Here is a 144,179-nt window from a genome sequence, read left to right on the forward strand (position 1 = left end):
TCTAATAAGAGAATATCAAAATACATGAGGCAAAAACTGATAGAACTGCAAAGAGAAATTAATAAATCTGCTATTATAGATGGAGACTTTCACGTCCCTCTAGTAGAAATGGTCAGACCCAGCACACAGAAATCAGTAAGAGCACAGTTGAACTCAACAACACCATAAGTTAACTGGATAAAATCAACATCTATAGACTACTTTATTCAATAAAAGAAAATTACACATTCTTCTCAGGTTCACATGAAACATTTACTAAGATAGGCCACATTCTGGGTCATAAACATATAAAATTTAAAGGATAGAAATTGTACAATGTTTGATCTTAGATTACAATAGAATTAAACTAGAAGTCAATAAAAGGCCCCCAAATCTTAGAGATTAAAAACATACTTCTAAAAAATACATGATTTAAAAAAGAAATCTCATGATACATTTTAAACCATTTTGAACTAAATGACAATAAAAAATACAATATTAAAATTTGTGGGATTTGGTGAAAGCAGTGCTTAGAGGGAAATCTATAGCATTGAAAAGCATATATTAGAAAGGAAAAAGGCCTAAAATCAATAATTTAAGATTGCACCTTTGAAACTAGAAGAAAAGAGAAAATTAAATCCAAACTAAACAGAGAGAAGAAAAGTAGTAAAAAGTAGAACATAAATCAATGATATTGAATTTCATGGAAAATCAATAGAGAAAATTCAACCAAACTAAAATCTGGTTCTTTAAAAAGACCAATAAAATCTATAAGCCTCTAGCCAAGCTAACTAAGAAAAAAAGGAAGACACAAATTACTAATATTAGAAATGAAAAAGGAAACATCACTACAGACGCCCTGGACTTAAAAATATAATAAAAAAAATTATGAACTACTCTATGTCCACAAATTTGATTACTGAGATGAAATGGACCAATTCCTTGAAAGACACAATGTGCCAAAATTCACAAAGGAAGAAATAATTTGAATAGAACTGTATCTATTAAAGAAATTGAATCAATAACAAATAACCTTTCAAATCATAAAGATCCAGATCTAGCTGGGTTCACTGGTGAATTCTACTGAAAAATTAAGGGTGAATTTATAATGATTCTCTATCTTCCAGAAGATAGAAAAAGAGGGAATACTTCCCACTTATTCTATGAGTCCACCATTACCCTAATATCAAAATCACATATAAAACAAGAAAAGAAAATTATAGACAAATATACTTCATGAACATATATACCAAAATCCTCAACAAATTACTAGCAAATTGAATCCAATACTGTATAAAAAATTATACACCAAGTCGTATGTGTACCAGGTATGTAAGGCTGGCTGAATATTTGAAAATCAATTATGTAGTTTAATCCATTATGGCAACAGACTACAGAAGCAAAATCATAAGATCATATCAATAATGTTGAATTTTAAATAAATATCCATATGACTATATTTTCATGCAAAAGTATTCTGAATAATTTATGTACATACTCCACCCTCCAGAGGGTAAAGCATGACTCCTCACTTGTTTAGTGTGTGCTGCGTATAGTGACATACTTGACAATAGTATAGTATGTTAAGAGGGAGAAAAAGTAACTTCACGTCAGAGAAACCCTACAAATACTACCACTGTCAGGTGATCAAATTTAACATCAACATGGAGAAGTCATGTTAATAGTATGGATCATTGGGATAATTTGATTAAAATAGCTTTTTACCTCTTGTGGTCTTCCTCCTAATCCAAGAAAAAACATCGTAAAATCCCATTGACAGATATTCAAAAACATAACAAATTAATACTTCTCAAAATTGTCAAGGTCATCAAAAACAAGGAAGGTCTGAGAAACTTACACAGTGGAAAGAACTCTAAGAAGATACAACTAAATCAAATGTGGTATCCTAGATGAGATCTTGGTGCTTAAAAATGACATTAGATAAAACCTAAGGAAATCTGAATAAAGTATGGACTTTAGTTAATAACAATACACCAATATTGGTTTATTAAGAGTGACAAATGATCCATACTAATGTAGTTAATTATAGGATAAACTGGGTTTGGGGTATATGGGAACACTAATATCTTTATAAATTTTAGGTAAATTTACATTTATTTTGAAATGTTTTAAGTTTATTAAAAGAGCTTCTTTTCTTACTGGTCTGTTTTAGCTGCCCACCCCATAATGAACATTTCCTCATTAGTCAGCATGATACTGAAACACTTAGTGTTTCCATTAAAAATTAACATTTCACAGGGTTAGGAGGGTACTTTCTCAAGGCACTTAACTCTGCAGTGTACACGTTACATCTTTGGTAGACTTTAGTCATAACCTACATGCTATTAACTCCCAATTTTATATCTACCATATAACTCTTCTCTGAGGTTCAAAATTACTTTCATATCCTCAGATACATGTCTCAAAGACACATTCAACTTGTCCAAAAGTGATCTCATGATTCACACTTTCTCTATCTCCACCCTGGAACTACAATTCAGGGTGGATCGTCATCTCAGTTGATGAACCATTATCTTTTGAATTGCATAAGCCAGACACCTAGTGTTATTCTCTGAACCTTCCTCTCTGATTCCCTCATAACCATAAAAACTTCTTTCAATTACACCTTTAATACATTTATGTTTTTTTTTCACTTACACATCTTCACCTAAGCCCAATCATTGCCATTTGAGTTATTAACATAATCTTTAATCAATTTTCTGATATGACTAACCCATTTCTCAAAATGTAGAAAGAGTGACTTCTTGAAAGGACATAATGGTCATATCCCTTTTCTGTTTTAAAACCTTTAATGATTACTCATTCTTTTTTTTAAATTAATGTTTACTGGAGTATAGTTGTTTTACAATATTGTGTTAGTTTCTGCTGTACAGCAAAGTGAATCAGCTATACGTATACATATATCCCCTCTTTTTGGATTTCCTTCCCATTTAGGTCACAACAGAGCACTGAGTAGAATTCCCTGTGCTGTACTGTAGGTTATCATTAGTTAACTATTTTATATACAGAAGTGTATATATGTCAATCTTATTCGCCTAATTCATCCCACTCCCTCTTCCCCCCCTGGTATCCATAGGTCTGTTCTCTGTGTCTGTGTCTCTATTTCTGCTTTGCAAATAAGTTCATCTGTACCTTTTTTCTAGATATGACATATAAGCAATATTATACGATATTTATTTTTCTCTTTCTGACCTACTTCACTCTGTATAATAGTCTCTAGGTCTATCCACATCTCTGCAAATGGCACTATTTCATTCCTTTTTATGGCTGAGTAATATTCCATTGTATATATGTATTGATCTTCTTTATCCATTCCTCTGTTGATGGACATTTAGATTGCTTCCATGTCCTGGCTATTGTAAATAGTGCTGCAATGAACATTGGGGTGCATGTGTCTTTTGGAATTATGGTTTTCTCCAGGTATATGCCCAGGAGTGTGATTGCTGGGTCATATGGTAGTTCTAATTTTAGCTTTTTGAGGCACCTCCATACTGTTTTCCACAGTGGCTGTACCAATTTACATTCCAACCAACAGTGGAGGAGGGTTCCCTTTTCTCCACATCCTCTCCAGCATTTATTGTTTGTAGATTTTTTGATAATGGCCATCCTGACCGGTGTGAGGTGACACCTCATTGTAGTTTTGATTTGCATTTCTCTAATAATTAGTGATGGTGAGCAGCTTTTCATGTGTTTGTTGGCCATCTGTGTGTCTTCTACGGAGAAATGTCTATTTAGTCTTCTGCCCATATTTTTGATTGGGTTGTTTGTTTTATTGATATTGAGCTCCATGAGCTGTTTGTATATTTTGGAGATTAATCCCTTGTCAGTTGCTTCATTTGCAAATACTTTATCCCATTCTGAGGGTTGTCTTTTCATTTTGTTTATGGTTTCCTTTGCTGTGCAAAAGCTTTTAAGTTGAATTAGGTCCCATTTGTTTATTTTTGTTTCTATTTTCATTACTCTAGGAGGTGGGTCAAAAAAGATCTTGCTGTAATTTATGTCAAAGTGTGTTCTGCCTATGTTTACCTACCTAAGGAGACAAAAGACCTGTACTCAGAAAACTACAGGATACTGATGAAAGAAATCAAAGACAACACAAAGAGATGGAGAGATATACCATGTTCTTGGATTGGAAGTATCAATATTGTGAAAATGACTATACTACCCAAAGCAATCTACAGATTCAATGCAATCCCTATCAAATTACCCATGGCATTTTTCACAGGTTTAGAACAAAAAGTTTTACAATTTGTATGGAAACACAAAAGGTCCCGAATTGCCAAAACAGTCTTGAGAAATAAAAATGGAGCTGGAGGAATAAGGCTCCCTGACTTCAGACTATACTACAAAGCTACAGTAATCAAGACAGTATGGTACTGGCACAAAAAAAGAAATATAGATCAATGGAACAGGATAGAAAGCCCAGAGATAAACCCACATACCTATGGTCACTTAATCTATGACAAAGGAGGCAAGAATATACAATGGAGAAGAGACAGTCTCTTCAGTAAGTGGTGCTGGGAAAACTGGACAGCTACATGTAAAAGAATGAAATTAGAACACTCCCTAATACCATACACAAAAATAAACTCTAGATTAAAGACCTAAATTTAAGGTTGGACACTAATGGCTATTCATTCTTAACATAAGATGAAGGCTAATCTTCTTACAAGGTGTCATGATGAATCTTTACTTTTTTCTTTTAACTTATACTGTATGTATAATAGCCTAACACTATGGGATTTTCTAAAGAGTACACTTTAGTGAATAAGTTTAAATAGATTAAAACTATTTTCAGAGATATTTTTCTAGGAGAAAAAAAACAGGACTTTTATACAAAATAATGAATTTTACATCAACATATTTTTAAATACTACAATTGTGACCAGAAAGTAAATTATCAATTGGCTACCTATGCTGAGAGAAATGTGACAGAGTTGTTGTTGCTGTTGTTCATGCTGAACTATTACTGAAAGAAATATGTAATGGAAGAGGTTTGAGGCAAATGTCAATCTTATCCCTGGGGAGGGGACAGGATGTTGTTGTAACATCTTGTTGAGATTTGAAGAAGAAATTAGAATGGTTATTTCAGGGTAATCAGGATTGTTATCTTTACTAGTCATTCAGTGGGTTATATGCCTGATACATTCTGTTCTGTTTTTTTTTTTTTTTCCTGAGTAGACAAGCTTTATATTACAAGAAAGAAGCACTTCAGGGAAATAACCAAAAATAGCTGAGGTAGTGAATTTTTTAATGTCCTATACACATATGCCAGCAATGTAGTCAGCAATTATAGTATCTTGGGAGATTCTTTTTTTTTTTTTAATTTATTTATTTATTTATTTATTTATTTATTTATTTATTTATTTATTTATTTATTTATTTATTTTGGCTGTCCCGGGTCTTAGTTGTGGCATGTGGGATCTTCACTGTGGCATGTTTAGTTGTGGCATGTGGACTTCTTAGTTGCAGCATGCAAACTCATAGTTGTGGCATGCATGTGGGATCTAGTTCCCAGACCAGGGATTGAACCCAGGCCCCCTGAATTGGGAGCACAGAGTTTTATCCACTGGACCACCAGGGAAGTCCCATACCTTGGAACATTCTTAAACTTAAGTTTATGTCCTTGAAAAGTAAGAAGGACGAATATTAATACATGGATTTTTACTTTTAGTCTTAATGAGTGATTGGAGAGAAAGATAATGAAGCAGTTTTCTCTTGTCATTACCAGCACTTGGAATCAGTAGTTGGAACACCAGGAAGTAATTTTCTTTGATTTGGAGGGGTGATGGCCACCTAAAATCCCAATAGCATGATTAGTTCATGCTGACTGAAATTTATCAATACCTACAATTTTCTCTAGTGTTAATTTCATTTCTAAAATCTATCAGCAATCAGCTTCTTCAAGGTATTTAGCTGTTTAGTGTCCCCTTCATCTGCATCTCACCTTGAATTACCTTCAGTTGTAAATGACATGCTTCCACATTATTCTCCCCTGCAAAAAAAAAAAAAAGAAAAAAGAAAAACATCTTTTCCTTAAAATATGAGAGTAGGAAAGGAGAGAGGACCACGTGGGTCATACATTCACAAATTCAAGCACCAGTTTATTAATTTGTTTGGCTATGGAATTAATTTCATATTCAAAGAATGGTTGTCAAATGTCAACCGCTATAAATGTTAACCCCTCATCTGTTGATATTCTCTTATTATCCTTCTCTATAAAGAGGTTATAAATTTTCTTTTAATTAATGAGTGTCTGAGGAGACTTAAACCATTAGAGAAATAAAATGGTTTAGTAAAATATCGCACAATAATAGATAGATCTGTTATGAGGTCTACTTTTTCTAAATGTCCCCTGCTGTTCTCTCATTCTCTCTCTCTCTTCCTCCCCCCACACTCCTCTCATTAAGACATATTTCAGGAGCTGTACAATTCACTCACTTAAAATGTACAATTCATTTTTTATATTCAAACAGTCAGGCAACCATCAACACAATCTAAGTTTAGAACATTCTCAATCAACCCAAAAAGAAACCCATGACTATTAGCAGTGACTTCCCATTTCACAATATCCCTTGAGCCCTGAGCCCCAGAAAGCCACTAATCTACTTTCTCTCAGCAGGTTTGTCTATTCTGGACATTTTATATAAATGGAATAAAAAAATGTGACCTTTTATAGCTGGCTCTGTCACTTAACATGTTTTCAAGTTTCATTCGTATTGAATCATGTAACAGTACTTCATTCTTTTATTGCTGAATGTATTCCATTGCATGTATATACTGCATTTTTTGTATCTATTGATCAGTTGATGGACACTTGGGTTGTTTCTACTTCTTGGCTTTTATGATTAATGACGCTATGAAGGCTTGTGTAAAATTTGTGTGTAGACATTTATTTTTGTTCACTCCTGTTTTACTTTTTGGAAAACTTTCTAAAGAATTAATAATAATTATTCTTTAAATTTGTATTAGAATTCACAAGTGAATCTATTTAAGCCTTGTCTTTTCCTTGTGTGAAATTTTTAATGACCAATTCAATCTCTTCACTTGTTTTACACATATTCATACTTTCTATATCTTCTTTAGTCTGTTTCTGCAGTCAAATTCTGTTTTGTTGTCATATATTTTCTCACATTATTCTCTTAATATGCCTTTCATATGTATACGGTCAATACTGACACTTTCTCTTTCATTCCTGATTTAATCATTTGAGTCTCCTCTTTCTTTTCGTCTTGTTTAGTTTAGCTAAAGCTTTGTAAATTTTTGTTGATCTTATCATAGAACTAACTTTTGCTTTCATTTAATTATCTATTCTCTCTTTTACCAATTTCTGCTCTATTATTTATTCTGCTTGCTTTAGACTTCGTTTGCTCTTATATCAGTATCTTTAGCTGAAATGTTAGCTTATTGATTTCAGATTTTTATTTTTGAATAAAGTCATTAACATGCATAAATTTAATTCTAATCACTGCTTTATATACATCACAAAATTTCTGGTATATAGTGTTTTAATTTTCATTCATCTCAAAGTACATTCTAATTTTTCTTGTGATTTCCTTAACTCACTGATTAGTAGTGTGTTTTCTTTAGTTTTCATATATTGTGTATTCTCTAAATATCTTATTATATTGATTTTTAATCTCATTGCATTGTAGTCAGATAACATATTTGGTGTGACTTTATTTCTTTCAAATTTATTCAGGAATGTTTTGTGGTCTAGTGTGTGGTCTATCCTGGAGAATATTCTCTGTTCAATGTACACTTGAGAAGAATATATATTCCACTACTTGGGGGGTGGGGGTAGAATGATTTATAGATGTCAGTTAAGTCTATTTGGTTTATAGTTTTGTTTGAGGTGCCTTTATTCTTATTAATCTTCTGCCTAGTTTTATCTCCATTATTGAAAGTATGGTACTGAAGACTATAATCATTATTGTATTATCAATATTCCTTTATTTCTCTTAGAATTTACTTAATGTATTTTGTGATTCTGTTGTTAGGTGCATATATGTATATGATCTTTATAGCTTCATGATTGACTGACGTTTTATCATCATAAAATGTCCCTCTTTGCTGTAGGAAATTTTTGCTTTAAAGGAATTTTTTCTTTTTTCTGCCTGATGAGTACAGCCATACTTATGGGTGCTGTTTATATGACATATTTTTTAAAACTTTTTAAATTTTATTATATTTATGTCTTTGAATCTAAAGTGTGCCTCCTCTAGAAAGCACAAAGTTGGATCTTGCATTATTTTTTAATCCAGGGAGAGAATGAACAAGTCTATATTTATATATTTATTGTTGGCCAAAAAGTTCATTTGGATTTTTCTGTAAGATGTTACAGAAGAACCCTGAATGAACTATTTGGCCAACCCAATACATTATTTGTTTATATCAACATTCTTATTTACCCTTTCCTGTTCTCTTAATTTGTTACTGAGAGTTCAAGTTAACATCTGATTTCATTTCCTTATTTGGTGCAGATTTTCTACCACTCACTTCTTTTGGGCTATTATCAAACACTATACTAAATTTCTGCACGTATTTTGACCAATAGTATATATTTGTATGTATGTATTTTTAAAATATATATATTAAAATATATATATTTAAAAGACAGTAGGATAGATTATATGCCTATATATTGCTAAATGTATATTATATATATATATATGTTGTTTTACACAGTCACTTTAGCAAGTAAAGAAAAAATATACATTTATACTGTCTTAAAATTGCATGATTACCTTTATCGGTGCTCTTTATTTCTTTCATGTGGATTCAAACTACTCTCTGTGTCACTTGTTCTTAGCCTGAAGAAATTCATTTAGTATTTGTTGTAAAGTGGGCCTTCTAGCAACCACTTCTCCCCATTTTTGTTTGTTTGGAAATGTCTTTATCTCACATTAATTATTGAAAGATAATTTAACTGCTGATAAGATTCTTGTTTGACTTTTTTTTTTCTTTCAGCATTTTGACTATGTCATCTTACTGTCTTGTGACCTCAACTGATTTTGATGAGAAGTCTGCTGTCAATCTTATTGAGGTTTCTGTGTATATGACAAGTTATTTTTCTCTTGCTCATTTCAAGGCTTACTTTTTCAGTGTTTGATTTTCAGCATTCTTTCTATGATATGTCTGGTGGTGAATGTTTTCATGTTTATCCACTTAGAGTTCATTTAAATATGTAGATTAATAATTTCATCACATTTTGGAAGTGTTCAGCCTTACTCCTCAAATATTCTTTTTTGCTTCTTTTCCTCACTCTTCTTTTTGGCATACTTCTTTTATGCATATGTTAGTGCACTTAATGGTATCCCATAATTCTGAGGTTCTGTTTATTTTTCTTTATTCCTTCTTCTTTCTAGTCTTCTGATTGCATAAGCTTTGTTAAACTATTTTCAATTTTGCTGTTCTTTCTTCTGCCAATCTAAACATACTGTTTGGCACTAGTAATGACTTTTTAAAAAAGTTTTAGTTATTGTATTTTCAATTCCAGAATTTCCATTTGATTTTTTCTTTTTATTATTTCTATCTCTTGACTCATGTTCTCTTATTGATAAGACATTACCAACATATCTTCCTTTACTTCTTAAGCATTGTTTCCTTCAATGAAAATATTTGTAAATATTTACAATAGTTGCTTTGAAATCTTTGCTTACTAAATCTGATTCTGGGTCCCTTTCAAAGGCTATTTTTATTCTTCTTTTTTTTTTTTTTTTTTTTTTTTTACTGAGTATACATCACACTTCCCTGGTTTTTGCAAAGAAGTGGTTTTTTAAACTGGACATTTTAGATAATATATTGTACCAAAATCAATACTCCCCCCCACTCCCCATTATGGCTTGTTGTTGCTCTTTGTTTGCTCAGTCACTTACTACTTGGATATACTATTTAATGTAGCTTATTTCTTCTTATAAGACCAGTTTCTTATGTTGCTCCTTCTAATCAGTAACCCTGCTCTGTACTCTGTCCCCTGAGATAACACTTAGAGTAGCTGTGCTATCTTTGGCTGTCTCCTTCTCAAATATTTCTGTTAAACAGTCTGCCTCTATTCGTATCACAGCCAGCTGTTTGTCTTCATTAATTGCAGACTGCATGCTCTATTGTTTTGACAGTTACCTGAAGGCATAAATTGCTCCAAATTTTGATCCTTTTCAATTTAGTCCTTTACAAGGGAAATTTTAAACCAGTTTTAAAACTGCAGTCTTTGAGGTTCATTCCAACTTCAGGAGGGTTCCTCCCTTTAGTTCTCTCTGTTAAACTTCTAGATGGTCTAATGTTTAGCTCTCATAGAGTGACCAGCCTACTACTCATAATTATCTACCACCAAAATCTCTATTGTTTTTGACATCCCCATTCACTCTTTCAAATGAAGTCAATTTTATTGAGAAGAACTTCCAAAGTCTCTCTCTGTTCTTATAGCCTGCCTCTCCCTTTGGTCAAAACATCTCTGCTGCTGCTCTGGAGCTGGGTGTGCAGATATTTGTCCATTTCTTTGCTGGTCCAGAACATTAGCCTCCAGTCTTCTCAGATTTACTCTCCCTGGGTGGAACCAATGTACTATGGGTAAGGCACAACAAGGATGATTGGGACTCCATTATTCTCAGTTTCTGCCCCTATAAATGTGGTTTGGGTGGAGAAAGGAGTCCCAGATGGCTCAGATTATCTTACCTGGAATAGAATTTCCAAAAAGTAGAGCTGTGGGATTGGGAAAACTTGATAGCTTCCCCCTTCTGCGGAGATAAATTATCTCTTGTCTGGTATGTAGGAGAAGAGGGAGCACCAAGCTCTTGAACATTCTTACCAGGATTACAGATTTCTTTACAATGAACTGATAGGGGAAGTGAGTGGGCTATAGCTCAAACATCACAGACTATTGCTATTCTTAGTGAGATTTACATTTTTTTGAATAAATACTTCTTAATTTACTCTCTGCCTTTAGAACAATTCCCAAAGACTTTAAATGGTTGTGGGTTTGTTTGTTTTTAATAATTTTCGTCAGTTAAACTTGCTTTGTCAGGAAAAGATGTGCCGAGTTCCTCATATCACCATTCTGAACTTGTTCTCCTTATTATCTTATTATATTAGTGCTCCCTTCCTTTTATTTTCTCCAAGATTTATGATGCTGACTATGCTCTCATGCTTAATACCCCCTTACCTCCACCAATAAGCAATTTAGAGCCAACTGTATAAGAATCCAGACAATAGTACTAAATCACCAAGATATACTACACAGAGACAAGTACTAGACAATATGAAATGTCTACCTAGTGAAAGTATTCAATCTATTTAACTTTTAATGGCTTAGCCATATTTTTCTACTACCACAATTATTATAACATAAAATCAGTTGTTTTCTACCTATATTTTGTTTGTTGTCTTCACTTTCTTAACCTAAACTGTTGGGGTATATACCACCTTAGTAAACACAGCCTTATTAATCTGAAGGTATTCCTTTTTTTATCTTTTCCCTGATAGTATCAGGCTGATGTCCCCTGAATTTTATGAACCAGAAACACAGGCTGCTTGCCTCTCTAAGGGTCAATGTGATGCTTATCCTATTGTATAATTTAATAAATTTCATTTATATATTAAGGAAAAAAACTATTATGTACTTAAAAAATAAATTAGAACAAGATTTCAGGAGGAAAGTGAAGGTAAACTAAATGCAATTTTATGTCAGGTATTAGAGAAACATTATCTTGATGTGAGGTAAGAATTATCATTTTCATTTTACATTTAAGATTCATGAAACTCAGAAAAAATTAAATCTTGTGTAATTAGAGTCAGAGCTAGTATTTGAAACCATTTTCTGTAAGATCCATGTTTTGAAGCAAAATCTCTGTAGCATACCATGAATAATGACATCCCTAGGAATGTCTCCTAAGATAGAGTGCCCACATGTAGTAGTGAAAATAAGCTGAAATTCCAGAGACTTGTACCAATCCTCATAAATTTTTGACATTGAGAGGTTATACTGTAATACTGTAATAAATACACCACTAAGGATTAAGAAAGAGATTACATCAAACTATGATAAAAAAGTTAGTGAGAAAAAGTTTATCTAAAGTGTGTAAAGATTTGCTTTATTATAACACTCAGTTATTTTAAACAAGTTTTTATCTTTGTTTAAAAGGTATTCATTCTTGACAAAATCTTATGAAAAAATAGGGCCCTATGACTTGAATAATCTGTTCAAATTACTAACAACTATCCTCATTTCTAGAGAGGATCTACGAAGAAAACAATTTTTGAGTGCTTCATGCTACAAACACAAAATGCAAAATGACAGCCATTGCCACAAGGTGTTTTAAGAAAAATGATGCAGAAAAAAATCTCCAAATTGAATGGAGTTACATATTTGCTACAAGCCATATTTCCTTTATACAAATTGTTTTGTAAATTTGATATTTTTATTGAGATTTATGGACAATTTTTAAATATTTTTGTACCATCAAAAATAAGTTTAAGCTATTGCAAAACAGGTTAAAAGGAAATTACATGTGTGTGTGTGTTAAGGAAACAAGTTAGTTGAAGGTTATCTTTAATTAAAAGTATTTATATGCTGTTATTGAGGTGTTATTTTGCTCATCAAAAAACAAAAAAGAAAACAAAATTTTCTACATAATAACTTCCATTCACTTTTAACATAATAGCCCCCAATAATTATCAAGTCATTTTTATCATCTTATCAAGATAAGCAAAACTTTTTTTCTACAAACAAGAATTACATTTTACAATGAATGTTAGCAATGTATTTTATTTTGAGGGTAATATAGATAAAGACAACACTTTGAGATTGTTTTCATTGATAATATTTTAAAAATTTATCTTCAAAAGCAATTAAAAACTAATTTCCCTGTTAAATGTAATAGCTAAATTAAACATTATGTTAAAGATCAACAACCTCAGTTAGTTTATAAAGAGGACGCTGTTATGCTTCATATCATATTAGAAGTTTTTGGAGCTAAATCATGTGAAAAGCAAGTGCCTTCTGCCACCAAACATTTTTGTCAACATAGCTAGGAAAAGGCTGTTGAAACTTACTTACTTTTGTAACAGAGGTCAACAATTATATCCAGAATCAAATTCTTTAGAAGTTTGGACAGATAATTTTTTTTTTTATTTTTAAGTTTAAAAAAATAGTGTTATTTAACAAATAACTTGCCACTCATCATTTTTATGACTTTTATATTGTATAAATTTCCAAAAATATTTAGAAATTTTCACATTTTAGACTGTTTATTATATTTCAAAGGACTTAATGGTTATATATTGAAGCTTTATGGTAGTATACAATTCAAACTCTAGAGCAAGACTGCTTAGATTTCATCTACTAGCTACTAATTTGGGAAAAGTTACTGTGAACTATAAGCCTAAGTATTCTTAAATATAAAACAAGGATCATAAGAGTAATCATAAGCATGAACATGTTTGCAGAGACATTGAGAGTATCCTGGGGATAATGAATTTTCCATGAAGGTTGCTCATCCCTATTACTGTATAATATAGAATTTCTTATATATAAGGAGCTAAATATTTTAAGTTTAATAATCGTGTTAATCATTATAATACCTTAAATGTTTTGCTTCTACATTCCCCCACAAACAACTGTATTATATACGTGCATTCACTTTTTTGTTTCAGCAGAAGTGTTATTTATATTTATGTGGTGAATATGATAATATGAAAAATAGTAGAAACGTTCAGTATAATTTAAAGGTAATCAGAAATTCCTATTATAGCAATATCTATGCTTTGATATTTTTTAGACTGTATCAGGGTTCTCCAGAGAAATGGAACCACAAGGACCCCCCCCTCCCTCTCTCTCATTTCTTTCTCTCCCTTTCTTCCTCTTTTATGACATTTCTCATAAGGAATTGGCTCATGAGATTATGGAGGCTGAGAAGTCCCACAATCTGCAATCTGTAAATTGGAGACCCAGGAAAGCTGGTGTTGTAGTTGGAAGGCCTGAAAGCCAGAGAGCTGTTGGTGTAGATTCTAGTCCATGTCTAAAAGCCTGAGAACCATGAGTGCCTAGGTCAGGAAAAGATCGAAGTCCCAGCTCACACAGTCAGGCAGAGAGTGAAATCAACATTTCTCTACCTTTTTCTCTATTCAGGCCCTGAAGGGTAGATACACACACATAACTGAAGTGTTCATGTTTTCATAAAAAATATTTCACAATAATATGCATATCTATGTGTGTTTAATATACTGAGTTGTTCATTCAAAAAAAAAAATAGGTTCTATTAAAGTACAGTTGATTTACAATGTTGTGTTAGTTTCAGGTGTACAGCAAAGTGATTCAGTTATTTATGTATATATATATTCTTTTTCAGATTATTTTCCCTTATAGGTTATTACAAAATATTGAGTATAGTTCCCTGTACTATACAGTAGGTCCTTGTTCGTTATCTATTTTATATATAGTAGTGTTTATGTTATATAGTGTTTATGTTAATCTCAGCACTGTAAATCAACTATACTTCAATAAAGTAAAGAAAAAAAATTTTGATTAGATTCTGTTTTTTTAGCACTCACATAAACAGACTTATAAAGTAAATTGCTATTGTATTGCTGAATATCATAAAATTTTTACATATCATATATTCATAGGTATTTTTACTTCATCTGCTTTTCACTTCATTTTCATCACACAAACTTGAATTTCACTTAAAAATATTTTTTGTTTGCAGCTTTCAGTTTAACTAAAAATAATTAATAATAATTGTTTAAAATAATTAAATAAAATAATATTTTTATTAAGAATAATACTTTTTAATAATTTTAGAAATTATTTAACTTTTCTACCCAGAGTAATGATTGTTTATTGAGAGCTTACAATATAAAATAACATAATAGGTAATGAATAAGAAAAACTGAATTCCTTATGCTTTTTAGAACTGGAAAGTACAAATAGAAATTCAAAGCACAAACAAAATAAGTGGTTAAAACCTGAAGAAATGTACATATATGGTGTTAGGCCAATGGTAAAAAAAAGGAAATTAGGAAGATTTTTTTCAGGCATTGGTGTCAATACCTGTGGAGAGGAGCAAGTAGTAGAGGATCAAATATGCTATAAAAGGACTTAAGTGATATCAGTTTGGCAGCTATTTCTGCTGTTTTCAAGCTAATTTATCTAAGCACACCAAAACGAATTCAGAGATTAGCTTAGCGTCTGAACCAGCTGTCCTCATAACTGAATAGGATTAGACAACTTATTTATTACTGCTCAAATCTCTCTTCCTCTCTTTCAGAAAACATATGGATATCTTCCAGTTCTCTTAATTTTCAATACTGTTGGGACTCAATCTCCGAGGGTGACATGTGGCATGTTTCATAATTACACTCATAGGAGCAAACAGATGTTTCTAGAAAAATCATGTACATGTGTGTGCAAGTGTGTGAATAAATATACTTACACACATACATACACACAAAATTTTCTATGTGAAAGTTTCTGGATAGTAATATTAAGACCTATATAAATATGGAAATTACACATATTTTGCCAGGTATCGGTTGGTCTCAATCATATATCAAATCATATTTCCACAGGATTTGGTTAGTGGTTACTGCTTTAATTAATGAAAACTAGAGACAAATTTACTCATCTAACTGGCAAAATTTGGAAATACTGTAAAGCATTGTAAAACATGAGATGATTTTACTGTTACACTTAAACATTACATTTTATATATATCTAAAATGGAATTACACATTCAGTCAAGACTGGTGCTCCTAGGCTAAAACTGACCTCTTTTGGTGATTGGTGGGTTCTGTTCTGTGTCAAACAGAAATGTCATCTCTGACAAATATTGTTTACGTCCTATTTTAACCACATTCACATAAATCCTGCAACATAGGATAATAACACTCTTTCCCCATACTTCTTGTTGAGATTTATTTATTCCCAATGGCATCTTTTGATCAGCAAATTTTAATTAGTCATCAATTAACAGACAGTTTCATGGATATGTACTATTACATAAGCTAACCAGAAAGACAGAAAATAAAATCATTTATCATTTTAAGGAATCACTCAACTTTCTGTATAAAGCACTATCCTCATTCTATATTTCCTAATTATCTCAGAATTTTACCAATGATTCTCCCTTTTTAAAAGATGATTTTAGTATTGTTTTAGTGACTATAAGTTATTTGGACTGATATAGCCACATGAAAACTTGAGGAAGCACATATAACCTTCTAAACTCTTTTGGGACAGGAAATCCGACAGTCATATAATGTGTTCAATAAGATGAAAACCTGCCCAAGGGTTTGCAGAAAATATTTAGAATCGAAATTGAGACCCTTATTTCTGAAAAAAATTAACAATGGGTAGACCTCAAACTTTCATATAAAATAGATATTTATAAATTGCTTTATTGATATTTGAATTCAAGTGTCTATCCACAATTTTGTGTAGAGATAGGTAAATACATAAGTACTGAAGAAATAAATCACTAATTTCTTAATTCATTTACATTTATTAATTTGTTCAAGAAATTAATTTTTAAAATACTTAGTAATAGGGTAACTAGTAATGATATTAGTATTTAATGTTGCAGTCAAGATAGGAATCCAAACCCAATGTTTGTAGAAGACATTCATCTAGGTTACATTGGATAATATCTGAAACAATTTATGTTCCAAAAATGTCACACTTTATTACTCAATCAAGGACTATCTTTACCAATACCAATGACATGCATACTGAAAAACAGACAAAAAAACCTATACTTAAAACATCTTACACATGTTAGCATTTGACAATTAAAAACATTTTACCATATCTCTGTGAGATAAACATGACAGATATTATTGTCCTCTTTTTATAAACTAAGAAATTGTAGGTCAAAGAGATTTTCCAAGGTCATGTGGGTAATATTTCACAAAGCCAAAATAAGTAATTATTTACTTTGATTTCTACACAGTGACCCATTACTTATGCTATGATAAAATTCATTTGTCTAAAATCACACAGCAGTAAAGCAAGAGAGAGCTTAAATTCACATGAAATTTGAAAGTTAAGGGAAACTATCACTGTGAAAAGAATACTGCATCCCAGGTATCCATTTTTGTGTATATTCTAAATGATTTCTACTGCTGTATAATCATGTCTTTTAAAGGAAATATGCTGCAGAAAATCATTAAGACCCAAAAACCAAACAGTGAGAATCACTGAGTCTGTGGTTAACATAAAATAGCTCATGTAAAGTATGAATTTTTTGGAACCCAGAGGCAAGGTCAAATCTACTATAGTACATTTAACTGAAGAAGGTCTCAGCTTGCAGCTTGCATGCATTGACTGCTTCTCTGTCGGATTTTCATTGGACCCCAACGATCCTGCTGATAGACTGGTCTGGAAGATGACCTCTGGTTATTATGGTACATTGTTTTCAGAGCAGATAACAGTGTGTGTTCATTTTAGGTTTTCTGCTATAGGGATGCATTAGATGGAAGCGGCCATATACTGGCTCCTAATCAAAGCTCACAAACATTCTCATGAGGCCTGCTGTTTGATACAATGTACAGATTTTAGAATACCTAAGAACAGTTCAGTATAGAACTCTGGCAACATGAAAGGGCATTCTGAATCAACTTTTTCCCATCTTTTTATTATATGATATTTTTAACATCTTTAGGAAAATACACGGTATTCACATATCATGTAAATAACTCATTGGACATTTTCCTTTTTGACAGGTACAAACTTATTAGTAAATATTGTGTATTTATGTTGAATAGGACTAGTGCCTCTATTTTCTCTAGTCCTGTTAACTTTTATCAATGATTGGTACAAAAGAAAAAATGAAAATAACAAAGTTTAAATGTAAGAAATCTTTAATTAAAATAATTTTAACTCCTCTTAACAATTTAGCTGTGCATAAATATTTTTTGTGATATAATACTATACAAATCAATTCACAACTTAAGAATGAATGGTCTCCTGCATACATAGCAATGAAACAAACTGAATACATTTCTACTGCATGTTTTCACACCATACAGATGGATTTAGCAGTTATATGGGTTAAAAATTCATTGTTTGCCTTATGCCTAATCAAATGAGTTCAAAATCAAAATGTGTTCAGAATTCTCTCTTGTTTCAACAGCTCTACTCTGGTCTTTTACAAAATTAAGTTAGATCAAGGCACCCCTCCGCTCAACCCCTTCAATGTCATTCAGAGTAAATGACAAGGACTTACAATGTCCTAAGGGTCTCCATGTGATCTGATTTCTACTACTCACCTCTTTACTCCTTTTTGAGTATAGCAGACAAACCCCAGTCTTACAGTTTAGCACGTCCTGTTTCCATTGTGTAAAACGTTCTTTTCTTTGGCTTGCTCCATCAGCTTCTTCAGGTCTCTGCTCAAATAACATTTTCTCCTTGGCTTTTGTGATCATTCTACATAAAATTCCAAACCATGCTCCAACCACAAGCACACAAACAGCTGGGATATCCTAGGCCCTTCACTTAATTTTCTCTAAAGCACTCACCATCATTTGAAAGTATATGTTTTGTTTATTGTCTGCCTTCTCCTACTAGATACAAACTCTAAAATAGCAAAGCTTTTCATCAGTTTTTCATTCCTAGAACCAAACTTTTAAAATATTATCTGACACATAGTAGGTGTTTAATAATTATTTCTTGGTTGATTGGTTATGCTAATGGCAATGTAGTCCACTGGTCAACTAAACAAAATGTGAATTTGAAGTCAAACAATAAATAAGGGTTTTTTTGTATTAATTTTCCAAGCATTATCTATTTACCCAGTTGCTCTATGTTCTAGCTTGTTTGCTTTGGGTAAGTTTTCATTGTTAAGAAAACAATAAAAAGTAACATTTGTATCTTGGCTTTATGAGTAGTTTTGTCACAATATTTTATGAACTTATAAAAATATACAGTGTACAGTTAGCCTTAAGAGACTAATAAGTTCAATGATGGTAGAAGTATACTATTTAAAAATTAATTTGAACAAAAAATCATAAGAATTAAAAAATAATGAGATGCCACATTATTAAAATTATAGCTATTAATTCTAACAAAATTTAATAATATAAAGTCTAGTGACATTAAATGCTCAAATTTCTAGATGATCTGCCAAACTTTTACTTTTAATAATTTTATGCAATAATTTATTTTTATCATAGAGTTTAGTTAAATATTATAAGTGTATTTCTTTTCGAAATGTGTATATGAGTATATATTTTAAATGAAAATGCCTATTTATATACATATTAATGTGGATATTTTTTCATTAAATATCTAATTTTAACAAACTATGGTACAATAAACTATGAGATTCTATTTAATCCAGGTCAAGGGGAATATTTTTCCACTGAGTATTAAATTTGGGTTAATTTACTGACATTTGCCCATCTTTATTTTGAGAAATTTATACATAAACTCTCATACACCTAAACAGAGAGAGAAATTATGTGTATAAACAGAGAGAGAAATTATCTTATATCCATCCGAGACTCTTAATCTTACTGAACTTTAATAAGTGTGTTTTGTGCAAAGTTATATTCCCTACCTTGCACACTGAAAGGTTTAAAAGTTATATGTAGGGTCTCAAAAATACTATAGAGAACCACTACAGAGACCACTGCTGCCTGGCTGCATGATGGCACTTGGATGACTAATTAGCCATAACTCAGCTTAGGGCTTCACATCTTCTAGAGCTGGACATTTTCTGTGTAGAATTTTCTGTGTAAATTATGGATATGTGGGTTCTGAATTCTTCTTTGTCACATAATTCTTCAGCATGCATCATTTCAATACTTTTGACAAACTCATTCTCTGCCCCAAGTTTTGATAACTTCAAGAAATGTTTATTATATCTATATTATAACTGAAAAATACTATAACCAAAGTATAATCATAAAATAATATATTTAAGTCAAATTGAAGGTACTGAAGTATACTATATTAAATTTACTATTTAATATACTATATTAAATTTATACATTTTATAATTTTATTCAATCTGTAATATAAATGTTCAATATAAATCATTTTCAAACATATCAATAAATGATATCAAATATGGGGCATTTTCATTCCTAGAACCAAACTTTTAAAATATTATCTGACACATAGTAGGTGTTTAATAATTATTTCTTGGTTGATTGGTTATGCTAATGGCAATGTAGTCCACTGGTCAACTAAACAAAATGTGAACTACATTCAATGTAGTTCAATTTGGAAGATGGGAGTTAGGTTTATTAGCCTATTGAAAAACAGTTACACAAGGTCAGTTTACCAATATTCATGAAGCTTCTTACACGGGGTGTGAGACTGAATAAGACACAACTCTTCTCATTTTTCCTACTTCTAAGATTTCTTTAAAGAAAGGCAGCATTATTGTGGATTAATATTTAATTTTATTTAATATTAAAAATATGCACATCACTGTTCTGAATTTTAATTATTTCAGGCTTAACCTATTGTACACACCTATGGAAAAATTTTAAGTTGTATTTTAAGTTTTAAGTTGTTTTTTAAGTTGTATTATCAAGTATTGGAAAAAAATATTTTTTTGCAAGGCAGCCAATATCTTCTGTTCTTGTCTTTCCAAACTATGGAAACTTTCACTTTTCTTTTACAACAGGTTTTCATGGAAAAATCTGAATGAATACGTGGGAAATGGACTTTGGGGCTGGAATATGTTTACAAAGTGTCTATAATAAATGAACTGTTAGAGGAAGTCATGCGATATGGTGGGCTTAAATTCATGGAAACTGGGTTCACTTCCTTGCTTCGTAAACTTGAGCAAGAAATTCCCAATCTATCAGTTTCACCCTTCTGTTCTATAAAATCTGATATTAATGCCTGTCTTGCCTTCCTCTCACAGTGCTTGTATAGATAAAAACAAAAATTAAATGATGCATATTAAGGTATTTTATAAACTATAAATTGCTATGGAAATAAATACAAGAGAACTAAAATTCCAAAACCATAGTTCACATAACTAGTATTTCTAAAAGAGCTTCAAATAAAAAAGGAGATTAGATTTCCTAATGTGTTAACCTCAAAGGACTATTGATTCCTTTGAGGTTACCGCATTAATAACATAACAAGGTGAGTTCAAGATTTGCCTGAAGGGATTTTTTTTTCTGCTTCATTCCTTTGTCCTTCATTTCTTCTTGTTTTTACCTGAAATTGAAAGTGTAAACAACCTCAAAAATTGACTCTGTTTTCTCATAATACAGAAAACCAAAATATAAGAGACAAAAGAGTAGTACTTCATGAGAAAGGTAACTATTAACTAAGAGCTATTAATGTAACTTTCTCCTTTGAATGTTTGTATTCTTTCTCTGTCTTTGTCAATTCAAAAATCTTAAACTTTCTCACAATTTTTATGTCACTGTTTTACATATAGATTATAGCTTATAGTGTTACTACATATGCAGTCCTGATTTTTGTGTTCAGTTTATATTTTAAAATCATTGAATGGCTTATCATCTCAGGCTCATCTGTACAGAAACAGAATTATTTTTATTCATGTCCAAGGGTATCCCTAATTTTTTCTTTTATCATATTAAGATTACAGAGACACCTTTTGGAACATAGTGTGTGCCTAGTAATATCTTTAGTAACTCATAAGTAATTATCCTGCTTGGACTCTTTAACATAATATGAATATCTAAATATTTTTTTCCACAGTTCTTTGCTAAATACCTTTGTTTTTTAAGTCCATATATTTGTTCATGGATAAGTCTGAGAAGGGAGTATAGGAAGATGAATTAGGAAAAGAAAGTGAGAAAAAAAGTAGCCCTATTCCAATGACCTTAAAGATGAGAAGAGAATGCATTTTCTGAATTTGATTTAAAGTGCAAAAGCCTAAATTTGAGTAATTGCTGGATTTATTTGATTAGACTCACACCCTCCTTTGAGGTTTTAGGGTGCTGACCATTTATAATATCTTCAATTAAAATCCTCAAAAATATCCATGAACAGGTCCTAAAAGTGGGCATAAATGAATACCTGAATTGTAGGTTTCTAACTCCTGATAGTCTTCCCTAATTAGAGTAATGCTAGCTGGCAGAAAAAGAAAATGTAATACGTGTTAACTTAATTCAGATTCTGGGGGGAAATACAAATATCCCAAAGTTTCATTCTATCTCAATATTTATTTTCTTCAATTCACCAGCCATCCTGATATTTATTTAAACTCATATTCATTTAACTCCATAGAAACATCATGTATAAGAAATGGAGGAAATTAATAACAATTAAGTTAAAATACCCATTTTACAAATGAAGAAACTCAAAGACCAAAATCAAAGAGGGAATGTGAGTAGAGTTTGTATATGGTGCACTATTCTGGTTTGTAAAATTAGAATACTAATTGATGAAATAAAGTACAGGGTTGAGACATCATTGGGTACTTTGTAGAAAACAAATTTAAACTGCCTTCAACATCAATGTCATTTCCCCTCTATAATCAAGATGTTAGTCCAGAGGCCCTTCTAAAACATTGGTGCAAATATATTTTTAATTCTCAAAATAATTTGTGAAGGAAATACTTTCCCATAGGAACTTCCAATCTTAAAGATAATACAAACAATTCTTTTGCTATTCAGTGTTTGTTGGCTATTGAAGAGGAGAAAAGTGCCTTTTTAAGCCAGTAAAACATTAATCTCTCAGACACTTCTCCCTATGAAACCAAAAAAAAAAAAAAAAAATCTTAGATTAAAATATGTGTTGGCTTCAAGTCTTTGGGAATTTTACCTGATTTTAATTCTTTCAAATGCTAGAAATTTAAGGCATCATCCGCAGGTCCAGAGATATTTTGTAGATACATAGAATCTCGTTTGACATTTTAGGAATTAGAAGAGAAAAGGGAAGTGAAAAGACAGTTGTAGAATGAAATGATAAAATAATAGAATAACTGTCATTTAATGTTTTAAGAAATCAAATATGGTTGTTTTATGATACACAAAGGAACTTTTATTCAAATTCTCACTTAGTGTATAGAGGAAATTTTAGCTATGATTAGTTTGGCAAAAGGAACATTGTAGGTTGTTAATTTTAGAAAAATTGAACTTTTTTTGGTGCTTTCCGCAAGTATTAAATATCACATCTGGAAGTAAAAAACTACTTTAAAACAAATAAGATATATTTTTGTACTTTTCTGTATGTTTTGTGGAAATTCTTTGCTGTTATTTCAGACTTATTATAAAGATTAATAAAGTAAAATCTAAAATACTCAGAACTTTTTCATCTTATAAATTTCCAATACATTAAAATACTTCTATTTAGTGGCTATGTTTTATCTTTCTCCCAACTCTCAGCTTCACGTATTTGTAATTGAAAATATTGCATGTTAATGGCTTGAAGAAACAGTACTTAGAAGTTTTTAGTCACTTAGTACAGGAAAATTTGATAATATGTTGATATAATGAAGGATATCAAATGTTAAACCATTTTCTATGATGTAAATAAAGAGCAATGCTAATTGGCAATGTGAGAAAGCAATATTTTATACATTTGTATTATTTACATGAGGAGCTTATCTCTGGAAAGACATAGGTATAGACTGAATACTTGTCTCTCCCCAAAATTCGTATGTTGAAACCTAAGCGCCAATGTAATGGTATTTGGAGGTAGGGCCTTTGAGGGTGATTAGGTCACAAGGGTGGAGCCCTCATGAATGGAACCTGTGCCCTTATAAAAGAGACCTCAGAAGGCTCTCTTGCCCCTCCTGCTATGTGAGGACAGGGTGACAATTTGTCAGTCTGCAGTCCAGAAAACGGTTCCCAACAGAACCTCACCACACTGGCACCCTGATCTTTAACTTCCAGTGTCCATAAGTGTGAGAAATAAATTTCTGCTATTTATAAGCCCCTCAGGCTATGGTAGTTTGTTATAGCAGCCTGAACAGACTAAAACAGACATGTAATAGAATTTTCATAAAATGATCTGCAAAGTTCTCAATAATGTGGGAGAATTAATCAATCTGGTTAATTTCCTAGTTAGTACAATTTCCCCCACTCCCCAAGCTAATACAAAACTCCACCACTTTTCTTTCTGAATTCCTTTCATCTTTCAAAAATCAGTTCTTTACTGAAAGCCTCTAACATTCATTACTTAGGTTTTTCTGAATATAGTGAGAGAAAATGCAAGTAATGAGTAAAAAGAAGAGTGTTTCCTAATGTAATACAAAGGACTCTATTCCATTTCATCTATCAGCATGACTTACATCTTTTTCCTTTAGCTCACTGAGCTAAATTTACTCATAACATATTTTGTTAGGTGCCAGCAAATACTCCCTTGGTTTCCAGAAAAAAGAAACACTACTTTTAGTCCACCAAAAGGGAAAATAATTTTTGAATGTGTCATGAAATTACAGATTCACTTATCTTTCATGACAATGGGAACCTCATTATAGCCCTCTCTTAAATTTTTTTTTTATATTTTATTTTTTTAACATCTTTATTGGAGTATAATTGTTTCACAATGTTGTGTTAGTTTCTGCTGTATCACAAAATGAATCAGTTTTACATATACCTATATCCCCATATCCCCTCCCTCCTGTGTCTCCCTCCAAACCTCCATACCCCACCCCTCTAGGTGGTCATAAAGCACCGAGCTGATCTCCCTGTGCTATGCAGCTGCTTCCCGCTACTTATCTATTTTACATTTTGTAGTGTATATATGTCAATGCCACTCTCTCACTTCGTCCCAGCTTACCCTTCCCCCTCCCCATGTCTTCAAGTCCATTCTCTACGTCTGTGCCTTTATTCCTGTCCTATCTCTAGGTTCTTCAGAACCTTTTACTTTTTAAAATTTCCATATACATGTGTTAGCATACAGTATTTGTTTTTCTATTTCTGACTTACTTCACTCTGTATGACACACTCTAGGTCCGTCCACCTCACTAAAAATAACTCAATTTAGGTTCTTTTTATGGCTGAGTAATATTCCATTGTATATATGTGCCACATCTTCTTTATCCATTCATCTCTTGATGGACACTTAGGTAACTTCCATGTCATGGCTATTGTAAACAGTGCTGCAATGAACATTGGGTTACATAACATTTTTTGAATTATGGTTTTCTCAGGGTATATGGCCAGTAGTGGGATTGCTGGGTCATATGGTAGTTCTCTTATTAGTTTTTTAAGGAAACTCCATACTGTTCTCCATAGTGGCTGTATAAATTTACATTCCCACCAACAATGCAGAGGGTTCCCTTTTTTCCACACCCTCTCCAGCATTTATTCTTTGTAGATTTTTTGATGATGGCCATTCTGACTGGGGTGAGGTGATACCTCATTGTAGTTTTGATTTGCATTTCTCTAATGATTAGTGAAGTTGAGCATCCTTTCATGTCCTTGTTGCCAATCTGTATATCTTCTTTGGAGAAATGTCTATTTAGGTCTTCTGCCCATTTTTGGATCGGGTTGTTTCTTTTTTTTGATATCAAGCTGCATGAGCTTCTTGTATATTTTGGAGATTAATCCTTTGTCAGTTGCTTCATTTGCAAATATTTTCTCCCATTCTGAGGGTTACCTTTCATCTTTATGAATTCCTTTGCTGTGCAAAAGCTTTTAATTTTCATTAGGTCTCATTTGTTTATTTTTCTTTTTATTTCCATTCCTCTAGGAGGTGGGTCAAAAAGGATCTTGATGTGATTTATGTCACAGAGTGCTCTGCCTATGTTTTCCTCTAAGAGATTTATAGTGTCTGGTCTTACATTCACGTCTTTGATCCATTTTGAGTTTGTTTTTGCATATGGTATTACTGAGTGTTCTAATTTCATTCTTTTACATGTAGCTGTCCAGTTTTCCCAGCACCATTTACTGAAGAGGTTGTCTTTTCTCCATTGTATATGTAAAACTGATGAAGACATTGAAGAGATCCTTTCTCTAAGCAGACAATGAAATATAACAGTGAAAACTTGAGATATAAAAGCTAGAAAGGAGTTTACATAGAAAAAAATTGAGACAAACACTAGGGTTTTAAAGGTTAGTTTTAGGTATTGTGAATGAACCATATGTTCTCATCACTGCCATCTGTTAGTTATGGTAATCAGGTTAAGTATTTTTTCAATAAATTAAAATATTTTGTTCTAGTTCTGTGAAAAATGCCATTGGTAGTTTGATAGGGATTGCGATGAATCTGTAGATTGCTTTGGGTAGTGTAGTCATTTTCACAATGTTGATTCTTCCAATCCAAGAACATGGTATATCTCTCCATCTGTTTGTATCATCATTAATTTCTTTCATCAGTGTCTTACAGTTTTCTGCATACAGATTTTTTGTCTCCTTAGGTAGGTTTGTTCCTAGGTATTTTATTCTCTTTCTTGCAGTGCTAAATGGGAGTGTTTCCTTAATTTCTCTTTCAGATTTTCATCATTAGTGTATAGGAATACAAGAAATTTCTGTTCATTAATTTTGTATCCTGCTACTTTACCAAATTCATTGATTAGCTCTAGTAGTTTTCTGGTAGCATCTTTAGGATTCTCCATGTATAGTATCATGTCATCTGCAAACAGTGACAGCTTTACTTCTTCTTTTCCAATTTGGATTCCTTTCACTTCTTCTTCTTCTCTGATTGCTGTGGCTAAAACTTCCAAGACTATGTTGAATAATAGTGGTGAGAGTGGACAACCTTGCCTTGCTCCTGATCTTAGAGGAAATGGTTTCAGTTTTTCACCCTTGAAAATGATGTTGGCTATGGGTTTGTCATATATGGCCTTTATTATGTTGAGGTAACTTCCCTTTATGCTTACTTTCAGGAGGATTTTTATCATAAATCGGTGTTGAATTTTGTCAAAAGATTTTTCTGCATCTATTGAGATGATCATATGGTATTTCTCCTTCAATTTGTTAATATGGTGTATCACATTGATTGATTTGCGTATATTGAAGAATCCTTGCATTCCTGGGATAAATTCCAGATGATCATGGTGTATGATCTTTTAATGTGCTGTTGGATTCTGTTTGCTAGTATTTTGTTGAGAATTTTTGCATCTATGTTCATCAGTGATATTGGTCTGCAGTTTTCTTTTTTTTTTTTTTTGACATCTTTGTCTGGTTTTGGTGTCAGGGTGATGGTGTCCTCGTAGAATGAATTTGAGAGTGTTCCTCCCTCTACTATATTTTGGAAGAGTTTGAGAAGGATAGGTGTTAGCTATTCTCTAACATTTGAAAGGATTTGCCTGTGAAACCATCAGGTCCTGGGCTTTTGTTTGTTGGAAGATTTTTAATCACAGTTTCAATTTCCGTGCTTGGGATTGGTCTATTGATATTTTCTATTTCTTCCTGGTTCAGTCTCAGAAGGTTGTGATTTTCTAAGAATTTGTCCATTTCTTCCAGGTTGTCCATTTTATTGGCATATAGTTGCTTGTAGTAATCTCTCATGATCCTTGTATTTCTGCAGTGTCAGTGGTTATTTCTCCTTTTTCATTTCTAATTCTGTTGATTTGAGTCATTTCCCTTTTTTTCTTGATAAGTCTGGCTAATGGTTTATCAATTTTGTTTATCTTCTCAAAGAACCAGCTTTTGGTTTTATTCACCTTTGCTATCATTTCCTTAACTTCTTTTTCATTTATTTCTGATCTGATTTTTATGGTTTCCTTCCCTCTGCTAATTTTGGGGTTTTTTTTGTTCTTCTCTCTCTAATGGCTTTAGGTGTAAGACTAGGTTTTTTTTTTGAGATTTTTCTTGTTTCCTAAGGTAGGATTGTTTTGTTATAAACTTCCCTCTTAGAACTTCTTTTGCTGCATCCCATAGGTTTTCGTTCATCATGTTTTCATTGTCATTTGTTTCTAGGTATTTTTTGATTTCCTCTTGATTTCTTCAGTGATCTCTTGATTATTTAGTAGTGTATTGTTTAGCCTCCCTGTGTTTGTATTTTTTTATAGTTTTTTTCCTCTAATTGATATCTAGTCTCATAGCATTGTTGCTGGAAAAGACACTTGATATGATTTCAATTTTCTTAAATTTACTGAGGCTTGATTTTTGCCACAAGGTATGATCTAAACTGGAGAATGTTCTATGAGCACTTGAGAAGGAAGTGTATTATGTTGTTTTTGGATGGAATGTCCTATAGATATCAAGTCCATCTTGTTTAATGTGTCATTTAAAGCTTGTGTTTCCTTATTTGTTTTCATTTTGGATGATCTGTCCATTGGTGAAAGTGGGGTGTTAAAGTCCCCTACTATGATTGTGTTACTGTCGATTTCCCCTTTTATGGTTGTTAGCATTTGCCTTATGTATTTAAGTGCTCCTATGTTGGGTGCATAAATATTTACACTTGTTATATCTTTTTCTTGGATTGTTCCCTTGATCATTATATAGTGTCCTTCTTTGTCTCTTGTAATAGTCTTTATTTTAAAGTTTGTATTGTGTGATATGAGAATTGCTACTCCAGCTTTCTTTTGATTTCCATTTGCATGGAATATCTTTTTCCATCCCTTCACTTTTGGTCTGTATGTGTCCTTAGGTCTGAAGTGGGTCTCTTGTAGACAGCATATATACTGGTCTTGTTTTTGTATCCATTCAGCCAGTCTGTGTCTTTTGGTGGAAGCATTTAATCCATTTACATTTAAGGTAATTATCGATATGTATGTTCCTATTCCCATTTTCTTAAATGTTTTGGGTTTGTTATTGTAGGTGTTTTCCTTCTCTTGTGTTTCTTGCCTAGAGAAGTTCCTTTAGCATTTGTTGTAAAGCTGGTTTGGTGGTGCTGAATTCTCTTAGCTTTTGTCTGTCTGTAAAGGTTTTAATTTCTCCATCAATTCTGAATGAGATTCTTCCTGGGTAGGGTCATCTTGGTTGTAGGTTTTTCCCTTTCATCACTGTAAATTTGTACTGCCACCCCCTTCTGACTTGCAGAGTTTCTCCTGAAAGATCAGTTGTTAACCTTATGGGGATTCACTTGTGTGTTATTTGTTGCTTTTCCCTTGCTGCTTTATTTTTTTATTTTATATAATAAATAAATGTTATATTTGTTATATTTCATTAATTACCATTGGCATACATGATAAAGAGGAAGAGTTTTGTTTTTGAATTTTTGAATTTTATTTTATTTATTTTTTTATACAGCAGGTTCTTATTAGTCATCAATTTTATATGCTCGGTGTATACATGTCAATACCAATCGCCCAATTCATCACACCACCACCCCCATCCCCTGCCGCTTTCCCCCCTTGATGTCCATATGTTTGTTCTCTATATCTCTTTCTCAATTTCTGCCCTGCAAACTGGTTCATCTGTACCACTTTTCAAGATTCCATATTTATACGTTAATATACGATATTTGCTTTTCTCTTTCTGACTTACTTCACGATGTATGACAGTCTCTAGATCAATCCATGTTCAACAAATGACCCAAATTCGGTCCTTTTATGGCCGAGTAATATTCCATTGTATATATGTACCACACCTTCTTTATCCATTCATCTGTCAATGGGCATTTATGCTGCTTCCCTGACCTGGCTATTGTAAACAGTGTTGCAATGAACACTGGGTTGCATGTGTCTTTTTGAATTATGGTTTTCTCTGGGTATATGCCCAGTAGTGGGATTGTTGGATCATATGGTAATACCATTTTTAGATTTTTAACGAACCTCCATACTATTCTCCATAGTGGCTGTATCATCTTACATTCCCACCAACAGTGCAAGAGGATTCCCTTCTCTCCACACCCCCTTCAGTATTTGTTGTTTGTACATTGTTTGATGATGCCTATTCTAACTGGGGTGAGGTGGTACCTCATTGTAGTTTTGATTTGAATTTCTCTAATAATTAGTGATGTTGAGCAGCTTTTCATGTGCTTCTTGGCAATCTGTATATCTTCTTTGGAGAAATGTCTATTTAGGTCTTCTGCCCATTTTTGGATTGGGTTGTTTGTTTTTTTGTTATTGAGCTGCATGAGCTGCTTGTAAATTTTGGAGATTAATCCTTTGTCAGTCGCTTCATTCGCAAATATTTTCTCCCATTCTGAGGGTTGTCTTTTGGTCTTGTTTATGGTTTCCTTTGCTTCACAAAAGCTTTTAAGTTTCATTACGTGCCATTTGTTTAATTTTGTTTTTATTTCCATTTCTCTAGGAGCTGGGTCAAAAAGAATCTTGCTGTGATTTATGTCATAGAGTGTTCTGCCTATGTTTTCCTCTAAGAGTTTGATAGTGTCCGGCCTTACATTTAGGTCTCTAATCCATTTTGGGTATGTTTTTGTGTATGGCGTTAGAGAGTGTTCTAATTTCAATCTTTTACATGTAGTTGTCCAGTTTTCCCAGCACCACTTATTGAAGAGACTGTCTTTTCTCCATTGTACATCCTTGCCTCCTTTGTCATAGTTTAGCTGACCATAGGTGCATGGGTTTATCTCTGGGCTTTCTATCTTGTTCCATTGATCTATATTTCTGTTTTTGTGCCAATACCATATTGTCTTGATTGCTGTAGCTTTGTAGTACATACTGAAGTCAGGGAGTCTGATTCCTCCAGCTCCGTTTTTTTCCCTCAAGACTGCTTTGGCTATTCGGGGTCTTTTGTGTCTCCATACAAATTTTAAGAGTTTTTGTTCCAGTTCGGTAAAAAGTGACGTTGGAAATTTGATGGGGATTGCATTGAATCTGGAGATTACTTTGGATAATATAGTCATTTCACAATGTTGATTCTTCCAATCCAAGAACATGGTATATCTCTCTTTCTGATGGTATCATCTTTAATTTCTTTCTTCAGTGTCTTATAGTTTTCTACATACAGTTCTTTGCTCTCCCTAGGTAGGTTTATTCCTAGGTATTTTATTCTTTTGTTGCAATGGTAAATGAGAGTGTTTCCTTAATTCTCTTTAAGATATTTCATCATTAGTATATAGGAATGCAAGAGATTTCTGTGCATTAATTTTGTATCCTGCAAATTTACCATATTCATTGATTAGCTCTAGTAGTTTTCTGGTGGCATCTTTAGGATTCTCCATGTTTAGTATCATGTCATCTGCAAAGAGTGACAGTTTTACTTCTTCTTTTCCAATTTGTATTCTTTTTATTTCTTTTTCTTCTCTGATTGCCATTGCTAGGACTTCCAAAATTATGTTGAATAAGAGTGGTGAGAGTGGACATCCTTGTATTGTTCCTGATCGTGGAGGAAATGGTTTCAGTTTTTCACCATTGAGAATGATGTTTGCTGTGAGTTTGTCATATATTGCCTTTATTATGTTGAGGTAGGTTCCCTCTATGTCCACTTTCTGGAGAGTTTTGATCACAAATTTGTGTTGAATTTTGTCAAAAGCTTATTCTGCATCTATTGAGATGATCATATGGTATTTCTCCTTCAATTTGTTAATATGGTGTATCACATTGATTGATTTGCGTATATTGAAGAATCCTTGCATCCCTGGGTTAAATTCCACTTGATCATGGTGTATCATCCTTTTAATGTGTTGTTGGATTCTGTTTGCTAGTATTTTGTTGAAGATTTTTACATCTATATTCATCAGTGTTATTGGTCTGTAATTTTCTTTCTTTGTTCTATCTTTGTCTGGTTTTGGTATCAGGGTGACGGTGTCCTCATAGAATGAGTTTGGGAGTGTTTCTTCCTCTGCAATTTTTTGGAAGAGTTTGAGAAGGATGGGTGTTAGCTCTTCTCTAAATGTTTGATAGAATTCACCTGTGAAGCCATCTGGTCCTGGGCTTTTGTTTGTTAGAAGATTTTTAATCACAGTTTCAATTTCATTACTTGTGATTGGTCTGTTCATATTTTCTGTTTCTTGCTGGTTCAGTCTTGGAAGGTTATACCTTTCTAAGAATTTGTCCATTTCTTTCAGGTTGTCCATTTTATTGGCCTAGAGTTGCTTGTGGTAGTCTCTTAGGATGCTTTGTATTTCTGTGGTTTCTGTTGTAAGTTCTCCTTTTTCATTTTTCATTTTATTGTTTTGAGTCCTCTCTCTCTTTTTCTAGACAAGTCTGATTAATGGTTTATCAATTTTCTTTATCTTCTCAAAGAACCAGCTTTTAGTTTTATTGATCCTTGCTATTGTTGTCTTTGTTTCTATTTCATTTATTTCTGCTCTGATCTTTATGATTTCTTTCCTTCTGCTAACTTTGGGTTTTGTTTGTTCTTCTTTCTCTAGTTCCTTTAGGTGTAAGGTTAGATTGTTTATTTGAGATTTTTCTTGTTTCTTTAGGTAGGCTTGTATAGCTATAAACTTCCCTCTTAGAACTGCTTCTGCTGCATGGCATAGGTTTTGGATCATCATATTTTCATTGTCATTTGTCTCTAGGTATTTTTTTATTTGCTCTTCGATTTCTTCAGTGATCTCTTGGTGATTCGGTAACATATTTTTTAGCCTCCATGTGTTTGTTTTTTTTCCTTTTTTTCCCCTGTAATTCATTTCTAATCTCATAGCATTGTGGTCAGAAAAGAGGCTTTTAATGATTTCAATTTTCTTAAATTTACTGAGGCTTGATTTGTGACCCAAGATGTGATCTATCCTGGAGAATGTTCCATGCACACTTGAGAAAAAAGTGTAATCTGCTGCTTTTGGATGGAATGTCGTATAAATATCAATTAAATCTATCCGGTTTATTGGGTTATTTAAAGCTTCTGTTTCCTTATTTATTTTCATTTTGAAGGATCTGTCTATTGGTTAAAGTGGGGTGTTAAAGTCTCCCACTATTACTGTGTTACTGTCGATTTCCTCTTTTATAGCTTTTAGCAGTTGCCTTATATATTGATGTGCTCCTATGTTGGGTGTATATATATTTATAATTGTTATATCTTCTTCTTGGATTGATCCCTTGATCATTATGTAGTGTCCTTCCTTGTTTCATGTAACATCCTTTATTTTAAAGTCTATTTTGTCTGATATGAGTATTGCTACTCCAGCTTTCTTTTGATTTCCATTTGCATGGAATATCTTTTTCCATCCCCTCACTTTCAGCCTGTATGTGTCCCTAGGTCTGAAGTGGGTCTCTTGTAGACAGCGTATATATGGGTCTTGTTTTTGTATCCATTCAGTAAACCTGTGTCTTTTTGTTGGAGCATTTAATCCATTCACGTTTAAGGTAATTATCTATATGTATGCTCCTATGACCATTTTCTTAATTGTTTTGGGTTTGTTTTTGTAGGTTCTTTTCTACTCTTGTGTTTTCTACTTAAAGAAGTTCCTTTAGCATTTGTTGTAGAGCTGGTTTGGTGGTGCTGAATTCTCTTAACTTCTGCTTGTCTGTAAAGATTTGGGTTTCTCCATTAAATTTGAATGAGATCCTTGCTGGTTAGAGTAATCTTGGTTGTAGGTTCTTCCCTTTCATCACTTTAAGTATATCATGCCACTCTCTTCTGGCTTGTAGAGTTTCTGCTGAGAAGTCAGCTGTTAGCCTTATGGGAGTTTCCTTTTATGTTATTTGTAATTTTTCCCTTGCTCTTTTCAATAATATTTCTTTGTCTTTAATTTTTGCCAATTTGATTATTATGTGTCTCAATGTGTTTCTCCTTGGGTTTATCCTGTATGATACTCTCTGAGCTCCCTGGACTTGGGTGGCTATTTCCATTCCCATGTTAGGGAAATTTTCGGCTATAATCTCTTCAAATATTTTCTCTGGTCCTTCTTCTCTCTCTTCTCCTTTTGGTACCCCTATAATGGGAATGTTGTTGCATTTAATATTTTTCCACAGGTCTCTTTGTCTTCATTTCTTTTCATTCTTTTTTCTTTATTCTGTTCAGCAGCAGTGAATTCCACCATTCTGTCTTCCAGGTCACTTATCCGTACTTCTGCATCAGTTATTATGCCATTGATTCCTACTAGTGTTGTTTTCATTTCAGTTATTGTATTGTTCATCTCTCTTTGTTTGTTCTTTAATTCTTCTAGGTCTTTGTTAAACATTTATTGCCTATTCTCCATCTTTGCCTCCATTTTTTTTCTGAGGTCCTGGATCATCTTCACTATTGTTTTTTTTTTTTAACATCTTTATTGGAGTATAATTGCTGTACAGTGGTGTGTTAGTTTCTGCTTTATAAAAAAGTGAATCAGTTATACATATACATATGTTCCCATATCTCTTCCCTCTTGCATCTCCCTCCCTCCCACCCTCCCTATCCCACCCCTCTAGGTGGTCACAAAGCACAGAACTGATCTCCCTGTGCTATGCTGTTGCTTCCCACTAGCTATCTATTTTACATTTGGTAGTGTATATATGTCCATGCCACTCTCTCACTTTGTCACAGCTTACCCTTACCTCACCCCATATTCTCAAGTCCATTCTCTAGTAGGTCTGTGTCTTTATTCCCGTCTTGCCACTAAGTTCTTCATGACCTTTTTTTTTCCCCCTTAGATTCCATATATATCTGTTAGCATACTGTATTTGTTTTTCTCTTTCTGACTTACTTCACTCTGTATGACAGACTCTAACTACATCCACCTCACTACAAATAACTCCATTTCATTTCTTTTTATGGCTGAGTAATATTCTATTTTATATATGTGCCACATCTTCTTTATCCATTCATCCGATGATGGACATTTACGTTGCATCCATGTCCTGGCTATTGTAAATAGAGCTGCAATGAACATTTTGGTACATGACTCTTTTTGAATTATGGTTTTCTCAGGGTGAATGCCCAGTAGTGGAATTGCTGGGTCGTAGGGTAGTTTTATTTTTAGTTTTTTAAGGAACCTCCATACTGTTCTCCATAGTGTTTGTATCAATTTACATTCCCACCAACAGTGCAAGAGTGTCCCCTTTTCTCCACACCCTCTCCAGCATTTATTGTTTGTAGATTTTTTGATGATGGCCGTTCTGACTGATGTGAGATGATATCTCATTGTAGTTTTGATTTGCATTTCTCTAATGATTAATGATGTTGAACAATCTTTCATGTGTTTGTTGGCAATCTGTATATCTTCTTTTTTTTTTTAAACATCTTTATTGAAGTATAATTGCTTTACAATAGTGTGTTAGTTTCTGCTTTATAACAAAGTGAATCAGTTATACATATACATATGTTCCCATATCTCTTCCCTCTTGCATCTCCCTCCCTCCCACCCTCCCTATCCCACCCCTCTAGGTGGTCACAAAGCACCAAGCTGATCTCCCTGTGCTATGTGGTTGCTTCCCACTAGCTATCAATTTTACATTTGGTAGTGTATATATGTCCATGCCACTCTCTCACTTTGTCACAACTTACCCTTCCCCCTCCCCATATCCTCAAGTCCATTCTCTAGTAGGTTTGTGTCTTTATTCCTGTCTTGCCACTAGGTTCTTCATGACCCTTTTTTTTTTTTTCCCTTAGATTCCATATATATGTGTTAGCATACTGAATTTGTTTTTCTCTTTCTGACTTACTTCACTCTGTATGACAGACTCTAACTCCATCCACCTCACTACAAATACCTCCATTTCATTTCTTTTTATGGCTGAGTAATATTCCATTGTATATATGTGCCACATCTTCTTTATCCATTCATCTGATGATGGACACTTAGGTTGCTCCCATGTCCTAGCTATTGTAAATAGAGCTGCAATGAACATTTTGATACATGACTGTTTTTGAATTATGGTTTTCTCAGGGTGTATGCCCAGTAGTGGGATTGCTGGGTCATATGGTAGTTCTATTTTTAGTTTTTTAAGGAACCTCCATACTGTTCTCCATAGTGTTTATATCAATTTACATTCCCACCAACAGTGCAAGAGTGTTCCCTTTTCTCCACACCCTCTCCAGCATTTATCATTTCTAGATTTTTTGATGATGGCCATTCTGACTGGTATGAGATGATATCTCATTGTAGTTTTGATTTGCATTTCTCTAATGATTAATGATGTTGAGCATTCTTTCATGTGTCTGTTGGCAATCTGTATATCTTCTTTGGAGAAATGTCTATTTAGGTCTTCTGCCCATTTTTGGATTGGGTTGTTTGTTTTTTTGTTATTGAGCTGCATGAGCTGCTTGTAAATCTTGGAGATTAATCCTTTGTCATTTACTTCATTTGTAAATATTTTCTCCCATTCTGAGGGTTGTCTTTTGGTCTTGTTTATGGTTTCCTTTGTTGTGCAAAAGCTTTTAAGTTTCATTAGGTCCCATTTGTTTATTTGTGTTTTTATTTCCATTTCTCTAGGAGCTGGGTCAAAAAGAACATTGCTGTGATTTATGTCATACAGTGTTCTGCCTATGTTTTCCTCTAAGAGTTTGATAGTGTCTGGCCTTACACTTAGGTCTTTAATCCATTTTGAGTTTATTTTTGTGTATGGTGTCAGGGAGTGTTCTAATTTCATACTTTTACATGTATCTGTCCAATTTTCCCAGCACCACTTATTGAAGAGGCTGTCTTTTCTCCACTGTATATGCTTGCCTCCTTTATCAAAGATAAGGTGACCATATGTGCGTGGGTTTATCTCTGGGCTTTCTATCCTGTTCCATTGATCTATATTTCTGTTTTTGTGCCAGTACCAAACTGTCTTGATTACAGTAGCTTTGTAATATAGTCTGAAGTCAGGGAGCCTGATTCCTCCAGCTCCATTGTTCGTTCTCAAGATTGCTTTGGCTATTTGGGGTCTTTTGTGTTTCCATACAAATTGTGAAATTTTTGTTCTAGTTCTGTGAAAAATGCCAGTGGTAGTTTGATAGGGATTGCATTGAATCTGTAGATTGCTTTGGGTAGTAGAGTCATTTTCCCAATGTTGATTCTTCCAATCCAAGAACATGGTATATCTCTCCATCTATTTGTATCATCTTTAATTTCTTTCATCAGTGTCCTATAATTTTCTGCATACAGGTCTTTTGTCTCCTTAGGTAGGTTTATTCCTAGATATTTTATTCTTTTTCTTGCAATGGTAAATGGGAGTGTTTTCATAATTTCACTTTCAGATTTTTCATCATTAGTGTATAGGAATGCAAGAGATTTCTGTGCATTAATTTTGTATCCTGCTACTTTACCAAATTCATTGATTAGCTCTAGTAGTTTTCTGATAGCATCTTTAGGATTCTCTATGTATAGTATCATGTCATCTGCAAACAGTGACAGCTTTACTTCTTCTTTTCCAATTTGGATTCCTTTTATTTCTTTTTCTTCTCTGATTGCTGTGGCTAACACTTCCAAAACTATGTTGAATAACAGTGGTGAGAGTGGGCAACCTTGTCTTGTTCCTGATCTTAGTGAAAATGGTTTCAGTTTTTCACCATTGAGGACAATGTTGGCTGTTGTTTTGTCATATATGGCCTTTATTATGTTGAGGAAAGTTCCCTCTATGCCTACTTTCTGCAGGGCTTTTATCATAAATGGGTGTTGAATATTGTCAAAAGCTTTCTCTGCATCTATTGACATGATCATAGGGTTTTTCTCCTTCAATTTGTTAATATGATGTATCACGTTGATTGATTTGCGTATATTGAAGAATCCTTGCATTCCTGGAGTAAACCCCACTTGATCATGGTGTATGATTCTTTTAATGTGCTGTTGGATTCTGTTTGCTAGTATTTTGTTGAGGATTTTTGCATCTATGTTCATCAGTGATATTGGCCTGTAGTTTTCTTTCTTTGTGACATCTTTGTCTGGTTTTGGTAACAGGGTGATTGTGGTCTCGTAGAATGAGTTGGGGAGTGCTCCTCCCTCTGCAATATTTTGGAAGAGTTTGAGAAGGATAGGTGTTAGCTCTTCTCTAAATGTCTGATAGAATTCGCCTGTGAAACCATCTGGTCCTGGGCTTTTGTTTGTTGGAAGATTTTTAATCACAGTTTCAATTTCAGTGCTTGTGATTGGTCTGTTCATATTTTCTATTTCTTCCTGGTTCAGTCTCGGCAGGTTGTGCATTTCTAAGATTCTGTCCATTTCTTCCAGGTCGTCCATTTTCTTGGCATAGAGTTGCTTGTAGTAATCTCTCAGGATCGTTTGTATTTCTGCAGTGTCAGTTGTTACTTCTCCTTTTTCATTTCTAATTCTATTGATTTGATTCTTCTCCATTTTTTTCTTGATGAGTCTGGCTAATGGTTTATCAATTTTGTTTATCTTCTCAAAGAACCAGCTTTTAGTTTCATTGATTTTTGCTATTGTTTCCTTCATTTCTTTTTCATTTATTTCTGATCTGATCTTTATGATTTCTATCCTTCTGCTAGCCTTGGGGTTTTTTTGTTCTTCTTTCTCTAATTGCTTTAGGTGCAAGGTTAGGTTCTTTATTCGAGATGTTTCCTGTTTCTTGAAGTAGGCTTGTATTGCTGTAAACTTCCCTCTTAGAACTGCTTTTGCTGCATCCCATAGGTTTTGGGTCATCGTGTCTCCATTGACCTTTGTTTATAGGTATTATTTGATTTCCCCTTTGATTTCTTCAGTGATCACTTCGTTATTAAGAAGTGTATTGTGTAGCCTCCATGTGTTTGTATTTTTTCCAGATCTTTTCCTGTAATTGATATCTAGTCTCATAGCATTGTGGTCGGAAAAGATACTTGATACGATTTCAAATTTCTTAAATTTACCAAGGCTTGATTTGTGACCCAAGATATGATCTATCCTGGAGAATGTTCCATGAGCATTTGAGAAAAATGTGTATTCTGTTGTTTTTGGGTGGAATGTCCTATAAATATCAATTAAGTCCATCTTGTTTAATGTATCATTTAAAGCTTGTGTTTCCTTATTTATCTTCGTTTTGGATGATCTGTCCATCAGTGAAAGTGGGGTGTTAAAGTCCCCTACTATGATTGTGTTACTGTCGATTTCCCCTTTTATGGCTGTTAGTATTTGCCTTATGTATTGACGTGCTCCTATGTTGGGTGCATAAATATTTACAATTGTTATAACTTCCTCTTGGATCGATCCCTTGATAATTATATAGTGTCCTTCTTTGTCTCTTGTAATAGCCTTTATTTTAAAGTCTATTTTGTCTGATACGAGAATGGCTACTCCAGCTTTCTTTTGATTTCCATTTGCATGGAATATCTTTTTCCATCCCCTCACTTTCAGTCTGTATGTGTCTCTAGGTCTGAAGTGGGTCTCTTGTAGACAGCATATATATGGGTCTTGTTTTGTATCCATTCAGCCAGTCTGTGTCTTTTGGTGGGAGCATTTAATCCATTTACATTTAAGGTAATTATCGACGTGTATGTTCCTATTCCCATTTTCTTAAATGTTTTGGGTTTGTTATTGTAGGTGTTTTCCTTCTCTTGTGTTTCTTGCCTAGAGAAGTTCCTTTAGCATTTGTTGTAAAGCTGGTTTGGTGGTGCTGAACTCTCTCAGCTTTTGTTTGTCTGTAAAGGTTTTAATTTCTCCATCAAATCTGAATGAGATCCTTGCTGGGTAGAGTAACCTTGGTTGTAGGTTTTTCTCCTTCATCACTTTAAGTATATCCTGCCACTCCCTTCTGGCTTGCAGAGTTTCTGCTGAAAGATCAGCTGTTAACCATATGGGGATTCCCTTGTGTGTTATTTGTTGTTTTTCCCTTGCTGCTTTTAATATGTTTTCTTTATATTTAATTTTTGATAGTTTGATTAATATGTGTCTTGGCGTGTTTCTCCTTGGATTTATCCTGTATGGGACTCTCTGTGCTTCCAGGACTTGATTAACTATTTCCTTTCCCATATTAGGGAAGTTTTCAACTACAATCCTTTCAAATATTTTCTCAGTCCCTTTCTCTTTCTCTTCTTCTTCTGGGACCCTATAATTCGAATGTTGGTGCGTTTAATGTTGTCCCAGGGGTCTCTGAGACTGTCCTCGGCTCTTTTCATTCTTTTTTCTTTATTCTGCTCTGCAGTAGTTATTTCCATCATTTTATCTTCCAGGTCACTTACCCGTTCTTCTGCCTCAGTTATTCTGCTATTGATCCCGTCTAGAGTATTTTTAATTTCATTTATTGTGTTTTTCATTGTTGTTTGGTTCCTCTTTAGTTCTTCTACGTCCTTGTTAAATGTTTCTTGCATTTTGTCTATTCTATTTCCAAGATTTTGGACCATCTTTACTATCATCATTCTGAATTCTTTTTCAGGTAGACTGCCTATTTCCTCTTCATTTGTTAGGTCTGGTGTGTTTTGACCCTGCTCCTTCACCTGCTGTGTGTTTTTCTGTCTTCTCATTTTGCTTATCTTACTGTGTTTGGGGTCTCCTTTTCACAGGCTGCAGGTTCGTAGTTCCCGTTGTTTTTGTTATCTGTCCCCAGTGGCTAAGGTTGGTTCAGTGGGTTGTGTAGGCTTCCTGGTGGATGGGACTGGTGCCTGTGTTCTGGTGGATGAGGCTGGATCTTGTCTTTCTGGTGGGCACGTCCACATCTGGTGGTGTATTTTGGGTTGTCTGTGGCCTTATTATGATTTTAGGCAGCCTCTCTGCTAATGGATGGGGCTGTGTTCCTGTCTTGCTAGTTGTTTGTCATAGGGTGTCCAGCACTGTAGCTTGCTGGTCGTTGAGTGAAGCTGGGTCTTGATGTTGAGATGGAGATCTCTGAGAGATTTGTGCCGTTTGGTATTACGTGGAGCTGGGCGGTCTCTTGTGGACCATTGTCCTGAAGTTGGCTCTCCCACCTCAGAGGCACAGCCCTGATGCCTGGCTGAAGCACAAAGAGCCTTTCATTCACACGGCTCAGAGTCAAAGGGAGAAAAAATAGAAAGAAAGAAAGAAAGAGGATAAAATAAAATAAAATAAAATAAAAAGCTATTATAATAACCAATACGAAAATAATTATTAAGAATATATTTATTAAGAAAAAAAATTTTTTTTTCATTTTAAAATAGATTTATTGATTTTGTATAATAAAAAATAAGAAAAAATTATTAAGGAAACAATTTATTAAGAAAAAAATTTCTAATTTTTTAAAATAAAAAATATGAAAAAACTTATTAAAAAATTGTTTTTAATTTTTAAAAATAGAAAATAAGGAAAAAATTATTAAGAAAACATTAGGAAAAAAAATTTTTTAAGTAAAAAAAAAAAAAAAACAAAAAACACGGACGGAACTAACCCTAGGACTAATGGTGAAAGCAAAGCTATACAGACAAAATCTCACCCCGAAGCATACACATATACACTCACAAAAAAAGGAAGAGGGGAAAAAGTAATATATCCTGCTCCCAAAGTCCACCTCCTGAATTTGGGATGATTCGTTGTCTATTCAGATATTCAACAGATGCAGGCACATCAAGTTGTTTGTGGAGCTTTAATCCGCTGCTTCTGAGGCTGCTGGGAGAGATTTCACTTTCTCTTCTTTGTTCGTACAGCTCCCGGGTTTCAGCTTTGGATTTGGACCAGCCTCTGCATGTAAGTCGCCTGAGGGCATCTGTTTCCCCCCAGACAGAACAGGGTTAAAGGAGCAGCTGCTTCGGGGGCTCTGGCTCACTCAGGCCGGGAAGAGGGAGGGGTATGGATGCGGGGCGAGCCTGTGGCAGCAGAGGCCGGCGTGATGTTGCAGCAGCCTGAGGCGCGTCGTGCATGCTCCCGGAGAAGTTGTCCCTGGATCAAGGGAGCCTGGCAGTGGCAGGCTGTACAGGCTCCTGGGAGGGGTGGTGTGGATAGTGACCTGTGCTCACACACAGGCTTCTTGGTGGAGGCATCAGTAGCCTTAGCATCTCATGGCCGTCTCTGGGGTCCGCGCTGATAACTGTGGCTCACGCCCGTCTCTGGAGTTCGTTTAGGCAGGGCTCTGAATCCCCTCTCCTTGCGTGCCACGAAACAAACAGGCAAGAAAAAGTCTCTTGCTTCTTCGGCAGCTGCAGACATTTTCCCGGACTCCCTTCCAGCTAGCTGTGGTACGCTAGCCCCTTCAGGCTGTGTTCACGCCGCCAACCCCAGTCCTCTCCCTGGGATCCGACCGAAACCCGAGCCTCAGCTCCCAGCCTTAACCCGACCCAGCGGGTGAGCAGACAAGCCTCTCGGGCTGGTGAGTGCTGATCGGCACCGATCCTCCGTGCGGGAATCTCTCTGCTTTGCCCTCCGCACCCCTGTGGCTGCGCTCTCCTTTTGGCTCTGGAGCTTCCCCCTTCTGCCACCCGCAGCCTCTGCCCGCGAAGGGGCTTCCTAGTGTGTGGAAACCTTTCCTCCTCCACAGCTCTCTCCCACTGGTGCAGGTCCCGTCCCTATTCTTTTGTCTCTGTTATTTATTTTTTCTTTTGCCCTACCCAAGTACGTGGGGATTTTCTTGCCTTTTGGGAGGTCTGACGTCTTCTGCCAGCGTTCAGTGGGTGTTCCGTAGGAGCATTTCCACGTGTAGATGTATTTCTACTGTATCTGTGGGAAGGAAGGTGATCTCCGCATCTTACTTTTCCACCATCTTGCCCAAACCCCCTCCAGCATTTATTGTTTATAGATTTTTTGATGATGGCCAATCTGACTGGTATGAGATGATATCTCATTGTAGTTTTGCTTTGCATTTCTCTAATGATTAATGATGTTGAGCATTCTTTCATGTGTGTGTTGGCAATCTGTATATCTTCTTTGGAGAAATGTCTGTTTAGGTCTTCTGCCCATTTTTGGATTGGGTTGTTTGTGTTTTTGTTATTGAGCTGCATGAGCTGCTTGTAAATTTTGGAGATTAATCCTTTGTCAGTCGCTTCATTTGCAAATATTTTCTCCCATTCTGAGGGTTGTCTTTTGGTCTTGTTTATGGTTTCCTTTGCTTCACAAAAGCTTTTAAGTTTCATTACGTGCCATTTGTTTATTTTTGTTTTTATTTCCATTTCTCTAGGAGCTGGGTCAAAAAGGATCTTGCTGTGATTTATGTCATAGAGTGTTCTGCCTATGTTTTCCTCTAAGAGTTTGATAGTGTCCGGCCTTACATTTAGGTCTTTAATCCATTTTGAGTTTATTTTTGTGTATGGTGTTAGGGAGTGTTCTAATTTCATAATTTTACATGTACCTGTCCAGTTTTCCCAGCACCACTTATTGAAGAGGCTGTCTTTTCTCCACTGTATATGCTTGCCTCCTTTATCAGAGATAAGGTGACCATATGTGTGTGGGTTTATCTCTGGGCTTTCTATCCTGTTCCATTGATCTATGTTTCTGTTTTTGCGCCAGTACCATACTGTCTTGATTACTGTAGCTTTGTAATATACTCTGAAGTCAGGGAGCCTGATTCCTCCAGCTCCATTTTTCGTTCTCAAGGTTGCTTTGGCTATCCAGGATCTTTTGTGTTTCCATACAAATTGTGAAATTTTTGTTCTATTTCTGTGAAAAATGCCAGTGGTAGTTTGATAAGGATTGCATTGAATCTGTAGATTGCTTTGGGTAGTAGAGTCATTTTCACAATGTTGATTCTTCCAGTCGAAGAACATGGTATATCTCTCCATCTATTTGTATCATCTTTAATTTCTTTCATCAGTGTCTTATAATTTTCTGCATACAGGTATTTTGTCTCTTTAGGTAGGTTTATTCCTAGATATTGTATTCTTTTTGTTGCAGTGGTAAATGGGAGTGTTTTCTTAATTTCACTTTCAGATTTTTCATCATTAGTGTATAGGAATGCAAGAGATTTCTGTGCATTAATTTTGTATCCTGCTACTTTACCAAATTCATTGATTAGCTCTAGTAGTTTTCTGGTAGCATCTTTAGGATTCTGTACGTATAGTATCGTGTCATCTGCAAACAGTGACAGACTTACTTCTTTTCCGATTTGGATTCCTTTTATTTCTTTTTTTTCTCTGATTGCTGTGGCTAACACTTCCAAAACTATGTTGAATAATAGTGGTGAGAGCGGGCAACCTTGTGTTATTCCTGATCTTTGTGGAAATGGTTTCAGTTTTTCACCATTGAGGCTGATGTTGGCTGTGGGTTTGTCATATATAGCCTTTATTATGTTGAGGAAAGTTCCCTCTATGCCTACTTTCTGCAGGGCTTTTATCATAAATGGGTGTTGAATTTTGTTGAAAGCTTTCTCTGCATCTATTGAGATGATCATATGGTTTTTCTCCTTCAGTTTGTTAATATGGTGTATCACGTTGATTAATTTGCGTATATTGAAGAATCCTTGCATTCCTGGAATAAACCCCACTTGATCATGGTGTATGATCCTTTTAATGTGCTGTTGGATTCTGTTTGATAGTATTTTGTTGAGGATTTTTGCATCCATGTTCATCAGAGATATTAGCCTGTAGTTTTCTTTCTTTGTGACATCTTTGTCTGGTTTTGCTATCAGGGTGATGGTGGCCTCGTAGAATGAGTTGGAGAGTGTCCCTCCCTCTGCAATATTTTGGAAGAGTTTGAGAAGGATAGGTGTTAGCTCTTCTCTAAATGTTTGATAGAATTCACCGGTGAAGCCATCTGGTCCTGGGCTTTTGTTTGTTGGAAGATTTTTAATCACAGTTTCAATTTCAGTGCTTGTGATTGGTCTGTTCATATTTTCTATTTCTTCCTGGTTCAGTCTTGGAAGGTTATACCTTTCTAAGAATTTGTTCGTTTCTTCCAGGTTGTCCATTTTATTGGCACAGAGTTGCTTGTAGTAATCTCTCATGATCGTTTGTATTTCTGCAGTGTCAGTTGTTATTTCTCCTTTTTCATTTCTAATTCTATTGATTTGAGTCTTCTCCCTTTTTTTCTTGATGAGTCTGGCTAATGGTTTATCAATTTTATTTATCTTCTCAAAGAACCAGCTTTTAGTTTTGTTGATCTTTGCTATTGTTTTCTTCATTTCTGTTTCATTTATTTGTGATCTGATCTTTATGATTTCGTTCCTTCTGCTAACTTTGGGGTTTTTTTGTTCTTCTCTAATTGCTGTAGGTTAAAGGTTAGGTTGTTTATTCGAAGTGTTTCGTCTTTCTTGAGGTAGGCTTGTATTGCTGTAAACTTCCCTCTTAGAACTGCTTTTGCTGCATCCCATAGGTTTTGGGTCGTCGTGATCTCCATTGTCATTTGTTTCTAGGTATTTTTTGATTTCCCCTTTGATTTCTTCAGTGATCACTTCGTTATTTAGTAGTGTATTGTGTAGCCTCCATGTGTTTGTATTTTTTACAGATCTTTTCCTGTAATTGATGTGTAGTCTCATAGCCTTGTGGTCTGAAAAGATACTTGATACGATTTCAAATTTCTTAAATTTACCAAGGCTTGATTTGTGACCCAAGATATGATCTATCCTGGAGAATGTTCCATCAGCACTTGAGAAAAATGTGTATTCTGTTGTTTTTGGGTGGAATGTCCTATAAATATCAATTAAGTCCATCTTGTTTAATGTATCATTTAAAGCTTGTGTTTCCTTATTTATTTTCATTTTGGAAAATCTGTGCATTGGTGAAAGTAGGGTGTTAAAGTCTCCTACTATGATTGTGTTACTGTCGATTTTCCCTTTTATGGCTGTTAGTATTTGCCTTATGTATTGAGGTGCTCCTATGTTGGGTGCATAAATATTTACAATTGTTATATCTTCTTCTTGAATCGATCCCTTGATCATTATATAGTGTCCTTCTTTGTCTCTTGTAATAGTCTTTATTTTAAAGTCTATTTTGTCTGATACGAGAATGGCTACTCCAGCTTTCTTTTGATTTCCATTTGCATGGAATATCTTTTTCCATCCCCTCACTTTCAGTCTGTATGTGTCCTTAGGTCTGAAGTGGGTCTCTTGTAGACAGCATATATATGGGTCTTGTTTTGGTATCCATTCAGCCAGTCTGTGTCTTTTGGTGGGAGCATTTAATCCATTTACATTTAAGGTAATTATCGACATGTATGTTCCTATTCCCATTTTCTTAAATGTTTTGGGTTTGTTATTGTAGGTGTTTTCCTTCTCTTGTGTTTCTTGCCTAGAGAAGTTCCTTTAGCATTTGTTGTAAAGCTGGTTTGGTGGTGCTGAACTCTCTCAGCTTTTGTTTGTCTGTAAAGGTTTTAATTTCTCCATCAAATCTGAATGAGATCCTTGCTGGGTAGAGTAACCTTGGTTGTAGGTTTTTCTCCTTCATCACTTTAAGTATATCCTGCCACTCCCTTCTGGCTTGCAGAGTTTCTGCTGAAAGATCAGCTGTTAACCTCATGGGGATTCCCTTGTGTGTTATTTGTTGTTTTTCCCTTGCTGCTTTTAATATGTTTTCTTTATATTTAATTTTTGATAGTTTGATTTATATGTGTCTTGGTGTGTTTCTCCTTGGATTTATCCTGTATGGGACTCTCTGTGTTTCCAAGACTTGATTAACTATTTCCTTTCCCATATTAGGGAAGTTTTCATCTATAAGCTCTTCAAATATTTTCTCAGTCTCTTTCTTTTTCTGTTCTTCTGGGACCCCTATAATTTGAATGTTGGTGCGTTTAATGTTGTCCCAGAGGTCTCTGAGACTGTCCTCAGTTCTTTTCATTCTTTTTTCTTTATTCTGCTCTGAACTAGGTATTTCCACTATTTTATCTTCCAGGTCACTTATCCATTCTTCTGCCTCAGTTATTCTGCTATTGTTCCCTTCTAGAGTATTTTTAATTTTATTTATTGTGTTTTTCATCATTGCTTGGTTCCTCTTTAGTTCTTCTATGTCCTTGTTAAATGTTTCTTGCATTTTGTCTATTCTATTTCCAAGATTTTGGATCATCTTTACTATCATCATTCTGAATTCTTTTTCAGGTAGACTGCCTATTTCCTCTTCATTTGTTAGGTCTGGTGTGTTTTTACCTTGCTCCTTCATCTGCTGTGTGTTTTTCTGTCTTCTCATTTTGCTTATCTTACTGTGTTTGGGGTCTCCTTTTCACAGGCTGCAGGTTCGTAGTTCCCGTTGTTTTTGGTATCTGCCCCCAGTGGCTAAAGTTGTTTCAGTGGGTTGTGTAGGATTCCTGGTGGAGGGGATTAGGGCCTGTGTTCTGGTGGATGAGGCTGGATATTGTCTTTCTGGTGAGCAGGTGCACTTCTGGTGGTGTGTTTTGGGTTGTCTGTGTCCTTACTATGATTTTAGGCAGTCTCTCTGCTAATGCATGGGGCTGTGTTCCTGTCTTTCTAGTTGTTTGGCATAGTGTGTCCAGCACTATAGCTTTCTGGTTGTTGAGTGAAACTGTGTCTTAGTGTTGAGATGGAGATCTCTGGAAGATTTTCGTCATTTGGTATTACGTGGAGTTGGGAGGTCTCTTTTGGACCAGTGTCCTGAAATTGGCTCTCCCCCCTCAGAGGCACAGCCCTGATGCCTGGTTGGAGCACCAAGAGCCTGTCGTCCACACAGCTCAGAATAAAAGAGAGAAAAATAGAAAGAAAAAAAAGAAAGAGGATAAAATAAAATAAAGTAAGATCAAATAAAATAAAGTTATTAAAATAAAAAAATAAAAAATAATTATTAAGAAAAAAAGAAAAAAAATTTTAAGTTAAAAAAAAAAAAAACGGATGGACAGAACACTAGGACAAATGTTGAAAGCGAAGCTATACAGAGAAAATCTCACACAGAAGCATACACATACACACTCACAAAAAGAGGAAAAGGGGAAAAAATAATATATCTTGCTCCCAAAGTCCACCTCCTCAATTTGGGATGATTCGTTGTCTATTCAGGTATTCCACAGTTGCAGGGTACATCAAGTTGTTTTTGGAGTTTTAATCCGCTGCTTCTGAGGCTGCTGGGAGAAATTTCCCTTTCTCTTGTTTGTTCGCACAGCTTCCGGGTTTCAGCTTTGGATTTGGACCTGCCTCTGTGTGTAGGTCTCCAGGGGGCGTCTGTTCTTTGCTCAGACAGGATGGGGTTAAAGGAGCAGCTGCTTCGGGGGCTCTGGCTCACTCAGGCCAGGAGGAGGGAGGGGTATGGATGCAGGTCGATCCTGCATCAGAGGCCAGCGTGACGTTGCACCAGGCTGAGGCGCACCATGCGTTCTCCCGGGGAAGTTGTCCCTGGATCACGGGACCCTGGCAGTGGTGGGCTGCACAGGCTCCTGGGAGGGGAGGTGTGGATAGTGACCTGTGCTCGCACACAGGCTTCTTTGTGGTGGCAGCAGCAGCCTTAGCGTCTCATGCCTGTCTCTGGTGTCTGCGCTGATAGCCGCAGCTCGTGCCCGTCTCTGGAGCTCGTTTAGGCGGTGCTCTGAATCCCCTCTCCACACGCCCCAGGAAACATAGAGGCAAGGAAAAGTCTCTTGCCTGTTTGGCAGCTCCAGAACTTTTCCCGGACTCCCTCCCAGCTAGCTGTGGTGTGCTAACCCCTTCAGGCTGTGTACACGCCACCAACCCCAGTCCTCTCCCTACAATCCAACCGAAGCCCGAGCCTCAGCTCCCAGCCCCCGCCCCCTCCCCCTCCCGGCGTGTGAGCAGACAAGCCTCTTGGGCTTGTGAGTGCTGGTCGGCACCGCTCCTCTGTGCGGGAATCTCTCCGCTTTGCCCTCTGCAGCCCTGTTGCTGTGCTCTCCTCCGTGGCCCCAAAGCTTCCCCCCTCTGTCACTCACAGTCTCCGCCCACCAAGGGGCTTCCTAGTGTGTGGAAACCTTTCCTCCTTCACAGCTCCCTCCCACTGGTGCAGGTCCTGTCCCTATTCTTGTGTCTCTGTTGTTTCTTTTTTCTTTTGCCCTACTCAGGTACGTGGGGAGTTTCTTGCCTTTTGGGAGGTCTGACGTCTTTTGCCAGTGTTCAGTGGGTGTTCTACAGGAGCAGTTCCACATGTAGATATATTTTGATGTATCTGTGGGGAGGAAGGTGATCTCTGCATCTTACTCTTCCGCCATCTTCTCCTAGCTCCTCTTCACTATTGTTATTCTGAATATTTTTTCTGGAAAGTTGCCTATCTCTACTTCATTTAGTTGTTTTTCTGGGGTTTTATCTTGTTCATTCATCTGGTACATAGCCCTCTGCCTTTTCATCTTGTCTATCTTTCTGTGAATGTGGTTTTTGTTCCACAGGCTGCAGGATTGTAGTTCTTCTTGCTTCTGCTCTCTGCCCTCTCCCTTGCTGCTTTTAATATTTTTTCTTTATTTAATTTTTGATTGTTTGATTAATATGTGTCTTGGCGTGTTTCTCCTTGGATTTAGCCTGTATGGGACTCTCTGCACTTCCTGGACTTGATTAACTATTTTCTTTCCCATGTTAGGGAAGTTTTCAACTATAATCTCTTCAAATATTTTCTCAGTCCCTTTCTTTTTCTCTTGTTCTCCTGGGTCCCCTATAATTCAATGTTGGTGTGTTTAATGTTGTCCCACAGGTCTCTGAGACTTTCCTGAAGTCTTTTCATTCTTTTTTGTTTATTCTGCTCTGTGGTAGTTATTTCCACTATTTTATCTTCCATGTCACTTGTCCATTCTTTTGCCTCAGTTATTCTGCATTTGATTCCTTCTAGAGAATTTTTAATTTCATTTATTGTGTTGTTCATTATTGTTTGTTTGCTCTTTAGTTGTTCTAGGCCCTTGTTAATTGTTTCTTATATTTTCTCCATTCTATTTCCAAGATTTTGTATCATCTTTACTATCATTACTCTGAATTCTTTTTTCAGGTAGACTACCTATTTCCTCTTCATTTGTTTGGTTTGCTGGGTTTTTACTTTGCTCCTTCATCTGCTGCATATTTCTGTTTCTTCTCATTTTGCTTAACTTACTGTGTGGGGTCTCTTTTTTGCAGGCTACAGGTTTGTAGTTCTCATTGTTTTTGTTGTCTGCCCCCAGTTGTTAAGGTTGGTTCAGTGGGTTGTGTAGGCTTCCTGGTGGAGAGGACTGGTGCCTGTGTTCTTGTAGATGAGACTGGATCTTGTCTTCCTCGTGGGCAGGGCCACTTCTGGTGGTGTGTTTTGGGGTGTCTGTGAACTTAGTATGTTTTTAGGCAGCCTCTCTGTTAATGGGTGGGGTTGTGTTCCTGTCTTGCTAGTTATCTGGCATGGGGTGTACAGCACTGGAGCTTGCTGGTCGATGAGTGGAGCTGGGTCTTAACCTTGAGATGGAGATCTCTGGGAGAGCTCTTCCTGATTGATATTACGTGGGGCCAGGAGCTTTCTGGTGGTCCAATGTCCTGAACTCAGCTCTCCCACCTCAGAGGCTCAGGCCTGACACCAGCTGGAGTACCAAGACCCTTTCAGCCATACGGCTTTTGGGAAGTCTGAGGTCTTCTGCCAGCGTTCAGTGGGGTTTCTGTAGGAGTTGTTCCACATGTAGACGTAGTTTTGATGTTTTTGTGGGGAGGAAGTTGATGTCCACGTCTTACTCCTCTGCCATCTTGAAGGTCCTCCTCAAGATATTTTAGACATGCCCATCTTTTGGGGCCACCAATGTAGGTGAAAGGTAAAGGTGGAGTCTGGGTATCTGAAATCAGGCAGGGCACAGTCATTGCTGGGCCAGGGGTGCTCAAGGAGCAGGGGAGCCCTATGAATCAGCCTTTGCCCTTGCTGCACATTCAGTTTCCATGCCTCCTCCTCTTAAATTTTAAAGCAAGGATGTTTGAGACAATGAAGAATAATTTTTTCAGGCATTGTTTCCATTTCATTTCAGTGTAGACTAGAGGCAAATGATTGCACAAGAGCAGGAAATTGGAAAACCATATATTTTATCCTATGAGAAAGAGAGAGTGTGATGGAGAAATAGAAACACAACAATCTACAAAAATTTAGGAAGAAATGTGCTGCTATTAGGCCTCTTCAGAAAAGAGTAATGAGAAATAAACTTGGTTAACTTGCTCTTGAAGGAATAAAGAATGATATTAATCCTACTAAACTCGGGGAGTGATTGAGCATAAAGACAGTGAGTTAGTTAGGATAGTTTTTTTTTTTTTAGTGGGCACTATCATTTTAGACCTGATAAATGATTAAATCTTACCTTTTGAAATGGGGATAATGAGTTCACTTTCTTTGTCATTATTTCACAAGACTCTTCAGTGTCATCGTGTGTTTGATCCTTACTTACTACCTGATAAAATGTTAAAGTAACAGATGGACATATAGAAGTTTCTGAGCACCATCAGATCAACAATCTTGGGTATGATAATGAAAGTAAAGTAACACAAAAAGGTTCAGTTTCTTTTATACAAAGATGACAGATCTTTTGATCTCTATTTGAGGTACGAGTTACTTAAATTTTTTGGGTAGTTGTGATAGATTGCTAATTAGCCAACTACATGCTTTCCCTTATTAACTCTAGTAATTAAAAGCTCACCACTACAAGACAACATCCTTGGTATCGAAGGAGGGTGTAAGGTTGTATAACTGAGCACAGTTAAACACACCACAGCAAATAGTGATAAAGTTTTGTTTGTTGGTTGGTTGGTTTGCTTGTTTTTAACTCTCCCAAAATTTATCAAGACATTTTAAACTGGAAGGCTCAGGAAAATATTCATTGTCCAATGAATTTATAGGTTTCTTATTTTTAGACTTATGTAGTGAATATAGCTGGTTTTCTTTGTTCTGTTCTCATTCTTCATAATGAGAGTTCACAATCTTAACTATTCCTGTAGATTAATGTTTATCTAAATGTTTTCTGTGTATTACAAGTGTCAGGGAATATTAATGTGTACTTGACATAAAACAATGGGTTTTATAGTGGATTTGAAAAGAATTCAAGCAGTCTTTTTCAGTGCAATATTCCCACAGCTTTATGAATACTAACATAAATTGTGTATGAAGAGGGGATTATGTGTATTTCCAGAAATTATTTGGGCATTAACACATTTTTCCCCCCATGGAATATGTCTAGGAACCAGGGTCTAGGTTTCTTGTGACTAGACTTGGAAAATTCTACTGTACTCTTCAGTCTATAGGATTTCTTAAGTGAAATATGTACAACTTCTCCTTGTATCCATTAACTATGTATTCCTGGGTAAATGATTTAAATTTTCTGAGACTCTTTTTTATATATATAGTTAGGACAATAGAGTCGCAAAATTAAAATAATTTATTTGTGAAATCCTTAGCACAGAACCTGACACATAGAGAGCAACACATAAGTTAATAAGGATAATTATTTTTTATTTTCCAAATATAAAAATGAAGAATGGTTGCGTGAATGCATGAATAAATGAGTATATGTAGGTTGAATGTTCATTTCCTATGATGGAGGACAGTGGATCCAGACTACAAATTACTGTAAGACAGAGTCATGACTGGGTTTTGTTTGCCCAGACGCAAACCTACACTTTGGCTTGTACAAAGGACTTCTAAGTGTTTGCTAAAATAAATAAATAAATAAAAAATAAACTAATTTTTAAATGAAAAAATAAAATAAATAAATTGAGAGCTCTGGATGAGTTTGAGTTTATTTCATTGTAGCATTCTGAAAAGTTGCATTTCCCTATGCTCTATCTGAAACTACAATGGACTGTGTGAAACTTATAAATGAAATGAAATATACAAGCATAAATAAATTATCTAAGTTTCCAGGTCCAAAAATCAATATAAGAATTTGCCCCCTCTGAAATTCTAGTAATGAGGATTTTATAATTTAAATTCTGTCTTCTATTCAGAAAAATGTATCAGAAAATGTCCTGGGTTCTGTTATTGAATTTTTAGCTTTATGTGAGTAACTATTCCTTATAAAGTATCAGACATTTTACCTACATTGAAAGAAAAAAATAGAAAATTAGGAGAAAGCTTTACCTTACCTGCAGTGATATAGTGGAATTATTTATATTGAAGAATAAGCAGGATTTCATTTTATTACGCATATTTATTAGAAATTCCAAAGATGACTTTTTATGGGGAAACATCCATAGCAAAGACTGGGAAGTTAAATGAAAAATATTACCCATTGATAGTCTGAAAAGGAGTGAAAATACAGTATACAGTTATTTCTCTATTCTGGTACACTTTTTTATGTACTAGTGCACTTCAACTGTGAGCATGGGTAATATTTCACATTAATCAGTTAAAGACCCTCAAAATCTCAGAATATTAAATGACTTAACTGGCAACTTATAATTAGTGTTTTTTAAAATAGAATGTGCTATTTTTCATAGAACATCTTTAGATTCTTAAATTTGTAATATTTTTTCAGATTATGCTGTTAATTTCTTATATTGTTATGGAAAACCAAGTTGGAATTTACATTTTTATTAATTCAGTATATTCCACTTAGAAGATGATATACTTGCAGGTAGGAATAATGACTATTTTTACATATGCTTACAAATTTAATGTTTTCATCTGTGAGTTTAGTGTTTAACCTCCTCTATAGCATACACAGCCTTTCATTGGCCCCCTGTTGCTTAATTTGTGTTGGAGCATAATCATTTCATGCATACTATTACTTTGCAGTTACTTTACAATCAAATTTACTTTTTACCAAAAAGAAAATGACTTTTCCTTTTCAATAATTCCTATGGAGATAGAATATGAACCACAATTTGTTCTTGTGCCATACCATATTTGACTTGTCTGATTTACACAGCAGAATAAATAGTTCTCCTAACTGAAAAGCTGAAATGCATGCCATCAGTTGCACACGAGGCATCTGGCTGAGTACACAAATAGCTGATTATGGTGGGTGTCACTGCCATTTCTCAAACCCCACTGAGTCCAGTGATATGTATTGACCAAGTAAAAATGGGTTTCCTCTCTGTGGCTAAACTTTCAGCAGATTTTTTTATTTCTCCAATGTCAAAGTGACAAAATAGATTTTGATCAGATATAGGTAGCTGCCAGAGGTCTCTAATCTGTGAGTGGCATTAATGCTAATTATACTCTAAGTGACCTGTAATAATCATTTAACTGTTTTTCTTCAGCATTTTGACATAGTCACCTTTCCTATTAAGTCTGAGGATCACCTACACAAAGGAACATATTAGTAGAAAGAACCAGAACACATTAACTATGTTTCACTTCATTATGAAATGAATTAGGGAACATTAACGGTTCTTTGTGAAAATGTATATGTTTTGCCAAGCTTATTTTAATTTTAGAATATGTGCTAATAGGAAGTAAAGAAAAAGGGAAAACTAAAAATAAAACTAGATTTTTCATAAATATTTCTTTAAAATAAATAACTTATATTTATGAGTAATGTACTTGCATGTTCCCAGCTACCCTGCATTCTCGACAGAAAAAATTTTAAAGATACTATTTTGTAAAAAATATAAGATAATTCTGCTTGTATGTATTGGTTTCCCTATGAAAACTATAACACTCATGTAATGCTTCTTGTTTCCTTGTACTTTCCTGTTTGCTTAAGTGTCACCAAATGTTTTCACATTTATCTTTTTTCCAAAAAATATAAAGTCATCCTTACATTACACATATTTTTACTATAGTTTGAAAGAATTCCAGAGGACTCTAATATGCAGAAAGAGTTTTTAAAAAATTCCTATTATGGAAGTTGTAATGACTTCTGGTCATTAATCCCTCTTGCCCTCTTCTTTCTTCTACTCTTCCTTTCTCCCACCCACCTCTCACCCTCCTCCTCCTGCTCCTCCTCCTCCGTCTCTTCCTCTTTCTATCTCTCTCCCTCTAATTGTAATTTCATATCTGTATCTATATTTTATTTACTTTTAACTCTCCATTTCCAGTCTTATCTAATTCTGTATTTTTACTTATTTCCACATATAAGTGAAATTACTTAATTTTTATTTTAAACACAAAGGAAGTCAACTTATAGATAGCTTTCAGCATTTTTTTAACTTTGTATATTGTGAACATTTTCCATACTAACGCTATTAGTAAATGAGAATGGGCATATATCATTTACTATATTATAGGTACTGTGCTAAAAGTTTTATATATATTAACATATAAATATCACAACAACCTTATGAGGTAGGTCTGTTATTCCCACTTTACAGATGAGAAAACGGAAGCACAGAGACCTTAAGTAACTAGCACATGATCACTAGCTGAGATTCTATCCCAGGTAATCTAGCTCCAGAGAACTTTGTTCTTCAATATTGCACAATACTTCCTTTCTACAGAAAGCTCACCCTCATCCTTTTAACAGCTGTCTACCATTACATAATATAGGTGCATCATAATGAATTTAAGACTTTCCTAGTTAATGGACTTTTAGCTTTTCTCTAGTTTTTCATGGTTTTAAATAGCACTGTAGTAAGCATCTATGTACATATATTCTTACATGACTGTGTTATTTTTGTAAGATAGTTTTCTAGCAAATACCTTATTTAAAGAGTTTTAAAATTTTTATCAGTACTGAAAACTTTCCTTTATTTAAGAAAAAAAATTCCAAACACGTGACTTTAATTTTTCATTGCTAGGCTGCTTCAAGATCTTTCTGAAAACTTAATTATTCTGCAGTATTAACTGGTGTGACTAGCTTTATGTGATTGGCAAATTTGATAAGCATGCCATCTAAATCTCTACTAAGACATTGACAAATACATGGAATAAAAAAGATAAGATTAGTGAGTTTTCTCTGGGGCTTGAATATAGATATCTTCTCTATCCCAGCTCATGTATTCCTTCAATAATAATTACTGTTAATTGAACAATACTGAATAACATTTATTACTAGCTTATTGTATGCTTGCTATCAAGACTAATATAATCACTGATGATAAGAAATTTATGAAAATGCATATTATTATCCCCTTTTTGTTATTTTTGCATGCAGGCTTTCTCTAGTTGTGGCGAGCGGGGGTTACTCTTCGTTGCGGTGCACGGGCTCCTCATTATGGTGGCTTCTCTTGTTGTGGAGCACGGACTGTAGGGCACACAGTCTTCAGTAGTTGTGGCACACGGGCTCAGTATTTATGGCTCACAGGCTCTAGAGCACACACAGGCTCAGTAGTTGGGGCATACAGGCTTAGTTGCTCTGTGGCATGTGGGATCTTCCTAGACCAGGGATCGAATCTGTGTCCCCTGCATAGGCAGGCAGATTATTAACCATTGCCCTACCAGGAAAGTCCCTTTCCCCATTTTACAAAGTATAAAACTAAGGCTCTGAAAGACTACATAGCCAAAGCCAAAAATCAATATTTGTAAGAATTCACATACAATTTTATGTTTGTCTGGTTTGAAAACTTTCACTCATCCTCTGCACCATACCTCCTATCTTATTTACGTTTTATGGCAGTAAGAAACAGATTTATTGAGGTTATCTCGAAAACAGGAGTTAGTGTTAAAAATACACATAAACACAAAGAAGAGGACTTTCTTTGTGGGCAAAGAAAACACGAAGAGGACTGCCCATGTAGGGCTCAAGGGAAATGAGACCATGGTTTAGGAACCTGTGCTTTTTCATGGTCAAATGAAGCTCTGTCTGTGTTTGTTTCTCATGCTATCAATAGATGGGGCTTATTGATTTTCTTTCTTTTCTTTGAGGGGGAGTGCTTACTGAATTTCCATTACTTTTGTAGTATTAATCTAGAGCAAGGCAGAATTTTAGCCTTTACTTCCTCATAGTCTCTACTTTTTCAATACATCTGCACACTGTAGTTTTCCTAGGTATGCTTTAACTTATTTTCCTATTACCAAGGACATATTTTGGCAACACTACTAAGTGCTGCAGGTAGAAAATAAGCCATCCTTCATGGACATGAGTACTTTGTTTGTATCTGTAATGGACTTCATGTAGTTCCTCAAATTTCCCATGGCATTTCTCACTTACTTTTGTTTATATATGTTCTTTTTTATCTTAAATATGTTTTGTTCTTTGGTCTTATGACAAAACTCTATTTAGTTTCAATAGCATGAATCAAATATTACCTTGTCTAGAAATCCTTCCCTAACATCATCTACAACCCAGAGTCAAGTGCCATTTGATATGTGTATTTCCCATGTTTATGCCTCTGTAATCACTCTTTGCACAATGTGTAATTGTTCCTTTTATTACAAGCATTAATTAATACAATCATTATTATGTATGACTTCCTTATCAGTAACTCTTCTGCATTCGTCTGTGAGACCATTGTTGGCAGGATTTTTATCTCTTCCTCTTTGTAGTTCCTGATCTCATACAGTCATTGAAGCTAATAAATACTCAGCATATATAAGTAGAAAAAAATGAATGATCAAAATAACTTATACTTTCTCTACTTTTTTTCCCAGTGAAACTTTTTAAGGGCCTACCCAAGATCATATATTCATTTACTAGGGTAGTAACATTAAGATGTTTACCTAATTCCTTGAATTCTTTAAGCAAAAAATACATTTCTGTGTTTATTAGAATTTTTCATATTTTATTTATAAAATACCCATAAATCATATACAGTCTTCTTTTGCTGGTTGTATGCCTCTCATTAAACTTTTCTATTATTAAAAAGTCAATACAGGGAAAAACACGTAAAAAACACAAACACATGGAGGCTAAACAGTACGTTACTAAATAACCAAGAGATCACTGAAGAAATCAAAGAGGAAATCAAAAAATACTTAGAGACAAATGACAATGAAAACACGACGATCCAAAACCTATGGGATGCAGCAAAATCAGTTCTAAGAGGGAAGTTTATAGCTATATAAGCCTACCTCAAGAAACAAGAAAAACCTTAAGTAAACAATCTAATCTTACACCTAAAGGAACTAGAGAAAGAAGAACAAACAAAACCCAAAGTTAGCAGAAGGAAAGAAATCACAAAGATCAGTGCAGAAATAAATGAAATAGAAACAAAGAAAACAATAGCAAAGATCAATAAAACTAAAAGCTGGTTCTTTGAGAAGATAAACAAAATTGATAAACCATTAGCCAGACTCATCAAGAAAAAGAGGGAGAGGACTCAAATCAATAAAATTAGAAATGAAAAAGGAGAAGTTACAACAGACACTGCAGAAATACAAAGCATCCTAAGAGACTACTACAAGCAACTCTATGCCAATAAAATGGACAACCTGGAAAAAATGGACAAATTCTTAGAAAGGTATAACCTTCCAAGACTGAACCAGGAAGAAACAGAAAATATGAACAGACCAAATACAAGTAATGAAATTGAAACTGTGATTAAAAATCTTCCAACAAACAAAAGTCCAGGACCAGATGGCTTCACAGGTGAATTCTATCAAACATTTAGAGAGGGGCTAACACCCATCCTTCTCAAATTCTTCCAAAAAATTGCAGAGGAAGGAACACTCCCAAACTCATTCTATGAGGCCACCATCACCCTGATATCAAAACCAGACAAACATACTACAAAAAAAGAAAATTACAGACCAATAACACTGATGAATATAGATGCAAAATCCTCAACAAAATATTAGCAAACAGAATCCAACAACACATTAAAAGGATCATACACCACGATCAAGTGGGATTTATCCCAGGGATGCAAGGATTCTTCGATATACGCAAATCAATCAATGTGATACACCATATTAACAAATTGAAGAATAAAAACCATATGATCGTCTCAATGGATGCAGAAAAAGCTTTTGACAAAATTCAACACCCATTTATGATAAAAACTCTCCAGAAAGTGGGCATAGAGGGAACCTACCTCAACATAATAAAGGCCATATACGACAAACCCACAGCAAACATCATTCTCAATGGTGAAAAAATGAAAGCATTTCCTCTAAGATCAGGAACGAGACAAGGATGTCCACTCTCACCACTCTTATTCAACATAGTTTTGGAAGTCCTAGCCATGGCAATCAGAGAAGAAAAAGAAATAAAAGGAATACAAATTGGAAAAGAAGACGTAAAACTCACTGTTTGCAGATGACATGATACTATACATAGAGAATCCTAAAAATGCCACCAGACAACTTCTAGAGCTAATCAATGAATTTGATAAAGTTGCAGGATGCAAAATTCATGCACAGAAATCTCTTGCATTCCTATACACTAATGATGAAAAATCAGAAAGAGAAATTATGGAAACACTCCCATTTACCATTGCAACAAAAAGAATAAAATACCTAGGAATAAACCTACCTAGGGAGACAAAAGACCTGTATGCAGAAAGCTATAAGACACTGATGAAAGAAATTAAAGATGATACCAACAGATGGAGAGGTATACATGTTCTTGGATTGGAAGAATCAATATTTTGAAAATGGCCATACTACCCAAAGTAATCTACAGATTCAATGCAATCCCTATCAAATTACCAATGGCATTTTTTACGGAACTAGAACAAATCATCTTAAAATTTGTATGGAGACACAAAAGACCCCGAATAGCCAAAGCAGTCTTGAGGGAAAAAAACGGAGCTGGAGGAATCAGACTCCCTGACTTCAGACTATACTACAAAGCTACAGTAATGAAGACAATATGGTACTGGCACAAAAACAGAAACATAGATCAATGGAACAAGATAGAAAGCCCAGAGATAAACCCACGCACCTATGGTCAACTAATCTATGACAAAGGAGGCAAAGATACACAATGGAGAAAAGACAGTCTCTTCAATAAGTGGTGCTGGGAAAACTGGACAGCTACATGTAAAAGAATGAAATTAGAATACTCCCTAACACCATACACAAAAATAAACTCAAAATGGATTAGAGACCTAAATGTAAGACAGGACACTATAAAACTCTTAGAGGAAAACATAGGAAGAACACTCTTTGACATAAATCACAGCAAGATCTTTTTGGATCCACCTACTAGAGTAATGGAAATAAAAACAAAAATAAACAAATGGGACCTAATGAAACTTCAAAGCTTTTGCACAGCAAAGGAAACCATAAACAAGATGAAAAGACAACCCTCAGAATGGGAGAAAATATTTGCAAGTGAATCAACGGACAAAGGATTAATCTCCAAAATATATAAACAGCTCATTCAGCTCAATATTAAAGAAACAAACAACCCAATCCAAAAATGGGCAGAAGACCTAAATAGACATTTCTCCAAAGAAGACATACAGATGGCCAAGAAGCACATGAAAAGATGCTAAACATCACTAATTATTAGAGAAATGCAAATCAAAACTACAATGAGGTATCACCTCACCCCAGTTAGAATGGGCATCATCAGAAAATCTACAAACAACAAATGCTGGAGAGGGTGTGGAGAAAAGGGAACCCTCTTGCACTGTTGGTGGGAATGTAAATTGATACAGCCACTATGGAGAACAATATGGAGGTCCTTAAATAACTAAAAAGGGAATTACCATATGACCCTGCAATCCCACTACTGGGCATATACCCGGAGAAAACCGTAATTGAAAAAGATACATGCACCCCAATGTTCATTGCACTAGTATTTACAATAGCCAGGTCATGGAAGCAACCTAAATGCCCATCAACAGACGAATGAATAAAGAAGTTGTGGTACATATATACAATGGAATATTACTCAGGCATAAAAAGGAACAAAATTGAGTCATTTGTTGAGACATGGATGGATCTACAGACTGTCATACAGATTGAAGTAAGTCAGAAAGAGAAAAACAAATATCGTATATTAATGCATGTATGTGGAACCTAGAAAAATGGTACAGATGAACCGGTTTGCAGGGCAGAAGTTGAGACACAGATGTAGAGAACAAACCTATGGACACCAAGCGGGGGGAAAACAGCAGTGCGGTGGGGATGGTGGTGTGCTGAATTGGGCGATTGGGATTGACATGTATACACTGATGTGTATAAAATTGATGACTGATTTTTAAAAAAAAGTCAAAATTATTGCAAAATGACATATCTTTAACAATGTACACCTATTCAAGCAAACTCTCAAATTTTGACTAATAATTTATTCTTTTTGTTATATAAGTTTTTCATCTATGGCCAACATTTTTTCCTATTAATAACCCATATTAGATCAGGTTTAAAAACACATGTGTACATTTTTTAGAGGCAAAATTACCATTTGACCTTGAACTTCCCTCTCCTCTGAAACAGAAAATGTGTATGTGTGTTGCATGTGTGTGTATGTGTTTTAAACATGAAGCTGGTTGAAGACTAGAAGAAAAATAATTGGCAATTATTCATTCTTGAAAATTTGACACAAAAATCTAAAGTACCTAACTTCAGGAGAAATCTTTTTTTCCCTGAGGCTATCTCAACTTCACTTAATAAAACTGCCAATGTATCTTTCCCTTAAACATAACCCTCCACAAAGAAAAATGTTTTATTCTTAGATAATAAAAAAGCTATATAATTCAAATTAAAATGAAATAGATTTACTAGATATGGGTGACATTAAATACATGTTTAAATATTACTAACTTTTCTACTATTTTTATTCAAGATATACTTAATTTCAATACAAATTAACAGTTATAATAAAAACAAATGGCACAATATTTTCATAATGGAAATATTATTTCTATCTTTTTTGTCACAGTTTGGAACTTTTAATGGAAACACTTGTAAACACCTGTTGTCCAAACTTGGCTGCTTACCAGTCACCTGGGATGTTTTAAAACTAGATAGGTTCCTGGGCCCCAATTTAGACATTGTGATTCACTATGTCTGAGACTGGGACCTGGAATAATTTTAATAAATATTTCAGTTTTTCTGACTCAAGTGGAAAGCATATTCATGTGTGAAAACATTTTTCACATATGAGAGTTTATGAATAAATACTGAATTAGTTACTAAATTTGAAAGACAGAGGGGATGCTTAACTTGGGGAAGTGTTTGTTCAATCATAAGTTGGATTGATATATATCACTGTCAGAGACTAATCAATTCTATTTTCACTTTACAGAAAGTAAATGCATAATTGTATTCTAATCAAGCTTATATACCTATATATATTATCATGTATATGTATACATATACACATATCTATATTAATATATCCATCAGAGATCAAGATCTGCATGTATGTATCAATTAAAGTGTGCATAGATATCTCATGGTATATCCTTAAAAACAAGTTTGTTTTGCTGTATATGTGTTTTTTAATTTGCATAAATTATATTGTGTTATAAACTGGGCTTTCAATGTTTTATTGTTGATATCAGTGAATGGTACTCTGTGTTGCTCTAACTCAGTCCTTCTATCTGCTGCATTATACCTATCATACACAGATAGGCATTGTGCCTATCACTTATTGATGAAAACCTATGTTATGTCCAACTTTTTGTCCTCACAGATAATGTCGCGATGAGTCATCTTAAAAATTTAAGCCAGTTTCTGAAAACTGAAAATAGAATTGCTGGTATATAGGGTATTCAGATTCATAATTTTACTAAATGGGGTTGCAATACTCTTCTAAATTGTATCAATTGCTTACATTTCTGAAGTAGTTACTATACACCATCTCCAATTCTTAATCTTATACCACATTCTACTTTTTCGTAATCTAATTGTTGTACAGCATTGCCTTGATGCTACTTTAATTCAAAATTCTCTGAACACTCATGATTTTGTAATGCCATATTGATTACATATGAAGCTCCCAAGCATATATGTATTTATAACTTTGAACTATATATTTACTTATTCAACTGATATTGAGCCATACTAAATGACTGTTAATATGTTTCCATATATGACAAGCTAAGTCTTTTTTCATTTGCTATTATTTTTCAATATTAGTATTAGCTTTTTATTAACCTTTATTACTTGATATAAATTTTAGAATAAACTTGTCTGGCTTATCTAAAAATCTGGCATTGGGCTTCCCTTGTGGCACAGTGGTTAAGAATCCGCCTGCCAATGCAGGGGACATGGGTTCGAGCCCTGGTCCAGGAAGATCCCACATGCCGCGGAGCTACTAAGCCCGTGCACCACAACTACTGAGCCTGCACTCTAGAGCCCGCAAGCCACAACTACTGGAGCCTGCGTGCCACAACTACTGAAGCCCACGTGCCTGGATCCCATGCTCCACAAGAGAAGCCACCACAATGAGAAGCCCCTGCACTGCAACGAAGAGTAGCCCCTGCTCACCGCAACTAGAGAAAGCCCGTGCACAGCAACGAAGACCCAATGCCTCCAAAAGTAAATAAATAAAATAAATTAATTAAAAAAACAAAAAACAAACAAACAAAAATAAATAAAAAATAAAAATCTGGCATTGAATTAATTACCTTTATTTATTGGTTTAGGAAACTGACATATTTACAATATTTAGTCATCCTATAACAATGTAGATCTCTCTTGTAATAAAATATTCTTATACACAATAATGGAGTTTTAAAAAAATTTCTGTTTAAAGATCCAATTTTAGTATTTATACACATTTTAAAGTTGTCACTGTGGCAAATATTCTGGGTATTTTTTTACATTTCCCATGTTGTTATTTTTGATATAAACACTCTTGTCTTTTTGCTATGAATCTTTTATCAGTCAAAATTGCTAAACCCTCTTATTGGTCTACTATTTGGTCCATTGATTCTCTTGAGTTTTCTATTTAAAGCATTATAATGTCTCCAAATAAAAACTTTTAACATTTCACTTCCAAGTATTATACTACTTGCATGTTTTGTTATTTTAGACACATAATTACTATATTTATTTTTCCCTCTTTTATTTTTTCATGTTTGTCTTTTTTAAAAATGTATACAATTTTTAAAGGTTTCATTCCATTTACAGTTATTACAAAGTATTGACTATATTCCCCATGTTGTACAATACATCCTTGAGCCTATCTTATCCCCAATAGTTTGTGCCTCCCATTCCCCCACACCTAAATTGCCCTTCCCCCCTCCTCACTGGTAACCACTAGTTTGTTCTCTGTATATCTGAGCCTGCTTCTTTTTTGTTATATTCACTAATTTGTTGTATTTTTTAGGTTCCACATATAAGTGATATCATGCTGTATTTGTCTTTCTCTGTCTGACTTATTTCATTAGCATAATGGCCTCCAAGTCCATGTTGCTGTAAATGGCAAAATTTCATTATTTTTATGGCAGAGTAGTATTCCATTGTGTGTGTGTGTGTGTGTGTGTGTGTATATATATGTATATGTGTGTATATATATATATGTATATATATATATATACCACATCTTCTTTATCCATTAATTTGTTGATTGACACTTATGTTGCTTCCAGATCTTAGCTATTGTACGTAATGCTTCTATGAACATTGGGGTGCATGTATCTTTTTGAATTAACATTTTAGATTTTTTGGATACATACTGAGGAGTAGAATTGCTGGGACATATGGTAGTTCTATTTTTAGTTTTTTGAGAAATCTCCATACTGTTTTCCACAGAGACTGCATCAATTTATATTCCCACCAACAGTGTATGAGTTTTCCCTTTCTCCACATCCTTGCCAACATTTATTATTTGTCATCTTTTTGCTGATAGCCATTCTAATGGATATGAGGTGATATCTCATTAAGGTTTTGATTTGCATTTCCCTGATGATTAGTGATGTTGAGCATCTTTTCATGTGCCTGTTGGCCATCTGCATTTCCTTTTTGGAAAAATGTCTATTCAGTTCTTCTGCCCATTTTTTAATTAGGTTGTTTGTTTTCTTGATATTGAGTGGTATAAGCTGTTTATATGTTACATATTAATCCCTTATCAGTCATATCCTTTGCAAATATTCTCTCCCATTCTGTAAGTTGTCTTTTTGTTTTGTCGATGGTTCCCTTTACTGTACAAAAACTTTTAAGTTTAATTAGGTCCCATTTGTTTATTTTTGCTTTTATTTCCTTTACTTCAGGAGACAGATCCAAAAAAATATTACTGTGATTTATGTGGAAGAGTGTTTTGCCTATGTTTTCCTCTAGGAGTCTTATAGTATCTGGTCTTACATTTAGGTCTTTAATCCATTTTGAGTTTATTTTTGTATATGGTGTTAGAGAATGTTCTAATTTCATTCTTTTACATGTAGCTGTCCAGTTTTCCCAGCAACACTTATTGAAAAGACTGTTGTTTCTCCATTGTATATTCTTGGTCTCCTTTGTCATAATTTAATTGACCATAAGTTTGTGAGTTTATTTCTGGGCTCTCTATTCTGTCCCATTGATCTATGTGTCAGTTTTTGTGCTGGTACCATACTCTTTTGCTGACTGTAGCTTTGTAGTATAGTCTGGAGTCAGGGAGTGTTATTTCTCCAGCTCTGGTCTTCTTTCTCAAGATTGTTTTGGCTATTCATGGTCTTTCGAGTTTACCTACAAATTTAAAAATTATTTGTTCCTGTTCTGTGAAAAATGCCATTGGCATTTTGATAGGGACTGCACTGAATCTGTAGATTGCCTTGGGTAGTAAAGTCATTTTTTTTTTTATTGGAGTATAGTTGCTTTACACTGCTGTGTCAGTTTCTGCTGTATAACAAAGCAGCAATGCATATACATATATCCTCTCTTTTTGGATTTCCTTCCCATTTAGGCCACCACAGAGCACTGAGAAGAGTTCCTTGTGCTATACAGTAGGTTCTCATTACTTATGTATTTTATACATAGTAGTGTATATGTCAATCCCAATCTCCCAATTCATCCCACCTTCCCTTTTCCCCCTTGGTATCCGTATGTTTGTTCTCTACATCTGTGTCTCTATTTCTGCTTTGCAAATAAGATCATCTATACCATTTTTCTAGATTCCACATATATGCATTAATATACAATATCTGTTTTTCTCTTTCTGACTTACTTCACTCTCTATGACAGTCTCTAGGCCCACCCACGTGTCTGCAAATGACACAATTCCATTCCTTTTTGTGGCTGAGTAATATTCCATTGTACAGTATGGTCATTTTAACAATATTGATTCTTCAAATTGAAGAACATAGTATATCTTTCCATCTGTTTGTGTTGTCTTCAATTTCTTTCATCAGTGTTTTTCAGTTTTTGGAGTACAGGTCTTTTGCCTCCTTAGGTTTATTCCTAGGTATTTTATTATTTTCAATGAGATGGTAAATGGGGTTGTTTCCTTAATTTCTCTTTCTGATATCTTGTTGCCAATGTATAGAAATGCATCAGATTTCTGTATATTAATTTTGTATCCTGCACCTTTATGAAATTTATTGATGAGATCTGGTAGTTTTCTGGTGGCATCTTTAGGATATTCTGTGTATAGTATCATGTCATGTGCAAATAGTGACAGTTTAACTTCTTCCTTTCCAGTTTGGATTCTTTTATTTCTTTTTCTTCTCTGATTGCTAAGGTTAGGACTTCCAAAACTATGCTGAATAAAAGTGGTGAGAGTGTGCATCCTTGTCTTGTTCCTGATCTTAGAGGAAATGCTTTAAGCTTTTCACCATTGAGTATGATGTTAGCTGTGGGTTTGTCATATATGGCCTTTATTTTGTTGAGTTAAGTTCCCTCTATGCCCACTTTCTGGAGAGTTCTTATCATAAATGGATGTTGAATTTTATCAAAAGCTTTTTTTGCATCTATTGAGATGATCATATAGTTTTCATGCTTCAATTTTTTAATGTGGTGTATCACACTGATTGATTTGTAAATTTTGAAAGTTCCTTGCATCCCTGGAATAAGGCATGGTGCATCATCCCTTTAATGTATTGTTGGATTCAGTTTACTAGTATTTTGTTGGGGATTTTTGCATCTGTGTTTATCAATGATATTGGCCTGTAATTGTCTTTTTTTGTGTGTGATATCTTTGTCTGGTTTTGGTATCAGGGTAATGCTCTTCCACATAGAATGTGTTTGGAGGTGTTCCTTCCTCTGCAATTTTTTCGAATAGTTTGAGAAAGATAGGTGTTAATTCTTCTGTAAATGTTTAGTAGAATTCACATGTGAAGTCATCTGGTCCTGGACTTTTGTTTGTTGGGAGTTTTTTAATTACTGATTCAAGTTCATTACTGGTAATTAGTTTGTTCATATTTTCTATTTCTTCTTGTTCACTCTTGGGAGATTGTACCTTTCTAAGAATTTGTCCATTTCTTCTAGGTTGTCTATTTTATTGGCATATAGTTGTTCATAGTAGTTTCTTATGATCCTTTGTATTTCTGTTGGTTGTAACTTCTTCTTTTTAATTTTTGATTTTATTAATTGGGCCCTCTCCCTTTTTTTCTTGATAAGTCTGGTTAAAGGTCTACCAATTTGGTTTACCTGTTCAAAGAACTGGCTTTAAGTTTCATTGATCTTTGCTATTGTTTTCTTCATCTCTATTTTATTTATTTCTGCTCTGATCTTTATGATTTCTTTCCTTGTACTAACTTTGGGTTTTGTTTGTTCTTTCTGTAGTTCCTTTAGGTGTAAGTTTAGGTTGTTTATTTGAGATTTTTCTTGTTTCCTGGGGTAAACTTTTATTGCTATAATCTTTCCTCTTAGAAATGCTCTTGTTCTATCCCATAGGTTTTGGACTGTCGTGTTTTTGCTTCATTTGTTTCTAGGTATTTTTTTATTTCCTCTTTGATTTTCAGTGATCCATTGCTTGTTTAGTATTTATTAATTTCTAAATATATAGTATGCATTTCTGAATGTAGTAGTCATAATGAACATTCTTATTTTATTCCAAACATTAAGCAATGTTTATATTATTATTTTTTGTATTGCACTGTGGTTTTTTTTTTTTTTGATAAATAAATCTTATCAGGGTAATAAAATTATCCTCTATTCCTTCTTTCATTAGAATGTTTAACTCCAGGGACTTAAACATTGTTTCTCCTTATTTTGAACCTTCTAACAATTTATCTTTGAATTATCTTTCTTCTTCATAAATGTCCCCCATCCTGAGTTTTCCTGGCCACTCCTATTCTTTGTTGAAATACCCCACTCCCCAACTTTCCCAATCAAGAATTACTTACTTTATATCTCCCACATGTTTATCATCAATTTATTTTTTATTGTTGTTGTTTCTGCTGCTTTTATTGAAGGTCATTATCAATTAATTTTTGTTGTTGTTATTGTTGCTGTTATTGTTGCTTCATAAAAAAATGTTCTCAACCTCTTCCTCCTCTTCTATCTCTATGGTTTGGTTCTAGAATGAATCCAGAATCTTGGTTAATGTGACATCTTGTCCAAAACTGCCATTGTGTTTATAAATTAAACTTCAGAAGACTTAGCTATTTCTTGATGCAAAACAAACATAATAAATGTGATGGTAAATGCTAGGTTCTGAACAGATCCTTGGCCATTACCAAGAAACAATCAATGTAGGGTACCTGCTATTTCTCAGATATTTGAGAGATATTCACTTTAGTGCATTTAACATATGCTACCCAGAGAATTTTTGCTCCTGAGCTTGGTTTTTGTTATCAAAGCTGTAGAGACTTTTGCCTTGTTCAAAATACTTAGGTTAGGAGTAATGTCTACTGGTCCATTTCTTTATTGATATTTATTAGAAAACGTAAAATAATTTATTTGTGAAGTATCTTTCTTATTCAAAAGTGTCCCAGATCTCCAAGTTCTTTATTTTTGCCCACAGGAGGATCCATTCATATTTACCTACGATTGAGTAAGCCCTAGTTAAAAAAGCACAGGTCCTTTGAGATGCCTTACTCTTCCTAGAAAGGTACCTGATACAAATGCCTATGTCTTTATTTTCTAATTGAGAATGAAACCATTTTACACATCGACTATTATTCAAAAGACATTCTAGGAACTTGTGTTCATAGTGATCAAATAAAATGTAATAACTCTGCCCAGTATGTATTACATCAGAGATGCCCAATTAATCTTTGTTATTAAAAAATGAAATCAATGCAAGATTTGAATGATAAATATAAGGCATAGGTTATTTTTTGTGTATCTCCATATGTTTTATTGTACAATTACAGATAGATTCTTAATGAGTATCAATTAAGTTCAGTTGTATTAAATTGAACCAAAACCAATATATGTTGCAAGGCAGTAATGTTAATTTGATCATTTGATTTGATTAAATTTGGTAGACAGACCTGTTGTAATAAAAAGGACAAGACACCAGATATAGTAATTCTAATTCATTGTTTAATATGCTCAAAATGAATCATCTATGTACTTACAATTTGGCGTTGACAACGTATTAGCTACTTTACCAAAAAGGTAAGATTAACTTAAATATTGGTACCAAACCCATACTAATGAAAATCACAATACTAACTCAGCTGTCGTGGTTGCTCTTATTTACAGTTGGTAAACATTAATATAATTAATTGCAGTGTCTGGCATTTTTTTCTTTGTCCAATAGTATTCTCACTAGCCACATAAAATGAGAATCAGACATGCCTATGATTAGGTGCATTCAATTCTTCCAAAGAAAAACAACCTATATTCATTAAAATAAATAAACTTGGAATTAATTGATATGGGAGAGATAATTCCCCAAACATGTTCACACAGTACTTAAAGGTAATAACCAGAGAAAAGTATATGGGTTATTCAAGTATTAAACTGATACTCTTTATAAAGTTGTATTTCATTATTCACAACAGTGTGATAAGACTAAGTATACAGAATAATTTCACAAAAGGAACATTGCTTCAGCAGTGCCCATCAATTTGTGAAATGTTTAGCAGTTTTGAAGTAACATTTTATGTTTCAATGGCTTAAGCTATCAGCATCCATCTGCAGTCATTTAATTAAGAATGTTGCTGTTCTCTCTGATGCTTAATATGTCATTTATTAATGAAACACACATACATGCACATGTATGTGTGCATGTATAGTAATATATGAAAAAATTTATTTATTTTTTTAAAGTTTACCATAATTTTATTGTAACTTAATATCAAAATTATATTATATTAATTAATTAATATTATATATTATATTATATTAATTATATTAATATCAAAATATCAAAATGCTTAATGTGTCATTTATTAATGAAACACACATACATGCACATGTCAATTTGAAGCTTAAGAAGATATTTTTAAATCTGATATTTCCAGTGTTTTAATATTAATTAAACATTCTATAAAATTACAAAATTAAATTTTTCTTAAAAATTTTCACCAAGTATCAGAATAAAGTAAAGTCCTTCTCTCTTCTTATTTTGGTTGCAAGTGAGCCTTTAATGGAAAATGACAGCAATAGCTTGTAGATAAAATAATACTAGCACTTGTAAACAAAATACTGAGAAATATTAGATTACCTAAAAACAGGAAGACCTTGAGCATACTTTAATTTGGAATTACAACACTAAGTCAGTAAAGGAAAATTTCTGAGTAAATTAGTCAATACTATGTTTAGAAAAGTGAGGATTTTTAAAAATGTAGGTTAGTTAATATACAATTAATTAGGTCTTAGCTAATATTTTGAATAGAATATTTAAAGGGATATGCAAAACAAATTATTGAATGAATATTTATGTAGATATGTGTATAAAAATCTTAATAATTTCCTTTATATATATGTAATTTTAGCTACCAGTAAGTTTGACCTTTTCTTTAAAATCACTTTGTTCTAGAGAGTTATCTAATCTATTTCTGTAATGATAAGCTCCAATGAATGATGATACTTTTAATTCAGAGAAGCACTCTAACCAATGGTATAATAGAATGTAATTATAATTATCTTTCACATTAACCAGTGTATCTTTGGTCCCTGGATATCACTTCATAAGTGCTCTCTTCTTTTACCAAGTATCTCTGACAGAAATATATTGGTAATCTATTACTAAAGTAAAGACTATAGAAACTAAATACATTAATCTCAAATAGGATCCCAAGAAAGACATACAAACCAGAAACTCATGCATTTAGTGTGAATTCTTGGAAGTAGGTAAACAATTTCATATATTACTATCCATTAAGATAAAGTCATTTGACTTTTATTCACTGAACATATTCACTGAAATTTAAATAGCTAATGCAGACTTAATACACGTGAGACACTTGAAGATAGCAAGTGTCGGTACAATAAAGCATTAGGAAAATCTCTAATACCTAATATCTTATAGTATATTTGTAGAGTTAGTGGGAGAGACTGAATATAAGAGTGAGTGAGAGAGAGGGTTAGAGAAATACAAGGAAATGTTAAAAGAAATAATAACAAAGCATTCATCATTTTAAAAATGTATGTTGTTTTGCATGTTATTTATTATTCTATGCTTTAGTTTTCCTATATGTAAACTGGTAATGACAATAATAACTAGACAGTAGGTGTGCATGTGTGTGTGTGATGGCCAATTGATATAATATATATAAAGTGCTTAGAACAAGATCTCACAATTTTTTGCTAGAGGATGTATAGGAGGAGTATATTACCCTATAAATTTTGCCAAATGAACTAACTTTAAATCAACGTTTTTAGGACTAAAATAATGTAACCAAGCAAGGAGTAGTGGGATAGTAATAAGACTGGGAAATTTCTTCTAGACAGAGCTCAAATTGGCACATCTGAAATACAGGATGTGATGTGTTCAGAAAATGTTCATAGACAAAAAGGTGCTATTACTGAAGAAGCTGCATTATTTCAGAGAAGGATGTCAGCATAGTGATTGAGTCACTAGTTCTGAAAGCTGTACTGCTTGTCTGTTCTTGAATTTCATATAAATCGAATCATACACTATGTACCCTTTGGCACCTGACACTTTTCACTCAACATAGTGATAGTAAGATTCATATATGTTATTATGTAAAACATTTATTCTTGCTGTGCAATATTCCATTATATGAATATACCAAAATGTATTTATCACTAATGAACATCTAGATTTACCATGTTTAGCATTTATGCTACTATAAATATTGTGTACAAATCATTTTTTGGCAAATGTTCTCAGTTCATTGGGAATTGATACCTAGGTACATATATACCCAGGGATAAAAGATAGGCATATGATTGACTTTAATAGATCCTGTCAAATAGCTTTACAAAATCATTATGCCAATTTATACTGCCACCAGCAATGTGTGAGAATCCAATCTTTTTGCCAATAATTGTTTTTGTAAATTGTTTTAGTTGTAGCCATTGTGATGGGTTTATGGGTATAATAGACTTGGTACTAAAGAACCTGACACAGGGAATGTAGGCTAACAGCAGTTGTCCATATTATCTGCCTTAGACTTTGAACTGAGACCATGCACTTTTTCTGGCCAGTGTTCAGTCAGTGATGGAGCCGAACATTGCCACAATGTCTTGCCACGTCTCAGAAGTGCAGGATTTCTTTATGAGCAACATTTGCGCTGGAGCTCTTCACTGAGCTGGCTAAAACATTCTCAGGTCTCCTTGCAGTCTGAGTTTCTTCCTCTCTGATCTTCAATTTCTGCCCTGCTCCTTTCACAGATTTGCACTGCAACCTTAAGGCTTTTACTTGCTTCTTCTACCCTCGATCTTTCACAGGCATTCTCCCCAACAAATTTCATACATCAACCATCCTCTTGATGTCTGCTTCCCAGAGAAACCAATCAACACAGTAGTGATAGTTCACGTGGGTCATAATATTCATTTCCCTAATAATAAAAAAAAAACTTGATCTTCTTGTCATAGATCTGTTGGCTATGTTAATATCTTCTTCTGTAATACACCATTTCAAACCTTTTGCAGACATTGCTGTTGGGATATTTACCTTCTTTGATGGAGAAGTTCTTTATATATTCTGGATAAGAGTTTAATTCAAAAAGATACATGCACCCCAATGTTAATAGCAGTATTATTTACAATTGCCAAGATATGGAAGCAAGCTAAGTATCCATCAACAGATGAATGGAAAAAGTAGATGTGGTATATATATATATATATATATATATATACAATGCAATGGGAGAGTGGGAGGTACAAACTATTAGGTGAAAGATAGGTTCAAGGATGTATTGTTCAACACAAGAAATATAGCCAATATTTTGTAACAACTGTACATGGAAAGTAATCTTTAAAATTTGTATAAAAATTTAAAAAATTGAAAAATAAGAGTATTAATTAGCTAAATTCTGAAACATCAAAAAAGATTCATTTTTCCAATATAGTATTACAGATATATTTTACGTAGTTTGTGAATTACTGATTCACAATTTTAGTGTTTTTTGATGAACAGTTTCTTCATTTTAATAATGACATTCTTTTCATGTTTTTTATGGATAGTGGGTGTTTTGTACTTTTGGTCCTTTTCCTTTTAACATAGTATCTTACTCTTTTAGTTTCTTTACATTCCATACAAATTAACCACATTAACAAAATGAAGAAGAATGAAAATACATGACCATTGTGTTAGATGCAAAAAAGTATTTGGAAACATTTAACACTCGTTTATTTTATTTATTTATTTATTTATTTATTTATTTATTTATTTATTTATTAAACATCTTTATTGGAGTATAATTGCACTACAATGGTGTGTTAAGTTTCTGCTGTATTTAAGTGACATCTCTTTCACAGTTTGTGAAAGTTTTATCATGAGTTAAATGAGTTAAAACACTCATTTATGATGAAAACTTTCACAAACTGAAGAGATGTCACTTAAACACAGACACAATGTTTATATAAAATCTTCAGTAAACATATGACTTAAATGTTAAAATTAAGTGTTTCTGTCCTAAGTTTAGAATCAAAACAAAGATGTGTATTATCAGTGGCTCTACTAAACATTGAACTGACAGTACTAATGTGGAGCTTTATAAGATTTAAAGACTCTTTTGATACCATGACACAACACACTGACACTTACATAGATGAAAAGCAGAACTCTTTACATGTAGATAAGGCCACCTGGTAGAGCAACACAAGGAGATGCACCTGGGGACAAGGTAGCAGCAAGCTAAGACGACAGGAAGCAGCTTATGTATGATGGGCAAGTTGAGATTATCTAGATTTTGCAGTATCCCTGTCAGTTGACTCATTTGAGTAATTTCCCCCTCCTCCAAGGCATGAGAGCTATTCCTAGTTGTCAGGTCTCTGGTGAGAGAGATGGTTTGGGAGGATGCATAAAGACAATTGATTGTCAGATGCTGATAAGAGAAGTGGGGTGTAGACTTAATCAGCTGCTTAAGAATGGAGGTGACTAGCCTATACTTGGGCCTCAAAACTGAGTCAAGACAACATTTCAAAACAAAACAAAACAAAAGCTGTATAACATAGGTAAATTACTTTGGTTAATTTTTCAAAACTTAATTCAACCTTCCATTTCTGAAATAAACTTGTTTTGGACATGAAGTACTATTCTTTTTAAGTTTTGTTTTTGTTTTTGTTTTCAGCCGCGTGGCTTGCAGGATCTTAGTTCCCCTACCAGGGATTGAACCTCGGCCCTTGGCAGTGAAAGCGTGGAGTCCTAACCACTGGTCCAGCAGGGAATTCCCATGAAGTACTATTCTTTATGTGTTACTAAATTCAATTTGCTAGATTGTGCTTAAGATGTTTATATTTATAGTCATAAAAGATATTGACTCATTATTTTCTTTTCTTGTAATATCCTTTTCATATTTTGATATCAGGACTGTACTGTCCTCATAAAATTGGTTGGGAAATGCACCCTCTTCTATCCTTTGAAGTATTTTATGTAATATTAGTATAATTTTTTTTCTTAAATTCTTGAATGAGTTTACCCATGAAACCATTTGGATTTGGAGTTTCATTTGTGAGATAGTATTCTCTGAGATTTGTGAGTCAAGTTACTATATATGTCCACTATTTTTATTCATTTCAGTTCATCTCATGATTTTAATTACTTGTGTGGATTGCTTTACATAAGCAATTTTCTATATTTTTTTTCTGTTTTCTCCTCAATCTACTGAAAGATGAAATTTTCCCCTTAGGATGCCCTTCCTAAGTAGTTTTTTTGATAATCCATCTTGCTTTTTTATAATTATCCAACTTTTTTATAAAAGGTTTTAATATATTCAAATGTTTCTTTTTCTCTCATCCCTGACTAATCCTTGACAGTAGATTGTATTATGCATCTTGATGTTTTTTTAAGAAACAAAACAAAAGTCTAATTTTTGATTATCTAACTTATTTCATATATACTTCACATTTAAGGTTGAGCACCACTATTCACACAGTCAATTTTATAATGCTATTGACAATAATAACTAATATTTAAAGAATATTTAAGATGTAAAGCATTGGTATCTCATAATAATTGGTTCACGACACATATCTAGTAAGTGAACAGTAGCAAGTGACACAGCAGGCATTTAAACAATGTTTGTCTGAATCAAAAACCCTGTGTTTATCTATTAAATTATATTGACTCACATGAATATTAATGTGATCTTTAATTGATTTTGCTTTTTGAATTGCCTAAAATAATGGATCTGCTTTTAATCAAGTTCTACAGCACTGGGCATTGTGCTTGATGCTTTGTCAATCATAAACTTTCACCTAAAATAAACTAGTGTTTTGTAAAGTGTAATGGAAAATTGTGCATGTGTATATGTGTTTAATTTATTTGGTAAATAAGTAAAAGAGACTGAGAGATATGTCAACATTGGCAAGAAATAAAATCTAATATTTACTCAAAGTTCTTTGAAATGCACCTCTTTCTGTTAAGAAGTATACCTGGAGATGATTACATGAGACCCTTATACATACTGTGCTACAATAATTACGTTTTAACCTAATCACAGAAATATTCAGTTCTCACACTTTGTCAGTTTTTTTTGTTTGTGTGTTTTTTGTGTTTTTTTGGTGCGGTGGAGGCAGTGTTAGAACTTTATTTCACTGTTTTGGAAATTTTCGCCATGAAATTCACTGAAGGTCTCATTCCATTTTTCTAGCTACTTACAATACACTTCTATGTGGCTGTCCTAGTTCACTCTAAATGCATAGTGGCCAAATCTAGGGGAAGTTTTGATTTTACTGAAACTATTCTTCTTAGGTATCCCTGGCTCTTGATATTTACTCACCAAATCTTTCCTCAAATGCCACTTCTAATCTTATATTCTTAAAGGTTTTTTTTTTTTCTTCATTCCCCCACTATAATCAGGAATCTATATTGATCTCTGCTTATCTATAATTTCATGTCTGAATCCATCAGCTGCTTTTAAAGTTCACTGATAATCCACCCCTCATCATCAAAATGTCTTTGCCCTTAAAACAACACCTCATCTATTCTTACTACTCCCTATCTATACTAGGGTACTGGTGCCCACTGTTGCATAATCCCTGGATCATTTTTTAAAAGGAAAATATATTCTGAAATGTTGTCTGAAAAAACTTTGATTTGAAACTTAAGTATTATACTCAACAATCATTTCACTTGTAAGGTATCACTTCAAAACAAATGGTTGTAATATATGTATTCATATGTATATTAATTTAAATATATATGAAACAGACTGAATATAAAGTATGGTTGTGTATATATGTGTGGATGATACCTAGTGATCTACAAATTTCATTTTAATAAAACAGAGCATCCATTTCTTTGATTATGCCAAACCTAAATCTGAAATATTATCCTCATATAATCATATTTCACCCTTCCTTTGAGTTTCAGATCATGAAGAAACCATTCCCAGCTAATCCAATTCTAATGATTTTTCTTTTTTGTCTAGATTCCTATTCTTTATAGTAAAGAAACCCACTTAACACTTGATTCCAAATTTAACTGTACCACTTCTACTCGCCTGGCTAGTACAATTGAAATGGATCTTGCATTAACTTCTTATAGGATCTAAAGTTGTGTACATATGTGCATTACAGTTTCTTGATGGATATGTCTTCATTATTTAATATACTGATAAACTAAAGTGGAATTTGAAAAGACCTAATTGATCTTGTTTATGAATTAAATAACTTTCTCTAATTTGATTGTCCATTTTGTTTCAAATTTTTTGTCTTATGAATAATAGGTTTATTGGCTGAAGTAGAGAGAGAGATTGAAAGATAATGTTAAATAAAAACACATTGTGGAGAAAATTTCTTTTAATGTTAATTAGAAGATGTCACAATAAAGTATATCAAAATAATTAAGAGAAATCTAAAAATTTGTAAATATACCTGCCACATAATCCAGTTCTGGATCTTTGCCCCTAGGTGTTTACTGTGTATGAATGTGAAAACTGCACAAGATATTTTTAATCCATTGTCTATATGTCTATCCAAATTCTTTCCATGCTTTCTTTACAGTTTCTAGTAAAACATCATGCACTTTTAGTTCTCAATAACTTTTAATTGGTTGAACACAGGATCAGACAAAACACTTTAGAACATGTATAAAATGTGCTGAATTTATTTTACTTTAACAATGAAGACTAACATAAAGCATAGTATCAGTACACACGTTGTAATTAAGCAGAATGTGAAAAAGGCTATTTTAACCTATCCATACATTCGAAACAGATATAAGTAATCATTTTAAAATTAAAAATTGCAGTGAGTTGGATTAATGGTGCACTTTCTCTAAAATGGACTGGTGAAATTTAATAACACAAAGAGATCCAAAAGCACCTCCCTCTAAAATCTCACATAAGTCACAGTATATATTTCACATTGCAATAATCTTTTATTGTTCTTAGAAAAAAAAAATTTTAATACATACATTTTCTGTGCTTCATTCATAGCATCTGTTTACTTACAGATTCTAATTTAATATTCTGTACAATTTTATTTAATGTAAGTACACTCCTCTTTTCAGCAAGTTACCCTCTATATATTTTATTCAAATTTTATTCAGAGATGTTAGAAAACATATTAGCTTTCATTAACAGTTCAGAAGTCTGTGTTATTTCATGGTTTAAAAAAACACACAAGTGAATATGAGAAAATTGCACGGTACTGTAGTTTGTTTTCAAATGAAAATTGTCTCAAAGGTGTATTTTCTCTAAGGCTTTAAGACATTGTAACTTGTTTTGACTGTGTCTCATTTTCTTTCCAATTGTTGTTACTTTTCAGTTGCTCCAACTGAAAGCCATGTCTCCACACATTTTAGCCTTTTTCTGCTCTACAAACCCAGCAGAATAGCTGACCAAACCATGCTGTAAATACTCATTTCAAGCAAAGCCTAAGTAAAAAGCCTGAGCAGTTTCAAACTAAAAAATGGTTAGAAGATATTTGCAGCTTCTAAATCTTTCTTATTATGTGGAGGGAGATTCTAATTTAAAAGACAGTACTTCTACTCCAGTTAATATATGGTGTTGCCCTTAAAAATGCAATTAAGCTGTGTTAGTGGAGAAGTCATGTCAGAAATCATGGAAATTAAACATTTATAACATTGGATCAAAAATGATTTGTGCATCACACTGATGATCTTCCATTTATACAATTACCGCATCCTTGGATTGCTTGGGTCTCAAAACAGAAAAACCATTAAGAGAGCAAAAATAAGTATGAAATGAGCATTAGATGCAGTTTCTAATGAAAAATGTATTAGTCCATGCTAATGCAAGCAAATAGAAGTTAAAAAGATGGGGTAAGCATGCTCAGCTGCAAGAGCGTAATCATTCATGATGCTCCTGGCAGTAGAAAAATCAATGTTTCCAAAAGCCTGGAAATTTTAGTAAAGTGTGTGAAGTACAAAAACTAAGGTCCATACTTTGCACTGGAGCAATCTTTTCTGTTCTGGACATGACATTTTAATAGGAATATTAATAAAATTTTACTTATATCAGATAAAGAATTCAAATATCTTTCATGTACACACCAGAAGTTGGCTAGTAAACCAAGAATAAAATAGAATTCCTCTTTTATAAACTTGCAGTCTAGTTAAAGGAGAGAGACAAAAATAAATAAACCATAATTCAAGATTAAAAATGATAAGTTGTGTGTGTACAGGATCTTATAGCAAAATAGGTGAGAGGAAGTCATATATTAATAAAGGAAAGAAGGAAGGAAGCATTGAAGTGAAGGATTGTATAAGGGTAAAATGAAAATGCTTTCTTTGAGGAGTGAGGCAGCAGCTGCATCCCTATTCATCCCTCTGTAGGTTATCTCCTTGAAAGCAGAATAGACCAGATAAGAGGACCAAAGATTTGATTTTACAATGCAGAGTTGTAGCCTTTGTGACTCTTGGTACCATGTATGTATAACGTTGAAATTAACCTTCTCATAATCAACAGAGGAGACAATCACTAGGTACATCTATTTGTTTCTTAAGGAGATAAGAGGAGTTTTAATTTTTCTTTCTTCCACTTTACTATTTAATTTGTGTGAAATTCCATCCAGACTTGTAGTCATTTTTGTGCTAACTTACATGCATGCACATTGATAATGCTTATTTAACGTTAAATTGTTTTCCATCTCTCTTCAATATTCACATGAAGGGAACTTTGTTGGCAGGATTATTTTATTTTGCCAGCACTGGACAATCACATGTCAAGAATTTGGCAGAACATTTTCCTGAATTGGAAGGAAGATTGCTAAATTCCCTTTTAATTGTAAGTTCTATTTTATAATTCTATTATTTTCATTAAAGGCTCCATTACACAGGATATACTAAGGTAATAACATTAATTTAGTTACTAAAAATGTGAGAATTAAGCATCATATGGCTTTCTTTAAATCAACATATTATGATCATCAAAACCATCTACAGCCACAGAACCCTCAGTTTCTACCAACACAAATTTCTTATTGTACTATCTTCATTAATACGACATTATACTACTACTTAAAGGACCATTTGTCAAGGGAGATACAAGTTGCAAATAATGTCATTGTTCTGAAAAACCCATTGAATAAACATTAAACTTTTCTGTTTTCAAAAGAGAGCATCAAGTGACTCCCCAAGACTTTTTGAAATACTCAGGTCAAAATCTTTACTTTGCTATATCCACTAATGCTCAACTATCATATCATGGTTTTCACCCAAACTTAACCAAGTCCATGTGTTGAGAGACGTAATTTAAACAAGACTCAAAACTTCAAAATTATTGTGACTTTGCCTTTCCTGCTTTGAGGTGTTGCTAGGACTCTGTCAAGGTGGCAATAAGAACAAACTCAGTTTTGCTTTATAGACATATTGTTTGGGTGTTCTTCAGGTACTTGTAAACTGTATTGATGTACAGAATTAAAAGCATAATTCACATAAGAAAGAAATTAAGAGATTTGAGTCTAGTTAAATAAAAGTTCTGTAAGTCCAAATTCACCACTAAATTATGGCTTGTGTGGCAGAGTAATGCCAGACAAAATAAAGGCTACTCAACATTGCTAAAAATTGAAAAAAAAGTGAAAAGAAAAATGAAATTTAACTGATTACAACCTGTATCTCTGTATCTCTTTATCTATCTACATCTATAGCTATATTTCTGTCTACATCTATTATGTGTATATATATATCGCAATAATCCAAGCAGAAAACAGATGTAAATGCAGATGATTGCCTACTTTCCCAAGTGGATTTGAGAAGCAAGGAAAGGCAAAGAGAAATCTCTTAGCTCTTAATCTTACCCATTCTCCCCTCACATAGACCAAACAAAAAGTTTTGTGAAAATGAGATACAAGAGAGAAAAAATTAAGCAGACGGTAATCTTGACATTTCTTTTACTCTTAATTTGGAAAGAAGCAGATGGTTAGGTTAAGCAGAAATTCTGGGAATAGATACACAAATCTAAAACATCCTAATAACAGAAGCTACTCATAAAGCTTGTGCAAAAGAACAGTTTGCTAAGTATTTTTTTGTGTGTGTGCCTATTGGAGAGTGAAGACAAAATTATCATAATCACCTAGAGCTAATTATCTCCTTCAGTAAACAGGAATTTAGCAGAAAGGAAGTTAAATGAGAAAATAGATAAAGCAAAATCCTCTAGAGGAGTATGAAGGCCAAGGAAATAAAGTATTCCAGGAACTCAGTTGAAGTTTTCTCTCCAGCTGGACACTAACAATGACCCGGACCCCAAACCTGTTGTGCCAGCAGTTCCTTCAAGGATACTTACATGGAATGGTAGTGGGTGAGAATGAGGCTGTGAGGAGTGATGGGGAGACAGGGAAGTGAAATATTGTAAGACAAATTGCCATTGTTGAAGTGTATCTTTAGGAGACCCTCAAAATGGTGAAAAGATAAAAACCTAAGTAATGTGTTCCTCATAAATGCAAGTCTTCTTCTTTTTTTTTTTAAAGTTTTCTTTTATTTATTTATTTATTTATTTATGTATCTATTCATGGCTGTGCTGGGTCCTTATCTCTGTGCGAGGGCCTTCTCTAGCTGCGGCGAGCGGGGGCCACTCTTCATCGCGGTGCGCAGGCCTCTCATTATCGCGGCCTCTCCCGTTGCGGAGCACAGGCTCCAGACGCGCAGGCTCAGCAATTGTGGCTCACGGGCCTAATCGCTCCGCGGCATGCGGGATCCTCCCAGACCAGGGCTAGAACCCATGTCCCCTGCATTGGCAGGCAGACTCTCAACCACTGTGCCACCAGGCAAGCCCAAAAGTCTTCTTCTTGTGTGCCCAGGAAGGAGTGGAGAACTCGTTAAGGGCACTCACCACTTAAAAAGAGAATCAATTATTCACTAAATAACCAGGACAATAAGCTAAAAGTTTCAGAATAATTAATAAATCAATGTTGATTCAGAAATAAATTCCAGAAGAATCCAAAATTGTTTATTAATAACCCCCGCCTTGGAACCATCAATGAACTCATATTTTGAAGGTATCTGTCATGGCTGGGGGAGGGAGGCTGCAGAGGTGAGAGACAGTAAATGAGGAAACTTCCATAATGTCTACCTGGAATAATGTTTTGATGAATTTAATAATTGTTTCTGAGTATTTCAGAATCATAAAATTTTAAAGAAATATCATTCAAAGTAATATCTTTCATTGAATGATATTGTTGATGCTGAACTTATGAAAATTCTGAAGTTCATTAATCACAGGATATAGTTTGAATATATTCTTTCTAAAAACAGCTGATTTTTAAAAGTAAATTTTCTTTATTTTAACAAAATGATTAAAAAAAACACTTCCTATTACTCAAGATTCAAATGAAGTATAAGTTTATTGTAACATTATCTTCTTTAGGATGATTTCATGGCAAACAACTACTGAAAAACATTAAAATTTCTTATCAAACTGAAATCATAACTCCACACAAATACTACTAATACTTTCCAGACAACAGTGGGCCATACATATACTTAATACACTCTTATCATCTCCAAGACATATAAACATTTAAAATTTTTTTCTGAGATCTTCCCTAATATACAGCACTCATTTAAAATATCACACAATTTCTCTAAAGCCTCAATTCATTTGAAATAGTTAAGCTTTTTCTTAAAAGCATTTTATCAATTAATTTAAATTACATATTAACACACATGAACAAGCACCCAAAAGAAAAAAATAGCACAAACAGATGTTTGAGTTGAGGTACACATTTGTTGGCAAGTAAAGAAATTTTATGTATGTTAAATTTCATCTGCCCCTTATTTTTCTCTTGATGGTAAATATTATAACTAAAAATGGTATTTTACCAATTAAAATAATGATCACCAGGAAGTGAAGTTTCTACTTTTGTACTCCACATGTTACATTTATTCCAAATTTTTCTTTTATAAAGGAAATCTCTGAGAAAGAGTATTTTGTGTATCAAAAGTGGGATCTACCTGTAAAGTCATATTTGTAATGATTAATTGCAGCTGTATTCTATTAACAATTATTAGAAGAATTGTATTGGGATACATTATGTCATCAACTGACTGCTTATTGTTATTAGCAAGCAAGACACTAATTAAAATCACTTTCTAATTACATATCTACATATTTTGTATTGATATAAATAGCTGCACTATTTTGTTGACACCACGAAGAATAAAAAAGAATTATGATTTATTGCCAATCTGTGAAAAATCATTTAAGTAAAACTGAATGAGAAAACCCTAAAAATTGGTGCATACATTTAAAAGGACTGCAGTAATCTAAAGGACAAAATGGGTGGTAATTATGCCACCCATCTATTACATTTACATATTGTTGGCTTCTGGAAATATCTGAGAACATGTTTAAGTTGATCGAACAATTTACTAAAATAGCCCAAAGGAAAAGTTAAGTAAATAGGCAAAAATAATTTAGAGACTTTGTGGGAATACAATAGATACTGAAATTATCTACGAGGAAAAAAAGAGAAATACTTTTTTAAAAATGTCAATCTTCATGGCAATTTCATCTTAAAGCATATATACCTCAATATTTGATGGAGAATTCCAGTTTTCTCAGCTTTTCACCATACTTATCCCCAGCCACTTACTATTTTTTCACACATGGGATAAAGTCCAGAGCACTGCACTGAAGTAAGAAAATCCAATTTCAAATATTAGAATAGGTACTTTTTTGCATGTCATAATTTTTGCATAAATCATCTGGCCTCTGAAATTTTGTGTAAAACTAGTTTAATTTTTTGGACATAGGAATTTAGGTAGTATAGAAGATTATAGTGCATATTACACTACTCTAACTCAGTGTATTCATTTTGAAAATTGCTTTCCTTTCCCGACTGCTTACTTTCTCTTGAAGTATTTATTCCTAAAAGCCAAATTTAGAAGGTATCAGCTAGTTTAATTTTTAATCAAGTGCCTTTACAAACATATATTTCTTTTTGTAAGAGTCAATATTATACATTTCAAAATAATTATATTTTAAATTAAAATGTAAATTTCATATGTTAAATGTATATCAGTAAAATATATGGTATGTTCAACATAAATTTACTTTTTGATCAGGAAATGTATTGGAAATCATGGCATGGAATAAAAGTTTGCGATGACTGAATATTTAATCTCAAAAGTGTAATTAAAAAAAAAAATAAGGATCTATTCCTAGAGTTCTTTTCTGTCTAATACTAGCTGGAGTTTTTTTTGTATATAGCAAAAGGGATGATGTTTGAAAATATCCTTACTACTTAATATTTTACTGCTTCTATGAGAAAATCAGTTCTTTTTTCCAGATGAAATCTTATAAATCAAGTATCTTGAAATTGAGGAGTCTCTTTCCCATGCTACCATCATTTCTCTAATACAATTTCTAACAAGAGTATCCTTTCATCAAAGCCCTTATTCATAACAGAGAGTATTTTAGATTTGATGTCTGTCTCAAATACATACATTTCTTGGATGGCTCTTTTAAATTCTGAAGGTAGGGAAAGTTCAAAGAATCTATTCCTAATTTTACTGCAGTTTTTATATAGGGATATATTTAAGTATATCTTATGCTCACTTATTCAAACATAATGTTGATGTTTGGATTTTGAGGAAGCATATTCTATGACAAAAGTTTAATGTACAAATACTCATTAAGCCTATGGAAAGGACGAGAGGAAGCAGGATTGGGCAGAGGGAGAAACTGAGCAGCAATGCAGCTGCAACAGTTTCTACTGACCTTACATAAACTTGTGAAAGTAAAATGGTCCCTCAGACTTTTGACAGGGGAAGACCTTAAAAGGATGTGATGTGGCCTTGAGCACAGTGGCTTCTGCAGTGGAGGCAATTCCTCAAGGGGCTGATGGCTACAAAATATCTGCTAACAGTGCTCTAAGCAATTAGGTTAACAAGTCCTTCCTTGAAGAAGGATGGGAGTGACACATATTCTTCTACCCTACACAGAGTATTGAAAAGCACATACAGAAATACATCATTGGCATCAGGCTGCTTCCACCAGATCGTTGATGGCATATATATGTGTGGATATATGTAGTGAGTGTGTGTCAAATATTTCACTATAAAATACTCTACATTAAGTCCATTTCGGATATAATTATCTTAGGGAGATGAGAGGTAAGTTTTAATAATTGACATTTATGATTTTCTGTTAAACATTAATATTTAATGTATAGTTTTATTTAAATCTTTCTTGTCTCTACTTTCCAATTTTTTTCTGAGTTTGTGTAAAATTTGAATTGATTCTTCACTATATATTTAAAAGAACTCATCATTAAGCAGTGTGATTGGCAATTATATTTGAAAATGAATTTAACTTATTGATTCAATTTTTTAAGTTTATAGGAATATTTTAATTTTCTATTTTTTACCTCAGATTTGATCATTTACATTTTCTTAGAAATTTGATTCTACCCACATTTATTTATTTATTGATTTTTGCAAATTTTATTTTATTTATTTATTTTTTAATTGAAGTATATTAGATTTACAATGTGTTAGTTTCAGTGAAAAGTGATTCAGTTTTATATATATATATGTACATATATATGTATATATAAATGTATATACATTTTTTTTCAGATTCTTTTTCCTTATAGATTATTCCAACATGTTGAGTATAGTTCCGTGTGCTATACAGTTGGTCCTTTTTGGTTATCAATTTTATATTTATTACTGTGTAATAAGTTAGGTTAATCCCAAACTCCTAATTTACCTGCCCACCCCTTTCCCCTTTGGTAACCATAAGTTTGTTTTCTATGTCTGTGAGTTTATTTCTATTTTGGAAATAAGTTCATTTGTGTCATTTTTTTAGATTCCACATATTAACAATAACGTATATTTGTCTTTCTCTGTCTGACTTACTTCGCTTAGTATGATAATCTCTAGGTCCATCCATGTTTCTGCAAAAGACATTATTTCATTCATTTTTATGGCTGAGAAATATTCCATTGAATATATGTATACCACATATATTTTTTTTACTTGTTTTTTAATTAAAATTCACTTTTCTTTTTTAACATCTTTATCCATTCATCTGTTGATGGACATTTAGATTGCCTCCATGTCTTGGCTAATGTAAATAATGTGGCAATGAACGTTGTGGTGCATGTTTCTTTTCAAATTACAGTTTTCTCTGGATATATGACCAGGAGTGGGATTGCTGGATACAATACCTTATGGTATTCTATTTTTTAGTATTTTAAGGAGCATCTAGAGTGCCTTCACCAATTTACATTCCACCAACAGTACAGGAGGGTTCCTTTTTTCCCACACCCTCTCCAACATTTATTATTTGTAGGAGTTTTAACGATGGCCATTCTGACCAGTGTGAGGTGGTACCTCATTGCACTTTTGATTTGCATTTCTCTAATAATTAGCGATGTTGGGCATTTTTTCATGTGCTTATTGGCTATCTGTATGAATTCTTTGGAGAAATGTCTCTTTAGATCTTCTGCTCATTTTTTTGATTGGGTTGTTTGTTTTCTTGATATTGAGCTGTATGAGCTGTTCATATATTTTGGTAACTACTCACTTGTCAGTAGCAACTTTGTAAATATTTTCTCCCTTTCCATACATCAGCTTTTCTATTTGTTTATAGTTTCCTTTGCTGTGCAAAGCTTTTAAGTTTAATTAGGTCTCATTTGTTTATTTTTGCCTTTATTTCCATTACTCTAAGAAATGGATCCAGAAAATATTGATGCAATTTAACTTAAAGGGTAGTCTGCCTATGTTTTCCTCTAAGGGTTTTATAGTATCTGGTCTTACATTTAGATCTTTAATCCATTTTGAGTTTATTTTTGTATATTGTGTTAAAGAATGTTCTGATTTCATCCTTTTAAATGTAGCTGTCCAGTTTCCCAGCACCATTTATTGAAGAGATGGTCTTTTCTCCATTCTTGCTTCCTTTGTAATAGTTTAATTGACCACAGGTGCATGGGTTTATTTCTGTGTTGTTCCAGTTATCTATATTTTTGTTTTCGTGCCAGTACCATACTGTTTTGATTACTGTAGCTTTGTAGTAGTCTGAAGTCAGGGAGCCTGATTCCTCCAGCTCCTTTTTTCTTTCTCAAGATTGCTTGGGCTATTTGAGGTCTTTTGTGTTTCCATATAAATGTGAAAAAAATTTTGTTCTGGTTCTGTGAAAAATGCCATGGGTAATTTGATATGGATTGCATTGAATCTATAGATAGCCTTGGGGAGTATGGTCATTTTAACAATGTTAATACTTCAAATTCAAGAACATGGTATATCTTTCCATCTGTTTGTGTCATCTTTGATTTCTTTCAACAGCATCTTATAGTTTTCAGAGTACAGGTGTTTTGCCTCCTTAAGTAGGTTTATTCCTAGGTATTTTAATATTTTTGATGTGATGGTAAATGGGGTTGTTTCTTTAATTTCTCTTTCTGATCTTTTATTGTCAGTGTATAGAAATGCAACAGATTTCTGTGTATTAATTTTGTATCCTGCAACTTTACCAAATTCATTGATAAGCTCTAGTAGTTTTCTGGTAGCATCTTTAGGGTTTTCTATGTATAGTGTCATGTCATCTGCAAACAGAGACAGTTTTAATTCTTCTTTTCCAATTTGGGTTCCTTTTATTTCTTTTTCTTCTCTGATTGTTGTGGCTGGGACTTGCAAAATTATACTGCACAAAGTGGTGAGAGCAGGTATACTTGTCTTGTTCTGGATCTTAGAGGAAATGCTTTCAGCTTTTCACTGTTTAGTATGATGCTAGCTGTAGGTTTGTCATATATGGCCTTTATTATGTTGAGGTATTTTTCCTCTATCCTCACTTTCTAGAGAGTTATCATAAATGGATATTGAATTTTATCAAAAGCTTTTTCTGCATCTATTGAGATGATCATATGTTTTTTATTCTTCAATTTGTTACTGTGGTACATCACATTGATTGATTTATAGATATTGAAAAATCCTTGCATCATTGGGATAAATCCCACTAAAAAGAATGATCTTTTTAATATATTGTTGGAGTCACTTTGCTGGTATCTTATTGAGGATTTTTGCATACATGTTCATCAGTGTTATTGGTCTCTAGTTTTCTTTTCTTGTAATATTTTCATCTGGTGTCAGTATCAGGGTGATGTTGGCCTCATAGGATGAGTTCAGAAGGTGTTCCTTCCTCTGCAATTTTTTGGAATAGTTTGAGAAGGATGGGTGTTAACTCTTCTCTAAATGTTTGATAGAATTCACCTGTGAAGCCACCTGGTCCAGGACTTTGTTTTTTGGGAGTTTTAAAATTACTGATTCAATTTCATTACTGGCAATTGGTCTGTTTATATTTTCTATTTGTTCTAAGTTCAGTCTTGGGAGGTTGTACCTCTTTAAGAATTTGTCTATTTTTTCTAGGTTGTCCATTTTATTGACATATAGTTGTTTGTAGAAAATACGATCCCTTATATTTCTGTGTGTTGGTTGTAAAGTGTCCTTTTTCATTTCTGATTTTATTGATTTGGCCCCTTTCCCTTTTTTTCTTGATGAGTCTGGCTTGAGGTTTATGAATTTTGTTTATCCTTTCAAAAAAACAGCTTTTATTTTCATTGATATTCTCTTTTGTTTTTTTTAGTCTCTACTTCATTTATTTCTGCTCTGTTCTTTATGATTTATTTCCTTCTACTAACTTTTAATTCTGTTTGTTCTTCTTTCTCTAGCTGCTTGAGGTATAAAGTTAGGTTTTTCAATTGAGATTTTTCTTGATTCCTGAGGTAAGCTTGTATCACTATAAACTGCCCTCTTAGAACTGCTTTTGCTGTGTTCCATAACTTTTCTATTGTCATGGTTTTGTTTTCATTTGTCTCTAGGTATTTTTGATTTCCTCTTTGATTTTTTCATTGATCCATTGTTTATTTAGTAGCATATTGTTTAGCCTCCACATGCTTGTGTTCTTTTCAGTTTTTTCCTTGTAGTTGATTTCTAATCCCATAGCATTGTGATCAGAAAATATGCTTGATATGATTTCAATTTTCTTAAATTTACTGAGGCTTGCATGTGATCTATCCTGGAGAATGTTCCATGTACACTTGAAAAGAATGTGTATTCTACAGCTTTCAGATGGAATGCTCTATAAATATCAATTACATTCTATTGGTCTAATGTGTCATTTAAGGCCTGTGTTTCCTTTTGATTTTCTCTCTTGATGACCTGTCCATTGATGTAAGCAGGGTGTTAAAGTTCCCTACTTTATCATGTTACTGTTGGGTGCATACATATTTACAATTGTTACATATTCTTCTTGGATTAATCCCTGATCATTATGTAACAGTTTTTATTTTAAAATCTATCTTTTCTGAAATGAGTATTGCCACTCCAGCTTTCTTTTGATTTCCATTTATATGGAATACCTTTTTCCATCCTCTCATTTTCAGTCTGTATTTGTCTCTAGATCTGAAGTAGGTCTCTTGTAGACAGCATATATAAGAGTTTTGTTTTTGTGTCCATTCAGCCAGTCTATGTCTTTTGGTTGGAGCATTTAATCTGTTTACATTTAAGGTAATTATTGATATGTATGTTCTTACTGTCATTTTGTTAATTGTTTTATATTTGTTTTTGTAGGTGTTTTGTTTTTCTTTCCTCTTTTGCTGTCCTCTCTTGTGGTTTGTTAACTATCGTTAGTGATATACTTGGATTCCTTTTTCTTTTTTGTATGTACATCTATTATAGATTTTTGGTTTGCAGTTTATATATATATCCTTAATTGTTTTAAATTGTTGATCTCTTAATTTCAAATGCATAATAATTATTCACCCTCACTGATTTGAATTTTTCCCAGATACACAAGGCTGGCTCAACATTCAAAAAATCAACTAATGTAATCCATCACATGAACAGATAAAAGCATAAAAATCACATGATCATACCAATAGATGCAGAAAAACTATTTGACAAAATCCAACACTCATTAATGATAAAATTATTGGTAAACTAAGGAAGCTTCCTCAAATACTTAAAGAATAGCTACAAAATCTGCAGTTAATATCATGCTTAATGGTGAGAAAATAAAAGTTTTCCCACTAAGATCAGGAAGAAGGCAAGGACATTGCTTCTTACCATTTTTATTCAACATCATACTGGAATTCCTAGCTAATGTAATAAGACAAGACAAGAAAATAAAATGTGTATTGAATGTGAAAGAAGAATTCAAACATTAATGTCAAAGTTTTTTGTTCATAGATGAAATGATTGTGTAGAAAATCCAAGAGAATAAATTTACAAATTCCTGGGACCAATAAACCGTAGCATAGTTGCAGGATAGAAGGTTCATATAAAAAATTCAATCACTTACCTATATACCAGCAATGAACAAGTGAAATTTGAAGTTGAGAGCACAATAATGCCATTTACATTAGTACTCCAAAAATGACATACTTAGGTGCATTTCTAAAAAAAAAGTACAAAATCAATATGAGAAAAACTACAAATCTCTGATGAAGAAATCAAAGAAGAACTAAATCAATGGAGAGATATTCCATGTTCATGTATAGGAAGACTCAACATATCAGTTTTCCCAGCTTGATCTATAGATTCAATGAAATCCTACTTGAATTTCCAGCAAGTTATTTTGTTGATATTGACAAACAGATTCTCAAGTTTATTTGGAGAGGTGAAAGACTCAGAAAAGCTGACACACTATTAAAGGAGAATAATAAAGTTAGAAGAATGATGCTACCCAATTTCAATACTTACTATAAATTTACCATGATCAAGACTTTGTGGTATTGCCAAAATAATGAATAAAGAGATCAGTGGAACAGAATAAAGAGCCAAGAAATAGGTCCACACAACTACATCAACTGATCTTTAACACAGGAGCAAAGGCAATACAATGGACAAAAGATAGTTTTTCCAACAAATGGTGCTGGGACAACTGACACCCACATGCAAAAGAAATGAATCAGATAGAACCCTTGTACCCTTTATAAAAAATTAACTCAAAAATATTTCAGAATTAAATGCAAAACATAGAAATATAAAACTCATGGAAGATAAGATAGGAGAAAATCTAAGTAACCTTGAGTTTGGTGATGACTTTTTTGGATATAACATCCATGATCCATCAAAGAAAGACTTGACAAGCCAGACTTCATTAAAATTAAAAATTTTAGTTCTGCAAAATATACTCTTAAGAGAATGAGCAAGTAAACCGCACTGGGAGAAAATATTTGCATGATATATATCTGATAAAGAATTGTTATCCAAAACATTAAAAAAAACTCTTAAAACTCCACAATAAGAAAAGAAACAACACAAGAAAAAATGTGCCAATAACTTTAACAGACACCTCACCAAAGTATATATATACAGATTGCAAATAAGCATATGAAAAAATCTTCCATATCTCATTTCATCAGGGAAGTGGAAATTAAACCAAAAATGAGAAACCAGTACATATATACTAGAAGAATCCGTATTCAGATCACTGACAGTACCAAATGCTGGTGGAGATATGTAGCAACAGAAACTCATTCATTGTTGGTGGAAATGCAAAATGCCTACTTTGGAAGACAGTTTGACAATTTCTTACAAAACTAAACATTCTCTTACCATACAATCCAGCAATTGTACTCCTTGGTTTTCCACAACAGAATTGAAAATCTATGTCCACACAAGAACCTTCACATGGCTATTCATAAGAGATTTATTCATAATTGTCAAAGCATGAAGAACCAGCTTTTGGATAAATAAGTTGTGGTACATCCAGACAATGAAATACTATTCAGCACTACAAAGAAATGAGCTATCAATTAATGACAAGAAACGATAGAACCTTAAATGTTTATTACTGAGTTGAAGAAGCCAATTTGACAAATGTACGTACTGTATGATCCCAACTGTGACAAGGCATTCTAACTCGGGAAACGTCAAAACTATGGAGGCAGTTGAAAGGTCAGTGGTTGCCAGGGTTTAGGTGACAGGGAAGAATGAATTCACAGAGCAGAGTATTTTTAGAGCAGTGAAACTGCTCTGTATAATACTATAATTGTGGATGCATGTCAGTATACACTTGTCAAAACCCATAGAATGTACTAGGAGTGTACCCTAATGAAAACTGTGGAGCTTGGGTGATAATTATTCATCAATGTAGGTTTATCAAATATACAAATGTATTACTCTGATAAAGGATGTTGATAATGGGGGAGGTTATGCATGTGTATATGGTAAACCTCTGTATCTTCTGCACGATTTCACTATGAACCTAAAACTACTCTAGAAAATAAAGTTTATTTTAAAAACAGACAAAAATGTGAAAAAAAAAGTGACTTGTTCTCTTTCATCTCTACACAATTCAGTTCATATAGCATTTTTTGTGTATGTGAGTGCTTGTGTTTGTGTATGCGTCTATATATGAAATTTTTCTGTTCTATGATATTTCTCTTTTATCATCTACATTTTGTAACTCCTTTTACATGTGATCTTTAACTTACAGATTGGTGTATGATATATTCAATAAATATGTCTTTAGTTTCCCAATTTGATGTTTTATGGGTGTTTTGTGACGAGAAGAATGTTACATATGGAAGACATGCTGTGTCATTGAAGATGACGTCTTTGGTCCCCTGTAGAACCTTTGCCTCTGTTACATCTAGATAGTTCAGCAGTCAATAAATAACTAATGGAGCTAAAGATCAATAGCAAATAAGAATAGTATTACCAGATGATTGTTAAATCAACACTATTGCTAATTTGAAATTATATTCAATGTAGGTCAAGACAGAATTTAGTAAGAAGTGATCAGAAAGGAAGTTTTAGGTTAGGAATTTAGAAGGCATTCTTTCAATAATGAAATTAAAGAAAATAAAGTAGATTTGTGGGCTTCCCTGGTGGCACAGTGGTTGAGAGTCTGCCTGCCAATGCAGGGGACACGGGTTCGAGCCCTGGTCTGGGAGGATCCCATATGCCGTGGAGCAACTAGCCCCGTGAGCCACAATTACTGAGCCTGCGCGTCTGGAGCCTGTGCTCTGCAACAAGAGAGGCCGCGATAGTGAGAGACCCGCGCACCACGATGAAGAGTGGCCCCTGCTTGCCGCAACTGGAGAAAGCCCTCACACAGAAACGAAGACCCAACACTGCCATAAATAAATAAATAAATAAATAAAATTAAAAAAAAAAAGAGTTCAGAATTTAGCAAGTTCATTAAAAAAAAAAAAAGTAGATTTGTAAGTGAATAGAAAACATATATAAGTCTATCCTTAGGAAAGCAGCAGTGGCTTATAATATTATTAAAAATTAATATAAAATATTAAATTAGGCAAGTATGACATAATAAAACATTGATTGGCAGTACTAATATAAAATATTTTAAAATTAAAGGCATCATTTCCCTCCTCCATCTTTTATTTATTTCTTTCTTCCTTCCTTTCTTCCTTTCTTATTTTCAAACCCCTACACCATGGTCTTGCAAAGAAAGTACCTGGATGCTCTACCACAAATCTTTATGTGCATATTCCAAGTGGAACATATAAAAAAATTAAGATTAGTATACCTTGCCAATAGTATTATCTGTAAATGTAAAATATTTTTTGTAAATTTATATAAACAACATTTATACTATTAGCATATTTTAAATTGATATTACATATAAATTGTTAAAGCATTATTTATTGTCTATAATTCAGCATAATAATTATGTTGAAGGCATATTTAACTATTTTCACAGCTGAAGAGAAGATAATACACAAAATGAATTCTTTAAATCACTTCCTAATCTATGATTCCATTTAAATATCACTCAATAAACTAAATTAAAAGTCAGGCCATAATCAGAATCTCCAGTTATTTTATCTTTCCCTAGGCAATGTAATTACCAATAAAACCAATCTCTTTGATTGTTTTAAATACAAATTAAAACAATATGCCTGAATATGACTATTAAAATATACTTTTAAAAATGCAACTGTAGTGTGTTAAATTAAGTGATTTAAACAATACAAAGGAATTTTTCTTTTCAACCAACAAAAAATCAGATTATAGCTAACACAGGTTGTTTAGAATCATGTTGCATTTTAATTATCACTGTCACTATTGTTAGTGGGTACCAAAGAACTTTCTTCACTTCTTTAGCTATCACAAGCCACTTTTATCATATTAAATGGCACAAAAGCTAAATCGATTTTCTTAAGTTTCCATCATCTTCTACAACAAGGCACAATTTAGAATGATTGATTTTTATTACATTAATTTAATATAATGGAATTAAAGTTAAATAAGCAGCCAGTATTAAAAGGGATAATTTCTAGTTGTTTTCTATTAACTTCAAGACAACCATTTTTCTCTGATTATTCAATGTAAGACTGATGAAGACATTGAAGAGATCCTTTCTCTAAGCAGACAATGAAATATAACAGTGTAAACTTGAGATATAAAAGCTAGAAAGGAGTTCTTCATAGAAAAAAATTAGAGACAAACACTAGGATTTTAAAGGTTAGTTTTAGGTATTGTGAATGAACCATATGTTCTCATCACTGGCACCTGTTAGTTATGGTAATCAGGTTAAGTACTTTTTCAATAAATTAAAATATTTTGTTCTAGTTCTGTGAAAAATGCCATTGGTAGTTTGATAGGGATTGCAATGAATCTGTAGCTTGCTTTGGGTAGTGTAGTCATTTTTACAATGTTGATTCTTCCAATCCAGGAATATTGTATATCTCTCCATCTGTTTGTATCATCATTAATTTCTTTCATCAGTGTCTTACAGTTTTCTGCATACAGGTTTTTTGTCTCCTTAGGTAGGTTTATTCCTAGGTATTTTATTCTCTTTCTTGCAGTGCTAAATGGGAGTGTTTCCTTAATTTCTCTTTCAGATTTTCATCATTAGTGTATAAGAATGCAAGAAATTTCTGTGCATTAATTTTGTATCCTGCTACTTTATCAAATTCATTGATTAGCTCTAGTAGTTTTCTGATAGCATCTTTAGGATCCTCTATATATAGTATCATGTCATCTACAAACAGTGACAGTTTTACTTCTTCTTTTCCAATTTGGATTCCTCTTACTTCTTCTACTCTGATTGCTGTGGCTAAAACTTCCAAGACTATGTTGAATAATAGTGGTGAGAGTGGACAACCTTGCCTTGTTCCTGATCTTAGAGGAAATGGTTTCAGTTTTTCACCATGAGAATGATGTTGGCTATGGGTTTGTCATATATGGCCTTTATTATGTTGAGGTAACTTCCCTCTATGCTTACTTTCTGGAGGATTTTTATCATAAATCGGTGTTGAATTTTGTCAAAAGATTTTTCTGCATCTATTGAGATGATCATAGGATTTTTCTCCTTCAATAAGTTAATATGGTGTATCACATGGATTGATTTGCATATATTGAAGAGTCCTTGCATTCCTGGGATAAATCCCACTTGATCATGGTGCATGATCCTTTAAATGTGCTGTTGGATTCTGTTTGCTAGTATTTTGTTGAGGATTTTTGCATCTATGTTCATCAGTGATATTGGCCTGCAGTTTTCTTTTCTTTTTTGACATCTTTGCCTGGTTTTGGTATCAGGGTGATGGTGTCCTCGTAGAATGAATTTGTGAGTGTTCCTTCCTCTGTTATATTTTGGACGAGTTTGAGAAGGATAGGTGTTATCTCTTCTCTAAATATTTGAAAGGATTTACCTGTGAAACCATCTGGTCCTAGGCTTTTGTTTGTTGGAAGATTTTTAATCACAGTCTCAATTTCTGTGCTTGGGATTGGTCTGTAGATATTTTCTATTTCTTCCTGGTTCAGTCTCAGAAGGTTGTGCTTTTCTAAGAATTTGTCCATTTCTTCCAGGTTGTCCATTTTATTGGCATATAGTTGCTTGTAGTAATCTCTTATGATCCTTTGTATTTCTGCAGTGTCAGTTGCTACTTCTCCTTTTTCATTTCTAATTCTACTGATTTGAGTCTTCGCCCTTTTTTTCTTGATGAGTCTGGCTAGTGGTTTATCAATTTTGTTTATCTTCTCAAAGAACCAGCTTTTAGTTCTGTTGACCTTTGCTATTGTTTCCTTCATTTCTTTTTCATTTATTTCTGATCTGATCTTTATGATTTCTTTCCGTCTGCTAACTTTGGGGGTTTTTTGTTCTTCTTTCTCTAATTGCTTTAGGTGTAAGGTTAGGTTGTTTATTTGAGATGTTTCTTGTTTCTTGAGGTAGGGTTGTATTGCTCTAAACTTCCCTCTTAGAACTGATTTTGCTGCATCCCATAGGTTTTGGGTCACCTTGTTTTCATTGTCATTTGTTTCTAGGTATTTTTAAATTTCCTTTTTGTTTTCTTCGGTGACCTCTTGGTTATTTAATAGTGTATTGGTATGGAAACACACAAAAAAAAAAAACCCTGAAAAGCCAAAACAATCTTCAGAAAGAAAAACGGAGCTCGAGAAATCTGGCTCCTGGACTTCAGACTATACTACAAAGCTACAGTAATCAAGACAGTATGGTACTGGCACAAAAACAGAAATATAGATCAATGGAAAAAGATAGAAAGCCCAGAGATATACCCACGCACATATGGTCACTTTATATTTGATAAAGGAGGCAATAATGTACAATGGAGAAAAGACAGCCTCTTCAATAAGTGGTGCTGGGAAAACTGGACAAGCACATGTAAAAGAATGAAATTAGAACACTCCCTAACACCTTATGCAAAAATAAACTCAAAGTGGATTAAATACCTAAATGTAAGGCCAGACACTTTAAAACTGTTAGAGGAAAACTTCGGCACAACACTCTATGACATAAATCACAGCGAGATGCTTTTTGACCCACCTGCTAGAGAAATGGAAATAAAAACAAAAATAAACAAATGGGCCCTAATGAAACTTAAAAGCTTTTGTACAGCAAAGGAAACCATAAACAAGACAAAAAGACAACCCCCAGAATGGGAGAAAATATTTGTGAATGAAGCAACTCACAAAGGATTAATCTCCAAAATTTACAAGCAGCTCATGCAGCTCAATAACAAAAAAACAAACAACCCAATCCAAAAATGGGCAGAAGACCTAAATAGACATTTCTCCAAAGAAGATGCACAGATTACGAACAAACACATGAAAGGATGTTGAACATCACTAATCATTAGAGAAATGCAGTTCAAAACTACAATGAGTCAGAATGGCCATCATCAGAAAATCTACAAACAATAAATGCTGGAGAAGGTGTGGGAAAAAGGGAACCCTCTTGCATGGTTGGTGGGGATGTAACTTGATACAGCCACTGTGGAGAACAGTATGGAAGTTCCTAAAAAAGTAAAATTAAAACTACCATATGACTCAGCAATCCCACTACTGGGCATATACTCTGAGAAAACCATAATTCTAAAAGAGTTATGTACCACAATGTTCATTGCAGCTCTATTTACAATAGCCAAGACATAGAAGCAACCTAAGTGTCCATCGACAGATGAATGGATAAAGAAGATGTGGCACATATATACAATGGAATATTACTCAGCCATAAAAAGAAACAAAATTGAGTTATTTGTAGTGAAGTGGATGGACCTAGAGTCTGTCATACAGAGTGAAGTAAGTCAGAAAGAGAAAGACAAATACCATATGCTAACACATATATATGGCATCTAAAAAAAAAAAATGATTCTGAAAATCCTAGGGGCAGTACAGGACTAAAGATGCAGATGTAGAAAATGAACTTGAGGACACAGGGAGAGGGAAGGGTAAGCTGGGACAGAATGAGAGAGTGTTATGGACATATATACACTATCAAATGTAAAATAGATAGCTAGTGGGAAGCAGCCGCATAGCACAGGGAGATCAGCTCCGTGCTTTGTGACCACCTAGAGGGGTGGGATAGGGCAGGTGGGAGGGAGATGCAAGAGGGAGGAGATATGGGGATATATGTATATGTATAGCTGATTCACTTTGTTATAAAGCAGAAACTAACACACCATTGTAAAGCAATATTACTCCAATAAAGATGTTAAAAAAAATACAATTGAAAAGAAAAATATTTTGAATTGCTTCTTTTTTAAGTAAGTGGAGGCCATGCAATGAACTAAATAGAATGTGTTTTTGTTTTGCTTTGAAGATCTTGGTTAAGGATTCCTAACATTTGCCATTTATGTCTCCTGTTGAAAAAAATTTAATAATGCTCATAAACTTTGCATTTCTTAACATTTTCTAAGCTGTTCTAAGGGATGGCTAAAATGCTTATGTTTAAAATACATATTTTCAGGAATTCCCTGGTGGTCCAATGGCTAGGACTCTGTGCTTCTGCTTGCAGGGAGCACAGGTTCTATCCCAGGTCAGGGAAATAAGATCCTGCATGCTGCGTGGTGCAGCCAGAAACATAAAAAAAATTAAAAAATTAAGAAAAACCCATACTTTCATTTCGAACTTTCAGCAATTAAAATAATCCTTTCAAACAACATTTACCCATGTGATTGAGCATTAAGTTATTTTGAGATTTCACACAGGTCATTCCAATTACCAGATATTCCTGGCATCATTAGTACTGCACTCTGACAGTGTAACTAGGAAGTACACTCATTTCTCTGGCAATTGTAGGTTTACATTAACCCTGAAGCAGACCCAAAGAGTTTTTCATTGATTTTTGGAACTAATGAATAAAGTAGGTCGTATTGAATTCCCTAAAACTGATGTAAAGATTTCAGGACATTTGAAAAACTTCTTAAACAGTTAAAAATTCCAATGACTGGTAGTTTACAATCTTGCAGAATACACTCTGGCATCTGTGGATGTGCCTTAAAAAGGTTAGGAGGAGGTGGTTCAGAAATATGAAGAGGGAATGTGTTGGTTGAAGAGGTTTTCTTGTTTTATGGATAGTTTGTATTTTACTATGAACTATGCTTTTTGGTTATGTGAATTATTCTTATATTCATCAATACCAATTGTGTAGAACTAATTAACATTTAGATTGGTTAGCATCCTCAAAGTTATATTCTTGGGAAAATATGACTTTAAAATTTGCACATAGAAGCACCACGCAATACATATGCGTGGTGAAAACAAACCTGTTTAAACTATACCTACAGGGCAAATAAGGCAAACTTTTTTATTTGTTGCTTTACAGATTAATTATAAAACTAAATATATTTTTTATGATTATGATTTTGTATGAGTAGGAAAATATAGAAAATTGAAGTAATATTGCAGTGTGATTATTTTAAGAAAACTTTGAGAGAGAGACAACAATATAAACTCCAGGCCTTTTTACCTTTTTTGGTGCATCTGTTGTAGAAACTCTATTTCCCATAAATTTACATGTCTGCTTTTCTCCATATTATTACCAAAGCAGCTGAGCTATAATAGAAAAACTCCATAAACCCTGTAGGTTCTATTCTAAATTCTTAACCACCTATTTCAGTCTTTCTTATTAAGATCCAGAATTAATATATATATTCCCACCTCTTATGGTGATTTTTAAAATATTCTTAATTTTTCTTACAAGTACAGAAGTAATACATGTTTGTTGGAAAAGATAAAATGGTACAGAAACATATAAGAAATAGTAATTTAGCACTTATACCTATGCAAGATCATATAAGAATTATAGGATAGAAGGAGACACAAGCATTCATCAAAATGATCACCAAATGAATTTAAATTACAAATTATAAGTTTATTAATGAGGGTTACATAATACTATGAAACAGGTGGACTGGTCCTCATTGGAGTTGTCAGGCAAAACTTCCCCAAAGAAATGGGTGGCTAGCTTAGATTTGAAAATGAGGAATTAATTAGGTGCAAAGTTCAGCATGCAAACAAGATTTTGGGTGCAAGAAGTAGCCCTTAGGAAACACTAAAAGAGACCAGTGGGCCTGGAACTGGAGGAAGAGGACCTTTGTGAAGCATCAGAATTAGTCCAGGGTCAGATGACTTTGTTTTCACTTGGATCAGTAAGAAAAGAAGAAACCCTTCACCTGTTCTAAGTAGGGAGGGAAATATTCTGTTCTGATACAGTCATGTTGAACTCTGCCTCCTCAGCCCAGTAAGGCTGCCCTCCTCTGCTGGTGTTCTAGTCACCTTGCCATCGGACAAAGCCAACTAGATTGATATATCATCTAGCACGCTTCTCTTCATGCAAAGGTGGAATCTCCTCCAATATCTGCCTGCTTCTCCTGACTCTCCTGTGCCTTCAGTTTGTTTTTGAAATTTTCCTCTCAGATTGTATCATTTTTTACTGGCAAGAAAGTGAGTACAATAAAAGAACATCGATATAGATAAATATAGATATAGATATATAGATATACCTATACCTATACATATATGTATATATATTTGTTTTAAGTAAATTATTTTCTCTTTTCTCTCTTTCTTTAAGAAAGACCCTTTCTCTTCTGGACCTGGTAAATAACCAGGCTCAAATTCAGATCTGATAATACATAGCAACCACCACCAATACAAAATTTTGTTTTTTCTCTGAAACATAAATTAGAAGAATGTTCTCATGCTATTTGAATCACATAAAATCAAATATTATCTGGTAATATTTCTTCAGTGAGGTTGAATACATTAATTCTTGAGGTAAGTGGAAAGGATAGGAAGTGGAAGTGAAACTAAAATAAAAACAACTCTTCAACTGATTAGAAAGCACTGCTTTGCCAAGCAATAGTTCACTGTTTTTAAATTGTAAGTTTCTTTCTACTGATTTTTAAATTCCTTATTGCCCTTATTCAGTCAAATATGTAAGTATTTAAAGGTGATTTGCAAATGCATGAGTGGCTGAATGCCTTCCCTTTTCTGCTTCTGAGAGTACAGTTTGCTTCTATGTATTTCATGCGTTGTGTGTATACTCAAAAGACACATTTTTGGTTTATATTTAGGGATTTTCACACACTCCAGAAGAAATTTAGGGTACACCTATAACAGACCACCAAACTGAAAAATCATGTTTACTTATGTTGTGGAATTCTGACCATTATTTCATGAGTATCAGTGAAAATGCAGTTTAAATGCCAGGAAAAATTACTTGTAAACCTCTATTTCTATTTTATTCAGAGTTCTCAAAAGTCTAAAGTATTTATATTTTCATCAATAATGATCTATTGCTGTAATGTCCTACTGAAGTCCCTGAGACATGAATGATTTGCTCTATTAATATCTTCTTGTTTTTGATGAAAAAGTTGTATTAGTTATCTTTGCTATGTGATAAATTATTACCAATTTTGTGGATTAAAGTAAGCTTCAGATTCTTTAAGGCAGAGGATTGGCCATTGTTTGGCTGGATGATCTGCTCAGGGTCTTCACAAGGCTTCAGGAAATCAAGGTGGCAGTCAGGGCTGCAAACTCATCTGAAGCTCAGAGTTCTCTTCCAAGTTCACTGGTTATTGTCAGCTCCTTAAATTTTAAGACTGAGACCCTGAGCTTGTGGAGATCACCTATTATTCCCTGCCACATGGCCCTCTCCACAACATGGCAGTTGTTGTTTCAAGGTCCAGAGGAGTGTCTACTGTTGCTTCCTGATATTTACTTCTAATGTCTCTTTTATAGGGCTTAGCTGATTATGTCACAAACACAGCCAGGGATAATTCCTCTACTGATTACCTCAAAGTCATCTGATGAGAGATTATAATTACATCTGCAAAATCCATTTACTTTTGCCATCTAGTGTAATTTAAGCAAGGGAAAGATACGCCATTGTATTCACAGGATCCACCTACACTTAATAGGAGGAAATTACAGAGAATGTCCACTAGGGGAGCAGAAATCTTGCAGTCATCTTAGAATTCTGCCTACCATGTAAATTTGAAAGAAAGTACTAAACAATATGATTAACATAATTGTTTCAGGAAAGTAGGTGTGCAACCGAAGTGTTTATTTTATGAATGATACACTCTGTGTTTCTAGAATGTAGTAGTTAAACATGTAATATTTTTCATATGAAAATGATATGTAATCCTCTAGTAGGCAAAGTAAACTGTAGATTTAGGTAGGTGGAACAAAATTAAATCAAAAACACTGCTTTCTCACATGTTTCAATCTGTTTACAATTTGCTAAGGATTTTTAAAGCTTCTACATGAGGAAGAAGGTATTTATTGAATGCAGTTGGAATTAAATACAATTAGATGAGCTCTGATTTATAATGTTACCAAATTCTTTTCCATTATCCAATAAGGAATGTGAAGGAGAATCCTGAATTAACTTCCATATTACATGAAACACACTTACAAGTCTCAGCCTATTTAATAATACGTAGGGAGCTCTATCATTTCTGCTTTTCACTACTTGGTCCTAAACTAAATAGCAAGTAACTAGCAGTAACTAGTTAATAGCAAGTAACTAATATGGTCCATAGTTTTCCACCTTATTGTTGCTACCAAATTAAGTTTTCATTGCTTAAGTGTACTTGGACCTGTTTGATGGCACTTTGGAACGTGGTTCTGTTTCTTGTTATAGCATTCAGTGTCTTAGAAGGGCTTATATTAATTAAACTATTTATATGAGGACTGTAAATTTTTGACTTTAGGAAGATTACTGTAAATCAATTCTGCTGTCATTTTTTTTAAAGATGTCTTGATAGGTGGAACACATAAAAGAAAAATTATGATATTGAATTGATCTTTAATAATATTCACTCCATTGTAAAAGTTCATCTTGCTAAACAGCTTTTCATTAAGTAAATCAAATATTCAGGGGCATCATTGTAATTATATGTTCCTTAATGTTAAATTTATTTAATATCTATTTTTCAGTTAGCTAGATGAAATTTTATCTTTCAATATTTAACATGCATATGGTGCATACTGCTGTGTGAAACTTAAATCCTTCAGTTTTGCTTTACACGATTAACATTTCACCCAGCTTAATCTGTATATTTCATTTTAAACTTCTGGGATGGTCTGAGATGCATGCTTTGAATGAAAAAACAACAGCCTCAACTCTGAGAAGATGATTTTGTTATGGTTTTACTAGCAGAACTGATCCATTTGTTCTCAATTTCTTGCACTTTACAATTCACTTGTATATGTGTATGTGTGTGCTTCATTCACATTCTGGCTTGTGCAAAAAGCTTTGGTTACCTTTCAAACACCATAAGAAATATAGTCAGTTTATTCATCTGTTCTTTCATGTAGAGGATTTCTATTTCTGAAAACTTTCCACAGTTGTATTGAATTAAACAAAATAAAAATAAACATAAAGAAGTGTGCTATTTTTTGTGGGGTGAGGAGATTTAATGACCCCACCACATGTTACATAAGAGTTTATTAGGTAAAAATTTCAGCATAGCTCAACAATCTTCTTGTTCTAACCTTTATTCTTTATCTCTTGTTTTCCAAGTACTATACTCTATTGTTGTATACCTGTTGCCAAAATGTTTTATGCAATTTTAAGCAAGAGTAAACTTAAGTAATCAGAGTTTGAATTTAATTTCTAACATCCTTCACCACAGAAATCACAAGAGAATAGGGGGTCCACATTGCCTATGTTAAGAGAAATATTTTATTTCCTCAATTCCCTGTATCAGTCACTCCCTCCCAAATCTAGTTGCTGGTCCCTTTGAGAATATGACACACACTATCAACCTATATTCTTACAAAAAAGCACTTAATAATTTCTCACTAACCGGAAAAACAGTACATAGTCTCATAATTCCTGATGATTATGATCAACTGTTACTTTTATGGCATCCATTAAAAAGATTCCTGGTTTCTTCTGAACCAGAGACATATTCAGATGTGTGTATAACATCACCATGGAGGATCTTGTGAGTATAAAATAATACACCTTGTTTATGGATTGGAAAATTTATGAGTCACTTAATGTATATACATGCAACACATACAATGTGTAAGGTACCATGCTAGTGTCTGGATTTAAAAAAAAATATTTAATGAAAATGTGTTCATCTCTAGCCATTATGGAAATGAAAATGAAAACCACAATGAGATATCGCTATATACCTATCAAATGGCTATTTTTTTTTAAAGTGTTATCTCACAATCGTCTTTTTGGGCTTAAAGACTCTGTGCCCCAGAAAGCTCAAGTCAAAGCCCAGGTAGGCACCTGCCCTTCAGAAACTTCTCAAACTGGAGCAGAGTCATTCAGACGAGCAAGTGGTTTTCTGACCAGGGCAGCCTCAAGGAGGCTGACTTAATCCAAAAGGACTCCTTTAATTTGAGGGGGAAAAAAAGAGTTAATTTTAATTGGAACATCAGTTTTCCTTCAGACATAAGTGGGGTTAATAGCAATATTGAGGTTTTAAAATTTAATTTAATTTAAATTTAAATAATTTAATTGAAATTAAAATTTTAAATTATGTGCAAGAAAATAAAAAAGTTATCCCAAAATAATGAAAAAATATATTTACCACAGATTTATCAAAAGAACAATAACATGTCTGCAGTAGAAATTTGGCATAGGCTTGCTATATAGTAAGGATTATTATTTTGTGATTGTGGTATCTTATACTTCAATACAAGTTTATGAGTATATTAATCTTACCGTATTATTGAGTATGACTTCTTTGTAAACTTTTTTGGTTAATTCATAGTGCCATACCAAATTTCAGGTCAATGTGATAGGTCCCTAACTTGTCATTCATTCTTACCAACAACAATTATGTTGTAAATATGAGCATATAATAAATAGAATGGTGTTCTTTAGCACCATCTAGCTTACTTTTAGCACAATTCACACCAATACAATTACTTTTATAAAAACTGGATAATAATTTTAGATATGTATAGCTATGAAGGTCTATGAAGATAGATCAAAATGACTAATAGTATTAATGTCTTTTTAAAAAATTACTATATGCACACTATTTTCTCATAGCATTAAGGGATTTGTCTTTAAGTGCTGTCACCACATCTTCAGAAATCATTTTCTTTGTGCTAATTGCCAGAAATGCTTCACTGGGAACATTTCACTTAATTGCCCCTCAGTTGCTGATAATCTTTAGAATGAATGTATTTTTTAAAAATTAAGATGAGAGCACTTTATAAAAATAATATATTAATGCTCACTGTCTTTTTATCATGAAGTGCAAGTTATTACCATTGTCCTGATAGAAAGCGGTAAGTCACATGTAGAGAGAATAAGGAAGCAAAATTCAGTATGTTAACCTATACTTAGTAGATAAACACAGTTAATCATAGGAAAATAGAGAGACCTTCAAGATGGCAGAGGAGTAAGATGTGGAGATCACCTTCCTCCCCACAAATACAACAGAAATACATCTACATGTGGAACAACTCCTATAAAACACCTACTGAATGCAGGCAGAAGATCTCAGACTTCCAAAAAGGCAAGAAACTCCCCATGTACCTGGGTAGGGCAAAAGTAAAAAGAAAAAACAGAGACAAAAGAATAGGGATGGGACCTGCACCACTGAGAGGGAGCTGTGAAGGAGGAAAAGTTTCCACACACTAGGAAGCCCCTTCACTGGCAGAGACAGTGGGTGGGCAGGGGGGAAGCTTCAGAGCCAAGGAGGAGAGTGCAGCAACAGCAGTGCAGAAGGCAAAGTGGAGAGGTTCCCGCACAGAGGATGGGTGCAGACCAGCACTCACTAGCCAAAGAGGCTTGTCTGCTCACCCACCGACCAGGACAGATGGGGTTGGGAGCTGAGGCTTGGGCTTCAGAGGTCAGATCCCAGGGAGAGGACTGGGGTTGGCTGCATGAACACAGCCTGAAGGGGGCTAATGCACCACAGCTAGCCAGAAGGGAGTCCAGGAAAAAGTCTGGACCTGCCTAAGAGGCAAGAGACCATTGTTTTGTGGTGCGCAAGGAGAGGGGATTCAGAACACCAACTAAACAAGCTCCAGAGATGGGCATGAGCCACGGCTATCAGCGAGGACACCAGGGATGGGCATGAAATGCTAAGACTGCTGCTGCAGCCACCAAGAAGCCTGTGTGCAAGCACAGGTCACTATCCACACCTCCCCTTCCAGGAGCCTGTGCAGCCTGCCACTGCCAGGGTCCTGTGATCCAGGCACAACTTCCCCAGGAGAACACACAGCATGCCTCAGGCTGTTGCAATGTCATGCAGGCCTCTGCTGCCACAGGCTCACCCCGCATTCTGTACCCCTCCCTCCCCTGCCAAGTCTGAGTGAGGCAGAGCTCCCTAATCTGCTGCTCCTTTAACCCCATCCTGTCTGAGCAAAGAACAGACACCCTCAGGCGACCTACACGCAGAGGCAGGGACAAATCCAAAGCTGAACCCAAGGAGCTGTGCAAACAAAGAAGAGAAAGGGAAATCTCTCCCAGCAGCCTCAGGAGCAGTGGATTAAATCTCCACAATCAACTTGAGGTACCCTGCATCTGTGGAATACCTGAATAGACAACGAATCATCCCAAAATTGAGGCGGTGGACTTTGGAAGCAATGATATATATATTTTTTCTTTTTTCTCTTTTTGTGAGTGTGTATGTGTATGCTTCTTTGTGTGATTTTGTCTGAATAGCTTTGCTTTTACCATTTGTCCTAGGGTTCTGTCTGACTTTTCTATTTTTATTTTTTTAGTATAGTTTTTAGTGCTTGTTATCATTGGTGGATTTGTTTTTCAGTTTTGTTGCTCTCCTCTTTCTTTCTTACTTTTTAAAAATTATTTTTAATTTTTAATAACTATTTTTATTTTAATAACTTTATTTTATTTTTTTTCTATATTTCTTTCTTTTTTTCTCACTTTTGTTCAGAGCTGTGTGGCTAACAGGGTATTGGTGCTCCAGCCAGGTGACAGGCCTTTACCTCTGGGATGGGAGAGCCAAGTTCAGGGCACTGGTCAACCAGAGACCTCCCGGCTCCATGTACTATAAAAGGGTAAAAGCTCTCCTAGAGATCTCCATCTGAACGCTAAGACCCAACTCCACACAACGACCAGCAAGCTACAGTGCCAGACACCCTATGCTAGCAAGCCGGGAACACAACCCCACCCATTAGTAGAGAGGCTACCTAAAATCGTCATAAGGTCACAGACACCCAAAAACACACCACTGCCCACCAGAAAGACAAGATCCAAATTCATACACCAGAACACAGGCACTAGTCCCCTCCACCAGGAAGCCTAAACAACCCACTGAACCAACCTTAGCTACTGGGGACAGATACCAAAAACAACAGGAAGTACAAACTTGTAGCCTGCAAAAAGGAGACCCACAACACAGTAAGATAGGAAATAGAGAAGACAGAGAAACACACAGCAGAAAAGGAGCAAGGTAAAAATGCACGAGATGAAACAAATGAAGAGGAAATAGGCAGTCTACCTAAAAAAGAATTCAGAGTAATGATAAAAAAGATGATCCAAGATCTTGGAAATAGAATGGAGAAAATAAAATAAACTTTTAAAAAAGACAAAGAAGAACTAAAGAGCAAACAAACAATGATGAACAACACAACAAATGAAATTGAAAATTCGCTAGAGGGTATCAATAGCAGAATAACTGAGGCAAAAGAACGGATAAGTGACGTGGAAGATAAAATAGTGGAAATAACTACTGCAGAGCAGAATAAAGAAAAAAGAATGAAAAGAATTGAGGACAGTGTCAGAGACCTCTGTGACAATAATAAACGCACCAACATACGAATTACAGGTGTCCAAGAAGAAGAAGAGAAAAAGAAAAGGACTGAGAAAATATTTGAAGAGATTATAGTTGAAAACTTCACTAATATGAGAAAGGAAATAGTTAATCAAGTACAGGAAGCACAGAGAGTCACATACAGGATAAATCCAAGGAGAAACATGCCAAGACACATGTTAATCAAACTATCAAAAATTACATACAAAGAAAAAATATTAAAAGCAGCAAGGGAAAAACAACAAATGTCATACAAGGGATTCCCCATATGGTTAACAGCTGATCTTTCAGCAGAAACTGCAAACCAGAAGGGAGTGGCAGGACATATTTAAAGTGATGAAAAGGAAAAACCTACAACCAAGATTACTCTACCCAGAAAGGATCTCATTCAGATTTGACCAAGAAATTAAAACCTTTACACACAAGGAAAAGCTAAGAAAATTCAGGACCACCCAACCAGCTTTACAACAAGTGCTAAAGGAACTTCTCTAGGCAGGAAACACAAGAGAGGAAAAGACCTACAAAAACAAACCAGAAACAGTTAAGGAAATGGTAATAAGAACATACATATCAATAATAACCTTAAATGTAAATGGATTAAATCCTTCCACCAAAACACATAGACTGGCTGAATGGATACAAAAACAAGAACTGTATAAATGCTGTCTACAAGAGGCCCACTTCAGAACTAGGGACACATACTGACTGAAAGTGAGGGGATGGAAAAAGATATTCCATGCAAATGGAAATCAAAAGAAAGCTGGAGTAGCAATTCTCATATCAGACAAAATAGACTTTAAAATAAAGACTATTACAAGAGACAAAGAAGAACACTATATAATGATCAAGGGATTGATCCAAGAAGAAGATATAACAATTGTAAATATGTATGCACCCAACATAGGAGCACCTCAATACATAAGGCAAATGCTAACAGCGATAAAAGGGGAAATCGACAGTAACACAATCATAGTAGGAGACTTTAACACCCTACTTTCACCAATGCACAGATCCTCCAAAATGAAAATAAATAAGGAAACACAAGCTTTAAATGATAAATTATACAAGATGGACTTAACTGAAATTTATTGGACATTCCATTCAAAAATAACAGAATACACGTTCTTCTCAAGTGCTCATGGAACATTCTCCAGGATAGATCATATCTTCAGTCACAAATCAAGTTTGGTAAATTTAAGAAAACTGAAAACATATCAAGTATCTTTTCTGACCAAAACACTATGAGACTAGATATCAATTATAGGAAAAAATCTGTAAAAAATACAAACATATGGAGGTTAAACAATACACTACTTTAGGACCAAGAGATTACTGAAGAAATCAAAGAGGAAATCAAAAAATACCTAGAAATAAATGACAATGTAAACATGACGACCCAAAACCTATGGAATGCAGCAAAAGGAGTTCTGAGAGGGAAGTTTATAGCAATACAATACTACCTCAAGAAACAGGAAACATCTCAAGTACACAACCTAAACTTACACCTAAAGCAGTCAGAGAAAGAAGAACAAGAAAAGCCAAAGTTAGCAGAAGGAAAGAAATCATAAAGGTCAGAGCAGAAATAAATGAAAAAGAAATGAAGGAAACAGTAGCAAAGATCAATAAAACTAAACCTGGTTCTTTGAGAAGATAAACAAAATTGATAAAACATTAGCCAGAGTCATCAAGAAAAAAAGGCAGAAGACTCAAATCAGTATAATTAGAAATGAAAAAGGAGAAATAACAACTGACACTGAAGAAATACAAAGGTTCATGAGAGTTTACTACAAGCAAGTATATGCCAATAAAATGGACAACCTGGAAGAAATGGACAGATTCTTAGAAATGCACAATCTGCCGAGACTGAACCAGGAAGAAATAGAAAATATCAACAGACCAACCACATGCACTGAAATTGAGACTGTGATTAAAAATCTTCCAACAAACAAAAGACCAGGACCAGATGGCTTCACAGGAGAATTCTATCAAACATTTAGAGAAGAGCTAACACCTAACCTTCTCAAACTCTTCCAAAATATAGCAGAAGGAGGAACACTCCCAAATTCATTCTACGAGGCCACCATCACCCTGATACTAAAACCAGAAAAAGATGTCACAAAGAAAGAAAACTACAGGCCAATATCACTGATGAGCATAGATGCAAAAATCCTCAACAAAATACTAGCAAACAGAATCCAACAGCACGTTAAAAGGATCATACACCATGATCAAATGGGGTATATCCCAGGAATGCAAGGATTCTTCAATATATGCAAATCAATCAATGTGATACACCATATTAACTAATTGAAGGTTAAAAACCATATGATCGTGAGAAGAAGATGGCGGAAGAGTAAGACGCGGAGATCACCTTCCTTCCCACAGATACATTAGAAATACATCTACACGTGGAACTGCTCCTACAGAACACCCACTGAACGCTGGCAGAAAACGTCAGACCTCCCAAAAGGCAAGAAACTCCCCACGTACTTGGGTAGGGCAAAAGAAAAAAGAAATAACAGAGACAAAAGAATAGGGACGGGACCTGCACCTGTGGGAGAGAGCTGTGGAGGAGGAAAGGTTTCCACACACTAGGAAGCCCCTTCGCGGGCAGAGACTGAGGGTGGCAGAGGGGGGAAGCTTCAGAGCCACGGAGGAGAGCGCAGCAACAGGGGTGTGGAGGGCAAAGCGGAGAGATTCCCGCACGGAGGATCGGTGCCGAGCAGCACTCACCAGCCCGAGAGGCTTGTCTGCTCACCCGCCTGGGCGGGCGGGGGCTGGGAGCTGAGGCTCGGGCTTCAGTCGGATCGCAGGGAGAGGCCTGGGTTTGGCAGCGTGAACACAGCCTGAAGGGGTTAGTGCACCACAGCTAGCTGGGAGGGAGTCTGGGGAAAAGTCTGCAGCTGCCGAAGAGGCAAGAGACTTTTTCTTCCCTCTTTGTTTCCTGGTGCGTGAGGAGAGGGGATTCAGAGCACCGCCTAAACGAGCTCCAGAGATGGGCGCGAGCCGCGGCTATCAGCGCGGATCCCACAGCAACAGGGGCACAGAGGGAAAAGTGGAGAGATTCCCGCACAGAGGAGCGGTGCCGACCTGCACTCACCAGCCCGAGAGGCTTGTCTGCTCACCCGCCGGGGCGGGCGGGGGCTGGGAGCTGAGGCTTGGGCTTCGGTCGGATCGCAGGGAGAGGACTGGGGTTGACGGCATGAACACAGCCTGAAGGGATTAGCGCACCACAGCTAGCCGGGAGGGAGTCCGGGGAAAATTCTGCAGCTGCCGAAGAGGCAAGAGACTTTTTCTTGCCTCTTTGTTTCACGGCGTGCAAGAAGAGGGGATTCAGAGCGCCGCCTAAACGAGCTCCAGAGACGGGCGCGAGCCGCGGCTATCAGCGCAGACCCCAGAGACGGGGGCGAGCCGCGGTTATCAGCGCGGACCCCAGAGACGGGCATGAGACGCTAAGGCTGCTGCTGCCGCCACCAAAAAGCCTGTGTGCAAGCACAGGTCACTCTCCACACCGCCGCTCCCAGGAGCCGGTGCAGCCCGCCACGGCCAGGCTCCCGTGATCAGGGGACAACTTCCCCAGGAGAACGCACGGCGCGCCTCGGGCTGGTGCAACGTCACACTGGCTTCTGCCGCCGCAGGCTCGCCCCGCCTCTGTACCCCTCCCTCCCCCCGCCTGAGTGAGCCAGAGCCCCCGAAGCAGCTGCTCCTTTAACCCCGTTCTGTCTGGGTGGGGAACAGACGCCCTCAGGCGACCTACAAGCAGAGGCGGCTCCAAATCCAAAGCTGAATCCCGGGAGCTGTGCGAACAAAGAAGAGAAAGGGAAATCTCTCCCAGCAGCCTCAGAAGCAGCGGATTAAAACTTCACAAAAACTTGATGTGCCTGCATCTGTTGAATACCTGAATAGACAACGAATCATCCCAAATTCAGGAGGTGGACTTTGGGAGCAGGATATATTAATTTTTCCCCTTTTCCTTTTTTTTTTGAGTGTATATGTATATGCTTCTGGGTGAGATTTTGTCTGTATAGCTTTGCTTTATAATAGCTTTATTTTACTTCACTATATTTTATCCTCTTTCTTTCTTTCTTTCTATTTTTTCTCCCTTTGACTCTGAGCCATGTGGATGAAAGACTCTTGGTGTTCTAGCCAGGCATCAGGGCTGTGCCTCTGAGGTGGGAGAGCCAACTTCAGGACACTGGTCCACAAGAGACCGCCCAGCTCCACGTAATACCAAACGGCAAAAATCTCTCAGAGATCTCCATCTCAACATCAAGACCCAGCTTCACTCAACGACCAGCAAGCTACAGTGCTGGACACCCTATGCCAAACGACTAGCAAAACAGGAACACAGCCCCATCCATTAGCAGAGAGGCTGCCTAAAATCATAATAAGGCCACAGACACCCCAAAATACACCACCAGACGTGGATGTGCCCACCAGAAAGACAAGATCCAGCCTCATCCACCAGAACACAGGCACTAGTTCCCTCCACCAGGAAGCCTACACAACCCATGGAACCAACCTTGGCCACTGGAGACAGATACCAAAAACAAAGGGAAATACGAACCTGCAGCCTGTGAAAAGGAGACCCCAAACACAGTAAGATAAGCAAAATGAGAAGACAGAAAAACACACAGCAGATGAAGGAGCAGGGTCAAAACACACCAGACCTAACAAATGAAGAGGAAATAGGTAATCTACCTGAAAAAGAATTCAGAATAATGATAGTAAGGATGATCCAAAATCTTGGAAATAGAATAGACAAAATGCAAGAAACATTTAACAAGGACGTAGAAGAACTAAAGAGGAACCGAGCAACGATGAAAAACACAATAAATGAAATTAAAAATACTCTAGATGGGATCAATAGCAGAATAACTGAGGCAGAAGAACGGATAAGTGACCTGGAAGATAAAATGGTGGAAATAACTACTGCAGAGCAGGATAAAGAAAAAAGAATGAAAAGAACTGAGGACAGTCTCAGAGACCTCTGGGACAATATTAAATGCACCAACATTCGAATTATAGGGGTCCCAGAAGAAGAACAGAAAAAGAAAGGGACCGAGAAAATATTTTAAGAGATTATAGTTGAAAACTTCCCTAATATGGGAAAGGAAATAGTTAATCAAGTCCTGGAAGCACAGAGAGTCCCATACAGGATAAATCCAAGGAGAAACACACCAAGACACATATTAATCAAACTGTCAAAAATTAAATATAAAGAAAACATATTAAAAGCAGCAAGGGAAAAACAACAAATAACACACAAGGGCATCCCCATAAGGTTAACAGCTGATCTTTCAGCAGAAACTCTGCAAGCCAGAAGGGAGTGGCAGGACATACTTAAAGTGATGAAGGAGAAAAAACTACAACCAAGGTTACTCTACCCAGCAAGGATCTCATTCAGATTTGATGGAGAAATTAAAACCTTTACAGACAAGCAAAAGCTGAGAGAGTTCAGCACCACCAAACCAGCTTTACAACAAATGCTAAAGGAACTTCTCTAGGCAAGAAACACAAGAGAAGGAAAACACCTACAATAACAAACCCATAACATTTACGAAAATGGGAATAGGAACATACATATCGATAATTACCTTAAATGTAAATGGATTAAATGCTCCCACCAAAAGACACAGACTGGCTGAATGGATACAAAAACAAGACCCATATATATGCTGTCTACAAGAGACCCACTTCAGACCTAGAGACACACACAGACTGAAAGTGAGGGGATGGAAAAAGATATTCCATGCAAATGGAAATCAAAAGAAAGCTGGAGTAGCAATTCTCATATCAGACAAAATAGACTTTAAAATAAAGACTATTACAAGAGGCAAATAAGGACACAATATAATGATCAAGGGATCGATCCAAGAGGAAGGTATAACAATTGTAAATATTTATGCACCCAACATAGGAGCACCTCAATACATAAGGCAAATACTAACAGCCATAGAAGGAGAAATTGACAGCAACACAATCATAGTAGGGGACTTTAACACCCCACTTTCACCAATGGACAGATCATCCAAAATGAAAATAAATAAGGAAACACAAGCTTTAAATGATACATTAAACAAGATGGACTTAATTGATATTTATAGGACATTCCACCCAAAATCAACAGAATACACATTCTTCTCAAGTGCTCTTGGAACATTCTCCAGGATAGATCATATCTTGGGTCACAAATCAAGCCTTGGTTAATTTAGGAAAATTGAAATCGTATCAAGTATCTTTTCCGCCCACAACGCTATGAGACTAGATATCAATTACAGGAAAAGATCTGTAAAAAATACAAACACATGGAGGCTACACAATACACTACTTAATAACGAAGTGATCACTGAAGAAATCAAAGGGCAAATCAAAAAATACCTAGAAACAAATAACAATGGAGACACGACGACCCAAACCCTATGGGACGCAGCAAAAGGAGTTCTGAGAGGGAAGTTTATAGCAATACAAGCCTACCTCAAGAAACAGGAAACATGTAGAATAAACAACCTAACCTTGCACCTGAAGCAATTGGAGAAAGAAGAACAAAAAAACCCCAAAGCTAGCAGAAGTAAAGAAATCATAAAGATCAGGTCAGAAATAAATGAAAAAGAAATGAAGGAAACAATAGCAAAAATCAATGAAACTAAAAGCTGGTTCTTTGAGAAGATAAACACAATTGATAAACCATTAGCCAGACTCATCAAGAAAAAAAGGGAGAAGACTCAAATCAATAGAATTAGAAATGAAAAAGGAGAAGTAACCACTGACACCGCAGAAATACAAACGATCATGAGAGATTACTACAAGCAACTCTATGCCAATAAAATGGACAACCTGGAAGAAATGGACAGATTCTTAGAAATGCACAACCTGCCGAGACTGAACCAGGAAGAAATAGAAAATATGAACAGACCAATCACAAGCACTGAAATTGAAACTGTGATAAAAAATCTTCCAACAAACAAAAGCCCAGGACTAGATGGCTTCACAGGCGAATTCTATCAAACATTTAGAGAAGAGCTAACACCTATCCTTCTCAAACTCTTCCAAAATATTGCAGAGGGAGGAACACTCCCAAACTCATTCTACGAGGCCACCATCACCCTGATACCAAAACCAGACAAAGATGTCACAAAGAAAGAAAACTACAGGCCAATATCACTGATGAACATAGATGCAAAAATCCTCAACAGAATACTAGCAAACAGAATCCAACAGCACACTAAAAGGATTATACACCATGATCAAGTGGGGTTTATCCCAGGAATGCAAGGATTCTTCAATATATGCAAATCAATCCATGTGATACACCATATTAACAAATTGAAAGAGAAAAACCATATGATCATTTCAATAGATGCAGAGAAAGCTTTTGACAAAATTCAACACCCATTTATGATAAAAGCCCTGCAGAAAGTAGGCATAGAGGGAACTTTCCTCAACATAATAAAGGCCATATATGACAAACCCACAGCCAATATTGTCCTCAATGGTGAAAAACTGAAACCATTTCCACTAAGATCAGGAACAAGACAAGGTTGCCCACTCTCACCACTATTATTCAACATAGTTTTGGAAGTGTTAGCCACAGCAATCAGAGAAGAAAAAGAAATAAAAGGAATCCAAATCGGAAAAGAAGAAGTAAAGCTGTCACTGTTTGCAGATGACATGATACTCTACATAGAGAATCCTAAAGATGCTACCAGAAAACTACTAGAGCTAATCAATGAATTTGGTAAAGTAGCAGGATACAAAATTAATGCACAGAAATCTCTTGCATTTCTATACACTAATGACGAAAAATCTGCAAGTGAAATTAAGAAAACACTCCCGTTTACCATTGCAACAAAAAGAATAAAATATCTAGGAATAAACCTACCTAAGGAGACACAAGACCTGTATGCAGAAAATTATAAGACAGTGCTGAAAGAAATTAAAGATGATACAAATAGATGGAGAGATATACCATGTTCTTGGATTGGAAGAATCAACGTTGGGAAAATGACTCTACTACCCAAAGCAATCTACAGATTGAATGCAATCCCTATCAAACTACCACTGGCATTTTTCACAGAACTAGAACAAAAAATTTCACAATTTGTATGGAAACACAAAAGACCCCGAATAGCCAAAGCAATCTTGAGAACGAACAATGGAGCTGGAGGAATCAGGCTCCCTGACTTCAGAGTATATTACAAAGCTACAGTAATCAAGACAGTTTGGTACTGGCACAAAAACAGAAATATAGATCAATGGAACAGGATAGAAAGCCCAGAGATAAACCCACGCACATATGGTCACCTTATCTTTGATAAAGGAGGCAAGCATATACAGTGGAGAAAAGACAGCCTCTTCAATAAGTGGTGCTGGGAAAATTGGACAGATACATGTAAAAGTATGAAATTAGAACACTCCCTGACACCATACACAAAAATAAACTCAAAATGGATTAAAGACCTAAGTGTAAGGCCAGACACTATCAAACTCTTAGAGGAAAGCATAGGCAGAACACTGTATGACATAAATCACAGCAATGTTCTTTTTGACCCAGCTCCTAGAGAAATGGAAATAAAAACACAAATAAACAAATGGGACCTAATGAAACTTAAAAGCTTTTGCACAACAAAGGAAACCATAAACAAGACCAAAAGACAACCCTCAGAATGGGAGAAAATATTTGCAAATGAAGTAAATGACAAAGGATTAATCTCCAAGATTTACAAGCAGCTCATGCAGCTCAATAACAAAAAAACAAACAACCCAATCCAAAAATGGGCAGAAGACCTAAATAGACATTTCTCCAAAGAAGATATACAGATTGCCAACAGACACATGAAAGAATGCTCAACATCATTAATCATTAGAGAAATGCAAATCAAAACTACAGTGAGATATCATCTCACACCGGTCAGATTGGCCATCATCAAAAAATCTAGAAACAATAAATGCTGGAGAGGGTGTGGAGAAAAGGGAACACTCTTGCACTGTTGGTGGGAATGTAAATTGATACAGCCACTATGGAGAACAGTATGGAGGTTCCTTAAAAAACTACAAATAGAACTACCATATGACCCAGAAATCCCACTACTGGGCATATACCCTGAGAAAACCATAGTTCAAAAAGAGTCATGTACCAAAATGTTCATTGCAGCTCTATTTACAATAGCCAGGACCTGGAAGCAACATAAGTGTCCATCATCGGATGAATGGATAAAGAAGATGTGGCACATATATACAATGGAATATTACTCAGCCATAAAAAGAAATGAAATGGAGGTATTTGTAATGAGGTGGATGTAGTTAGAGTCTGTCATACAGAGTGAAGTAAGTCAGAAAGAGAAAAACAAATACAGTATGCTAACACATATATATGGAATGCAAGGAAAAAAAAAAAAAAGGCCATGAAGAACCTAGTGGCAAGATGGGAATAAAGACACAGACCTACTAGAGAATGGACTCGAGGATATGGGGAGGGGGAAGGGTGAGATGTGACAGGGTGAGAGAGTGTCATGGACATATATACACTACCAGATGTACAATAGATAGCTAGTGGGAAGCAGCCGCATAGCACAGGGAGATCAGCTCGGTGCTTTGTGACCACCTAGAGGGGTGGGATGGGGAGGGTGGGAGGGAGGGAGATGCAAAGGGAAGAGATATGGGAACATATGTATATGTATAACTGATTCACTTTGTTATAAAGCAGAAACTAACACACCATTTTAAAGCAATTATACTTCAATAAAGATGGTTTTAAAAAAAACCAAAAATCAAAAAACATATGATCATCTCAATAGATGCATAAAAACTTTTGACAAAATTCAACACCCATTTATGATAAAAACCCTCCAGAAAGTAGGCATAGAGGGAACTTACCTCAGCATAATAAAGGCAATATATGACAAACTGACAGCCAACATCATTCTCAATGGGGAAAAACTGAAACCATTTCCACTAGGACCAGGATCAAGACAAGGTTGCCTCCTCTCGGTATGATTATTCCACTTAATTTTGGAAGTTTTAGCCACAATATCAGAGAAGAAAAAGAAGTAAAAGGAATCCATATCAGAAAAGAAGAAGTAAAGCTGTCACTGTTTGCAGATGACATGATACTATACATAAAGAATCTTAAAGACTCTACCAGAAAACTACTAGATCTATTCAATGAATCTGGTAAAGTAGCAGGATACAAAATTAAAGCACAGAAATTTCTTGCATTCCTATACACTAATGATGAAAAATCTGAAAGAGAAATTAAGGAAACACTCCCATCTACCACTGAAAAAAAGAATAAAATACCTAGGAATAAAGCTACCTAAGGAGACAAAAGACCTGTATGAAGAAAGCTCTAAGACACTGATGAAAGAAATTAAAGACGATACAAACAGATGGAGAGATATACCATGTTCTTGGATTGGAAGAATCAACATTGTGAAAATGACTAAACTACCCAAAGCAATCTACAGATTCCATGCAATCCCTATCAAACTACCAATGGCATTTTTCACAGAACTAGAACAAAAATTTTTGCAATTTATATGGGAACACAAAAGACCCCGAATAGCCAATGAAATCTTGAGAAAGAAAAATGGAGCTGGAGAAATCAGGCTCCCAGACTTCAGACTATACTACAAAGCTACAGTAATCAAGACAGTATGGTACTGGCACAAAAACAGAAATATAGATCATTGGAACAAGATAGAAAGCCCAGAGATAAACCCATGCACATATGGTCATCTTATCTTGATAAAGGAGGGAAGAATATACTATGGAGAAAAGACAGCCTCTTCAATAAGTGGTGCTGGGAAAACTGGACAGCTACATGTAAAAGAATGAAATTAGAACACTCCCTAACACCATACACAAAAATAAACTCAAAATCGTTTAAAGACCTATACATAAGGCCAGACACTATAAAACTCTTATAGGAAAATATAGGCAGAACACTCTATGACATAAATCACAGCAAGATCCTTTTTGACCCACCTTCTAGAGAAATGGAAATAAAAACAAAAATAAACAAATGAGACCTAATGAAACTTGAAAGCTTTTTCACAGCAAAAGAAACCATAAACAAGATGAAAATACAACCCTCAGAATGGGAGAAAATATTTGCAAATGAAGCAACTGACAAAGGATTAATCTCCAAATTTTACAAGCAGCTCATGCAGCTCAATATCAAAGAAACAAACAACCCAATCCATAAATGGGCAGAAGACCTAAATAGACATTTCTCCAAAGAAGATATGCAGATTGCCAGCAAACACATGAAAGAATGCTCAACATCATTAATCATTAGAGAAATGCAAATCAAAACTACAATGTGGTATCACCTCACACCAGTCAGAATGGCCATCATCAAAAAATCTACAAACAATAAATGCTGGAGAAGGTGTGGAATAAAGGGAACCCTCTTGCACTGTTGGTGGGAATGTAAAATGATACAGCGACTATGGAGAACAGTATGGAGTTTCCTTAAAAAACTAAAAATAGAACTTCCATATGATCCAGCAATCCCACTACTGGTCATATACCCTGAGAAAACCATAATTCAAAAAGAGTCATGTACCACAATGTTCATTGCAGCTCTATTTACAATAGCCAGGACATGGAAGCAACCTAAGTGTCCATCGACAGATGAATGGATAAAGAAGATGTGGCACATATATACAATGGAATATTACTCAGCCGTAAAAAGAAAGGAAATTGAGTTATTTGTAGTGAGGTGGATGGACCTAGAGTCTGTCATACAGAATGAAGTAAGTCAGAAAGAGAAAAACAAATACTGTATGCTAACACATATATATGGAATCTTAAAAAAAAAAAAAAAAAAAAAAGGCTTTGAAGAACCTAGGGGCAGCACAGGAATAAAGACGCAGACGTAGAGAATGGACTTGAGGACACGAGGAGGGGGAAGGGTAAGCTGGGACGAAGTGAGAGATTGGCATGGACATATATACACTATCAAATGTAAAATAGATAGCTAGTGGGAAGCAGCCACATAACACAGGGAGATCAGCTCCATGCTTTTTGACCACCTAGAGTGGTGGGGTAGAGCGGGTGGGAGGGAGACACAAGAGGGAGGAGAATGGTGATATATGTATATGTATAGCTGATTCACTTTGTTATAAAGCAGAAACTAACACACCATTGTAAAGCAATTATACTCCAATAAAGATGTTTAAAAATAAATAAATAAATAAATAAAATAAAAGTGAAGCCACCCACAGAAAAATAAATAAACCATAGGAAAATAACACCTATTGTTTACCAAATATTTTCTAAAAGAAAATATTTTGATCAATTTCTGATTCGATATCCTAGGTTATTCAGACATTTCCTAGTAGTTTGCATTTCTCTATCACTTTTTAAATTTATCTATTCTGCTTGAGATTGCCACTCTTCATTTTACTTTACAATAGCTACTTGTTACTTTATGATTTGTCACAGTTTCCAGCCCAGCAAATCTATTGAGGAGAGAGCACAGAACTCTGATAAATGCAAAATATGCACTAGTGTAATGTTATTTTTAAGAACACTTCATGAATATTAGCGAAGGAAATTAGTAAAACAATAGTGATTTTGAAACCAACTAAGGTTTTAAGAAGCTAATAATATGGACATTCAAGAAAATATTAAAATATTTTGATACACTACATCTACAGTATGAGCATATAATTTGGTTACCTTACTTTAGGTGAATGCAATAAAATATGTTTAAAGAGTAATCCATCCATATTAGACGTTGTATAATATTATGTTAAAATGAGTACATCTTTTCAATTTCCTCCTTGAATAAAACATATTCCAGATATGGCTAGCTTGAGTTGAAACTTAGAATGAAATACAATGACATTAGTCTGGTTATCAAAATTATATAAAATTTTAAGGTGTTAGAATAACTAACCTTTCTACCCATCCACTTATTTAACAAATATTTATGGAGTGAACATTATTTGTCAGTCACTGTTCCATATGACCAGAGTGCTGTGGTACTCAATTCAATTAAAGTCTCTGATCTTAAAGAGGTTCTATGCTAAGAGGGCGATACAGATAAACTTTCTGTGTGTGTGTGAGACATATGTGAGATAGTGCTAAGTGTTGTGTAGGGAATTAAAGTAAGTAATGTGATAGTGACTTTTTTATTTCCTCAGATTGGATGGGCAAAAAGATGACATTTAAGAAGAAATTTGAAGGTCAAGGAATTCACCATAGAAAGAGGAGAAGGAAGAATATTCCAGGAAATCAGAACACCTATCTCAAAGATTCTTAAGTGGTTAAGAGCTTTTCATATTTGAAAAACTAAAACTGTAGTGTGAGTTTAACACAGTAGGTAAGATGAAGAGTAATGAGCTATATGGCTAGGGCCAGACCACCTAAGGCTTTCATAAGTTAGGGGAAGGAGTTTCAATCTTTCCCCCCTTCCTAATGTGGTTGCTTACCTTCCTTCCTTTCTTTCTTACTTCTTTCCTTCCTTCCTTCCTTCCTTCCTTCCTTCCTTCCTTCCTTCCTTCCTTCCTTCCTTCCTTCCTTCCTCCCTTCCTTCCTTCCTTCCTTCCTTCCTTCCTTCCTTCCTTCCTTCCTTCCTTCCTTCCTTCCTTCCTTCCTTCCTTTTTCCTTTATTACAGTAATCTCAGTGAGAGTTGACAGTGGCGTTTGTTAGGGTGGTAGTAATGTATACGTAAGAACATAGGCAGAGTCCATATATGTTTAGTGGCAGCATAAGTGGAATTTTCTGATGGAATCAGTGTGGAGAGTGTAGTTGGGAAGGAGAAGTATCAAAGGGAGCACAATTATTTTAGGTTTGACGACTGGATGCTAGTGTTTCCTTTCACAAAATTGAAAGAGTGAGGGACATGCAATTTAAGTGATGGCAGAGTCAAGATTTTTCTTTTGGCTTTTTTAGTTTTGAGATGTTTGTTTTGTTGAAGCATCAAGTAAATAATTATTGATATGAGTCTAGTGTCTGGACTAGAAGTCAAGGTAGGAAACATAGCTTGTAAAATCATCTATGCATTCACAGATTTTTTTTCCCTAGAAACAATTATATATCTACTTAAAATAGTTTCAATCACTGGTTTTATATGCATAAGAAAGAAAAAATCTTTTTTTTTTAAATTTTCATTTAAAAATAGCATATTGACCATAGGACATTTTAAAGCGAAGAATAAAAGCAATAGTGCCAACACAAATTAACATAACGATTAAGATTTTAGTGTACCTGTATCTATTTTTAGATTGCCTATGTAAAAAAAAAGTTATAAAAGTGAGAATGTTCACTGGCTAAAGCTAAAATATCACCAAACAGTTTTTGTTTAATTAGGAAGTTATTTTTTCTTTAACAATAGTTCTATTTACTAGAACAATAGTTCTAGTAAAGAGCACATCCTTACCCCATTCATCTTTTACAAAATCCCTGTCCCCCGTGCTATTTTCTTTATAGGACTTTGGACTCAACAGCACAGTAGATGATAGAAACAGAAGTGAATGTAGCTATAATGGCTACTGTATACCTAGATGCAGTGTATAGGAGAAGTATCATATAGAGCAAAATATCCCAATCTGCTACCCTTACCCAAACCTTAGCATTTTATCTCATGCCTGTTTTGCAGGATGCAGCTACTTTTCTGTACTTAATTTAATTTACAAAATTTTGCTGATGGCCAGGATTCCATATTTCCCCACATTATCCTCTTAGCATCTGCCTTTTTCATTCCTCGATCACTGTCTATAAGATTAAAAACTCTACTCTGAGCAAAGCCTTGTTTTTACCCCATGCTCTGTCAACCTGGAAACAGCTCCAGTGTCTTATCTCATATTTATACAGAATGCCAAATCTTATTCCCTTAATTGCCTCAGCTGGGGAGCCAAGAGTGCATAAAACAGCTGGTGGCAAGTGTGTATAGCAAATAGGTAGGGCAGACTCTCCTGTAAAATGCAATGCTGTATTAAGAATTTTGCAGTTAGGGGCTTTTTCCTCTGGAGGAAACCAACCCAACTAGTTCTGTGAAAACTCATTTAGTATACACAACCCCCTTCCAGATGGTAGCCTCTGACACTACAAAGTGCCAGAGGCAGAACTGTGACTGTAAGATGTACATGTGAATGTGATAGGGTAAGAAATATTTTTTTTTATTAGCAACTGAAGAAAGCATTTAGGAAATGGAGACTTTGTGGCTGCTCTTCACACTCGGTGGTAATGCTGCTGTGCTTTGCAATCAGCATAAACCTGAATTCTATTTTGTTCATTTGTACATGTGTTAAAGGTCTATTTTAGGGCTTCATTGTTTTTCTATGAAAGTGTAACATGCTTTTTAAGAAAAAATTCTACAAACTTTTTTATATATTGTTCATAATATCGTTTATTTTGAAGAGCGTTCTATTTCTAAACCTATGAATTTAGATCACTATGAAGTTTAATTCTAGTAGAAAGCCATTAACACTTTGTCTATTATCTTTGTTTTCATTTTTCAGCCTTAGAGAATGAAAGGTCACATTTACTGTGCACCTATAATATTTTTATTCATGCCTCAATTCCATCCTCATGTATTTTCTATTGATTTCAAAATTAGACCCAAACTTGGATAAGTCATGTAGGACATAGGAAAAGGGGTTTGAAATTAATAACTTAATGTTGCATTCCATATTTGGAATCAATATAATAATCACAATTTAGAATTTTTTTCTTGATTAGGTAATGTCTTGCTAGTGTTATTTTAAAATAAAATAAAATTCCAAAGTTAAAAGGTGCAGATTGCTAATTTGATGCATAAAACACTATAAAATTATTTTGATTTTTTAAAAATATCTCCCTCATTCAGAAGAGAATGTATTAAAACTAGTAGAATATGTAAACTTTTAAGAAATTCAGAATAGCTATACTGGGAAACTGTATAGCTATTTATGTTAAAAGTGGTCTTGGGGTGCATAATAAATTTTTTTATGATAGCATGATTTTATGTTCCTAGAATATCAGAGTGTTGAGATTAAGACTTCAAGACTTTTCATGGGAGATAAAAGTTGGTTTGTAATATAAATAAGTTGACAATTAGCTTTATACATAACTATGTCATTTATTCGTGCATTAAATGTATTATTGGTCTACTATATGCTAGATCCTGCTGATACTGCAAGGGTACAGTGCTAAGTCAACTAGCAAACAGGTACAAACTTTAAAATATGGCCCATATAGCAGAAATTAAAAGTGAAATGAAGTGGCTGAAAATTTAAAAGTGCAAAATAAGGCTGCCTAACCCTACTTTCATATAATGTGCATAATGAGGAAACAAGAGAACCAATTACAAATGTAATTTGCTAAGAAACTGACATTCAAGAAAGAGAAGGAAATTTACCAATATAGAATAATATAAACAGAAAAAAAATGACTATAACCGTGTTCCTCCAATTCTTGGTGACAAATTCATTTGATTTTGATGCATGGAAAGTATACATCCATCAATTTGCTTTCATTCAGAGATATTTCTGAGAAGGGTCTTGCTAGTCTGTTGTTGTGGAAATTAGTTTTAAAAGTCGCATTTGCCAGAATGTCATTCTTGGAATTTGTTTTTAAGTAAATCCCTTTGAGATGATAAAGAAATACAAAATATAAAAAGTTATTTTCAAATCAAATAATAAAATGTTTTTTATGTATATTTTATATCCCTACTTAATAATAAAATAATTTGTATTTTCACCAGATGTCGTTATTATATCAGTCCAGATTTTTCTATTTCTCATGTGAGATCAGGCCATTTCATACACTACACATTGGGGAAATAATAGGGAAAAGTGAAAAATTAGTATTTATAAGTTTGTGATAGTCCTAGCTAATAGGAACTCAAGTAGGTTGTTTCTTCCATGTATTTCTCAGAGGGAACAGGTGGATTTTTTGACTATATATTCATTTCTATCCTACCAAATATATTTAGTTATAGATGTTAAAGGATGTCATGAAATTTGGCACAGATGAAAAAGAACAAACTTGTCAGAGTGTGTGTATATAAACACTCATTTATGAGAAATTATAGACACTGCATTAAAATTGAATACTTTATATGTATTTAAATTTAGAATATTTATAAATATATAAAATATTATAATAATATACACTAATAATTATTTTTTAATTAAACTTTAAACTTGTAAGAAATAATGTTGAAATAAATCTAAGATTAAAAAAGAGAAATAGTGATTTTGGGGTTTACTCTTCCACAAAAATCTCTCCTTCAACTAAAGGAAAAACAAATATATATTTTAAAATATTCTTTCAGCATGTATTGGCATGTCTTTGTCTCTCTGTTTCTCTTTGTAAATATATTGAGTTAACTCACATGCTAATAAAGTAATTAATCGATTGAGTTTGACAGCCTAAATATAAATAATACATATATTTATATATATTATAAGTAATATATATGATATATATTATATATATTTATAACTAAATAGTATGATATTAGATAGGCTTTACTTAAAGATAATGTTTATTGATTCTACAAGTTATTACATCTACTTCTATTTTGTTTTTGCTTTAAAGATTTTCTTTAAATAGTCTGATGAAATAAGGTCAATAAGGTCTGGTATATTAATATAGTATAACTTGAAAGCAAAAATGAAAGCACAAATACAATGAATAACTCTATATAGACCTTCAACAAGTTAATAACAATGGTTTCCACTTTTAAATACTGACAAATCATGAAAAGTTTGTCTATAAAACTTGTGTTAAAGCTTATCAGTTTTAACTCAGCAGCATTGTGGTAAAAATAATTTGTCTATGAAAATGAACTACACTTTTTCGTACTGATTAGTGTATTATAGTATAAAACTCACAGATGCATCTATCACACATTGAATTACTAAAGAAGGATGCTATAGAATTGTATGACTTTAAAAAAAATCCGTTTGATATATATTGAGGTCCTACGGATTATCAACCCTTTAATTAACTGCTGGCAACACAATAATAGACAAAGCAATATCTAATTAGCCTATATGTCAATTTAGAGATCACAATAATCAATTTTATCATTTTCTAGAGAAACAAACCAAAATCCAGCAAGATTAATGCCTTAGACAAACTCACAGCACACAAAGTTTGCAACAAGTATAGGAAAATCACAAAAAACTGTAACAGTGTGGGGACATGTAGATTGGAGAAAAATCTGTTACCATTACAAGGCCTTAAACTGTTACTGAACTGGTCTACTGGACCCTCTCCAGGGTCCTAACCCGAGCCGAGACCCCTTGTCTCAGCCAAGGAGGTTCTTTTTCTTATCAGATTCTCACAGCGGATAACAAAATGTATGCTGAGACTGGAACAGCACAAGCTTTACGCCATGACCAAAAATAGAGAAGGGGAACCTAGTTCACAAAGGAAATCAACTTCTCAACCCAAGTTGAGTTGGAGACACTAAATATATAGTAGGGTTGAGGTAAAAGAGAGGGATTTGGAAAGCATAGGAGGAATATTCGTGAGTTATGTGAGAACAGGGGTGTGGTTTGGACCTGGAACTGATGCAACTCTCCTTTTAGTCCTTTTATGGGGTTTTCCAGTTGTTGCCATGGCAATTATCAACTGTCATGGCGCTGGTGAGTGTCATTTAGCATGCTAATGAATTACAATGAGCTCAAGGTCTACTGGAAGTCAAATCTTCTGTTATCTTAGGCCTAGTTGGTTTCAATTAGTTCTTGCTTTTATCTCCTTGCAAGCGTCTTGAAGCACAGATAAGAGTAATTGGTTTCTCTTTAAGGGCGGGGCAGAGGTATGATTCTGGGGCAACAGTCTTGGTAAAAAACGGCAAGAAGAGGGTGTGGTTGATGAAACCTAAAAAGAGAGGAAGCTGTGAAAGGTCATCTGGCAGTAGCTGTGGCCTTCAGCTGAGGGGCTCTGCTGGTAAAAAGTGAAAGGAAACTGGAGAAAATCATAACACAAGCTTCCATTCATCTCTCCCTCAGGTCTCCTGTTAGACTTCCAGTGTAATATGTTGCCTGAAACCAACTGGAAGCAAGAAGACTATAGAGCTAAATTAGGTACACTGAACCAGCCCCTATCCTGGGGCACTGAGCAATACATAGCAGGATGGGGAGTGGATCTTTATAGACAAGTGAATGATATCTCTCATCTTCAACACTTTTTACCTTCAGCATCTCCTTCTTTTCTTTGCTTAAGTGAAATATTGTGTTCCCGGAACAGTTTTTAATCCTCTATTGTATAATCATACTGTTACTACCCACATGAAACTTAAAATATTAGCTTTTCAGGGTTCTTTATATGAGGTAGTGGGAGGGGGTTGGTAAAATGAAATGATGTTTTTGGATAAAGCATATTGCCTTAGTCTTCTCTTTATGTTTAGTCATGAGGCCTAATATTATAATAATATCCACCTTCTTCCCCTTCCATGTTCTCTTTAACTTCAGCTGGACAGGATCTTTCACTTAGTGGAGAAACCCAAATCTTCACTCCATATCATCTGGGTTTTTCGGGACCTTATCTTTATTGAGTTGACCTTATTGGGACTCTTATTCAGGAAGAATTAAAATGTACCACAGTGAGTCATAATGGTTAGAAAAAGAAGCTTCACTGTCTCTACTGTGAAGCAGTGAGCCAGTTTTTTCTAAGTACAGTTGATACACAACCTTCTCCTCTGCTGTAGGCTCAATGGATGAGGACCCCAAAATGACAGTCTCAGCTTCTATTTTATCTTAACTGTGACTTACTTCTCTCAGAGAAGCATTCATCCTTTGGGCACTAGGACTTCCCAGCTGATCAAGACTATAGGGACAAAAGCAAATTTCCTCCAGTCAGTTGATAGTTTTAACAGTGTAATGAGATACTCCCATCTCTTTTCCTTGGTTTCTATACATTCTGTCTATGGAAGAGATGTCCACATATAGAGACCTTTTGTTTAAGAAATATGTTCTATCATGTGGGACAGCAACTTGGTTGCTTGGTTTCCTTAAATTAATTTTTTCTGGCCATTTTGTTAATGCCAGTTGCTTCTGAATGATGGATAATCCTAAGGCCAGTGAATTTGTATGGGAATGAGCCTATTTTCTTATGTAGTAGTCATGATTGGATAAAGTTACCTCTTTAAAACACAGATCTGATTATAACATTCCTGTTTTACAAGCACTCAATAGCTTCTCATTTCCTCCAAAATAAAGCTCAAAACCTTTAATATAAAATACACATTTAAGATCAGGCTTTAATTTTTTTTCATTTTTATTTTTCACTAAGAATTTCTAGATTTTCAAATTAAAACTAGATTAGACCACTTGTCACTTACTTTTTCCAACTTTTGTCTATATTTCTGAAGATAGCTAATTTACCATTTTTACTTATCTAATACTCATTATTAAAATTCAGCTCAAAGACTAACTTCTAAATTTGCTAGGACCTGAGGGCAATTATACTTTTTGTTTCCCTTCCCTGTCTGTTTTTGTCTGTCAAAATTTCTCTGAGAGCAGTCAATATAAATATACTGTACAGGCAGACCTCATTTTATTGCATTTCACTTTATTGCACTTCACATATACTGCATTTTTTACTAATTGATGGTTTACGACAACCTTGCTTCTAGCAAGTCTACCTGCACAGTGTTTCCAGCAGTATTTGCTCACTTCATGTCTGTGTCACATTTTGGTAATTCTCACAATATTTCAAACTTTTTCTCTATTATTATATTTGTTATGGTGATCTATAATCAGTGATCTTTAATGTTACCATTTTAATATTTTGAGGTGCCACAAACCATGCCCATATAAGACAGCAAACTTAATTGATAAATGTTCTGTGTTCTGACTGCTCTACCCACCAGTTATTCCTCAGTGCCACCCCCTCTTTCTCTCTCTCTCTCATCAGGCTTCCTTATTCCCTGAGGCACAACAGTATTGAAATTAGGCCAATTAATAACCTTACAATGGCCTCTAAGGTTCAAGTGAAAGAAAGACTTGCAAGTCTCTCACTTTAAATAAAAAGTTAGAAATGATTAAACTTAGTAAGGAAGGCGTATTGAAAGCTGAGATAGGCTTAAATCTAAGTCTCTTATGCCAAATAGCCAAGTTGTGAATACAAAGGAAAAGTTCTTGAAGGGAATTAAAAGTACTACTCCAGTGAACACATGAATGTAAGATAGCAAAACAGCCTTTTCGCTGATATGAAGAAAGTTTTAGTGGTCTGGATAGAAGATCAAAACAGCCACAATATTCCCTTAAGCCAAAGCCTGATCCAGAACAAGACTGTAACTCTTTTTAATTCTATGAAGGCTGAGACTGGTGAGGAAGCTGCAGAAGAAAAGTTTGAAGCTAGCAGAGTATGGTTCACGAAGTTTAAGGAAAGAAGCCATCTTCGTAACATAGAAGTGCAAGGTGAAAGAGCAAGTGCTGATGTAGAAGCTGCAGCAAGTTATCCAGAAGATCTAGATTAGAAAATGAATGACGGAGGCTACACTAAACAACAACAGCCATCAACATGGAGGTAAGACCCTTCACCAACAAAAAGATTATGACTCACTGAAGGCTCAGATGATGGTTAGCATTTTTTAGCAACAAAGTATTATTTAACTGAGATATGTACATTGTTTTTTAGACATAATGCTATTGCAACGTAATAGACTGCAGGATAGTAGACATAACTTGTGTATGTCTTGGGAAATCAAAAAACCTTATGTGACTCACTCTATTGCAGTATTCACTTTATTGTGGTGGTCTGGAACCGAACCCTCAATAGCTCCAAGGTATGCTGGTACCTCTATGTAACTCAGTGGCTCTTTTCTGGTTTTAAGCTCCTTGAAGCCAGAGATCACATTATATAATTTCGTGAACCATGGTACCAAGCTAAGGAGGTTTTCATCAGTTCTTTGTTTAATTTGAATTAATGTAAATATTTATATTAAGAAAAGTATGATAAAATCATAGCAAAGATAAATCATACTTTATTATAAATGTTACAATATGTATTTCATTTTTTTTTTTAGGGATCTATGTTATAAACAGAGTACTTGAGTGGTCCTATTTGCATTCTTGATGTATTATAAAACATATTTGATACTTCTCTGCTATCAACTTTTGCAGAAGAGGCTGCTCCAAGGAGAAAGGCAAAACATCTTCAAAGTCTCCTGCTGACTTAACACTGAAAATACTTTTGAATAGGTTAGTGGGTACTTAGAAGTTATTTGTTGTCAATGATGATTAAATCAGTAAACATTTCTTAAAATATGGATAAACCTATGCTATAATAGTATAATAGCATCTTACCCTAAGGGTGTAGGATCATTGTTATTTTCAGTGACTAAAATATATGTAATCATTTAGTTCTACAACAAATTTTGTTAAATACAAAAGCATGACAAGTATTAAAAATATTTTAAAACTCTAGATTATTGTGCAAAAACATTCATTTGTGTATATGTTTCCTCTTATTCTGTTATATGGCCAAATGTGTACCCAATAGTTATGTGAAGACAAAAGCTGAAAGTTTCAGTCCCAAAGACAGTTTGAAATTTTCCAATTATTTCAATTAGATAATAATAATTTGTCAGGAAATAATGCAAAGTTGGCTGAATATTATAGTTTTTTTAGCAGTACATGAGACTACAATGTTACAGTAATTTAAATTTAAATTGAACCAAAAGTTTGGTTAAATTTAAAGTAAACCAAAAGTTTGTTAGTTAAGATAATGTTATGATTTTATGTGTTATTTTTATTTTATTTTGAACTTTAATAATATTTGCAATCATCTTGGCATCAAATATAAAGTTGATGTGAGTGTATTAAATTTTTGCTTTTGACTCAAGTTTTGAAAACTTAATAAACATAATTATTAGTAAATGTACATGTGTTAAAATTAGGAAATTAAGCAATTCATGTATGTATAAATAACAAATTTGCTCATTTGTTTGTTCATTCATAATATTTTACTCAATTTTTTTACCCATTCAACAAATACTTGATATATACTATTTATTAGCATTGGCAGTCTCTAGGAGCACAATGATAAACAAAGCAAATGATATGTAATAAACACCCTGTAATGATACGTAAATTTAACAAAAATCTAAATAAATGACTACAGATATATCAAAGGCACCTAAGTGGATGGATGGAGAAAGAGTGAGAGAGAATTATGGATAGATATGTAGTTTAAAAGATTAATTAATATAGCGAAAAACTAAAGATAAATTTAAGTGAGTATAACAGCAATACTTATTTGGGATTTGAGAGTCAGATTAGGTCTATTTGAAAAACAAAATGCTATAGGAAGTAGTCAATAAAAGAGCAAGGGAAGGTCATTCCTTGGAATGGGAAGAATATTTGCTTTGGTTTAATGACTACATTGTGTACAAGAAACTAGAAAAAAGTCCACAGTAAGTAGAACTGGTACATAAAGTGGAAAGTGACAGCAAGAAAGACAAGAGTAGTGAGTAAAGCATGAATAGAAAATGGCACAGAAGCAGAGAACAAACATGTAGGCTTGTGAATTAGCCTAATTACTCTGAGGAATGATTGAATTATTTGAATCATAGAAAGGTTGGAGTATTATGCTTATTTAAAAACCACTCTACTGTATGAAGAATAAATTGAAAGTGGGTTTTGGACCTAAGAAGTGGAAGAGGAGAGACATATTAGAGACTTGAAGTAATGCAAGATGATGGTGGTTGTACTAGAATGATGGCAGGTGTTATGGAGAACAGTGAATATATGTATTTTAGATGTTAGCTATCTACAAATTGATGCTATTTTAAACACCAAAGTAGGTAGGAAATGGACCAATAACATTATGTCAAAGATAATCCCTAACTTTTAGGAAGAATCAACCTTTTAGATGAAATAAAACTTATTGAAATGGCGAACACAGGTAGACTAAATTGCTTCACTAAATTGGTGGAGGGCTGGGTACAGAGTGGGGATGGGAAAGCAGTAGGATGTAAAGGAATCAGGCATTCAGTTCTGAACATATGAATTTAAAAGTGGCTAAGAAATATATCTACAACTGGAGTTATTAAGAATATAGTTGAACATACCGATCTGGATTTTTATAGATTAAAAACTATAATTTAAGAGATAATATCAGATGCTTTTAAAAACTTGTAAATAAAGTAATTCACTTAGAGATAAAGTGGACAGGAGAAGGCAAGAGAGCCTAAGACAGACGAGGAATTCCAGTAATGACATATTAGGTTAAACAGCTATGAAAGAAAACTGAGAAAAGAAACTAGTAATCTGATGGAGATTAAGAAAAGAGAATATTACAAAAGAAATGTTTGCTCAATTTTGCTGAATTTTGCTAAGATATCTAACTAATTAGCTAACTAAGCAAAGAAATAATTTTGATATTAAGATTACTGATTCTTTTGTTTACATTCCAGGCAAAGACATATAATTTGCCTGCAAGTATCATGCCTAGAATTAGAACTAAGGAGGATTTGAAATATTAATGAGTTACATTGCATTAATAGAGTTTAAGATAAAACCCTTAGAGAAGAATAAAATTGCATATGTATTTTCTTATGAAATTGATCTATAGCATTAATTAAATTTAGAAATTGTTTATATTTAATCAGTCTTTGCAGAACATTGCAACATTGTTTGAACTTATGAAGAGAAAATAATACATAGGGTTGTTGTCAATTCTTTTAAAATACGTAGGATATAAAGGTCTATTAGCTTTTGATGATAATATTTAGAGGTAGTAAGTATGACGTTAATACTTGCATTAAATGGTTTATAGTAGGTAAACTCCTAAAATTCTCACATGTGTAAGAATTAGAGTTAAATTTATTAAGGATTAAATCTCGAATGACATTCAGAACAAAGGGAAATATTTTCTTCATAATCATTCCATGTTTTGCTTCAAATGCATTTATGTTTAGTAGCAATTACTTGAATCAAAGCAAAATTAATCCTTGTTTCATCTGTAGTTAAAAAATATCTATGCGGTTTTCACAGAATTCAAAGATAGAAATATATAAAATTCTGTTTCCTACCTACTCCATTATTGCAGGATTCTCCAGAAAAGCTCCAGTCTTACAAAAGCAGCTGCTAGTATTTAGTGATAATCCTCTGTACTGTATTAGTTTTGTCTTTTGGGATAGGAAATTGATATCTGACCTTAACATAGTGAAGACTTTGCAGGTGTGTTGCCTTCTACCTCAGAGAGTTAATTAGTTATGTAAACAGTGAAAAATAATGAAAAGTACAATACTGTTTTAATTTGATCAGAAAAACGTATAAAAAATGAAAAAATAGGCTTTTATTATTTATTTTTATTTTCCATAACAAGTAATGAATTAAAATGCTACTGCCTTAAATAATGCATTTTATGCTGAGTTTTGATATTTTTTTGTAAACATATTCATAAACTTTTTAGTAGAGAGAGCTGATGGGGAAAGAAGTGACACTGAATAGAGTTACATATCATGATGCCTATGTTTCTATCCAATGGGAGACATGCTTTTAAGCTTGGATACTCATAGAGTATGACAATTTTCATTCATAACAAAAACAGGTCAATCATAAACAACAAAGAAATCAACTTTTCCCCTTAATCAAACTTAGTTAATATTCACACATTTGTCAGTACTGAGGAATTAAAATTAGTGTGAACACCTTTCTGAATAACAAATATTTTTATGTATATGTAATTTTGATTTAATTATTTGCAAAAATAATTTGTATTGTTATCAAATATAGTAAATATTCAGCCATAATCGACAAATTCTTTTCTTTCTTGTTCTTACAATAATTTTTTAATGTCTCATGAAGTTTTATGTCACAGTGTAAAATAGATTCTATTGAGAACAGGTCTATTGAGAAAAAAGTAGGTTTTTCCTTCAGCTAAGTACCCAGTTCTACCAATCTGGACAATGACTTTAAATTTTTTCCTGGATAAAAACAGAAATGCAAATGGAAAAATGAAAACTTCATGGAGGCAATACTGTCTGTGGATTCTCAGGGTGAATATATCAGGTTTTAGATATCCACTAAAACCAAGTTTGGCTCATTTTGGAGAAACCGTCCTAGTCATCTGAGGGCTACATGATCTACTAGTAATGTTTCCTTAAACATTTGCAAATTTTTTGTGACCAACCCTAAAGTGCATGTCATCATGGGTTTAAGAGAAAAAAAAAAAATTACTAGGGTTGATTTCAGATAAAAAGCACAGTTCCAGAAGCCCAAAACATTGGTTACAATTGTTGGGGCCCTGCAAGTTGTACCGACATCTGCTAAGAGGTGCAAGTTGAATGGGTTCCTAGATGACTGATAGGTACTGGGGCTCCCAATTCAATTGAATAATTGAGTCTAGTTCTTGGTTTTGGATGGATTACCTGAGGGCAGTTATTTCAACCTGCCCAACTTTCCCACACCAACAGCCAAAAGGCATTCTGAGAAAGAATCAAGAGGATGGGAGTGAAAAAGATATCCTAAGGTGTTGGCAGGCACTTTATGTGGAAGGTGCAGGATCTGGGATCATCCCTTTTTTGTTTTTGATAGACGGCTTCCAAAGTTAAGGAAAATTGTGCTTAGACTATGACAGTTTTGACTTGACTGCCCAAAGGGTTGAACATTATGAATATGCTCACATAGTTCCAAAAAAGTTTTTTTGGTGAGCGGGCTTCTGTATTTTGTCAGGGATTATCACTTACCTCTGCTGGTAGAGGTTTGATTAACAATGAAATCAGGGTTGATGCAACTGAAGCTTTGGGCTTGCCAACTAACAGGACATCATCTATGCAGATCTTAGGAGAGCAGATATAGAGTCACTTATGCTAAATCCTGATCAACCCACTTGGGGAGAAATTCCAAGGGAGTTTGTCTGCCTAACACTTCTCTACATGAAGCTCTTTATTATCAAGACAGTATACTCTGGTAATCATGGTACAGTGAAGATCAAGCGTGTAACTCAATTTCTATTATGCACTCAGATGTAGAAGCAAAAATAGTTTATTGGTTTGACCTAAAGGATCTCACAATAAGGGCAGGTTCATATTCCTTTCCCACTATGAAATTTGCCCAAACCCCATGCATTGAATTTGGTAACCCCTCCCCCTTGTTATAAGATAGAAATTGTAACTTTGGTGCCCGCATCTAACAGAGACATAAAAGTTTTATTTCCCCTGCTTCCCAAAGTTACTCAGAATACACAGACAAGTGTTTATGGTCTTGAGTCTTCATTTTGGACAATATGTCTTTGAACTACCCCTAATCATCGTTCTCCTTGAAGTAGATTAGATCAGGGTAGAGAAAGAGGAAGAGGTCAGAGGTGCAGAGAAGAGTGGTTCCTTACTGGTAAACAAGGCTTTTGACTTACAGTGGCATTCATTCCAACACTCTATTAACAAAGCCTGGCAAAGAAAAATTGTTTATGGGTTGAGTGTCAATATCACAAAGCTTGGCAATATGATGGATTTGAAGCAAATAAAAACTAAATCAATAACTGTCATGGTCCACCCTTTTGCTACTCACCTTTTATATATACCATTCTTTGAACCTAGCAAGGTGCAGCTATTCAAGAATAGTTTCACCTTCTTTCAAGAATAGCTTCACCTTCTTTCAAGAATAGTTTCACCTTCTCCCCAAAAAAGGGAGGCAAAGAGTCTCAGTAGTAAATTTATCCATCTCCAGTTAATTACTCAATTTCTGTCAAAGTATAACTGAACAAAGATAACTAAATATCCAGTAGTATTTTGACAGAAATTTAAGAATAATTAAAAAGACTAAATAGTGAAGTTAACTTCTAACACATTGTAAATAAAATAAAATTTGGAATAAAAACAGAGAAGAATAAAATTGGATATATGTACACAGATACGGCTAACAAGCAAAGAATAAATATGCACAGCTACTAAAGTCATCACTGTGAGGTCGTAGTTGATGGCCATGACATCTTTCTCCTACCACTCACTCCACATTTCCTCAATCTTAGTAAAATCTTCAAATAGTTTGAATTCCTTATCTTGTAGAGTTACATAAATCTTCACTTTTGAATGGTCTGGCTTTCAAAATTACTGCCTTTTTTGGATGATGTAGTTTCTCATTAATCTTTACGATTTAGGAATAGAGGTACTAAAAGATGTCCTCAAAGAACCTCCTGGCCTGAAGACACATATTTTCTTGTCTTCATTGTATAGCACAATCCAATTTCTCTGAGTAAGCAGAATCAATCATTCCACCCAATAGAGTAAGCCCTTTTTTCACATGTTGATTTAGTGGCTTATGGATTCCAAAATGACTAGGCATTGATTTCATCTTCCAATTCAAAGGAACCATTGTTGTATACATTAGTGAGATCATTACCCAAGTGAGAACTAAGACCTCCAAACTATCAGAGGTAAAAACAGTTGTTATGGGGAGCAAAACCTTTGTGAGTGTGATATTTGGAATAGTAGAGGAGCCACACACACTTCTACACTTTGATTCCCAGACCCAGCTATTCTGGCAAACATGAAGCTACTCTTTATAGAAAAAGGGAGAGTGATAAAGAAAGAAGACCGTTGTCTAAGGACTAAGATTCAAAATCTCTTTGAAGAGGGTCTGACAAACACAAAAACAAAAAACCCTACTGGTGTCAAAGCAAGTTGCTTGAAAGCATAGGCTGGAACTATGCTGTAGAAGTCACCCAGGGTTGCCACGAGACATGGGGCAGGACACACCAGAATAATACAAATGACCACTGAGTTGGGAAGGGTTGATGACGGGTACAGCCAGAGCTGCTGTGGAAGTGGCTGCTTGGTAGGGAAACAGGTAACTCAGGGCGCACAGACAGAGAGGGTCTATGGCAGCCCTTGTTAAGTAGGGAAGTGTTTGTCTGAGTGGTGGTAACAACTTGTTCATAGAAATAGACCACTGACCAGGAGGGTGTGGGCTGATGTTGTAGACAGAGGTGACCTCTACATAGGCTTTTAGAGGCTGGGAGACAATGGCCTGAGAGCTTGAGTGTATAAGCTTGTATAAAAGCATCCTCTGGGTTGGGAGTCTGTGAGATCTGCTACCACTGTTGGAGAAATAAATAATTGAAAACAAATCTCCTGCCACCCCTGAAAACCTCTCCATGAAAGTAGAAGAGAAATAAGAACAGTTTTATTATTGAAAAAGCATTAAACCAGAATGTGATGTGCATTACAGGCAATCCCTAAAGAGATTGCAAAGACAGCAAGAAATCTTACCCTTGCATGTAGCCAAGTGAACATTGTATACATTTTTTTCAAAATAAACAATAACTAATCCTTGAGTAAGAAGACTCAATAGCACCATTTGTTACATATAGTTCATCCTAAATCACTTGGTAATTGGAGTAACCCCTTGTTTTGCTAAATGCTTTTAGAAGAAAAAAATAATTTCTTGTATTTTATAATGGGAGGAAGGTTAGGCTCACAATTTGGAGCCAGGAGCCAGCTGAAGCTCCCATACTCCTAGGAGACTGGGTTATAGAGCTGATATTTTGCTTGATGATTACAGTTCAAAGAGATGGCTCCCAGGCCTTGACTAGGTTCCCAGGTTCCTGGCTTACTCATTTACTGTTTTAAAAGATAAAACACATACATTTCAAAGAAACAAAGAAAATACTTACAAGTTTTCTAAAGTAAATGCTCTAAGAAAAGGCAGGTTGGGGGTCGTCTCCACCCTTATTTTCAACAGGGAGAATTAAGCCTCTTATTGTTAATTTTTGTTTTCTCTTACAATGTGACCATCAAAGGTAAAAGGAAAAATGGAAAAAAAGGAAGCAGGACCAGAACTGGGAAAGGAAGTGATGTGCTACCTCTGTCTCCTTACAATGTCACTCTAGTCCTTTCTCTTGACAAAGCTGAACATTTTTGCTAGCCGTAAAGAAGTTTTTAGAGCATATTACTTCAGTATCACAAAACAGGACAAAGAATTGTAGATTAGGAGCTGAGAGACAGTAAATTGATACCTTGCCCACATGCTGTACACACTTTTCTCTACTTCTGATTTTTTAAATAATAAATCCCGAATATTACATCATAGAAGTATATAGACATATACATTATTACTCTTAGCAGATGCCAAGTCTCCATTGCAGGGTGGGGCTATATAATTTATTCAATCTATTGATGAATAATAACTTGTATCCAGGATGCACTGTTTAAAATTGCAAACACTACTGCAACAGATATACTTGTGCATATGTATTTTGGATTTTTGCCAGTGTATTTTAGGATAGATTTCTCGAAATGAGATATCAGTGTAAAAAGGGAAATGCATATGTAATTTGCCAAATTCCTTCTCATATGGTTGTACAGTTTTGCTTTCCCAACAAAAAAATGTATGCGTTCTTTCTTCCTTTTAACCTTGGCAACAAAGTATTTTTGCAAACTTTTGAATGCTTGCCAATCTTATAGATAAGATATGGTATATAAACAAAGCTTTAATTTACATTTGTATTTGGTTATATCATTTAATTATCTTTTAGACAGTATATTGTTTTCATTTGTAATAAGTAAAAGAAGTGAACTTAGAACTCAGAAACATAGTTATTAAAGAAATAATATAGAAACATATTAATAGATTTAAGGGGGTTGGCAAACTAAGCTGAGAACTCAATAAAAACAGAAAGATAAATACTAGAAAAGTTATATGAGATGTGGAAAAAAAAAATAGTATCTGTGAATCTTGGTGAGAAAAAAATAAGTTCAAATGAGAAAGCATAAGAGGCAGAATAGCAATGCTGATTAGATCGAACTTAAGGTAAAACACATTGCTGGTCCTGCAAAAAGTAGGAGAGTACAGGATACAAATTCTTCTTTCAGAAAGCATCTCTTCACAATAAGTTTCAACAAGTAAATCTATCAATATCTTTAGAAATATAAGCTATGGCACAATATTGTAAATCAACTATACGTCAATAAAAAATTAACTAAAAAAATAAATATAAGCTATGGACAATTTTCATAAGGAGAAAATAAAATACATCACAAAAAAACTGTCCATTTTAAGCATATTTACCTTATGCCTCCCAACCACAACCAAACTTTCTGGACTAGATTTTTTCACATGGTTAATTGGACAGTCTATTTCTTCTTCCACATCTCCCTCTGAAAGGTTACTGCTTTTGAAATTTACTTTTACTGGGGTATGTATACTTTATTTAATTATTAAAAATAGCTGGTTTTGACTGCAAATATCCACTGTATCATTATGATTGTAAATTCATTGATATCAAATCAAGCTCATGTGAACTTACATTTGCTCACTTAGTTACTGAACTGACATGGGTAAAATTCAGTCCTACTTTTGCTTGGGGGGTATGTACAGTACATGTAGGAGTAACTAGTGTGAGTTAGGGAAGGTGATAGGTAAGAGACTTGTTTATGAACGCAACAACAAAACAAAAGAAGAAAATTTAGTAATAATTAATAGAAGCTGTTGTACTGCAGATTTTTTTGCCCATCACTTTTATGTGGGTATGACTCTCAGACAATATCTCTGAAAGTACTGCATCTTTCCCAAATTCATTTACCTCAGTCTCAGCAGATAATTAAAATTAAAATACATAAAGTATGAAAATAGTATCATTCATATTTATAAATCAATATATTTTAAGTACATGTATTTGTCTTGGATCATCACCTTTCCAACCAAAATTTTAATTTTCATTTGACTTAAGTACACATTTTTACAATGAATTTCAGAAACATCAACTACATATATGCAGAAAAGAAAATCTGACCTGATTTCTTCATGTGAAAAAAGTTTGGGTTTTATTTAAAACAAACAATGTGATCATCAGCGTAATTCAATGTCGTTTTTAAAAAAGCAGATGTAATCTTAGGCTTAAGTTATACAAGAATATAACATAGGTCTAAGAAGAAAGTAGCTTCACTATATAACCGGATGGTATGGTTCTCCATGCAAAGAGTTCATTACAATGTTAATTTGAGATGCTTAGGAGACAAAAACACTTCTCTTTGTGATATGCATACTCTAAATCAGATATTGATAAATGTAGACAGGTCTAAAGATTATGACCAGAATGTAAGAGTTCCCCCAAATTTACAAACACTGATGAAATGAATGAATTAATGAAGATTTGCATTTGAAACATGACCACTGAGAGGTTTATTAGTATTTCAAATGATACTAGAAAAAAAAAAGAGTTCTGCTCTACATAAATGTTTTCTAAGATATAAAACAATATTAGATGGGAATAATCTTAGTGATAGACTGTGTTTAAATGTGAGTGGATTGGCCATCCCATCTGTTAATTTTTTTCTTTTAACCAACAGATAGAGGGTCATTTGCTTGAGGTAGAACATCCAAGGATCTGCAAGACATAGTTCCTGCTCCCAAGTTTACATCAATCCATTTCTGTTGAAGTAATTTCAATGCACTTTTTGGTAAGAAGTCTTTTATTGCTTTTTGTTTTTGTTTTTGTTTTTGTTTTTGTTTTTGTTTTTGTTTTTAATACCCCTTCCCAACACATACACACACACACACAAGCACACACACCAACACAAAGCAATGAGTTCATAATTGTTAACTTTTTTGATACTTAGCATATATTTCACCTTGATAGAATAAATTTAGATTGAATTTCAGTTGTAGAGTTTGATTTGTAAGCATTTTTATTTTCTTTATTTTTACCTTGTTCCTCTTAAGAGTATGCCAAATTTCATATATATATGTATATATATTGCCCATGGTCTAACTCTAAAGGCATGGCTTAGACAATACTAAATTCCTTTATCACTTTACAAATTCCGTTGCGTGTTTGTTTTTCTATCTGTGGTTTATCTGGGGAGCTACAGATAACATTTATGATCTTTACTTGCTCATATGAGAATTGCTGCTGTTAAAATACCCTGTAAACAGCATTTCAAATTAAGCCAAAAATGATTAGCCCCATGCTGTTGTCATCTTGTGTGAGACTTAAACAAGAAACAACTGTGAAATAAAAGCTACTAGTAATGCACAGAAAACTGAAGTGAAACATAAAGAAACTCAACCGTGACTGGATAGTACATTTTCTTTCCCCATGCTTCTACTAAATAAAAAGAAGATGATAATGTGTGACATAAAATTTCTAGAGATCACAAAACAGACAGATTTTAATTCTAAATATAGTAAGAATGTATAATATGGCTCATTTCTCTAGTATTTTTGTCTTTATATAATTGAACAGTGATGCACTAAGCATATTAAATGGTGATCCATTGAACGTGATATTCTTGAAAATTAAAAGAAACACTTCTGAAAAATTGAATTTTCTACAATATATGTGTCAGTATTAGAAGAATGGTTTCATATTTTGCTTGTTTCTATCAAAATTACTATATATTTATTGCTGGACCAAGGACGCTAACTTAGAATGATATATTTGCAAATCTTTGATGGCTCTAGGGGTCATTTTTCTTGACAAGTTTTGCTCTATTTTCCAGGTTTTAAAACACCAGACCCTAAGGTCATGTTAATGCAGCACCTGCTGGAGTAGAAAGGAACTCAATATATGTCAGATCAACTACACTTTAGTTCAGAGTTCTCTTAAGGTACATGAAGCACAATGAAAATCATTATCTTAAGTAAAATCATTAGTTCTATTTCCAACATTATCTTATTTTATAGAATCAAAAAATTGCAATTAAAATGGTACCATCAATGAAGGTGTCATTTGGAAGGGTGATTATTAGTCATTAAAAAGTGACAAGATCTATTTACTCTCACATCTGATCTCCTGTGTGGACATTTTCAGGAGGGCAATAGTATTTGAAGCCAGGTTTCAACTCAGAATTCATACATTGATAGCCATGTACTATAAAAGCAATTCAGAGTGGTTTTGTAAAAACTGATATACAGTTACATTTATATTTAATATTTACTATATGATTTTCTCTTGAGAAATCCTTAGGAAATCTGACTCAACTTATTCTTTGCCTAATGGAAAATAAGGCACGCATACAACTCTTTTTGTACTATTAGCTTATTAGTGAACCATGAATTTTTAAAAGTAATCCCAATATCTAACATTTCAGTATACAATGGACTAAAAATAAATGGGTATTGTATGATTTTTTGTTATTTTTAAACATTTCTTAGTATGTGATTTATTCTGAAGTTAATTCAAGTTTTTTAAAACAATTAATGTTATGTGACCTAGGAGCTATACTTTCAAAGCTTGTCAGATGTCATTAAACTATTTTATCAACTGCATTTTACATACATACATATTATTCTGTTTGAGCCTCATAAAAATTTTATTAAATTAATACCACATGTTTAGAGAAGATACACACCAAGGAAAACTTGCCTCAGATCTGACTGTTGGTCTATAATCTGACACAGTCAGGATTATAAAGTAGGCTTGTGTGGCTCCAAATGTTTTATTCTTTGCACTACCAGGGACTATTTATTATTCAAAGTTGTCTTTGGAATCTTTTATAACACTTAATCAATTAAATCTAAATCAGTAGGACAATATTCAAAACATGCAACAGGAGGGGTATTTAGTGTAACTGAAGTGGAAGAGGGTGAAAGTTTTGGCAAAATTCGTTTATTTACAAACACAATAGTTTCTCATAATTTTAACTAGTATCAAAGTTTCCTTCTTATTTATGTGTTTTTTTTTTATTCTGATACTATAAGGTACAGATATCAGAGCTTTGTTTCCAAACAGTGTTTAAAAATTGGCTGAAATAATTAAATTAATAATTTTAATATATCTACATGCTAATGTCTGTGCTAACCCATATACTTCTTTCTAACACAAGTAAAAATATCATTGCATTTTCAAGGTTAGGAACATTCAGAGAAGACAAGTTTTCCATCCACATTTTTATGTTAATATCAGTTGATCTACATCTGATTTCTAAAGCACATATGCACTGTAGAAGATAGATTCAGTAAAGAAAGGGTTAAGACATGAGAAATAAATGGAAGGCATTGATTACCAATCATGGTGTTCTTTCCTACTAAGCCTGGACAAGACCTCAAAATCTTTCTCAACAAGTACTCTAGGCAGTCACTACCAATTGATCAGAGTTGGCATGTGAATTGAAAAACTATTTACCATCTCTACCCTCAATTTCATTTTCAACACAGTTGTCAGACTTGTCTTTCTAACATTCCATTCCCCTACTAAAATCCTTCCTTAACTTGACATTGCCTTTAAGTTGAAATACAAACTCTTGAATATATCATGGAACACTAAAATGGTCTCTGCCTATCTCTTCAGCCTCACTGCCAATCCTACTCCCCCAAATACACTTCAACACAGAGACCTGCATGTACACTTACACACATACACACACACACACACACACACATGTCACCACATACTTTAATATACATTCACAAACACACATACACATCTGCACTCAACTCAAATAATAATGATAATTGTAAAATTATTCTAAATCTTTCAACAGTTATACATATTGTTACCTCTGTCTATTTCACTCTCCCATCATCCTCCTCACTTTTCGAATTGTATAATTACTATTTAGCCTTTCTGACAAATCCTTTCCTTAACTACTGGGCTGAGTTAAGTGCCTAAGATGCCTCTTTTATATTACTTAAAAAAAAGACATTAGCACTCAGTATGTCCTACTGCCACAGTATTGACTAGATTGCATTTTTAATATTGGCTAAATTGTCTGTCTCTCTCTATGGAAAGTAAATGTGGGAAAATTGATTTCTTGTTTTTTAGTGCATAAATGTGTTTACTATGAGTAAACATTCACAAGTTATTTGTTTTGTTGATTGGCACATTCATTTCACTATTTTGTATTTAATATACTAATACACATTTGCCATATGATATGTGCTTGTTATTGTTATCAGTGTTTTACATGCAGTCACTTACTTAACCCTCACAACTGCCTTTGACTTAGCCACCACATTTCAATTTTAGAGATGAGAAACTGGGTACCTTTATTCAATTTTCCAAAAAGCTCCCAGAGAAAACCAGTAGGAAGTGGTAAAAGCAGGTTGAGAAAGATAAAGAAACAAAGCAAGGTGTAATTCCTAGCTAGGTGTGCCCTTATCCCAGAGGGAAGCTCTAGAGTATAAATTAGACCTTATATTTTGTCCTGAAGGCAAATGAGCTGAATTTTCACCCTCCTTCATTGTACTCATTGGAGTACAATACCCAAGGCAGTTGTAAGTTTCAAGCCACTCCTAGTCTCTACATGTATTCAAAATGGCTTTAGTTGTAAATGGGAGTCCTCTGAATAGAGCCCCTGGGACAGTAATTTGAAGCAAATAACACATAGTTGAGGATGGAATGAACATAAACAGTTAAAGGGATCTATATGCAAGGGGGTCTGGAAGAGATGCTACAGTCTTCATTATAGGGAGATTAAATAAATTTCCCAAGTTCTCTCGAGTAGACAGTGGAGCTAGAGTTAGAACTCCTGGCATCTTGTTCTCAATTCTGTGCTCTTAACTACTGTACTGTGATGCTATTCTTCCTTTATATTAATTTAGAACTTTAATCCTTCACTCTGATCTCTGCCCAATCAACTAAACATCCAGCCAAGAGATGCTACACTCTAAAAGCTGGCTGAATCTTTCTTTGAGGTTTATATTTTGCAAGAGGGTACATTGTATATTAGAAAGAGTAGAGGATTTGGGATCAGGTAGTTATGAGTTATAATCCTTGATCCACTCTGTATTAGTCAGGGTTCTCCAGAGAAACAGAATTAACAGGATGGGTATTTATATATAGCAAAGTTTATTTTAAGGAATTAACTCACATGATTATGGAGTCTAACAAGTCCAAAATCTTCAGGGTAGGCTGGCAAACTGGAAATTCAGGGAAGAGTCAATGCTCAAGTCCAAGTCTGAGGGCTAGAATTCCCACTGGCTTAAAGGAGATCAGTCTTTGTTCTATTCAGGCCTTCAGCTGATTGGATGAGGCCCACCCAAATTATGGAGGGCAATCTGATTTATTCACAGTCCAGAAATTTAAATGTTACTATTACCCAAAACTATCCTTGCAGAAACATTGAGAATAATATTTGTAATAATATTTAGAATCATGTATCTGGGCATCATGGCCCAGTCAAATTGACACATAACTTTAACCATCACATGCACTTTTCTAAACTACCTTGAGAATCTCATTAATCTCTAAAACTGAGTTTCCTCTTCTTTGTTTTCTTTATCTTATTTTTTTATCTTTTACTTTTTTATCTTGTTTTTATTTGTAATCACAATATTGTTAGTTCGAGCCAATAATTAAATAATAAAGGAGAAAGAAAAAAGCACCTAGCAAAGTAGCCTATAATATATATTTCATAAATGGGGGTTATGGAAACCAGGTCTAATTACTTCATTTTTATCTCTCAGAGTTTCTGAGATTCAAAGCTTGAAAAGGCAAATGTTAGTGATTAGCTTATTTGGATAATTATAATAGGTCAGAGTGTGCAGTTGCTCCTTTTATTTGCTTACTTTGTAGAAGGAGGAGAAAAAAATATATTAAGTTAAGAATCTTAGAAATAATGGTGTCTTAAATAAAATATTTTAATTTTCAGAAAAATAAGAATGTTCCCATGCATAAAATGACTCAATTATAATAATATAAGTTTCAGGAGTATATTAACTGTCTTAGAACCCTTAAGAAATGCTTAATGCAATATTGCTTTCAATGTACTAGATTATTTGTATTGTGTTTTTCTTTTTTTGGTGACTAACTGTGAGAAAAGAAACTGCATATATTATATAATTTCATGCCTGATACTTCACACAGAATGGACAATACAGAAATGTTTGATAATAAGTAAATATTAATAAATGAAAGATTGCCAAATAATTTACAGTTA

Source organism: Eubalaena glacialis, chromosome 16, assembly GCF_028564815.1.
Source record: "Eubalaena glacialis isolate mEubGla1 chromosome 16, mEubGla1.1.hap2.+ XY, whole genome shotgun sequence".
In the NCBI taxonomy this organism is placed as follows: domain Eukaryota; kingdom Metazoa; phylum Chordata; class Mammalia; order Artiodactyla; family Balaenidae; genus Eubalaena; species Eubalaena glacialis.